The 144,179-nt window shown below is 39.7% G+C and overlaps 1 protein-coding gene and 1 long non-coding RNA gene across 3 annotated transcripts; one reads left to right on the top strand and one right to left on the bottom strand.

The window, feature by feature from the left end:
• Positions 1-47,228: 47,228 nt before the first annotated feature.
• LOC139044102 (uncharacterized) lies at positions 47,229-56,988 on the bottom strand. Of its 2 annotated transcripts, none has more exons than XR_011501148.1 (4): positions 56,772-56,988; positions 53,918-53,985; positions 53,070-53,212; positions 47,229-49,327 (listed from the first exon to the last, which is right to left on the bottom strand). It is a non-coding gene; the product is annotated as an uncharacterized lncRNA (long non-coding RNA). The 2 variants fall into 2 exon arrangements; XR_011501147.1 differs by having other exon boundaries at positions 47,230-49,327; positions 53,918-54,003.
• A 232-nt stretch (positions 56,989-57,220) lies between these two features.
• Positions 57,221-136,734, top strand: LOC139044104 (centromere-associated protein E-like). The gene is made up of 43 exons (XM_070503667.1): positions 57,221-57,283; positions 58,466-58,557; positions 60,586-60,675; positions 60,796-60,914; positions 61,823-61,942; positions 62,378-62,459; positions 62,628-62,695; positions 62,773-62,838; positions 73,334-73,385; positions 74,908-74,995; positions 75,344-75,473; positions 76,553-76,672; positions 77,801-77,959; positions 85,561-85,708; positions 86,589-86,677; positions 87,982-88,149; positions 92,203-92,277; positions 92,495-92,614; positions 94,228-94,350; positions 94,433-94,598; positions 94,980-95,134; positions 96,313-96,627; positions 96,740-97,012; positions 97,166-97,324; positions 102,558-102,758; positions 104,356-104,514; positions 106,058-106,348; positions 106,467-106,625; positions 106,810-107,091; positions 107,755-107,913; positions 108,691-108,981; positions 109,603-109,761; positions 111,419-111,526; positions 114,658-114,876; positions 116,794-116,991; positions 117,894-118,097; positions 119,966-120,184; positions 123,099-123,284; positions 129,752-129,864; positions 131,467-131,564; positions 133,176-133,359; positions 135,048-135,334; positions 136,379-136,734. The coding sequence occupies exons 1-43, from the start codon at positions 57,228-57,230 to the stop codon at positions 136,471-136,473; spliced, it is 6,645 nt and encodes a 2,214-aa protein (XP_070359768.1). The 5' UTR covers positions 57,221-57,227; the 3' UTR covers positions 136,474-136,734.
• The last annotated feature ends 7,445 nt before the right edge of the window (positions 136,735-144,179 follow it).

The following is a 144,179-nucleotide window of genomic DNA, read 5'->3' as shown; positions in this document are numbered from 1 at the left end:
GACACACTGGAACCAGGCGCCTGACACGCCAGAACCAACTGCTGGACACGCCAGAACCACCTGCCAGATTTGCGAGAACCACCTGCTGGATGCACTGGAATCACCGGACGGATACTCCAGAAACATGTGTCGCACACGCCAAAACCAGGGTCCAGACACGACTGGACCACCTGCAAGGCATGCTGGAACCACCTGCCAGACACGCCAGAACCACCTGTTGGATACGCCAGAACCAGGTGCCTGATTCGCAGAAACTACCTGCCGGACATGCCAGAACCAAGTGCCGGAAAAGGGAAAATAATACTGGGTGAACACTGGGTTTCACCCAGGGGTCAGTGATAGGGAGGGCAAGGAAAGAGACCTAGGAGTCCAGAAAAGCCAGACTGTGGACAAACAAGATTGATGTCGAGCATCCTCAACAAAAACCAATGACAAAAAAACAGACTCACCAACTCCAGAGGGGGCTTGACCGCATCTAAAGGGACCCCTCTCCGATCACAGACATAACACAAAGACAGACTCAGTGACTTCGGGTGGGAGCCTAAAAGCCCCACCTCATCATTCCAGAGGAGATTCATTCTCCAGAGGGATCCGGAACCCTAGACTAGTCAACAGGGATTGCTCCTGTTTCACCAGAGCCAAGCATCGTCCCATCCTGAGTAGCTGGGTCATGCAATCCTTCCATTCAGAGGGGACTCTCACTCCCCTGAGCCAGGCTACCCCCAGATGGGACTCAAACCCTGAAGCCAGACATTAACAGGAAGACTTTATGAGGCAACTTAAAGAAATAAATCTTATAGCCATGCTGTGCGGTTGGCGCCACTCACCTCCATTGAAAGATCCACAGAGCAACGCGCTCAGTGCAGCTGCTGCTGGGTCTCCCGAGGGGGCGGAGACATCAAGCTGGCAACATGAGCACCACAAAGAGGCAAACCCGATATTGGGTGCCAATTTGTTACTGAAAGCAAAACGCGTTCCATCCTGGTGAGTTACATCAGACTCTCTACCAGAAGTAGTTGTCTCACAAAGTAAGCTATATTTGCAGCAAATAGGAGACCATGAGGAATCATTTCCAGAGTCATGGTGTCCCCAGACAAAGGGAAGGAGGGACATTTATTTCAGATGGGGAATGAATATTCAAAAGGGAGAGGTGAGTATCCTCTTGCACAGACTCAGATAGAAAGCATGCTTCCACACACACTGCAGGTGATGGTAACAAGGCCTACGCTCCTCCTGGAGAGAACTTAGCATTAAAAATAAGGCAAAGGTCATACATGTAGCTCTTGTGGGATGGTCTGGTCTGGCACCAGGAGGTTGGTGATGGCATCTTCTTAACATAACAAAAGGAAAAAATTTGGAAAAAGTTAAATTCTTGTAAACCCACTCTTGAGTTCCTCAGGACAACTAGTCAGTGATAAGGGCAGGTCCCTGTCAGTTCTGACAGGGTCACTGTGAATTCAAGGGAGGACTCTGTGAGGTCAGAGGGGGTATATGTGAGGTCAGGGGAGGTATCTGTGAGGTCAGGGGCACTCCCCCTGAGTTCAGGGGTGGGTCTCTGTGAGGTAAGTGGGTGTCTCTGTGAGGTCAGGGCAGGTCTCTATGAGGTCAGATTTGGTCTCTGTGAGGTCAGAGGGGTTGCCTCTGATCACATGGGAGAGCCATGTGGCCAGGGAAGTTCTCTGTTAGGTCAGGGGAGGCCTCTGTGAGGTCAGAGGGAGTCTCTGTGAGGACAGATGTCTCTGTTTGATCATGGGTGGTCTTTCATGTCAGGGGAGGTCTCTGGGTGGCCATGCAGGTCTCTGAGTTCAGGGTCATCTCTGTGAGGTCAGAGTTCTGCAGGGGAGGAAGACATTTCCTCCATCCACTCTGGGTCCTTCTGGCTGTACAATGAATTAAATTCACATGAGACAGAATAGCAGGAGAAAATTAAAGCTTTATAACATGTATACATGGGAGAGACCTAGAAAAACTGAGTAACTCCCCAAAATGGCTGAAGCCATCACCTTAAATACCATCTTCAGCTAAAGACAAAGGAGGATGTTGGGGGTGGAGGGAGTCAGTTATGGGAGATTATCAGAAAAGCACAGTACACAAGAGTAAGGTTATATACAGATATAAGTCCTTGCCTTCTGCATTGATAAGAGTTTCTAGAGATAAGGTCATCCCCCTTCTTCCTGGTACAGAAAGGGAGATATCTTTACAGATGGAGATTTCCTTTACAAATGTAAATATCTCTTAACAGAGGGTAAGTAAATTCTACTTTTCAGAGTTTCTCTCATGTCTGCAGTTTTTTGAAAGATTTTTAAATTTTTTTTTATTTTTCCTTTTTCTCCCCAAAGCGCCCCTCTACACAGCTGTGTATTCTTAGTTGTTGGTCCTTCCAGTTGTGGCATGTGGGATGCTGCCTCAGCATGGCTTGATGAGCGGTGCCATGTTCACACCCAGGACTCAAACTAGCAAAACCCTGGGCCACTGAAGAGGAGCGCGCAAACTCACCACTTGGCCATCGGGCCAGCCCCCATGTCTGCAGTTTTTAAAATTAACCAGCCCAAAATAATCCTCATGCTAAAGAGACGTATCTTGGGATGGCCAATTCCAGTCCCCCACAGTTCTCTGTGTCTTCATGGGAGGTCTCTGTCAGGTCAGGGAGATCTCTGAAATCAAGGGAGTTCTCTGAGTTCAAAGGAGGCTTCTGCGAGGGGATGTGAGGTCTCTGAGGTCAGCAGAGGTCTGTGTGTTGTCAGAGGAATTCTCTGTGAGGTCAGAGGAGATATCTATGATATAAGGGGAGGTTTCTGTGAGATCAGGGTAGGTCTCTGTGATGTAAGGGGATGTCTCTCTGAGGTCAGGGTTGTCTCTCTGAGGTCAGGGTTGTCTCTCTGAGGTCAGAGAGGTCTCTTGATGTCAGCTGTGGCTTCTGTGAGGTCAGGGAGTACTCTGTGGGGTCAGAGGTGGTTTCTGTGGGGTCATGGGAGTTCTCGGTGAGGTCTTGGGAGGTCTCTGTGACATCAGAGTGTGTATCTGTGAGGCCAGGGGAGGTCTCAATGAGGTCAGAGGGGCTTTCTGTGAGTTAGGGGGAGGTCTCTTTGTGGCCAGATGGTGTGTCTATGAAGTCAAGTAAAGTCTCTGTGAGGTAGGAGAGGTCTCTGTGAAGTCAAGGATGTCTCTGTGAAGTAAGGGATATCTCTGTGAGGTCAGAGGGGCTGTCTCTCAGGTCAGGGTAGGTCTGTGAGGACAGAGATGTGTCTCTGATGGTAGGCGAGGTCTCTGTGAGAGAAGGGAGGCCTATCTGATGTCTGGGGAGATTTCTGTGAGATCTGGGTGTTTCTCAGATGGCAGAGAGGTCTCTGTGAGGTCAGGAGAGACCTCTGTGATTTCAAGGAGGTCTCTGTGAGATCAGAGGTCTCTGTGAGATTAGATCTTGTCACAGTGAGGTCAGAGAGCATGTTGTGATGTCAGGGGAGGTCTCTGTGAAGTCAGACCAAGTTCTGTGTGGCAAGATCAGCTCTCTGTGAGGTCAGAGTGGGTATCTGTGAGGTCATGGGAGGTCTCTGAGATCAAGGAGATCTCTGTGAGTTCAGGCAGGCCTCTGTGAGTTCAGGGGAGGTCTATGTGACATCAGGGGAGGTCTCTATGAGATAAAAGTGGGTCTCTATAGGTCAGGGAAGGTCTCTGTGAGATCAGAGGCTGTCTTTCTGAGGTCAGGAGCGGTCCTCAAAGACAGGGAGGTATCTGTGATGTCAGGCAAGGTCTCTGTGAGACAGGGGAGGTCTATTCCAGGTCAGGGGAGGTTTCTGTGAGATCAGAGAATGTCTCAGAGGGCAGGGAGGTCTCTGTGTGTTCAGAGAATGTCTCTGTGAGGTTGGAGAGGTCTCTTTGAGGATAAAGATGGTCTCTTTGAGGTCACTGGAGGTCTCTGTGAGGTCACATGAGGTCTCTGTGAGGTCAGAGTGGTCTCTGTGACATCACTGGATGTCTCTGTGACCTCACACAGGTCTCTTTGATGTCAGGGAGGTGTCTTTGAGATCAGAGAGGTCTCTTTGTGCTCACTTGATGTCTCTGAGTTCAGTGGAGGTCTCTGATGCCACTGAGGTCTCTGAGGTCAGGGAGGTCTCTGTGAGCTCAGGGGAGGTATCTGTGCAGTCAGGGGAGGTCTTTTAGGTCAGGGAGTTCTCTTTTAGGTCAGGGGAGTTCTCTCTGAGGTCAAAGTGGTCTATCTGAGTTCGCAGGAGGTCTCTGCTAGCCCAGAGGACATCACTGTGAGGTGATGTGAGGTCTCTGTGTCATCTGAGGGAGTCTCTATGAGGTGTGGGGAGGTCTCTGTGAGGTCAAAGGGTTTCTCAGTGAGGTCACGGGAGGTCTTTGTGAGGGCACAGTTGGTCTCTGTGAGGTTAGGGAGGTCTCTTGATGTGAGATGGGGTCTCAGCAAGGTCATGGAGGTCTCTGTGAGATCAGGGGATGTCTCCGTGTGTCAGAGCGGGTCATCATCAGGGCAAGGGAGGTATGTGTATGGTCAGAGGGGCTATCTGCAAGGTCAGAGGAGGCCTCAGTGAAGTCAGAGGGCTCTCTGTGAGGTCAGGGGAGGTCTCTGTGTGGTCAGAGCAGACCTCTGTGAGATCAAGGAGGTCTCTGTGAGGTCAGGGGGGTCTCTGTTTGGTTAGAGGGGGTCACTGTGAGGTCAGGAAGGACTTTGTGATGTCAAAGGTGGTCCCTGTGATGTCAGAGGAAGTCTCTGTGGGGTCTCTTTGAGGTCAGGGTGTGTCTTTATGAAACCAGAGGATGAGTTTGTGAGGTCAGATGGCATCTCTTTGAGAACAGAGGAGGTCTCTGTGAGGCCAAATGGGGTCTCTGTGAAGTCAGGGGAGGTCCCTGTGAGGTCACAGTAGGTCTCTGAGGTCAGCTAACGTCTCTTTGATGTCAGAGGAAGTCTTTGTGATTTCAGAGGAGTTCTCTGTGTGGTCACAGGAGGTCCCTATGAGATCAGGGATGTCTCTGGGGTCAGGGAGGTCTTTGAGTTCAGGGGAGGAATCTATGATGTCAGGGGATGTTTCTGTGTCATCACCAGGGTTCTCTTTGAGGTCAGAGAAGGGGTCACTGTAGTCAGAGGTGGTCTCTGAGGTCACTTGACATCTCTATGAGATCAGATGGGGTGTCTGTGATGTTGGACATCTCTGTGAGGTCAGGGGGATGTCTCTGTGAGGTCAGAGGGGGTCTCTATGAGTTCAGCGGAGGATGTGGCATCAGAGTAGGTCTCTTTGAGGTCATAGGAGGGCCCTTTGAGGACAGAAAGGGGTCTCTGTGAGGTCTTGGTAGGTCTCTGTGAGGTGAGAGGGTTTCTTTGTGAGGTCAGGGGAGATCCAGGTGAGGTCAGATGGGGTGTCTCTGAGGTCAGGCGAGGGCTCTGTGAGGTCAGGAGAGGTCTCTCTGAGTTCAGAGGGCATCTCTTAGATTAGGGGAGGTCTCTGTGAGGTACGAAGATCCCTCTCCCCACCACTGCCGAGACAATCAACCTCCCTTGGGACGCAGGGCATGGCTAGCAAGGACCCAGATGAAGCAGGCACTACCTCCCATGTCGGGCACATGACACACCCAGGGGCTCCCTCTCCCAGCAGGGCCAGTGACACCTCCCAGAAAACCTTCAGGACTCAGGGCCCTTTTCTCTGTCCTTGCCCCACTGACAGAGTCTTGGCCCAAATGAGTGGGACAGTCAGCCTCCTTTGGGTATATCAGGCAAGCCCTAGGGTGGTCTCCCTCCGCCCCTCCTTGGTGGACTCAGGGAGTGGGCCAGGAGAGGGCTTCTCTCAGCCCTTCTTGTCAGGTATCTCCCAAGGGGAGCACCCTAGGCGGAAGGAATGCAGGCTTTCCTCAGTCCAGAGTGGAGGATGGGAACCGCTGATAGGAGAGCATGCCTGTGGGTTTCCCCTTCGTTCCCTGGGTGGCATGCCTGTGCTGCCACACTCCTTTGGCAAGCCTTTCTCAGCCTTCTGACTTGACACAGCTTTCCCAACTCCTGGGGAAGAAAGGTTCATTTGTGATGAGAGGCTGTGTTTTTTCCAGCAATAAGTGAGGATGGGGATGAACCAGCTGGCACAGGGAGAGTCTTGCTGCCCTTCTGGGTCAGTTGGGAGCAAACAGGGCCAGAAAACCTCTTCCAAGGAGGAAAGCAGCTACCTGAGCAGAGAGGGGAAAGGGTCATGAGAAGCCCTGAAGGAAGTGGGAACCCCAGCTCCCTGGCAGCTGCACGGGGCCTCCGCCAGAGGGCGCCCCCACCCCGCCAGATCCCCCCCACCCAGTGCGGGGCTCCCAGTGAGGCCAGAGGCCGGATTCCTCCCCCCACCCCTCCCTCCCACCCGTGCATGCACAGTGGGAGGAATGGTCCTCAGGCCAGGGAGCAGGGCTCCCACAGTCGTGAGAGTCAGTCAGAACCCTAGGTCAGGTCGGGGAGGTAGAGAGGCCATGGGTGCACCTGCCCTCCTCTCCTCAGGTCCCCAAGATTCTGGATGCCCACGTGGCAGCCCACGAAGCCAACGTCCAGCCGTCCCTACAGGTTTTTCTCCCACCGCTGCCCTACAAGGCGCAGGGAAGGCCAGACAGGGTGCTGAAAGGCAGTTTCCAGGCGTCATCCGTGGCCTCCAACCTGGATCTGGGTGCAGGAGGATAGCATCCGACGGGGAAGGCGGGGCGTGACACAATCCCTGCGAAAGATCCCCGAGGGCTGCTCCTGGTGAGGATGATGCTGGCCACCACCCATCTCGACCCTGAGGCGGCTCCCTCCCCTAGACTTGGCCAGAGGTGGCCCGTTCCATAAGGCCACCACCCAGGGATCTCTGACTCTCCCAGGGAAGCCCAGGCAACTGTGGAACGCCCCCATCACCGCAGGCATCCCTCAGGCCAAGGCCAAGACTAAGTCTGGCATCCTCCCTGGGGAGCCCAGGCAGGGCACTAAGGACCCGGGTGCGGCGGGCAGCAGCTCCCAGGTCGGGCACACCAGAATTCCAGCAGCTTCTACCTCTGATAGAGCTGATGACCCTTCACCGAAAACTTTCTGGACCCAGGGCTCTTTCCTTCCTAGCAGTCCCATGGACACCGTCTTGGCTCGAGGGGCTGCGTTGGCTGGCCCTCTTTGGGAAAGTCGGCAAGTTATAGGGTTCTCCTCTCCCTCTGCCCCAGAGTGGCATGAGGGTGGGTCCTCCCAGTGCAAGCACTTACCTGGGGGGATGCCCCATCCGTTACGTAGGTGGCCAGTCTGCTGTGCCGCTCTTCTTTGCAAGGAGCTCCAGGCCTTCTGACAGACTAGGCACAGTCTTCCCTCCTCCTGGGGTAGAAATGTTCAAAGGTGAACTAGGGTCCACCTTTCCTTCTCCTGTTTCTCACCTCCCCTTCTGACCTTCAGCTCAGGTGGCTGCTGGCCTTCTCACGGGGAGGCCTTCTGACCCTGTTTTCCAACAACGACTAGGGGAGGACACCCAGGCTGTCTCTCTGCCAGCTGGCTCATTCCAGGCCTCAGTGACTGGTAGAAAAATCACAGCCCCACATCACAAATGAACCCTTTGACTCCAGGAGGAGGAAAGGCCCTGTCTATTCAGAAGTCCCAGAATGCCTTGCTCAGTAGTGTGGCAAGGCAGACAGGCCACCTAGGGAGCAAACCAGGAGCCCTCCATGCAAGCTCTTCCCTCAGCAGGACTCACCCTCAGCTCCAGGAGTCAGACAAGCCTGATGTCCTGCTGCCTGGGGCACTACCCTTGCCAGAAATCCTAGAATAAGGGCGGAGAGACACCTTCTCCTGGCTCTTTCCCTGAGTGCACAGCCACAGGGCACAGGGGGAGGCGCACTCTGGCTTGCCTGCTTTCCTTCAGCTGTGTTTCACATCCCCTTCCCCCGTTCTGCTCAGGTCACTGCTGCCTCCTTGGAAGAGATTTTCCAGCCCTGTTTGCTCACATCTGACCCAGAAGGGCAGCAAGACTCTCCCTGTGCCAGCTGGTTCATCCCCATCCTCACTTATTGCTGGAAAAAACACAGCCTCTCATCACGAATGAACCTTTCTTCCCCAGGAGTTGGAAAGGCTGTGTCAAGTCAGAAGGCTGAGAAAGGCTTGCCAAAGGAGTGTGGCAGCACAGGCATGCCACCCAGGGAACGAAGGGGAAACCCACAGGCATGCTCTCCTATCAGCGGTTCCCACCCTCCACTCTGGACTGAGGAAAGCCTGCATTGCTGCTGCCTAGGGTGCTCCCCTTGGGAGATACCTGACAAGAAGGGCTGAGAGAAGCCCTCTCCTGGCCCACTCCCTGAGTCTACCGAGGAGGGGCGGAGGGAGACCACCCTAGGGCTTGCCTGATATACCCAAAGGAGGCTGACTGTCCCACTCATTTGGGCCAAGACTCTGTCAGTGGGGCAAGGACAGAGGAAAGGGCCCTGAGTCCTGAAGGTTTTCTGGGAGGTGTCATTGCCCCTGTTTTGGGAGGAAGCTCCTGTGCATGTCATGTGCCTGACATGGGAGGTAGCACCAGCTTCATCCGGGTCCTTGCCGACCATGTCCTTCCTCCTGAGGGAGGTTGATTGTCTCGGCAGTGGTGGGGAGAAGGATGTGAGTGGTGAGACAGGCCTTCCATCATTTCCTGTGTTGCCCTGGGAGGAGCTGGGTACCCCAGGTTTTGGGACCAGGGAACGGGCTGCCTCTGGCCTGGTCTTGGAAGGACTGTCTTGTGGTCCAGAGATTGTCAGTTGCCATGACCATACACTGGAATGGGACTCAGGGATCCTCACCACCCATGCCTCAGTGGATTTCATCCTGCCTCATGCCCCCCTTCCCCATGAAACCAGGTCTGGTTCAGAGGCCACAGATGTGACCTGGGGACCCAGCTTTCACCGCTCTATTGGGCCTATGCTGAGATATTATTGGCAGTGGTGAGAGAAAGGGTGGGGGGGGTGGCAGTGGCTGCTTTGGTGGGGTGTGGAGGTGGCTGTAATCCAGACACCTGGCATCTTGGGAATCTGAGGAGAGTGTCATGGACCACTCACACCATCCCCAAGTCCCTGACCTTTCCCAAAGTTCCTGCTGACTCTCACCCCTTTAGGAGCCCTCTTGCCTTTATTTAAGCCCATCACTCCAACTACACACGCCTTGTGACTGGTGCCTGTGGCCTCTCAGTGACCCTAACGATGGCTGAGTATCGGGTCAGCAGGGCTCTGATGGTGTGGGGCACACTCTTCCAGTGATCATTTGCCAGTGAAGGCAGTGGTCCCCATTTCCCTCAGCTGTGCCTCACATCCCCTTCTACTTTTCCAAGGGCCCATTTGCATTGTTTGGCAGTGGTGGTTTTCTCACCCTCTTTGCCTGCAACAGACCGCAGAGTCAGTCAAGCTGTCCCTCTGCCTGATGGTTCATTCCAGGCCTCATTTGTTCTTCTGACAGACACTGCCTCTCATCACAAATGAATCTTTTGACACCCAGAGAGGGAAAGACTTCGTCAAGTCACAAGGCCGAGAACAGCTTGCCAAAGGAGTGTGACCACACAAGGCAGACACCCTAGGGAACAGACAGGGAACTCATCAGGCATGCCCTTCCATCAGCAGGTACTGCCCTCAACTCTGGAGTCAGGAAAGCCATGCTCTCCTGTTCCCTAAGGCACTAACCTTGTGAGAAATCTGTGACTGTGAGCTGATACTGGCCCTCCCCTGGCCCTCTCCGTGAGTGCATACATGCGGGACAGTAGGAGAGGAGCACCCTGCAGCTTGCCTGCTTTGTCCAAAGGAGGCCAGCTGTCCCAGCCACCTGGGTCAAGTGATAAATGTCAGTTATAAAACCCAGTGGGGGCTATGACAGATGCAGCTGTGGGATGGGGAGATAGTATTATCCTGTGGGCTTGAGGCTTGGTCATCAGCCATGCTGAAAGGTCAGAGGGGCCTGAGACTTTTTTGCATGGTGAAACTGACATGTAAAGCAGAGGAAAGTTGCGGCTGATTTGGGGAAGTTGGTTGAGCACCCTTGAGGACCCCTGCGGTGGGAGAACCTGGGCATGGAAGACTGTGTAAATAGGCTGCACTGGGAAGCACTGTGATAAGAAGAGGTGTCTCTGATCACTGATCTGAGAGGTGACATATCCAGGTAAAGCTAGAGTCTGGGGGCCACCCCTCAAGACCACCGGGTTTAGGAATTTGAGATTCAGAGACAGGCAGAGCTAAGTTCAAGTTCTGGCTCTGTCATTTTCTAGCCTCATATTTTGTCATTTTAATCAAGCTTTCTGAACCTAGCTCATGTCACTTATAAAATGAATAACTTGTCTATAACTAGCAGGGTTATGGTAGAGGTTAAAGAAGCAAATACATGTAAATCCCCATCGCAGGGTTTCAATTAAAGCTACGAGAAATGTTTTCTCTTTTTGGGACCTCCAGGGTCAAAGTGTTTTAAGCCATCCTTGTTCCTGACACATTATCAGTATTTGACCTTGCAGTAGTTAATGATTAATATTGATTTAGGGCCAGCCCCGTGGCCAGGTGGTTAAGTTTGTGTGCTCCACTTCAGTGACCCAGGATTTCACCGGTTTGGATCCTGGACACGGAGATGGCACTGCTCATCAAGCCATGCTGAGGTGGCGTCCCACATAGCACAAGCAAAGGCACCCACCACTAGAACATACAACTACATACTGGGGGGCTTTGGGGAGAAGAAGAAGATTGGCAACAGATGTTAGCTCCAGTGCCAATCTTTTAAAAAAATATTGATTTAGGTGGTACTTTACAGTTTACAAATATATATGTATATACGTAAATTGTGAGGTGAAGAATGTTTCTGCCAATGCTAATGACTAAGACGGAACTCTAGCTAGCATTTCACTAAGATATCTGCAGGAGTCAACTCAATTCCCCCAAATTAAACTCCTGCACTCTCTGTTTGCTCCGCCTGTCCACCCTGTGGGGACTGTGGGACACGACTAGACTTGTGATGTGTGCACTCCTGCTTCTTCCCTGGGTGAGAGGGGTTAGTGCCTGACTTGTGTAATGAGAGTCACTGACATGAGTCCTTAGATCGTTCCACTCACCACTAAAAAGATACTACAGGGGCCGGCCCGGTGGCGCAGAGGTTAAGTTCGCACATTCTGCTTTGACAGCCCAGGGTTTGCTGGTTTGGATCCCGGGTGCGGACAGGGCACTGCTTGGCAAGCCATGCTGTGGGAGGTGTCCCACATATTAACTAGATGAAGGTGGTCATGGATGTTAGCTCAGGGCCAGTCTTCCTCAGCAAAAAGAGGAGGATTGGCAGCAGATGTTAGCTCAGGGCTAATCTTCCTAAAAAAAAAAAAAAGAGAGATACCACAGGAGCCTGGCCACATGTCCGAGGCCATGTTAAGCAGAGCTAGGGCTGAATTTCTGATGTTATCTGAATCCCACATGTGGAGGAGCCAAGGGGACTGAAGGCAGGTGCATCCAGAGAGTGGTGGCAGGGCACAGCAGGGAGGGTGGGGGCTCTAAAGGGCTGGGGTGGTGTTGGAGAAGCAATCGGGTGCACCTAACCAAGAATTATTAACCCATAAATTCCAGAGTGGTGTGCTGCTGTGGAGACAAGAATCCCCATGTGACAATTGTGAGGGTTTCCTAGGATATGGTTTTAATCCTAGGAATTAAAAATTAAATAACAACTATGAACAGGAGGTCTAATTAAAGTCTAAAACTATTATTATTTGGCAAGGGCTGCCTTAACCAAATACTACAAACTGGGCTTAAATAACAGAAATGTATTTTCTCGCAATTCTGGAGGCTGAAAGTTGATCAAGATGTCAGCAGGGTTGGTTTCTCCAGAGACCTCTCTCCTTGGCTTGCAGACAGCTGCCTTCTCACCACGTCCTCACATGGTCTTTCCTCTGTGTGTCTTCCTCTTCTTACAAGGACACCAGTCTTATGGTTAGGGCCCCACCCAGAGGACCTCATTTAATGTTCATTAGCTCTTTAAAGACTCTGTCTCTAAATACAGACACAGTGGGGCTTGGCACTTCAACATGTGAGTTAGGGGGACACAGTCCAGCCCATAACACCCCCGATGCTCATTTTGTTATCTGTAAAATGGGGATATTGCTATCTTCCTATGTGCGAAGTCACCAAAGCCTTCTTACTTTTGACCCTGGGAGGGGAGAGGGTCTCCCTGCTGGTCTTCACTCACAGGGCATTCCTGTGGGTTGGGCTGGGTGGGGGCCACTCCCAGGTGAATGTTCAGGGGTTCGTGCCTGGTGTATCCAGCGATACTCCCTACCTATGTGGTCTCTCTTTTGTTTTAAAGACTGGATTCTCATGACTTCCTTCTTTTTCATCAGCTTTATCTGCTTAGTTTTCAAACTGTTCCTGGATGAGACACAGAGGAGGACGGGTGGCAGCTGAGCTCCTGACAATGACACAACAGGTGAGAAGGGACTTGCTCTCATTCCTGGATTGATCCCTCTTTTGCCAAGTGGTCGGGTTTCTCCTTCGGGCCTGGATCCTCTAAACACCCTGGGAAATATTGGTGTCCATTATGTTCACCACCCTGTTAGGCGTGCAGCAGGGTGAGGGATGGGTGTGGAAATAATCTTCCCAGCATTCACACTCACTTGCTCTAGTCTCCATTGAGGCTGTGTCTTCACAGAAGAGATGGGAAAGTTTTTCTTCTCATCCAGTGGCTCAGTGGAGAAATAATTCCCTCACTTACCATGTTAGTAGCTGCAGTGGCCTTACATATGTGTGAACACAGGCAATAGAGATGAGTGAGGGCAGAAGCTCCTAGACCAGTGGGGAGGTAGGTGTTTCAGCAGGTGAGTCCAGTGTCACAAGAGCTGGAGTGGAGGCTGTGCAGCCTGGAGGTGGGGGAAGAGGATAGGACGAGAGAGAGCGATGAGGAACCACTTATTTATGTCCCTCAATTTTGAACATATTAAAGTTTTTATAAGCTATAGTGTACAGAGGAAAGACCATGTGAGGATGTGGTGAGAAGACCAACTCTTCATTTCACAGTTTACATATATAACAGCATTTGTAATCTGTAAAGTACCAACTAAATCAATATTTTTTTTTAAGATTGGCACCTGAGCTAACATCTGTTGCCAATCTTCTTTTTTTTTCTTTTTCTTTTCTCCCCAAAGCCCCCCAGTAAATAGTTGCAGCCTGGAGGTGGGGGGAGAGGATAGGACCAGAGACAGCAATGAGGAACCACTTATGTATGTTTCTCAATTTTGAACATATTAAAGTTTTTATAGACTATACTTGAACATTTTGATAGTACCAAAAAAAGATAAAATTCTCTTAACAAAGACAACTCAATTTCCCTCTCTTACTAACCTTGGTTCAAGTTTGAAAGCCAAATGCAATATATGCATAATATTGTTTTCTTAATTATGATTGTGTGCTCTGGAGAAGGAGTGGAGTAGAAAGAATAAAATGCAATGGCAGATTAGGAAGCTCCAAGCTCTCAATTTGTGGTAACATCAAACAAACAAACAAACAAACTTGAATCAGCTGGGGGTGACAGCTTAGGGGACCAAGAAGTGGCAGCGATGGTCTCCTGAAATTTTTTTTACTACCACCACTGCTGGGCCCCAGCAGGAGGACCAACTGGCCCTTGGGGAGTGTGTGAGTGTATGTGTTGTGTGTGTCTTTCCCCTGCCTGCTGGGTAACCCTGGACCTAATGAGAGCTCATGCCTCCCATGAGAGCAGTGGATATCAGTAGGCCAGTGGGGCCTGAAGCATCAGTCATCTTGTTTCTCCAGAGTGGAGGGCACTCAAAGTTTGTAAGATGGGGTCCAGGTGCAAAGGGATGCTGCCCCCTTGGCTCATCCCTGCCATGTGACAGGAATATCCTTCCCTTGGGAAAGCAGCCTGAGTCTCCTGCAGAGCAGGACTGCACTGGCCCAGAGATCAGGACTGCCAGCCCCAGGTCTTGGAGGGTTGGGACAGCCCACTGAATCTCCAGGGGCTCTGGTATATGGAAGAGGCCAATGACCTAGAGGCTTGGGGTCCCACCCACCCTGGTTGGCCCCAGGTCAGGGTGGAGCAGAGAGACTGAGGGGCTGGGATACCAGCACCTGCCTGGCTCTGGGGCGGACAGGGGCAAAGAAGTGGGGATGGGCTCCTCCTTGTTTCTGAGGACACTCTGGTTTCTGCTCCTGATGCCAGAATCTTCTCCTTCTCTTTCTACCTCTCTGGATGCTCCTCCGCAGGAATGTTTGCCAGCAGAGCCTCATCTGCCTGGGTTTTAATAATTGAAGTGCTCCCATGCTCAACTCAGGGCCGTAATCTTTTATCTCTATGCTTTCATTGTTTTAAATAACCTCTGGGTGATCCAATCCATTCTGAAGGCATTCATTACCACCTTAGTGCTTATGCACCCCAGATTTATCTCCACCCAGAATCAGACATACAACTGCCTGGTTGATCTTCTGGCTTGGATGTTGCCTGAACATTACATTCCAAGAATGATCTGACACTAAAAGTTTGTTCAGCGTCATCTGGGCCGTGCCCCAGGCTTCCCCGCTGAGTGGACTGTATCCCTGTTCACCTGGTGACCTCACTCTTTCCAAACTCCAGAAGTGTGTCCTCATCCTGTATCTCCCCAAATCACACACAATCCATTGCCCGGTCCTGCCCAGTCCTCCTCTGGTATGTGTCTCCCAACACCTCTCTCCACTTCCACCCACTGTTCAACTAACCCCCAACCCTATGTTTAGCCATTTGCTCTTTGAAGGACATTGTGTGGTTTCCAGCTTGGAGCAGTGATGAACAGAGCTGCTGGCATCATTCATGTCTAGGATTTGGCATGAACATCAGTGTTGTGGGCCCAAGGGTGGGGTCCTCCAGATCACAGTCAGGTTTGATACTTCACCTCCTAGAAGGACTCGTGGGACTGCTCAAAGCTGGCTGACTTCCTGGAGGTTTCTTTGGTTTTCAGGTTCCTTTTGGAATCAGGGTTGGGAATACAGCAACTCTTTTGTCTTTAGATTCCTTCAGGGCTCAGGGCTAGGACTCCAGAGACTTTCTTGGGTTTTCAGAGGACATTTCGGAAATGGGATCCCAGTCATCTAAATGTTCTGAGGGAAATCCTCCTTCAGGGATGCCAGCCGGGTTATGTTTAAGAACTGTGGGCCTCTATATGTGCACTTTTAACTAAGTGGGATGAACTGACCAAAAGCAGTTCAGAATTGCAATGGCCATCATGGAGAACTTTCAATCTCCCCAAACTAGCTTTTCTTAAAATCATATTGGAAGACCATGGCTCTAAAATGAAGCAAAACAAATGGTAAGTGTATTTTCACTGGATACCCACAAAGCTCTAAAATTGCCTCACTACTAGACATCTTGTCTAAATTCACCAATACAACTAAAAAGCTGAGGGAAAACAAAAAGGTTTCTTAAGCCTCCTGCTCCCTTCCCCCTTTCTCTGTCTCAGGCACCATCTTGTCTTCCCAGACTCCTTTGTCTCAGGCTCCACCCCAGATGCCACCTTCCGCTCTTCCTCTCTGCAAAAACCTGCCCCTTTAAAATCAGACCTCTGAGGATTCAAAAGCTTAACTCCTTATTGCTATTTCTAAGTTAACTGGAACAAATAAAAACTAGAAGGAAAAGTTTAAATATCAACTACCCTAGACTTTTGATGATAGACAAAATGACTCCAAAAGTAGCTCTAAAATGATGCAAATAAAAACCTTCAGTAAGAGACTTCAGCCGTCTCTGAACAGCTAAACTTCACCTTAGTCCATCTGCCAGAAATACAGCTTGGATCCGATTATTCTTTTGAGACATGTCTAAAGTTCTTTAAATGAAAGCTATGAGATCTTTCTTTGTGTCTGTCTATGTGTCTATGTATGCATGTTATAGAGATGTGATATTTTTCTACCTCCAAATGATGTTACTAGAATTGACTTGTAAAAAGCTCAATTTAATTGGCTTGAAATTAACTACTTATAAATTAAGTATTCCTAAATCTCAGAAATATAAAAGAAACTAACTCAAATGCTTTTCAAGTTTATGTGATCTAGAATTAATCTTTAGTAAATAAAAGCTGGCTGAAGGTTGTTGGTGTAAATAAAAAGTAGGCATATCTTCAGAGTCATTAGTTGGGTGTAATGCAAACGTGCAACTTTTCTCTCTGCCTGGGTTCACGAGTCATGTAGGCTCATGCTGTCTCTGTCTGCTACAAAATTTGTCAGCAAGAAAGTAACAAGATGACGGTTGGCTGTTTAATGTCTACTCCAAGCATGATTGCTAAAGCAAGTAATTAAAATAAATGTAAATGAGATCAAAGTTTATACTAAGTTAAACTAAATAATGGCTACTCATCGAATCCCTAAATCATTTTCCAAACTAAACAAAATACCAAAACATTAATTACCGAAGATAAGTTTATCTCATTTTGGCTTCCTGTGGCAGAAAACTAAAGATATTTGAGTCTATTAGTGAACAAGTTCTATGCCATGCTGAGAAATTTTCCACAGAAAAAAGGGCAATGTTTCTAGAAATTTATAAAAGGTATTTTAGGTTTGCTAAGCCACAAAATGCTAATACAGTTCACAATTTCTTATTTCTTAATTTTTACCAGGAATTGGGGACTCTAAGGGTTAAGAATTCTAATATATGTAACTAAAGCTACAAGAAATAAAAAGGGAAACACCCCTGTATGCAAGGGAAGTAGCATGTGTTTTCGGTAAAAGAAGGTATAAGGATTGGAAATGCATTTTATTGAGCAAAAAGAAAGTAATTTTGTCTTAAAAAGAAGCTGGTTATTTTGGAATGGGAAAGAGGGAATCATAGGACAAAATCTAAATGTAAAAAGAAAGCTGTAGAAGGTTTATGGAAAAGAATCTTGTGAAAAGAATTTTAATGTGTGGTCAGGCTGGGTAAGATTAAAATGAATTTATTAAAATGAGCTTTAATACTAAAATAAGGTGATGCAAAATTAAAACTTGGCCTTCTTTTCTATGGAAAGGACAAGGTTTTCTTGGGCTATTGGTCTGCTCGTGATAACAGATTTGGAAAGCTTCTTTGCCTTTAAGTAATATGCCTACAAAACAGAGATTTTATGTTTTATCAAAATGATTTCTTGTGCTTTTTAAAATTAGGTCTCTACTTTCTTAGGAAAACTCAATCTTCTTAGGGTTGAAGTTGAGTTTTGCTTATCACCACGTGACTTTTTTATTTGCCTTTGAAACCTGTTCTGTTACTTTGGTCAAATAGATACTTAAATATTATTTTATACTGATGTGTGATCCTATTTGGTCAAGCGTCCAAACCTTTTGCTATTTTGACAAGCTTCCCAAAATATTCAAATTCTAAATGAAGTTTTTTTCAACCTGGATATAATTTTGGGATTTTCTGAGTGGCACCTCGGACATCTCAAAAGATTTATTCCCTCTCCTTATAAAAAGAGACATATTACACTAATTAGGCTTATTTCATATATCAAATTACATGAGAAACATGGCCAAATAAGCAATAATAAATCTTTTTAGGTTTATTGTATGGGTGAACGTTACTAATGTGTTGTAGAAATTGTATATAATTCCTAAAAATCTGATATGTCCTATTATAACGTTATTAACTGCAGTTCTAGTTACTATCTAAAATGTACATCAAAAAATACCCAAATTTCCTTGTCAATTGTATTTACCCATTGCCTTTTTGTAAGTCTTTTGTCAGTCACAGTCAGTTATTGTTTTACGCTGATGCTTCTACAAATATGTTCCATTTTCAAAGAGATTCTTGAAAAAAGACTGACAAGTACCCTGGAACACAGATTTTGACAACTTTAAAATCATAACTCTGAACTGGGTGGAAATTTCTGGAACTCGAGTGGAAAACTGATTGCTTTGACGTTTTGTTTTCCAGATGTAAACGACCCCTTTTTCTCCTCTACTTTAAGCAATCTATAACTTACAACATTTTGGTAAAGTGTATCTTTGCAACAAGGTTGAAACATTTTTTTTCTCTACCTGATCCCTCCAGAATTTAGGGACTTTTAAGTATTCTTTTTGTGATGATATATGTATTTGCACAGGCTCAGTGAAGATCTGTTCTCCTTGTAACAAAACACAATTAGAAACATTGGTTGCATTGCGCAAGCCAAAGCTTTGACTAGAAGGTTATATTTAAGAAAAATGTACATAGACTCAGACCTGACTGATGGCTTTAAGAAACTGCTTGAAAAATCAGCATAGTACCTTGCTTACAAGGTTCCAGAAAAGCAATCTTTAAAAAGAGCTTATATGGTCAATCACTATCCTTGTTTCATTTATATAAATAATCAGGCGGAGTTTAATACAAACAAATTAGTTTTACTTTGATTACCTTTAATAAAAGCCAAGCTAATTGTGGAGGAAAAAATTCTGTTTTCACCTGTATAGATATTAAATTCTAGCCCTATTAATTGCCTTTAAGGTTTTGTTATACCTGTAAGCTAAATTGGATCCTAAATTCTTCCTGTTTCCTTAAATGTCTGGATACAACACTCCAAAGTGATGTTCCCAATTTTACTGCCCTTGAGACTCTTAGAAGGGACTATACCAGGCCATCCTGACCACCAGAAGGCAGCCAAACTTCAGGGACTTGAGACTTGGGTGCACATCTCACAGCCGAAGAAGGTTCCACCTGACATCTGGTCCTGTACAAACCCTGGGGATCTCCGAATCAAATTGGCTAGGAAGAGAAGCAGCTGACATCTGAGGCGGACAGGTTTCCCAAGATGACCGGACCACTCGTATATACCCGCATCCCACTGCTGTTTCTTATTTATTTTCTCCTTCCCTTTCCTGGAAGGACAATGCCCTTGTTCACGTTTCCCAATCCCTTTCAAAAGAGGGAAACTTCTCTGATTTTTGGGTTTACCATCAAAAACCTCTGTCTGTTCAAGACAGTAATGACCCCTTAGTTCACCCTATAAGTATTTTCACTGAGATTCCAGATGCTGCTGTTTGTCTAAATTGCTCTGCTGGTCCATTTTGCCAAGTCAGGATGCTATGCTCGCCTAAACTTGTCCTTGCTTTACTTTAATCCATCCTTGGGAGGAGAAAACAAGATGTTTTGAATATTTGTATGAAAAATTTTGTGGGACCATCAATGTAAGTTGAATCATTTGCATATTTCTTAACATGCCCATGTATTTAGGCAACCTTTCAGTATCTAACAACATACTATCTGAGCCTTGGTTATACAATGCTAATTCCTCTATGTTGGTGAATGAGTCTGTAGATGATATCATTTGTGCTGGGACCTTATTTACACTCCCTGATTTATGTTATCTGTGGAGGTTTCAGTAAAGGCCTTTATGCTTGGACAACTCGTTGCTTTGACAGCAGCTGGAGAATACAAGGACAGTGTGCCCTGGCCATATTCACTGTCCTGTTCTCTCTGCATAATGAATCAGAGGGCTCTCATTGGTCTCTCCCATTGAATCTCCATAGTTCCTTTAAATGAGAACTTCCAGGAGGTCTACATGACTCTGGGTTTGCCTCCGTGGGCAGAGCTTTCTTCCCATGGATCAGAGTGAGTGCCAGAGAAAAAATGACCAGAAATCTCTCCTTGACACTAGCAGAACTGGCTGATTCCACAGCCAAAGCAATTTCAGCTCAGCGAAGGTTGCTTAACTCATTGGCTGAGGTAGTTTTGGATAATCATATAGCCCTTGATTATCTACTTGCTAAGCAAGAAGATGTCTGTGCTGTGGTGAACACCTCCTGTTCACTTGGATAAATGCCTCTGGGGACGTAGAAACCCAATTACATAAGATTAGAGAGAAAGCACATTGGCTACCATTAATTTCACTTAGCCCATTGTCCCTTGATCTGTTCAGCTGACTGCCTTCCTGTTTGGGCTCTGGTTTAGAACTATCCTGAGAACTAGGCTTATAGTGTTGCTCTTCATCTTGCTCTGTAAACCTGTTGTGAAGTTCTGTACCCTTTGCCTGTCAAACCTCTGTAAAAATTACGTGCCCAATAAGGTGATGTTATCTCAGCACTTTGAGATGAACTCCAATACCTATGACCTTGGAGAAACATAGACTTCAGATGAGAAATGCCTCAGAGTTCCCCCTCCTAACCTTCCTTGGTACTCAAATGTGGCCTAAATAGTTTCCAACCACTAGGTACTTTACCTCCAACATGGGACACGACAACCAGCAATGGTTCTTCCTGGCACAGAGGGACATTCAGCTTGAAATAGTCCACATACCGGTGTGGCACATCTTGGAGCAGCCTGCCCTGAACCCTATCAATAGGAACCAATCATATAAAAGATCCAAGAAGAAGCTGAATGAGAAACATGTCAGATTTGTGGGAGAAAAAACTATGAAACAACAAAAAAGTGTATAAAATAGTACAAAATAAAATGAGTACTATTCCTAGGTAACTAGGAAGAGAATGTTATTGTGAGTGTGAATTGTTTCTAAATTAATGTTAGTTGAATGCAATTCCCAAAAAAAGCACTTTTCCTGACTCTTCGCCAGCTAATACTAAACTACATATGGAAGAGTGAAAGAGCAAGGAGAACAAAGAATTCTTGGAGTGAACAAAAATAAGAGGGTCCTGCAATACAAGTTATGAAAAAATATTCTAAGATTATTATTGTATTGGTACAAGAATATGTGTGTTAAGATCTACAAGACATACTATTGAGTCAAAAAAAATAAGCTGCAGAGTAAGTTCTGTACACAAATGTTAATCACGCAATCAAAAGTCAAAAAAATTTTAAGGATATGCATGTGCTTATAAAACTGATCTGAAGGATCAGTGTTTGTGCTTGGGAGTGCATCTGGGAAAGAAACTAGTGGCACTTTCTGGCTCCTCTAAGCTTTGGAGTTACTCAGGGCTCTGACCTAGACCCCTTCTTTCTCTGTCTCCATACTTGGTCTAGCTCACCTCACCCAGTCAGACGGTTGGCTGTGTGCATTAGCTATGTGCTAATGATGTCCAAATCCACATCTCCAGCTTTGGAGCTGCAGACCCATCCAACTAACCATTTCATCGTCTCCAAGGAGGTCAAATATGTGTTTCCAATGTAATCTGAGAAAAACAACTCAAGATTCCTCCCATGCCCAACTTACTTCTCTCCGGTAATTTTCATCTCAGTAGATGGTACCACAATCCATGAAAATACAGATAGTATCCATGGTTCTTCTATCTCCCTCGTCCACCACATCTACTCAATATATCTCACCTACTAAATCTGCAAAATGACCACGTCCCTCTAATGCCAACACTGCCAGGCTAGTCCCAGGGACTGTCATATCTCCCTAAAAAACTGCAAAGACATCTTCTGACCTCTCTGCTTCCACTCTTGTACATCTACTGTCCTCAACGGGTGGCACAATTGTTTAAAAACATCAGTATAACTATTTCACCTACCCTTTTAAACTCATGCAAATGGACTTTTGTTTCTGGCAATAAGAGGGACTAGATTTCTTCTGAGATATTTCCTATTGTATTTTCCTAAGTGATGATACAGAAAAAAAATTAATTTACTACTCTGATGATACAAGCAAAGAAAATCCAGAGAAGCCAGAAATTAGGAGACAGTGTGAATCCAGAAATATATTTCCGAATTGACTCTGGGTCTTGGGAGCAATTCTGGTCTATGGAAGCTGAGAGGCAGGCATTTTGTGTGTGTGGTAAAATATACATAACATAAAATTCACCACATTTAAGTATACAGTTCAGTGGCATTATATACATTCACCTTGTTGTGCAATCATCACCACCATCCATCTCTAGAACTTTCACCCCTCAAACTGAAACTCTGTATCAATTAAACACTGACTCTCCATTCCCTCCTCCCCCAGCCTCTGGTAACTACTGTTCTACTTTCTGTCTCTGTGAATTTGACTATTCTAGGTACCTCATATTAATGGAATCAAGCAGTATTTGTCCTTTTGTGTCTGGCTTCTTTCACTTAACATAATGTCTTCAAGGTTCATCCATGTTTTAGCATGTATCAGAATTTCCTTTCTTTTTAAGACTGGATAATATTCCATTTTATGTACTGTTGATTTAAGAAAATAAAAAAGGCGGTTATTCAGGAATAGCAGAGGAATTACAATTCAGGACAAGCAAAAGCCATAGGCAAGTCCAGCACACAAAGGAGAGGAATGCTATTTTATAGAGAAAGAGGAGTGATTTGGGAGGGTTTGATTTGAACAAAAGTCCATTGGTGGAAAGCAAGAGTTCACAGTGATGATTTCTCAACTCATTGGCTGAGTTGCTGGGGTAGTCAATTTCTTGTTGGGAATGCAATGGACATCTTTTCCTGTTGGGGTCTGTAACTGATGATTCTTCTTGTAATTGATATCAAGTGGTAGCACATGAAGGCTGCCCCTTCTGGCCTCCCAATATCATTTCAAATGAGGTTTCCTTTATTCTGTTTCACAGTATATACAGTATTTTATTTATCCATTCATCCATCAATGAACACGGGTTGTTTCAATCTTTTGGCTATTGTGAATAATGGGGCTGTGAACATTGGTGTACAAAACTCTATTCGAGTCCCTGCTTTCAATTCTTTATATGTAGATAGATAGATAGAGAGAGAGATGGGATGGATCTCCAGAAGTGGGGTTGCCGGATCATATGAGAGTTCTATGTTTAACTTTTTGAGGAACCACTACATTGTTTTCCACAGTAGCTGCACCTTTTCGTATACCCACCAGCAGTGCGCAAGGGTTCCAATTTCTCCACAACCTTGCCAACACTTGTTTTCTGTTTTTTGCACAGTAGTCATCCTAAGGAAGTAGTAACTCATTGTGATTTTGATTTATATTCCCTTAAGGATTAGTAACTGTTGAACATCTTTTCATGTGCTTATTGGCCATTTGTATATCTTCTTTGGAGAAAAGCCTATTTAAGTTTTCTGCCAATTTTTAACCTTTTGTTGTTGCTGTTGGGTTTTAGTAGTTCTCTATATATTCTGGATATTAATTCCTTATCATATATGTGATTTACAAATATTTTCTCCTATTCTGTGGGTGAGAGGCAGGCATTTTACAGGCTGTGTCCACAAGGCAGGAAATAGACCAATGTGGAGAAAGGATCAGACCTTTCTTGCATGAAGTCAGGAACCCAGTGGATGAGCCAGAAAAATCTCGATCCAGAGAAGGAGGATAAGGAATTCTTCCTTTACCATTTTTATTCACCAAAAGGAACAAAATAAAACCCAACTGTCTCCCACTTCCCATATAACAAACTCACTCTAGTTTTAGGTTAGAATTAACACTACCTTTGTGGACTAAAAATGTTAGTTTACGTGTACCAAATTTGAAGATGTCTAACAGAAAACATATAAAATTTATTCTACAGGAATGTACTTTAAAACAAGTTTTTTCTATTGAAAAAACATTTAAGGAAACAATCCAAAGCCGGTCAATATGTTAATAAAAGATGAGAACAACAAAAGGAAAAACAAAGCAGATCCTCAAGATTGAAAATTGAAAATGACAAAATCTATATATTTACTGTCTCATTTTCAAAAGACTGTATTGACATCAAGATGAAAGATTACCAAAAAGGTACAATTGAAAAGAACCAAATGAAACTTGTAGAATTGACACATCACTGAAATTATAAACTCAGCTAGTGGGCTAAGCACATACAAAAGAATTAGTGAACTGGAAGCCAGATTTGAAGATATTATCAACTGTGCCGCAGGGATAAAAAGATGGAAAATGTTAGTGTAAAACTCTCCGTGGAATTTCAAAGCACTTATAAACTTGTGCTCACTTCCAAGGCCTATTGGGGTGGGAATCTTTCTTTTCTTCCTCACTGACCTCATTTGGTAGCATCTTCCCCATTCCTTATAAGCTTCATTCACTCTTGTGGAACATGTTGCAACAGTTAACTTTATGCGTCAACTTGATTGGGCCACAGGGTGCCCCATTTGGGTGAACATTATTCTGGGTGTGACTATGAGGATACTTTGGGATGAGATTAACATCTGAACTGGTATTGAGAAGAGTAGATTGCCCTCCCTAATGTGAGTGGGCCTCATCCAATCAATTGAAGATCAGAACAGAACAACAAGGCTGAGCAAGCGGGAAGTGCTTCTCTCTGTCCGGCTGTCTTCTCCTGTCTTGGTCACACATATGTGAGCCAATTTCTTATAGTCTCTATCTCTGACATCCTCTTCCTATGTATATTTCCTACTGGTTCTGTTTCTCAAGAGAACTCTGATTAATACACACGCAATGTCCCTATCCTGACTTAGTGCCATTGATTCAGTTCTTTCTCTACCTTGGGACATTTTTCCTGATCTTGGCCTGACTGATTATTCTTGCTATGAAGATTTCAGTTAGGGCACCTCAGAGAGGTCTAAAGTTACCATGTCACCAATTGCTGTCCCTTCACAGCTCAGCACAGCGGCTATCTGATCCATCCTTATTTGTGTATTGATCCCTTGCTTTGTCATGGTCTCCCTCCCTCAACTAGAATGTAAGCTCACATAGCAGGCCCTGGAGCTCTTATTCATTTCTCTCCATCATGGAACTGAACTGTTCCACATTGGAGTGAATGACATTTGTCCTTTTGGTTGTGTGTGCCCAAAATAAAGGAGGGTCCTTGACAACCCTGCTCTCTCACCCACACCTCTGCTCCCTCTCCATCACATCCCCTGTGATCTCCTCTGGAGAGCTGTGTTGTCTGGTCATGTCTTCAGGGAAGATTTTACCTGACCTCCAGAATAATTCTAATCCCTTTAGTTCATGCTTTCAGGACAGCAGTTTCTGTTCTGTATAAAAGGAGATGGGAGAAGCAAGTTTTAAAATGAGAGAATTCAATACTATATTAGAGCTACAAGTCACAAAGGGGTATTAGGCATTACATAGCCAGGATGAAAAGAGCAAATTAACAATCAAATGGTGAGTGGGAGGGGGCAGAAAATACATCATGCCGTTCCTTTCTATCTTGTAAGCTTTCTGCTGAAAAGTCAGCTGATAACCTTATGGAGTTTCCTTTGTATGTCATTTGTTGCCTTTCTCTTGTGGCTTTTAGGATTCTCTCTGTCTCTTTAACTTTGGACATTTTAATTATGTGTCTTCGTGTGGGCCTGTTTGGGTTTATCTTGTTTGGTGATCTCTGTGCTTCCCATACATGGATGTCTGTTTCCTTCCTTAGGTTAGGAAAGTATTCAGCTATCGTTTCTTCAAATAGATTCTCTGTCCCTTTGTCTCTCTCTTCTCCTTCTGGGACACCTATAATATGGATGTTAGTGCACTTGATGTTGTCCCAGAGGTCCCTTAGACCGTTCTTGTTCTTTTTAATTCTTTTTTTCTGTCATCTGTTCAGCTTGGGTGATTTCCTCTATTCTTTTTTCTGTCATCTGTTCAGCTTGGGTGATTTCCTCTATTCTTTTTTCTGTCATCTGTTCAGCTTGGGTGATTTCCTCTATTCTTTTTTCTGTCATCTGTTCAGCTTGGGTGATTTCCTCTATTCTTTTTTCTGTCATCTGTTCAGCTTGGGTGATTTCCTCTATTCTTTGGTCCAGCTCGCTGATCCGTTCTTCTGTATCACCTACTCTACTATTGAGTTCCTCTACTGAATTTTTTGCTTCCAGTATTGTATTCTTCATTTCTGATTCATTCTTTTTATATATTTTCCAATTCTTTGTTGATATTCTCACTGTATTCATCCATTCTTCTCCCAAGATCAGTGAGCATCCTTATGACTTTTTGCTTAAAGTCTTTGTCAGGTAGATTGTTTATTTCTGTTTCATTTAGTACTTTTTCTAGGGTTTTGCCTTGTTCCCTTGATCAGAATGTACTCCTTTGCTTCCTCATTTTGCCTCTTTCTTAGCATATATAGCTAAGTATCAGGTGGGTCAGCTATGTCTCAAGATCTTGGAGAAGTGGCTTTATGTAGGAGACACATTTTCAGGCCCAGCAGTGTGCTTCCCTCTTGTCACCAGTTCCAAATGTTCCAGGTGTGAACCTTGTAGGCTACATGTGTATTTCTGTTGTGGTGGTAGAGTTGCTTTTGCTGCAGGTGCCCAGGGAGCCTAGCCTGTCCCCCTGGCCAGCTGGTTGTAATGCTTAGCTGCATGTGGCTGGTATGGACCCTTCAATCTGTTTACCAGGGTTGAGGAGCCCCCAGCACAGTTGGATGCAAGATGTAATAGCGCACTCCTGTTGCAGTTTTCTGTTAAGTGGGTAGATGCCCAGTGTGGCCAGTTGTGAGGCTCAGGTGTTTAAAACTGCTGCAGTCCTCTTGCTTGCAACGCTGATGTCAGCTCTGTCAGGATTGCAGCTGAGTGGGCCTGGCCCCAGGCACAGGACTACCCAATTGTTTCAGGCCTTGGAAGGCGGTGCCAATCCACTATGTGGCTGTTTGAGAAGTACAGGTCTTCTATCTTGATAAGCCCCACAGCCCACATGTCCACACCCACTTTCAAGACAGTGCTGGCACATATACACATCCAGATCACCTGGAGCAGATCCAGTTTCCCCACTGCAGAGGCCCACACACACTCAACCAATGCCGCACACACTTCACCCACTCCTCATGCCCACCCTACCCTGCAGAGGTGGACCAACTCACATGACTGCAGAAGATCCAGGCACACAGTCTATGCAGGCCAAAATGTTCCTTTAGGGCTTGCGGTTGGGTGGGGCCAGTCTCTAGGGTGGGCTGTCTGCCCTGGCTGAGCTGGATTTATTCTACACTCTAGTGGGTGGGGCAGACTCTGGGCTAACAGGCCAGGGGAAGAACTCCACTGGCATCTGGAACATCTGTGTCAGCACACCTGTACTAGGTCATAATAATGGCTACTGTCAACGTCCCCGTCACTGGAGAGGTCTTACGTCTCACAGAGATGCACCCAGAGCCTATCAGGTGAGTCTCTTTTCACCAAAGGACTTTATACCTTTCTTTCTGAATTTAGGTTGCTTCCCAAAACAGGGAAGTTTGTGTGTGGGCCCTTTAAAAGCAGGCTTTTTTTGCCTCTTCTGTCCAGTAACTTTTCTAGTGGTATTCCCTGTTGTAGTTAATTGCCAGCAACATCAGATATTATGACACTATTTTCAGTTATGCTAAATGTAAAGGATGCTTTAGGGGTAACAATCCCCGTCAGGTCCCCCACTCCTCCAGGGAAGGCTGTACACCTTAGGACTGCTCCTAGCTAGCTGTGAAGCTCTGCAGCTCAGGAAGTTGGCTTTTTTTCTCTCAGACAGGAAATTCTGGCTCTTCTGGCTCAGTCAGGAAAGTCTCATGAAGCAGGGGTTCTTTTTATCCACTTTTCAGTTCAAGTTGTATCTTGGTTCTGTTCGTGGGAGGAGGAGAGTTCAAAGTCCCCCTACACCTCCAACATGACCTCTCAAGTTGTGGCTCTTCCAGATCATCTTTGTAAGTGACTTTTAATAGACAGCCATTCAGTCTACACACAGGCTCGGATCGCATGTGATGAAGGAAAACTATTGCTGAGCTCAGCTTGCAAGGAGCTGGAAGTGACATTTTCCCGGGAGAGCACTTAAGCATTTCACTACAGCTGGGAGAAAATAAGTATAACACGTTCAAGCAAAGTACATTGTGCAGCAAAGCTCTGGCTTCTGGCTGTTTCAGATCATCTAGGTAAGTGCCTCACGTATTGCAGTTCGTGGCCTTCACTCAGGATCTCTACGACATCATGAAAGCCTGTTCCTGCTGTACTCAGCTCCCCATAGCTGTGAAGGGACATCTTCCAAGGAGAGACTGAAAACCTTTCACTTTCTCTGGGACAGATCATCTGTAACATTCACCCAGTGCTAGCACACACATTGGAAAACGTTCTACTTTTGGCTCTTTCATTTTGTCTTCATAAGTGACTTTTAACTCAGTGCCAAGCAGTCTAGTCACAGGCTCTCATACCCATGTGAGGAAGGAAAACTATTGCTGAAACCACCTTGTCAGAAGCAGGATGTGACATTTCCCAGGAGAGCTTTAAGATTTTATTACAGCTGGGAGAGATTATCTATAACACACATTCAAGCAAAGTACACTGTGCAGAAAATCTCTGGCCTGTAGCTCTTTAGGATCATCCTGGAAAGTGCCTCTTCACAGCTTGCAGTTCACCGCCTTCACTCGGGCTCTCTCCTGTGTCATGAAAGCACCTTATTACTGAACTCAGTTGCCCATAGCTGTGAAGGGACTTCTTCCAGGAAGAGATTTATAAGTTTTCACTATACCTGGGACAGATTATCTGTAAGAAATATTCAATGAGGGCTCACAGAAAACCTCCTGCTTCTACCTCTTTAGTATCTTCTTGATAAGTGACTTTTAATACGCTCCAGTTCAGTCTACACACAGGCTCTGATCGCATGTGATGAAGGGAAACTATTGCTAAGCTCTGCTTGCCAGGTGCTTGTAGTCACATTTTCCTGGAAGAGCTCCTAAATTTTCACTACAGCTGGGAGAGAATATCTATAAAATCCATTCAAGGAAAGTACACTGTGCGGAAAATCTCTGGCCTGTAGCTGTTTAGCATGGTCCTAGTAAGGGCTCTTGCACACATTGCAGTTCACCGCCTTCCCTCAGGCTCTCTCCCAGGTCATGAAAGCATCTTCCTGCTGAACTCAGATGCCCATAGCTGTGAAGGGGCTGCTTCGAAGGAGAGATTTAAAAGCTTTCACTTCAGCTGGGACAGATTATCTGTAACTTTCATTCAATGAGGTTACACTGTGTAGAAAAATCTCTGGCTTGTGGCTCTTTAGTATCGTCTTCATAATTGACTTTTCATACATGCCATTCAGTCTACACAGATTCTCTCACTCTCATGTGATGAAGGAAAACTATTGCTGAGCTCACCTTGACAGGAGCTGGAGGTGACCCTCTCCTAGGAGAGCTTTTTAACATTTTATCACAGCTGTGAGAGAGTATCTATAGCATCCATTCAAGGAAAGTACACTGTGCAGAAAATCTCTGGCTTGTAGCTGGTTAGGATCGTCCTTATAAGTGCCTTCTCACACACTGCAGTCCTGAGCCTTCGCTCGGATTCTCTCTTCCATTGCATGAAACATGTTCCTGCTGAACTCAGCTGCCCATATTGTGAAGGGGTTTCTTCCATGGGGAGATTGAAAAGTCTTCACTACAGCCAGGACAGGTTATCTGTAACGTCATTCAAAGAGGGTATACAGTGAGGAAAAGGTCCTGCTTGTAGATCTTTTGGATCTTCTTGATAAGTGACTTTTAATACATTGCCATTCAGGCTACACACAGGCTCTCACGTGTGATGAAGGAAAATTCTTGCTGAGCTCTTCTTGCTCAGAGTCATATTGATATTTTCCTAAAAGGGCTTTTAAACATTTCTCTACAATTTGAAGAGAATATCTATAATATCAATTGAAAGAAAGTGCACTGTGCAGAAAAGCTCTCAACTCTAGCTCTTTAGGATCATCAGCAAGTGTCTTTTCCCACATTGCAGTTCAGGCCCTTCACTCAGGCTCTGTCTCACATGTATTGGAAGAATGCTCCTCCTGAACTCTGCTTCCTGGTAAGTGTGAAAGGTTTTGTGTCTAGAAGAGATTTAAGACTTCTCACTCTAGCTGTGCAATATCTATAACATCCATCGAGTAGAGTACGGTGGTGGGGAAAACTCTTGCTTCTCCCTCTTGAGAATCATCTTGACAGTTGCCTCTTCAATCTTTGCAGTTTTAGTCCTTCATTCAGGCTCTCTCTCACATTTATTGAAAGAGTGTTCCTGAGGAGAGTGGTGTCGAGATGGTGTTGTAGGTGGACTCTGAACTCACCTCTTCCCATGAGCACAACGAAGTTACAACTGTGTTTGAAGCAATTACCCCTAAGAAAGAACTGAAAACTGGGTAAAAGGAAGCCCCGCATCATGAGACATTCCTGACTGAGGCAGAAATTCCTGTCTGGAGAGAAAACAGCCAACTTTGTGAGCTGCAAAGCTTCACACTGGGTGGGAGGAGCCCTAAGGTGTGCAGTCTTCCCCAGAGGAGTGGGGTACCTGACCAGGGGAACACTGCCCCTATAAGCACCCTTCAGACTCAGTACAACTGAAATGAGTGTTATAATACCTGGCTTTGCTGACTATTAACTACAATGAGGAATATCCCTAGAAAGCTATTGGACAAAAGCAGAAAAAAGCCAGCTCTCAAAAGGCCCACACACAAACTTCCCTGTTTTGGAAAGCAACCTAAAATTACCAGAAAGAAAGGTGCAAGGTCCTTTGGTAAAAAGAGACTCACCTGATAGGCTCTGGGTGCATCTCAGTGAGATGTAAGACCTCTTCAGGGACTGAGACATTGGCAGCAGCCTTTATCGTGACCTAGTACAGGTGTGCTGACACAGATGCTGGCAGATGCCCTTGGAGTTCTTCCCCTGGCCTGTTAGCTCAGAGTCTGCCCCACCCACTAGAGTGTAGAATAAATCCAGCTCAGCCAGGGCAGACAGCCCACCCTAGAGACTGGCCTCACCCACAGCAAGCCCTCAAGCAACTTTTAAGCCTGCATAGACTCTGTAAATGCATCCTCTGCAGGCAGGCAAGTGGCCCTGCCTCTGTGGGGAAGGGCATGCATGAGAAGTGGGTGGAGAGTGTGGGGCACTGGTGGAGTGTGTGGGTGGCTCTAAAGTGGAATGACTGGGTCTGTTCCAGGGAGTTGGGAAGTGTCCACAGGGCCAGGACTGTGTTGAGGGTGGATGTGGACCTGTGGGCCATGGGGCTTATCAGAGGCAGAAGGCCTGTGCTTCTCAAACAGCCACATAGGGGATTGGCCCATCCTTCCAAAGCCTGGAACAACTGGATACCCCCATGCCTGGTGCCAGCCCCACACAGCTGCAATCCTGAGAGAGCTGACAACATTTTTGCAAGCCAAAGTCCTGCAGCAATTGTAAGCCCCTGAGCCTCATGATCAGCTCTGTTCTGGACCCACCCGCTTAACGGAAAACCTGCAACAGAAATGTGCTATTAGACCTTTTGTTCAACTCTACTGAGGCTCCCCAAAGCCAATAAACAGACTTAAGTGTCCATATCCGCCACACGCAGCAGAGCACTACAACCAGTCAGCCAGGGGCACAACCTAGACTCCCTGGGCACCTACGGCAAGAGCAATCCTGACACAACAGGAGGACACACATAGCCCACACAGCGGTCACTCCTGGAACATTCGGAACTGGTGACAAGAGGGAAGCACACTGCTGGGTCTCCAAAGATGCCTCCTACATAAGGCCACCTCTACAAGATCAAGACACGTAGTGGACCCACCTAATACACAGAGAAAGAGACAAAGTGAGGAGGCAAAGGAGTATATTCCAAGCAAGGAAACAGGACAAAACCCCAGAAAAAGAACTAAATGGAAAAGAAATAAACAATCTATCTAACAAAGAGTTCAAGTAAAAAGTCATAAGGATGCTCACTAATCTTGGGAGAAGAATAGATGAATACAGTGAGAATATCAACAAAGAATTGTAAAATATAAAAAATAACAAATCAGAAAAGAAGAATACAATACTGGAAATGAAAAATCACTAGAGGATTTAATAGCAGAGTAGATGATACAGAAAAACAGATCAGTAAGCTGGATGAAAGACTAGAGGAAATCACCCATGCTAATCAGATAAAAGAAAAAAGATTATAAAGAATGATAACAGTTTAAGGGAACTCTGGGACAACATGAAGTGCACTAACACTGATGACATTCATATTATAGGTGTCCCAGAAGGAGAAGAGAGAGACAAAGGGGCAGAGAATCTATTTGAAGAAATAATAGCTGAAAACTTTCCTAACTTAAGGAAGGAAACAGACACCCAAGTACAAGAGCACAGAGAGCCACAAACAATATACACCCAAAGAGGCCCACACCAAGACATATTAGAATTAAAATGTCCAAAGCTGAAGAGAAAGAGAGAATCCTAAAAGCCACAAGAAGGCAACAAGTGGCATACAAAGGAAACCCCATAAGGTTATCAGCTGACTTTTCAGCAGAAACCTTACAGGATGGAAGGGAGTGGCATGATATATCTATTTAAAGTGCTGAAAGGAAAAACTCTACAGCCAAGAATACTCTACCTGTCAAGGTTATCATTCAGAATGGAAGGAGAGATAGTTTCCCAGACAAGCAATATTAAAGGAGTTTATCATCAAGAAACCAGCTTCAGGAGAAATGATAAAGAGACTTATTTAAGTGGGAAAGAGAAGACCACCAATAGGAATTAGAAAATTATCAAAAGAAAAAAAGAGGCAATAAAATAACTGATAATGGCAAAAATAAAGTTAGAAGATACCACCTATGAAGAGAATATGAAGGTCTAAAGAAAAGGTGCTGGGGCTGCCCCGCGGCCGAGTGGTTAAGTTCTTGTGCTCCACTTCAGTGGCCCAGGGTTTCGCTGGTTCAAATCCTGGGTGCAGACATGGCAGCATGCATCAGGCCACGCTGAGGCAGTGGCCTACATAGCACAACCAGAGGCACTCACAACTAGAATATACAGCTGTGTACTGGCGGGCTTTGGGAAGAAAAGAAAAAGAAGATTGGCAACAGTTGTTAGCTCAGATGCCAATCTAAGAAAAAAAGTGCTAAAATTCCCTGTTTCAATGATAGGAGGATAATGGATACATGCACACAAAATGAGAGGTTAGATATGATCAAAAACATAAAACGTGGGCAGAGAGGAATAAAAGAGAAGAGCTTTTATAAAGACGTCAAACTAAACAGACCATCAACTCAATATAGATTTCTATATACATAGATTATTATGTATGAACCTCATGGTAATCATAAACCAGAAAACTATAGTAAATACACACATAATTAAAACAAGGGAAACGAACATAATACTAAAGAAAGTCATCGAACCACAAGGGAAGGGAGTAAGAGAAGAAGAAAGGAACAGAGAAGAACCACTAAAACACCCATAAAAAAGTAACAAAATGGCAGTAAGTACATATCTATCAATAGCTATTTTAAGTGTCAGTGGACTAATGCTCCAATTAAAAGGCATAGGGTGGACAATTGGATAAAAAAGTAAGACCCACATATACGCCGCATACCAGAGACACACTTCAGACCTAAAGACATTCACAAACTGAAACTGAAGGGATAGAAAAAGATATTCCATGAAAATGGCAAAGAAAAGAAAACAGGGGTAGCAATACTTATATCAGACAAAATAGACTTTAAAACAAAAACTGTAACAAGAGACAAGGAAGGACACTACATAATGATAAAGGGAACAATCCAACAAGAAAATATAACACTTGTAAATATCTATGCACCCAACATAGGAGCACCTAAATATATAAAGCAATTATTAACAGACATAAAAGGAGAAATAGGCAGTAACACAATAAAGTAGGAGATTTTAACACTCCACTTACACCAATGGACAGATCAGCCAAACAGAAGATCAATAAGGAAACACTGGCTTTAAACCACACATTAAACCAGATGGACTTAGTAGATATAAACAGAACATTCCATCCAAAAACTGAAGACTACACATTCTTTTCACATCCACATGGAGCATTCTCCAGGATTGATTACATACTGGGCCACAGAACAAATATCAGTAAATTTAAGAAGCTTGAAATAATACCAAGCATCTTTTCTAACCACAACAGTATGAAACTAGAAATCAACTACAGGAAGAAAACCAGAAAAGTCACAAATAGGTGAGATTAAACAAAATCCTACTGATGAATGATTGAGTCAATGAAGAAATCAAAGGAGAAATCAAAAAATACGTGGAGACAAATGAAAATGAAAATAAAACATGCAAAAACCTGTGGGATACAGCAAAATTCGTTCCAAAAGGGAAGTTTATAGCAATACAGGTGAAACTCAACAAACAAGAAAAATATAAAATAAGCAATCTAACAGTGCACCTAAAGGATCTGGAAAAGAAGAACAAAAATATCCTAAATCAGTAGAAGGAAGGAAATAATAAAAATCAGAGCAGAAATAAACGAAATGGAGACTAAAAAATATCAATGAAACCAGGAGCCGGTTCTTTGAAAAGATAAACAAAATTGACAAACCTTAGCTAGACTCACCAAGAAAAATACAGAGAAGGCTCAAATAAATAAAATCAGAAATCTAGAGGAGAAATTTCAATGGACACCTGAGAAATACAAAAGATTATAAGAGAATACTATGAAAACCTATATGTCAATAAATCGGATAAAGTAGAAGAAATGGACAAATTCTTAGAATCATATAACCCTCCAAAACTGAATCGATAAGAAACAGAGAATTTAAGTAGACAAATCACTAGTAAGGAGATTGAAAGATTAATCAAAAACCTGCCATGGGGCCGGCCCGGTGGTGCAGTGGTTAAGTGTGCACGTTCCGCTTCTCAGCGGCCCAGGGCTCACCAGTTCAGATCCCAGGTGCGGACATGGCACCACTTAGCTAAAAGCCATGCTGTGGTAGGCGTCCCATGTATAAAGTAGAGGAAGATGGGCATGGATGTTAGCTCAGAGCCAGTCTTCCTCAGCGACAAGAGGAGAATTGGCAGTAGTTAGCTCAGGGCTGATCTGCCTCAAAAAAAAAAAAAAGAAAAGAAAAACCTCCCAGGAAATAAAGGTCAAGGACTCCATGGCTTTCCTGGTGAATTCTACCAAACATTTAAAGAAGAACTAATACCTATCCTTCTCAAACTCTTCCAAAAATTGAAGAGGAGGGGAACCTTCTCAACTCATTCTAAGAAGCCAACATCACCCTGATACCAAAACCAGACAAGGACAACACAAAAAAAGAAAATTACAGGACACTATCACTGATGAGCATCGATGCAAAAATCCTCAACAAAATACTAGCAAATCAAATACAGCAATACATTAAAAAGATCATACACCATGATCAAGTGGGATTTAGTCCAGGGATGCAGGGATGGTTCAACATGTGCAAGTCAATGTGATACACCACGCTTAACAAAATGAATAAAAATCATGTGATCATCTCAATAGACGCAGAGAATGCATTTGACAAGTTACAACATCCATTTATGATAAAAACTTTGAATAAAATGGGTATAAAAGGAAACTACTTCAATATAATAAAGGCCATGTATGACCAGCCCACAGCTAATATCATTCTCAATAGAGAAAAGCTGAAATCTATCCCTCTAAGAACAGGAACCAGACAAGGATGTCCACTTTCACCCTCTTACTTAACATCATATTGGAAGACTTACCTAAGGCAATCAGGCAAGAAAAAGAAATCAAAGGGATCCACATTGGAAAGGAAGAAGTAAAACTGTCACTATTTGTTGGTGACATGATTTTATATATAGAAAACCCTAAAGCACTCACTAAAAAACTTTCAGAAATAATAAATGAATATAATTTACAGGATATAAAATCAACAAAGAAAAATCGGTTGCAATTCTATACACTAACCATAAAGTAGCAGAAAGAGAAATTAAGAATATAATCCCATTTACAATTATGACAAGAAGAATTAAATATCTAGGAACAAATTTAAGAAAAAGGGGAATGATCTGTACACTGAAAACTAGAAAACATTGTTGAAAGAAGTTGAAGAAGACACAAAGAAACGGAAAGATATTCCATGCTCTTGAATTGGAAGAATTAATATAGTTAAAATGTCCATACTTCCTAAAGCAATCTACTGATTCAATACAATCCCTATCAAAGTTCCAGCAACATTTTTCATAGAAATAGATCAAAGAATCCTAAAAGTTATATGGAACAACAAAAGACCCCAAAGCAATTGGAATCCTGAGAAAAAAAAGAACGAAGCTGGAAATATCACACTCCCTGATTTCAAAGTATACTCCAAAGCTCTAGTAACCAAAACAGCGTGGTACTGGCACAAACAGACACACAGATCAATGGAACAGAATCAGGAGATCATAAATATACCCAGACATCTATGGATTATATCAGCTAATTTTCAACAAGGGAGACAAGAACCTACAATGGAGAAAGGAAAGTCTAATAAACGATGTTGGGAAAACATGCAAAAGAATGAAACTAGACCACTATCTTAAACCATACACAGAAATCAACTCAAAATGGACTAAAGACTTGAACATAAGACCTGGAAATATTAAAATTCTGGAAAAAAACAGTCAGTATGCTCTTCAACATGGGTCTTAGAAGCATATTTTCAAGTATCATGCATGATCAGGCAAGGGAAACAATAGAAAAAATGAACAAATGGGACTACATCAAACTAAAAAGCTTCTGCAAAGCAAAGAAGACCATCACCAAACAAAAAGACAACCTAACAACTGGGAGAAGATATTTGCAAACCATATATCTGATAAGGGGTTAATATCCAAAAAATATAAAGAATTCGTACATCTGAACAACAAAAAAACTATCAACCCAATTAAAAACTGGGCAAAAGATCTGAACAGACATTTCTCCAAAGAAAATATACAGATGGGCAACAGGCACATGAAAAGATGTTCAATATCATTAGCTATCAGGGAAATGCAAATCAAAACTACAAGATATCACCTTACTCCTGTCAGAATGGCTATAATTAACAAGACAGGAAACAAGTGTTGAAGAAGATATGGAGAGAAGGGGACCCTCATACACTGCTGGTGGGAGTGCAAACTGGTGCAGCCACTATGGAAAACAGTATGGAGATGCCTCAAAAAATTAAAACTATATCTACTATATGATCCAGCTATTCCACTGCTGGATATTTATCCAAAAACTTGAAAATACAAAGGCATAAAGATACACACACCCCTACGTTCATCACAGAATTATACACAACAGACAAGATTTGGAAGAAACCTAGTTGCCCATCAAGGGACGAATGGATAAAGAAGAGGTGGTATATATACAGAATGGAATACTACTCAGCCATAAGAAATGATGAAGTCCGGCCATTTGTGACAACATGGATGGACCTTGAGGGCATTATGCTGAGTGAAATATCAGAGGGAGAAATTCAAATACCATGTGATCTCACTTATAAGTACAAGATTTTAAAAAACGACAGACAAAAGCATAGAGACAGAGATTGGATTGGTGGTTACCAGAGGGAAAGTGGGGAAGGAGAAAGGCAAGTGGGGTCATTAGACACATGTGTGTGGTGATGAATTGTAATTACTCTTTGGGTGGTGAACATGATGTAATCTACACAGAAATAAAAATATATAACAACGTACACCTGAAATATGTATGATGCTATAAACCACTGTTACCACAATAAAATAAATAAATAAATAAAAAATAAAAAAAAGAGAAGAATGTTCCTGCTGAACTCTGATTCCTGGTAGGTGTTAAAGGTTTTGTTTCTAGAAGAGATTTAAAATTTTCTTTTAAAATTGCCACTACAGCTGGGACACATTATCTGTAACATCCAGTACAGTGCTGAGAAAAAACTCCTGCTTATAGTTCTTTAGGATGATCTCATAGTGACTTTTGATAAGTTCCTGTTCAAGTTTACACACAGGCTCTCATTTTTATGTGAGGAAGAAAGACTATTGCTGAACTCAGCCTGCCAGGAGCAGGAAGTGAAATTTCCCAGGAGAGCTTTTTCTTTTTAAAGATTGGCACCTGAGCTAACAGCTGTTGTGTTGACAAAAATAATCCATAACCAATCTATAAGTAAAAATTTGACACAGTGTATTCTGAGCTGAAATCTGAGGACCATGGCCCGGGGCCTTTCTTCCCGAAGGAAGAAAGGGCACCAAAGAAGTGGGGTGCCCAGAGTGGTTATATACCCCCAGAGAGGATGTTTCACATAGGATTGAAATGTCCCTTTTACAGTAGTCGCGAGACTGCTCTGTCCGCACAGCGATTGATGGAAACAGCAGGTAGGTCTGCTGTCTCAGTGAACGCAGCAGGGTGACAGTCTGTTGTCTGTAGCTGGGTTGTCACAGGTGAGCTGGTGGTCCAAGGTGAGTGCAGCAATCAGTTCCTAGCCTAAGGAAAGATGCTTATCCCTAAGGAAATGCCAATGTGGGGGGAAGTTGCACCTTTATCTCAAGGGCCTTTGTTCTTGCCACAGGAAATGTCTAAGCAGATATGCAATGCGTGCTCAACAGCCACAGTCAGGCCCTTTTGGAAAAAACAAGGTCAGGCCGAATTAGGTTTATACCAAATGGCTTGCTCATATACTCCAATATATCCTATTGCTTGCCATTTTTATTTGTCAGTTGCCAATCTTTTCTTTTTCTTCTGCTTTTTCTCCCCAAATCCTCCCAGTAAATAGCTGTATGTTTTAGTTGTGGGTCCTTCTAGTTGTGGCACATGGGACGCCGCCTCAATGTGGCCTGATTAGCAGTGCCATGTCTGCGTCCAGGATCCGAACCAACAAAACCCTGGGCCACCGTAGCAGAGCACGTGAACTTAACCACTCGGCCGCGGGGTTGGCGCTCCCAGGAGAGTTTTTAACCATTTCTCTACAGCTGGGAGAGAATATCTATAAGCTCCATTAGAGGAAAGTGCACTCTGCAGAATCGCCATGGCTTCTAGCTGCTTCAGATCGCCTAGGTAAGGCTCACACAGTGCAGTTCACCGCTTTCACTCAGGCTCTCCCATGTCATGGAAGCATCTCCCTGCTGATCTCAGTTGCCTGTAGCTGTGAGGGGACTTCTTCCAAGGAGAGATTTAAAAGCACTCACTGCCCCTGGGACAGATGAACTGTCTGTTCATTCAATGAGGGTACATGGTGGAGAAAATCTCCTGCTTGTGGCTTCTTAACATCTATTGAAAAGTGACTTCTAACACATTGCAGTTCAGTCTACGCACAGGCTGTCACTTGTATGTAGTGAAGGAAAACTGTTGAGAAGCTCAGCTTGCCAGGAGCTGGGATTGACATGTTCCTAGGAGAGCTATCAAAAGTTTCACTACAGCTGGGAGAGAATAGCTATCATATCCATTCAAGGAAAGGACACTGTGCAGAAAATCTCTGGCCTGTAGCTTTTTTGGATCACCTGGTTAAGTGCCTTCTCACACATGGAAGGACAGGGGCTTCACTCAGGCTCCCTCTCCTCTGTCATGAAAGCACGCTCCTGGTGAACTCAGCTTTCTGTAGCTGTGAAAAGTCTACTCCCAAGGAGAGGTTTAAAACCATTCACTACAGCTGAGACAGATTATCTGTATATTCATTCTATGAGGTCACATGGTCAAGGAACTCTCCTGCTTGTGGCTCTTTAGGATTTTCTTGATAAGTGACTTTTAATTCAGTGCCAAGCAGTTTACACCCAGGCTCAAGGACATGTGATGAATGAAAACTATTGCTGAGCTCAGCTTGCCAGGAGCTGGAAGGGACACTTTACTAGGAGAGCTTTTAAACATTTCACCAGAGGTGGGAGTGAATACCTATAACATCCATTCAAGGAAAGCACAGTGTGCAGAAACGCTCTGACCCGTAGCTGTTTAGGATCATCCTGGTACGCTCCTTTACACACATTGCACTTCACGGCCTTCACCCAGCCTGCCTCTCCTCTGTCACGAAATCATATACTGGCTGAACTCAGCAGCCATGTAGCTGTGAAGGGACTTCCAAGCAGATATACAATGCGTGCTCAACAGCCACAGTCAGGCCCTTTTGGAAAAAACAAAGTCAGGCCGAATTAGGTTTATACCAAACGGCTTCCTCGTTTACTCCAATATATCCTATTGCTTGCCATTTTTATTTGTCAACATTTTATCAATACAATGAAACACTACGTAGCCAGTAAAAAGAGTGATATAGCTCCTATGTGTACTTTAGAAAAGCATCCCAGATGTTTTATTAGCTGAAAGAAACCCAAGGTGCAGAATTGTATGCACGGTAGGGTCGTATTTGATATTTTCAAAGGACATTTATATGTCTTGATAAGCATACATGATTTCTGGAAAGATACACATAATATGCCTAGTTACTTTGGAGAGTTTGATAATGGATCAATCTTTTATTGTATAGCAGTCTCCCCTTATCCGTGGTTTTGCTGTCTGTGATTTCAGTTACTTAAGGTCTCTCACGATCTGAAAATATTAAATGGAAAATTCCAGAAATAAACAATTAATGAGTCTTAAATTGTATGCCATGCTGAGTGTTGTGATGAAATCTCACGCCATCCTGCTCTGTCCCTCCCCCCGAAAATGAGCCATCCCTTTGTCTAGCGGGTCCACACTGTACCCACCACCTGCCCACTAGTCACATTAGCAATCTTGGTTATCAGATCAGCTGTCAGTATTGCAGTGCTTGTGTTCAAGTAACCCTTATTTTGCTTAATAATAGCAAAAAAGTGCAAGAGTAATGATGCTGGCAATTTGGAAATGCCAAAGAGAAGCCATAAATTGTTTCCTTTAAGTGGAAAGGTGAAAGTTCTTTACTTAATAAGAAAAAAAGTCATATGCTGAGGTTGCTAAGGTCAATAGTAACTTTCATTACAATATGTTGTTATCATTATTCTATTTTATTATTAATTATTGTTGTTAATTTCTTACTGTGCCTAACTTGTAAATTAAACTTTATCATAGGTATGTATGTATGGGAAAAATCATAGTATATTTAGGGTTTGGTACCATCCGTGATTTCAGGCATCCACTGGAGGTATTGGAATGTGTCCCCTGCAGATAAGGAGGGACTACAGTATACTATTTTATAATGATTAATATTTTAACTATGCAAATATTAAGTAGTTTCATTCAACTTAAAGAAACTAGTTAATAGAAAAAAACAATAAATATAAACGAGTTTGCTTGTTCAAGAAGTGTTTTGGTTAACAAACTGTGAGCTAGTATGGACTACAATTTTAGTTGCTAAACTGTGAAAATATTTGGCTATGTCTAATAGAATATAAGGTTAAAAAAAGTGTGTTTTAACTGGTTTTTTAAAAATAGTGGGAAAACTTTGCACATACTTAGCTGAAAGGAAGCAGCCTGAGAAGAGGAGGAAGGGATGTGCAGTTAATGAAAGAAAGTCTCTGATGACCCGAAAGGAATCTGTTCAAGAGCACAGAGGAGGATCAGCCTTCCACAACTGTGCTCATGGTTGTTGACATGGTTGTCTATGTTGTCATTGTAGCCACTCACGTTTACTGAAGATTTACTATGTGCCAGGCACTCTGTTATATGCTCTACATATGTTTTTTCACTTAATTTTCCAATTATGTTCATCAAGAAATATTTAATGAGCACGTACTATGTGCCAGATGTGATTTTAGGCTCAGGAGGCACTTGGTCAATAGAATAGAAAACACCTGCTCTCATAGAACTATGATTCTCTGAGGGCGATGGATAGTGCACAAATCTCTCTCTCTAGTCCTATCTCTATCTCTGTCTCTATCAGGTGGTGGTGAGAAGAGGAAAAGCCAGATCAGAGGAGAGAGAGAGTGATAAGGTGGAGGTGGGGTGAGGGTGATAGTTTCTTATGAAACACATTCTTGTGGGAAGAAGCAGACAATACAGAATAAACATGTAAGTAAAATAACATGATGAGAAGAGAGGCCACTTTAGATGGGGTATTCAAGAAAGGCTGAGGGAGGGGACCTTTGAGGTGAGACCTATATGATAAGAATTAGCCAAACTTAGCAGGTGGGAGAGAGGGCTTACCAGACAGAGGGACAAGTAAGTCAAAGAACCCAAGCTTGTAAGTTTGCCATGTGTCTGAGGCACTGAAGGAAGAAGGCCCCCATAGCTGGAACATTTTGGGCAGTGGAGAGAGGTAGATGGCGCCAGGTCCTGTGGGGCCTTGTGGGCCATGATGAAATGTTTGTATGTTATTCTATTGGTGAAGGGAAGCCTATGGAAGATTTTAAGCAAGGGAGTGAAAATGGATTCACTAATTCCTTCCAACAAGATTTTCCTTTCTATTTCACTATGAAAGTAGAAGCAGCCAGAAGAAACTTTGCACTGACTCCTGTCAGCCTGTCTACCCACCCACTTGTCTGTGCCCATTTCCCTCATCTTCTAGCTTGCAATAAGTTGAACAGCCGTCTTCCACTCTGACAGTCTCCCCACCGGTGCACTGGATCCTACCCCTTCCTGCATACTCTTCTCTCTCTTGCATCATCATTTCCCCTGTTCAATTAAACCAGTCACATCAGCAAACAGGTCTTAATTTCTCCCTTCTTGGATACCTAATAGATACTGCGAACTAAAAATGTCTGATACTAAATTCATGATCTTCCCCTCAAATCCACAGTTTTCCCCTGCTCAATCCACAGTTCTCTACATCTTAATTGATGGCAAGTCCAACCTTCTGGTTACCCAGGCCACAAACGATGGAGTCCTGTTGCTTAACTTCTTTCTCTCCAAGTTCACCTTCAAAGCACCTGAGAATTCTGTTGTGGCTACCTTGAGAATATTCCAGAATATGACCAGTTATCACAACTTCTGCTATCCATCTGATCTCAAACAGCATCATCTCTCTCTGAACTCACCTCCATGTTTCCATCTTTGCCCACCCCCACTGCCAGTCTATTCTCACCACACCAGTTTGAATGATCCTTTAACAATGAAAGTTAGGTCATGTTAATCCTCTCTCAAGATGCCCAGGACCACCCATCCCAATTTTTCTCAGAATAAACCCACAGTCTCACTGTCGCCCGAGCCTCACCATAACCCTGCCTCTTGTTACCCCCTGGCCTTACCTCCACTCTCCCTTTTGTTCTCTCCACTCCAGCCACATCAGGTCTCTTGGCACTTTCTTGAATACTAGTCAGTCTCCTTCTCTTTTTGCTGAGGAAGATTCACCCTGAACTAACATCTGTTGCCAATCTTCCTCTTTTTTTATATGAGCCACCGCCAAACATGGCCACTGACAGATGACTGGTGTGGTTCCACACCTAGGAACCGAACCCAGGCTGCTGAAGTGGAGCATGCTGAACTTTAACCACTAGGCCATCAGGGCTGGCCCGACAGGCTCCCTCTTAATTAAAGGATTTGCACTGGCTATTCTCTGCCTGTTAGGCCCTTACCTGAGATAGCCATAATTTTTTTCTTCCATTTAATTCTGGTATCTACTCAGATGTCACCTTCTCAGAACTCAGTACAAAATAGCAACTCTCTTGTCTGCCACTTCTGTTTTTTTACTCTTCTTTTTCTTTTAAAAATTATAACTTTCAGACATAATATCTATGTATTTATTTGTGTATATATTATCTGTCTCCTCCCACTAGAGTGTCACCTGTATGAGGTTAAAGACATAGTTTTTGTTTACTCCTTATTCCATGCACTTAGAAAGACTCTTGGGGTATGGTAAACATTCAATTAAAAATTTTGCTTATTCAATCACTCAATAAATTTGTATTGATGTAATTTCTGGAAAGATACATAGAATACACATAGTTTCCTTTGGAGAGGAGGACTGAGTTAGAAAATAGACCTACCCTTGGTGGTGGCACCTGTGACCCCAGCCCACTTGAAGTGGCGATGATGCCTGCAAACCCAGAACCCCCAGTAGTGGTGGTGCCAGCACCCCTAGAAAACCCAGGAACAGCAGTAGAGGCAGCACAAGTGACTCCAGCCCCCCTAGTCACAGTGGCACATGAATCTGCAAAGAGCCAGGTAGAAATGGCAGTGGAGCCTGTGACTCCAGTCCCCTCCAGCTAGAGCAGTGCCTGAACCCTGGCCCCTCACCTGTGGCAGTAGCACCTCTGGACCCAACAACTTCAGATGTGGCAGAAGTGCCCATGTCCCCAGCTCCTGCCTCATTCTCTCCCTGCCCCCATTGCAGGGGAGAACCCACAAACCAGGTAACACTGGAAGCAGCAGAGGGACACGCCAGCCTGGACCTTGGTGGTGATGCCTGCTACTGCTAAGACACCAGCAGCAGCAAGCCACCAGCAACATCGGAGGCACAAGCAGCACAACAAGGGCACCAAGGACACTGCTAACAGAGGCAGTGGAGGGTGAAAGTACCGGTTCTCAAATACAACCAGAAGCAGCTCAGAATCAAAGTGAACAAAGCATTACCTGAATAAGCAAGATACTCACTATTACAAATGCACCAGCAGAGGAAAAACTCCTCAAGCACCATGAAAAATTATGGTGACATGTTATTACAAAAAGAAAATGACAATTCTCCAGAAAGCAAACTTGAAGTTATGGAAGATTGTAATTTAACCAACAGAGAATTCTGAATAGCTGTCATAAAGAAACTCAGTGAACTAGAAGAAAACTCAGAAAGACAGTTCAATGAACTCAGAAATAAAATTAATAAACAGAAGGAGTACTTCATCAAAGAGATTGAAATTCTAAAAAAGAACCAAGCAGAAATTCTGGAGTGGAAGAACTCAAAAAATGAGATGAAAAAGACAGTAGACAACACTGGAAATAGAGCAGACCATGTGGAAGGGAAAATTAGAGACGTTGAAAATAGAACTTAGAAATGATGCAGGTAGAAGAGGAGAGAGAACTAAGATTTTTTAAAAGTGAAGAAATTCTATGAGAAATATCCAACTCTATTAGAAAAAGCAACATAAGGATAAGGGGTATCCCAGAAGGAGAAGAGAGGGAGAAGGGAGCAGAAAGCCTACTTAAAGAAATAATAGCTGAAGGGCCAGCCCCATGGCTGAGTGGTTGTGTTCACGCACTCTGCTTCAGCAACCTGGGGTTTTGCTGGTTCGGATCCTGGGCACGGACATTGTGCCACACATTGGGCCACGCTGGGGCGACATCCCACATGCCACAGCTGGAAGGACCTACAACTAGAAATACACAACTGTGTACCACGTGGCTTTGGAGAGAAAAAGGAAAAAAAGTAAAACCTTTGAAAAAAAAAAAGAAGTAATAGCTGAGAACTTCCCAAACCTAGGGAAAGAACTGGATATATAAGTATGTGAAGCTAATAGAACACTTAAATATCTCAACACAAAAGGACTGTCTCCAAGACATGTTATATTAAAACTATCAAAAGACAGGGACAAAGAAAGAATTTTAAAGACAGCCAAGGAAAAGACAGTAACCTACAGAGGAACCCCCATTAGGCTATCAGATTTCTCAGCAGAAACTCTACAGGCCAAGAAAGAGTGGAACAATATATTCAAAATATTGAAAGATAAAAACTGTCAGCTAAGAATACTCTATCCAGAAAAATTATCCTTCAGGTATAAAGAAGAAATAAAGACTTTCCCAGACAAATGAAAGCTGAAAGAGTTCACCACCACTAGACCTGCCTTACAAGAACTGTTGAAAGGAGCTTTACTACCAGAAATGAAAAGGCAAAGGTAAAACTTTGAGTAAGGTGATAAATAGAGAGAACCAGGTAATTTCAAAGCTATTACAGAATAGGGTGTTAAACACTTAATGTAGCATAAAAGTTAAAGGAGAAAAAACCATTAAAAATAACTAAAGCTACTTCAATATGGTAATGAACTCACAACATAAAAAGAGATAATTTGAGACAACAAAAACATAAAAGGGGAGGAGGAAAACCTGTATAGGCAAATCAAGATATGATGTTATCAACAGATAAAAGACTATTTTATCTCTGAGACATTGTATACAACCTCATGGTAACCACAAAACAAAAATCTAGAGCAGAAACACAAATACAAACAAAAGGAGAAACTGAGAAACACATCACAAAAAAACCACCAAACTAAAATGGCAAGCAGAAACATAAGGGAAAAGAAACAATGGAAATATAGAACAACCAGAACACAAAAGATAAAATAGCAGTAGTAAGTCCTCATATAACAATAATCACCCTAAATGTAAATAGATTGAATTCACAATCAAAAGGCAAAGAGTGGCTAGATGGATTAAAAAACAAGACCCAACAATATGCTGCCTCCAGGAGACCCATCTCAGCTCTAAAGACAAGCATAAACTCAAAATGAAGGAATGGAAGAAGATACTCCAGGCAAATTGCAACCAAAAGAAAGCAGGTGTAGCCATACTTATTTCAGACAAAATAGACTTGAAGCTAAAAAAGGTAACAAGAGACAAAGATGGACATTACATAGTGATAAAGGAGACTCCTTCAAGAAGATATAACGTTAATTAATATTTATGCACTCAATGGGAGAGCACCAAAATATATAAAACAACTATTGACAGAACTAAAGGGAGAAATTGAAAGCAATATAATAGTAGGGTTCTTTAATACCCCACTAGCATCAATGGATAGGTCATCCAGGTAGCGAGTCAACAAGGAAACATTGGCCTTAAATGACACATTGGACCAGATAGACTTAATAAATATATACAGAACATTGCATCCAAAAGGAACAGAATATGCATCCTTCTCAAGTGCACATGGAAAATTCTCAAGGATAAAACATATGTTGGGAGACAAAACAAGTCTCAATAAATTTTAAAAGATTGAAATAATACCAAGCCACAGTTTTTCTGACCACAACAGTATGAAACTAGAAATCAACTACAAGAAGAAAACTGAAAAAAATCACAAAAATGTGGAGACCAAACATCCTACTGAACAACTATTAGGTCAATGATGAAATCAAAGGAGAAATAAAAAAATACAGAGAGACAAGTGAAAATGAAAATAAGACATACCAAATTTATGGGATGCAGCAAAAGCAGTACTAAGAGGGTAGGTTACAGCAAAAAGGGACCTACCTCAAGAAACAAGAAAAATCTCAAATAAACAGTCTAACCTTACACCTAAAGGAAGTAGAAAAAGAAGAACAAGTCAAGTCCAAAATCAGCAGAAGGAAGGAAATAATAACAATCACAGGGGAAATAAACGAAATAGAGACTAAAAAAATCAGTGAAATTAAGAGTTGGTTCTCTGAAAATATAAACTAAACTGACAAACTTTTAGCTAGACTCACTAAGAAGAAAAGAAGACTCAAATACATAAAAACAGAAATAAGAGAAGCCGTAACTGATACCACAGAAATAGAAGTGATCATAAGAGACTACTACAAACGGCTATACACCAACAAATTAGAAAATCTAGAAGAAATGGATAAATTCTTAGACCATACAACCTTCTGTGACTGAACTATGAAAAAAATAGAAAATCTGAATAAACAGAACACCAGTAAGGAAACTGAAACGGTAATGAAAAACTTCACAAAAAATAAAAGTCCAGGACCAGATGGCTTCACTGGTAAATTCTACCAAACATTCATGGAAGATTTAATGCTTATCCTTCTCAAACTCTTCCAAAAAATTGAGGAGGAGGGAATGCTTCCTAACTCATTTTAAAGGCCAACATTACCCTGAAACCAAAACCAGACAGGGACACCACCAAAAAAGAATATTACAGGCCAGTATCTCTGATGAACATACATGCAAAAATTCTTACCAAAATATTAGCAAACTGAATACAACAATACATTAAAAGGATCATACAGCTCAATCAAGTGGGATTTATTCCAGGAATGCAGGGATGGTTCAAAATCTGCAGATCAATCAACATGAAAGACCACATTAATAAATTAAGGGATAAAAGTCCTTGATCATCTCAACAGATGCAGAGAAAACATTTGACAAGATTCAGCATCCATTTATGATAAAAAAAATTCTGAATAAAATGGGTACAGAAGGAAGTACCTCAACATAATAAAGACCATATATGACAAACCCACAGCTAACATCATACCCAATGGTGAAAACTGAAAGATATCCTTTTAAGAAAAGGAACAAGACAAGGATGCCCACTCTCACCACTTTTATTCTTTTTTATTGCGATAACATTGGTTTATAACATTGTATAGGTTTCAGGTGTACAACATAATAATTTCACATCTGTATATACTACAGCGTGCTCACCACCAAAAGTGTAGTTTCCATTCATCACCATATAATTGACCCCCTTTGCCCATTTTGCCCCCACATCCTTCCCCTCTGATAATCACTAATCTGTTGTCTGCTTCTAAGAGTTTGTTTCTGTGTCGTTTGTTTTGTTTTGGTTAATCAGCTGTGGGCTAATATAGACAAATTTTTCATAGCTAAATTGTGAAGATACTATGCTGTATCTAATGAGATAATACAGAGTTCAGGAAGCTATACTTTAATTTAAATTGAGTGGTCAGGGAAGGCAAAGATATTTGTTAAAAGATAAACTGAGGCACATTAACATTTTTTAGTTTATTTGTGCAAAAATTGATTTGAATCAAGCATCATCTAATTTAGACTGGATTGCAATATCTTCAAGAGTTAAGGAGAGCTTCCTGAACATAGCCTCATTTGCACTTACTCCTAGCCAGGGGAGTAGAGATCTGCTGAAGGAAGTGAACTTTTTAAATCATGGATGCCTCCTGGCAATTCCAATTTTTGTCTGTGGCTCAGGACTGGAAAGTTGACAGCCATGGAGGTGAGTAAAACTTAAGGGACTGTAGACTGCATGGGTGGTTTTATTCTGGTTGCCTTTATCTTGTGTCCCTTTCTTTGTACAGAGCCTAGAAGCAAGGTCCCCTGGGTTTGGAGCTGTTAACCAGAAGCGGGGAAATGGACCCCCAGGTTTGGAGAGTCTGGCATGATAGAGAAAGGAGTCAGATTGTCCCGAGAAATGGAGGCATTGGAAATCAGGGAGAAGTTTGTGAGGGCAGGGTCAACACCACTGTGGCAAATCCAACAGCCATGTTGAGGTGGGAGTACCCTCCTCTGCAGTGGCCTGAGATGTGTGAACAATGATATTATTTTTCCAGGCCAGAGCAAGACAAAATGTGAACAACCGCAACAACAAAAATAAAGACATTCATGGTGTAAAAATTAGGAAAAGGAAGGTCAGAGAGGGGAGGAGGACTGGAAAGAGACGTTCTCGATCTGACATCTTGGGAGGAAGCATCTACCTCGATGTTGGCCACTGCTCTTCCTACTTAGTTTGATTTCGATGTCTCCAGCATTTGCACAGGACCAGATGTCAGGTGGAGCTTTCTTCGGTTGTGAAATGTGCACCCAAGTTTTGACACTTTGTAATTTGGCAGCAGAGTCATGGTCCAAGAGTACTTGGTAGGGTCCTTTCCATGAATCTTCCTTTTGCAAAAGCATTAGAGTAAAATAATATCTGTTTGGAAATGACAAAAGACTTAAAAATCCCCATGGTTAAAGATCTGATCAGAGTTCATTATAATGGAATTGACAAGGAAATTTTGTTATGTCTGTGACCTACGACATTTTAAGACAATTAGTGGAATTACAACTGATAACATTATACCAGGACATATCAGATTTTTAGGAATTTCATATGGCTTCTAGAACACATATTAATAACATGTGTCATACGAATATAATCTAAGAGTGTTTATCATCTGTTATTTGACAATGCTTCTGCTGTAATTTTTTTTTTTTAAAGATTTTATTATTTCCTTTTTCTCCCCAAAGCCCCCCGGTACATAGTTGTATATTCTTCGTTGTGGGTTCTTCTAGTTGTGGCATGTGGGACACTGCCTCAGCGTGGTCTGATGAGCAGTGCCATGTCCGCGCCCAGGATTCGAACCAACGAAACACTGGGCTGCCTGCAGCAGAGTGCGCGAACTTAACCACTCGGCCATGGGGCCAGCCCCTCTTCTGCTGTAATTTAACATACCAAATAAGCCTATTAGTTTAATATCTCTCTTTTACAAAGTGAAAGACAAATCTTTTGAGATTTTTCCAGGGGCCATCTGAGAAATTTCAAAGTTATGTTGCATTCAAAAAGATTCCACTTAGAGTCTGATTTGGGGAAGTTGTCAAAGCATCTAAAAGTTTGAACCATTGACTTGGGATCACAAACCATTATGAAATAACACTTCATTATCCATTTCACCAAAGTGACAATAGAAAAATTTAAAGTCTAATACAGAAGGTTACATAGTTGTAAACAAAACTTAGCTTTTTTAATATTGAGAAGATTGGGTTTTCTTAAGTAATCAAAAACCTAATAAAGACAATGTGAAGCACAGTAAATCATTTTGGTAAGACACAAAATCTTTGCTTTCAAGATTTCCAGTTAGATTTAACCAAAAGGTAAAACAAACAAACAAAAAAAACCCAAAAAACAAAAACTTTCACAACCTCTTATCAAGGGCAGACCATAGTCTAAGAAAACTTTGTTCTCTTAACAGAGTGAAACCAAATTCTAGTTTTGCACCAGTGCACTTTTGATATTAAAATTCATTGTTAAAAAACTTAAATAAATCCATGCCGAACACATAAAATTTCTTTCCCAAGATTCCTTTTTCTACAAACCTATAGCTTTTGATATCCATTCAGATTTTATCCTATGCTGTTTCCTCTTTCTCGTTCTGGAACAATCAGTCATTTTGCTTTCCTTACCTACTTTTCATATGCATTGTTTTCTTCCACTCTTGTTATTTCTAAATAGTTTTAATTAAATGTATTTATTAGAATTCTTGGCCCTTAGAATCCTTTATTCCTAGTGATAACTTAGAAGTAAGCAATTGTGGACTATTACACAAGCATTCTGTGAGTCGGCAAATTTGTAAACACATTTCATAATTTCTGGAAGTTTATCTTCCTCACAATGAATTTTTCAATGTGGCACAAAACATTGTGACACATTCCTTGCTAATAGACCACAATATCTTTAGTTACTTTGTAAAAGGAAGCCAAAAGTGGATAAACCTATGTTCAGTAATTAATGTTTCAGTATTTTATTTCATTTGGAAATGATCTAGACGTTCAATTAATACCCATTATTTAACATATTTCAGTATAACTTTAAGGTTTCAAGTTACCAAAAAAGATTTTGGAAACTATTTTTAAATAGATATACTATAAAGAATAATTATTGTTGAAAAGTTCACTTATAAACTTTTATCTTATTACATTTATTTAATTCATTTGCTTCCTAAAAATTATGCTTAGATTAGTCATTAAAACTTCACAAGATATTACACAGCTAATCATCATCTTAAGTTATCTTTCTTGCTGACAAATTCTGTAACAGAGAGCACATGAGCTTATTTGACTTTTGCTAAACCTAGGTAGAATAAAAGTTTTATATTTAATGCTGATAACTCTCAAGAAATGCCTGTTTTAATTAAACCAAAAAACTTAAACTAGCTTTTATTTACTGAAGATTATTCTAGATCACATGAAATTGAAAAACATTTGGGTTAGTTTCTATATTTTTGAGAGTACACTTGATTTATATAAACTCTTGTTTGCCTTTAAGCCAACTAAATAGAGCTCTTTACAAATTAATTTTGGCAATACCGATGCGGGGTTGGTGAGCCGAGGAGTCGAAAGAAAGATTTCTTGGATTCTCAAGGTCTGGCAGTAGTGTTCTTTTATTTAGAGAATAGTGTGGAATAGCATGGGGACAGGATCCATGGGCAGTCAGAGCTGCTGTGTGGGGACAGGACCCATGGGCAAGAGGAGCTGCTGCTGCCACTTCTGCTACAAACATGGGTGGAGAGTAAGGCTAAATTTAAGGCATAGGTATGTGAGCCATCTCTTTACAAGACAAAGGAAAGAACATGTAAAAAAGTTAAAATGTTATCAGTGCAGGTGGGGTCTGGCCATTGGGTGGTCCCACAACTTTTAGATAAGAATCAAATCGGATTCAGTAAAGGCCAGAAGCCACCACCCTAAATCAGTTACATGAGGTTGCCAAACAGTAACCAACTTAAGTCCTTGCCTTCCCCATTAAGAGTTCCCAGAGATAAGGCCATCCTGCCTTCTTCCTGACACAGAGAGGAGGCATCTTTACAGATGGAGGTTTCCCTTACAAATGTAAATGTTTCCCAACAAAGGGCAAGCAAACTCCACTCCTGCTCCTCGGAGCCTGCTTCTCATCTTCAGTTTTAAAATTAACCAGCCTAAAACCCTCATTAATACCATCTGGAGGTAGAAAAAAATACAGATTTATAACATACATACATAGACAAACATAAACACGCAAACAGATCAAACAAAGATCTCCTAGCTTTTATTTTAAAATTTTAGCTGAGAGACAGGTATGGTAATGCAAGACTCACTAGTTTATAAAAAAATCAGTTTCATCCAAGTTGTGTTTCTGGCAGAGGGAGTAAATTAACTGCTCAGATGGCTAAAGCTTTTTACTATTATTTGTGGAAGAGATTTTCAATAAGCCTAGTTTTCAAAATTGCCTTTTCTTTTTCTTTCTTCTGATATGAATGACCTTGGTTCCTAGAGAAGACCAGGTAGAATATTTACATTTCAAAAGGCACAGAGAAAGAATACAAGTTCCACTTAGAAGGACTTTTGTTTCTGAAGCCCAGATCCTTTAGAATATCTGCAAGCCTTCTGAGATGAATATCGGAGTTTTGGATTGGTAAAAAAGAGAGATGGGCTTTGAATTGTTTCTAGATCCACATTTCTGTTCTTGTAAAGACTCAATTTGTAAGACAAGTATGGTTGTTTTTAATTTCTCAGAGAATGGGATTGCAACCAGATTAATATCAAGGAGGGACCCCATCTACCAAGCACATTATCCTCAGTTTGCTTCTTTATATCAGGGAGAAGATCATCAACTAAGATGGAAAACAAAAGATCCCTATGTTCTAGAGTTAGAGCTGTGTGTCTTTGGAATATTTTAGTAAATTCTTCCACAAAGATTTCAGAATGTTCTTCTTTCCCTCTGGGTATATAGTTTCATTCTAGCTTAGGGGAGAAGGCCTAAAAAAATTGTTTTCTATCAGGCTCTAAATATCAGCTTCTTATTGGGCCAACTTTTGACCATAGAGATACTTAAAAAAATCCTTTTGAATATCTTGTCAGATTTCAGCCAGGGCAAATAGTAAATATTCCTGGCAGTACTGAACAACTCCATGGACACAAGAGGTGTCCTCAAAGAGGAAAAAAAGATACTACCTTCTCAGGATCCAGAGCCACTCTCCAAGATAATCAAAGCAAGAAAGAAATAATTCCCCTGAGAGCTGGCAACAGTGGGTAGAATCCCAGCTGCAAGTGGAGTGCAACCCACATTTCTGTCCAGCCATGTCCAGCTGCAGATGGGGTGCAACCCACATTTCTGTCCAGCCATATCTAGCTGCAGATGGGGTGCAACCCATATTTCTATCCAGCCATATCTAGCTGCAGATGGAGTGCAACCTACATTTCTGTCTTGCCTTATTGTAGGGGTCCACAACCCGATGATTGCCAGGCCAATTTCTCTGGCCACTAAAGGAGACAAACAATAAGGCAATAGTTATCCCTGGGAGGGAAAGGATCAACAACCAATGGGTACCTGAAAGCAGATTCATACTTTCAGTCAAGATCTAATTCTTACAAATGTTTTGTCCTGCCAATCTGAGTTTGGAATAGAAGGAATAATGTGAAATTTTACCTTCCTCTCTCAACCAGGCACCACAGATAGAGATCTGGAGGGTGACTTTGGTAAGAATTCTCACCCTTTGGCAGCTTCTACCAGTTTTCCTGGATCCTGTCTGCAGGCTCTGGAGCGAGTGGGGTGTCCCAGCAGGCCTCATCCTGGTACCAGACACAGTAGAGGAGGAAAAATAATTTTCCCTCTTCGTGTTTTGTGCTTGTCTGAGACCCCTTTTTCACCAGGGCATCTTCTAAATGGATAATCTTAGCTAGGTTAAAAGTTCTCCACCATGGCCACTATAATTCAAGACTGTCTTTGGCAAGGTTAACTTACTTGCCCATCCTTGAAAGAAAATTTTATCCACTCAAGGCCTCACGCTGGACCCAGTCCAGCTTAAGTCACGTCCAGTCCAGACCCAGACCCAGCCCAGGTTTTTTTTTTTTTTAGATTTTATTTTCCCTTTTTCTTCCCAAAGCCCCCCGGTACATACTTGTATACCTTCAGCTGCAGGTCCCTCCAGCTGTGGCATGTGGGACGCCACCTCAGCATGGCCCTACCAGCAGTGCCACCGCCGTGCCCAGGATCAGAACCGAGAAACCCTGGGCTGCCAAAGCGGAGGCGTGAACCCAACCACTGGACAACAGGGCCAGCCACCCCCTCCCCCGCCCCTGTACCGCCCAGCTTGTAAGTCGGACCCAATCTGACTCCCGTCAGTTTCCAGACCCAGTCTGGAAAAAGAAATGTTCAAATAAAGTTTGAAAACTCATAATGCAAGAGCTGCAGAGCTAGGATCCCAGAAGGACTTAATAACCACCTCCAGAGGCAGCGAGAAAGCAGTGAGCTCAAGGGGCTCCACACACACCCACCTGGTTGCTCATTTCTCGGGGGCAGGCACCTTCAGGGTCTCCCTCAGTTCCCTCATTTAACACCAGGACTGTCAACAGGTACAGAACTGTTAAAAGACAAACTTAGGGATACTTAAAAATTTTAAGAGTTTATTTGAGCAAAAATCAATTTGAATTGGGCAGCATCCAATGTAGCACATAGAAAGGAGCCCCGAGGGGCTGTACAAGATGAAAAACCTTTATAGGCTGAAGGGAGTGGGGACAAGGAAGTTATACTAGGCAAGCAAATTAGTTATTGAAAAGTCACTTTCCTTTAGAGGATGGAAGGGGCCTATCAGGCAGATTACCTAACTAGTGCTGGTGGGGTGATTCCTGGTTGACTGGTGTAAAGTTCCTTCTCTGGGAAAGCTGAACCTGTAATTAAGTTAAGTCTTGGTTTGATGACGTGGGGCTTAGTATAAGTGACTCCATTTTGGGCCTGTTGTCTTGTTTTGAACAGATTAAAGAACTTCAGTTATGGAACTTCTGGAGAGGGAGGCTTGAAATTTGGATGCAAGCTATTGCTCTAAGTGGTAATTAAAATTTTTGTTGATTAACTTTTTTCTTGCCTGAAAGATTAATACATGCATATGATAAAAAATTTAAGTAGTACAAGAAGCACAGTGAAAAGTAAATATTCCCACATCTGATCCCTGAGTGCCAGTTTGTCTCGCCAAAGGCAACTGTGCCATTTCCTAGAGTGTTACCCTCAAATTAATCTGTAGATATGGACCTATATGTATCTTTTTCTGTATTGCATATCTTTTTATATAAATAGGTACCTGCTATACAGGCTGTAGTATACTTTGCTTAAAATATGATCTTTACATAAATATCTTCATTCAATTCAAGAAGGTAAAGTGAATTTCTGAGGCATGTTAATTGCACATACTTGCATGTTGGTGTTCTCATTATTTTTTCCCCCAAACTGTATTCATTTCTGCTAAAGCTGCAGAGGGCACCGTGGTCCTTCCAGAGGGAGGCATGGCCTCACATAGTGTTTGGCAGTTCTTGATTATGGTGCAAATTTTAGGGGTCAGAGAGCTCCTGGTATTACAAATATACATGAATTTGAAATACTTACCTGTGCTCACTTACTTTATGAATTTCATATAAAATTAATTGCAATGTATATTTATATCATTCCATCCCCTTCAACAGGAGTAATTTTTGTTTAATAGATAAACAGTGTTTAATTTCAAAAGCACAAGTCTTTAATCTTGCAACAATTATCTGCAATGATTACAGACATAGTGTCCCTTTCCTTTTAGTCATGGTTACACAGGAGTTCAGTGGCAGATGGAAACTGTACTGGCTTGGGTCAGTCCAACTCCACCATTTATAAGCTATGCCACACTAGAAAATCATTTATCTTGTAATTCACCATTGTCCCATCCACAAAATGAGAAAATTGTATGAGAATATTTCTAAGGTTCCTTTCAGCTTCAATAAGTCTATGACATCTTCATAAAAAAAGAAACTTGCTAAAATTGAGTATGGATGAGTGTCAAATAGAATACAGATGTATGAGAGGAAGGGAAAAGCAACCTAGGTTACAGAGAAAATCTAAGGTAGTCAGAGTGTTGCAGAGGCTGATGGCAGTCCACCAAAATCCACTCTCCTCTTTCCAACCAGAAAGCGAGACTACATTCCCAGCTTGTGTTTGACAAATAAAAATGGCAAGCAATAGGATATATTGGAGTATATGAGCAAGCCATTTGGTATAAACCTAATTCGGCCTGACCTTGTTTTTTCCAAAAGGGCCTGACTGTGGCTGTTGAGCACGCATTGCATATCTGCTTAGACATTTCCTGTGGCAAGAACAAAGGCCCTCGAGATAAAGGTGCAACTTCCCCCCACATTGGCATTTCCTTAGGGATAAGCATCTTTCCTTAGGCTAGGAACTGATTGCTGCACTCACCTTTGACCACCCAGCTCACCTGTTACCACTCAGCTGGAGACAACAGACTGCCACCCTGCTGCGTTCACTGAGACAGAAGACCTACCTGCTGTTTCCATCAATCGCTGTGCGGACAGAGCAGTCTCGCGACTACGGTAAAAGGGACATTTCAATCCTATGTGAAACATCCTCTCTGGGGGTATATAACCACTCTGTGCACCCCACTTCTTTGGTGCCCTTTCTTCCTTTGGGAAGAAAGGCCCTGGGTTATAATCCTCAGATTTAAGCTCAGAATAAACTCACCCAAATTTTCATTTATAGATTGATTATGGATTATTTTCCTTGACAATGTCAACCACTTAACATATTTATTGGCATTTAATGTGTTTTCAGTCATTTGCTACTGTCAACAATGCCGCAACTGATAGCCTGATATACATGTCCTTGCACAGTCATTCAAATATATGTATACATTCTTAAAAGCAGAATTGCTCGCATAAAGGGTACATGCGCCTTCCAATTTTTGATATTGCCGAATTACCTTCCAAAATAGTTTTATTAAATCAATAGTGTTTTCTACTCCTAAACAACGAACAATTATTAGCAACTGCAGGTCATGTTTTTGGTGAGAGAAAGGAGATAATTCTTGATGCTTCTTAAATCAACTAAGAAAAGGACTGAAAGGAAATGAAATTGCCTAAAGAAAATGTTAATACTTTACTGGGATACATATTTAAAACAAAGGAAAACCAAGCACTATTTCTGGGAAAGAATTCAGAATCACTTTTCCACTTTCGCTAAAAAAAGTTTGAGCTCATTACTAAGTGAGTTTTTCCATTCTTCAATAATTCTTTTCCTAAGTCAACCTTTTAGGAACTTACAGCCAATGGGAACAGGAGTTCAAACAAAAAGAAAGAGGAAAAACCTAAAACTCACAGTTTCTAAGGAGCACAAGATTCTTTTGTTTCTGGGCTGGGTAGTAACTTTCAACTCTTGTCGTTTTAAGGGTTTTTAGATTAAAACAGGAAAAAGTATGACTGTTTAAAGGTGGTAATTCTCTTTTGATTGTGGAAAAAAATTTCTCTGCCGTGTTTTCCCACCGATTGCGAAGTCTTCAAGGATGGGCGACGGACGGCGTTCGTACCGGCTGCCCGCCCTCCAGAGGCTTCCAGCAGACGGCCGTCGTCTCCACTGCCGCCAGGACAGCCGCCCTCCGCGCCCCGTGGCCGCCTCTGCTCCAGACGCTGGAAACGCGCCTCCCCCGCGGCGAGTGTCCGGGGACGCAGGGGACGACGCGTGACGCCACGGGGCCGCCGCCCAATCAGACGCGGCGTCGCGGAAATTTTGACCTTTAAGGCGGTGCGGGCGTCGAGCCGGCCGGCGCTCGGCGGGATGGCGGAGGAGGCGGCGGTGGCCGTGTGCGTGCGCCTGAGGCCGCTCAACAGCAGGTAGGCCGTCGGCAGCTCGGCCGCTCGCCCTTGGTGCGCGGTCCCGGCCCGGGCGAGAGACGGGCCGGCCGGGGCTTCTCTCGACGCTGCGCAGCCGGCTCCCTGCGCGCTGGCCGCTGGCCCGGCCGCCCGGTGTCCCGGGGCGCGAGGCCCAGGCTGCTCGCTGCGCCCAGGCTTCGCTCCGGCGGCGGCTGGCTCAGCGTTCAGGACGCTGCGAGCCTGATATTCGCCCATTTGGAATTCTTTCCTTTTGGTACAGGGTAGACACTACCGTCGTTGCCCCGTGGATCTTACATTCTAGAGGAGGAGACACAGAGGTCATGAACCCTATAGAGAGAGCAGGAAGGGCAAGAAATGATGTCTGTTTGCTTCTCTAGTCTCTGCCCCTCCCTCAGAATACTAACACATTTTTGCATTTGAGAAATATGTGTTAAATGTTACTGTGTTAAATAAAGGGGAATATCAAGACGAGGACTTCCCTCTTGTCTAGGAGCTCATTATCTAATGCGTTAGAAGACAGCTCCGGAACAAAACCATCACGACACTGTGACAGGTGCTGTGACGGGCAGGTGGGGAGTGTGCCGGAGGGGTCATTAGCCCCACAGCGAGATGACGGCGTGGGAGACGGACAGGGCTGGTGTCAGGAAAGTCCTGACACTTTTCAGGGAGAAAGAATAGTTACGTTACTTGATGGAAACGGAAGTCGGGGTATTCCAGGCACAGAGGGATTAAATCTCTTCTCTTGGGGGAACCTTCAGATAGTTGATTTGTCTTGAGTTAGGGTGTATATAGGAAGTCAGAGGAAGCAAAGGTTGAAGAGAGAAATAAACATGATCGAAGTCTCACGTGCCGTGTGTTGAGGATTTCGGATGGTTTTGAAAGATGTTAAGCAAGAAGGATAATCGGAGTTGCGTTTGAATGTATCTTTTCAGCATACAGTGCTGGGTGGGGGAAGGGCGTGAAGACCTTCCCAGGGACGCTCCGGTGAGAGGGCAGGAGGTCAGGGAAGCCCCATTGAAAAGTGGTGACCCCTTAAAGGTGGACTTTCCACATTTCTCCCAATTATAGTATAGGTCATTACCATCCTTTAAAATATTCTTCAGAAGACGAAATCTTTTAAATTATCTTTCATATAACAGACTTCAAAACTAGTTATAAAATGCACTGTTTTTATTCTTTTAGAGAAGAAGCTCTTGGAGAAGATACGCAAGTTTACTGGAAAACTGACAATAATGCTATTTATCAAGTTGATGGAAGTAAATCCTTCAATTTTGGTAAGCTTATAATAGCATCAAAAGTAAACATATTATCCTTTTCCTTTTAAGAGTACAAAAGGCTTATCCAGAATACTGGATTTGACATTAAAGATAAGACTAAGCCGTCTGTAAACTGCTTCAGTGGAAGATTTGAAAAATTGCTCATCCATCCTTTATGATAAGTAAGATAATGAATTGATGTTTAAAACACAGTTATAGTCATAATGCCTTATGACTGAAACTAACATTTTTCCTCTTATTCATTAGTGTATTTGTGGCCTAAGACTCCGTAAGCCCAAAATATGTTGCTTAATGTCAAGTCATCTTTAAGATCTTTCAGTTAGGTATATTCTTTCCACAATTATTTTCAAGAAAACTCTTTAAAGAATAAATAGTGAAGATATTCCTTCTTGGCTAGAATACAGTGGGTACCTACTGCCCCTTTTGTGGAGCTTGTCATATGGTGGGAAGAAAGACTTTAGACTACTAATTACACTTATGATGACATGGCTTTGTGGGAGTTTCTAGCAGGGGATCTAACTAGCTTAGGTACCCGGCACCTGTAGGATGAGCGAGAGCTAGCTAGGGCAAAAGGACTTGGAGGCCCTCAAGGTTGGCCAGGCTGATTTGTGTATTGATTTAGCACATTCTGTATAGTGCTGACCATGTGCCGGACACTGTTCTAAGCACCTCATATATATTAACTCATTTAATCCTCCTAACAAGCCCATGTGATAGGTACCTTCCCATTTTAATGAGGAACTGAAACGCAAATCACACAGCCAGCAAATGGAGGAGTCAGATCTGTGTTCCAGCCACACTGCCATGCTGCCACGTAGGCACCACAAAGCACAGTAAGGTCCCCTCAACAACCTTAGGAGTGAGAGTGATTAGGTTGTTGACTTAGTGTTATGCTAGAAAGCCAATATCTAAGCCTTTAGAGTAAAGATGTATAGAATAGAAAATGATTCCTGGTAAAGGACTATTTGATAGTATCAACATAAATTTTTAAAAGGTAGAACAGTATGTTCCAGAGATGATAAAACCAAGAACAAGGGATACACAGGCATTCTGACTCAAGTGCTGCAGGTTCTCAGTAGCTGTGTATGCTCACAAGGGGTTTGGACTCACCTACCTGTCTGAAGCAGCTGGTATTAAGATTTGAATCATCCTGCCATCTCTCCTTGCCCTGAACTCCTGACCCCTGGCAGCATTCAGATGGCACTTTGGTTTCCCATAGGGTTCTACCTGCAAGTGCAGATGTTGGTCATGGTGCAAGCCGTGTGAGCACTGAATTTCTCAAGACAGTTGATACATTTCCCTCCTGACTGACAAATCCATTTCTTGGGGGCTTTCTAATGTGAGCCCATCACTGAGAGAGTGGTCCATTTTTGATGCACCAACAAAGGAGAGACCACATCCTGGACTGGTGGATTCATCATGGCAAGTGCTACCTAACCCCAGCCCTCAGCAGCCAGCCAACCAGCTGTTCTCTGTAACACTTCAGCTTGGCTCGGTGCTTTTCTTCCAATTGTCTGTGTTTCTTGGTTTAGTTTGAGCCAGGCCTTCTTGCTAGATATGTTATAAACACTAAAATTTCTCAAAGAATAGTAATAGTTTGCATTTCCTAAGTATTAACCATATGTTCACAGTAATTCTCTAAGGAAGATAATATATATTCACTTTACAGGTTAGGGAAGTGAGGCACAGAGACATCATCCACGTTGCCCGAGGTCACATAGCTTGTAAGTGACAGAACCAGGATTTGCAGGCAGTCTGATTCCAGATCCCCAGGTTCAGCCACTATGCCTCACTGCCTCTTGAAAGCACATAAGATAGCTGACTTGTGTTTTTTTGTGTGAGAACCAGCACATTTTACTTTATAGAGAAGTGTATTTTCAGAGGACCAATAAGTTGAAGAAAATATTGTGAGTTAAATATTTTATCATACCATATCCTGACAATTTTATTTCTTTGGGCAGCTACTAATTCAAAGTGAAAACACAGTTGATTTGTTTAGTTTAACTTGTGTGGTTTTTTTTTTAGATCGTGTCTTTGACAGTGATGAATCTACTAAAAATGTGTATGAGGAAATCGCAGTACCAATCATAGATTCTGCCATACAAGGCTACAATGGTTTGTATCCACTGCAGAAACGTTTTATTTAGTCTTGGGTGTGTGTTCAACAGTATTGATAGTTTTACATACTCTCGATGCTTTTTCAATCTTTGTGTGTGTGTGTTTTTGTGTCCCCAGGTACTGTATTTGCCTATGGGCAGACTGCTTCAGGAAAAACATATACCATGATGGGTTCAAAAGATTATTTGGGAGTAATACCCAGGGCAATTCATGACATTTTCCAAAAAATTAAGAAGGTAAATAGCCAAATTTCCGGTACATACGGGTAAAAGCAGTCACCTCTTGTCATGGTGGAAGGAAGCAGGTTTACAGTTCTCTTTCGATTATCCACGGGGAAGGAAGAAAGGCATAGCGTACATTTGCTTTCCCCACAGCCTTGCTTTAGAGCTTAGAGTCCTTTCATTCTTTCCCTTGAATCCTGAAGCAGTGCTGCTCCTGTCACAAAGCAGGCATTGAGGAACAAGAAATCTTAACCCTGCCTTTGAGGAGCTGTCCGTGATCGTTCAGGAGCAGGAGAGGGTAGATGTGGTGAGAAGACCAGGATAGGCAACCTAATCAGTTAAGGCGGGTTTTCAATTTGTTTTTTCCTTACTGTTTTAATGATTTTTAATGTTCTTATTTGAACATCTGTTTGTAGGGTTTTATTTTAAGCTTAGAGAGTTGGACTGGGCACCCTCTTCTTCGAATTTTATGATGCCATACTTTTCATTATTTCTGAAACAATGCTTTTATATTTCTTTTTTTTTTTTAAAGATTTTATTTTTTCCTTTTTCTCCCCAAAGCCCCCCGGTACATAGTTGTGTATTCTTCGTTGTGGGTTCTTCTAGTTGTGGCATGTGGGATGCTGCCTCAGCGTGGTCTGATGAGCAGTGCCATGTCCGCGCCCAGGATTCGAACTAACGAAACACTGGGCCGCCTGCAGCGGAGCACGCGAACTTAACCACTCAGCCACGGGGCCAGCCCCAATGCTTTTATATTTTTGTGTTTACTTTTGTCAATATAGAACCATAGGATTTTTTTTGTTTGTTTTACAAAGATAACTTCTCAAAGAATATTTTAATGTTTATTATGAGCACATCAACATTCAGTATTAGGTTTTCATAACTGGGTGATCTCTGATGTTTTTACATATGTTTTCCCCTAGTTTCCTGATAGGGAATTTCTCTTACGTGTGTCCTACATGGAGATATACAATGAAACCATTACAGACTTACTCTGTGACACTCAAAAAATGAAGCCTTTGATAATTCGGGAAGACTTCAATGTGAGTAACAGTGGCTCAAACAATACAGTTACTTATTGGGATTATAGTTCATGAACATTAACCTTTACTTTCCATTATTTTTTAAAATGTCTCCTGTTTCTGTGATTTGTTTTTTGTTTTCTTTCTTAAATGTTTATGAGATCATCTTTTAAGTGATGTGTATCATTTTGAAATGTTGACAGTTGTAATATTTTTGTGTAAGGGCCTCAAAAGAACAAGATGGAAGTATCAGGTTAGAATTTGGTGTGCTTTTGTATAGGATATAAATTGTAAATATCATAGATTTACTTCTTATTTTTATACAGAGTAATATTCTCCATTTTCTACTTTTAACTTCTACAAATTAATTCTGTAATAGTTTGCACCTTCTCTTGAGATGCACACTTTTAAGTGACTTCTATTTCTCTACTCTTCCCATCATTAACCTTGTTTCAGAGGAATGTATATGTGGCTGATCTCACAGAAGAAGTTGTTTATACACCAGAAATGGCTTTGAAGTGGATCACAAAGGGAGAAAGTAAGACTTTATGCTGTATTTCCTCAAAACACTTGTAGAATAGTAAAAACTATTCACTTGAATGTATTTAGGCTTCAAATCACACTTTTCACTTTTAAGCTACAGTAAAAGTTAATGTTTTTCTTTGGATTTTAATATATGCCGCTGAAATATGACTCATTTTTACAGAGAACAGACACTATGGAATCACAAAGATGAATCAAAGGAGCAGTCGTTCTCATACCATTTTTAGGATGGTGGGTAATTCTCTCTCTACTTGGTCTTTCCAATTAAGAAGACACTAATTTTTCTACAAGTTGCCTTTTCTGTCTAGATTTTGGAAAGTAGAGAGAAAGGTGAACCCTCTAATTGTGAAGGATCTGTCAAGGTGTCCCATTTGGTGAGTATTGGTAAACCCTGCTAATGTACTCTATGGGCCAAAGCAAAATTTAATTCAGCTGCTGGATGTTTGGTTTCATAAGAACTGTTAACTAAATAGGGAAAAACATCTATAAATTGGTAGTTTATTCTTATCGGTAGCATGAGATAACTAGTTAAAATATAGGAAAAATTCGGGGGTCTTTCTTCCTGTTATGTTATGGCTGCCATCTCCTAAAATTTAGATGTAATGGTTGTAGGAGTTGAGGCCTTTCCTAACCAGTAACAAAAGAGGATTTGGGTTTTTTTTTCCAATCTACATTTAAAACTTAAAGTAATCTTGGAATTTGGTGATTTTTTTTTAACTTAGTCTCAGCCAGTAGAATTGAGACTTGTGAGATCAACAGAAACCTAGATGGGATGGTTAAAAAATAAATCACATATTCAAGTTCGTTCTTAAGTACAATAAAAAAATACGTTTTATATTATGAGCACAATGTTTTATGGTTTTTATTTTTTTAATGAAAAAAAATTACATTTATTTAACCGATGGAAATGTTGCCACTGTTGACGATGTATTCAAAGTATGCATTCTGTAGATGGCACTCTCTTTGGTTTACAGCACAGGCCTTCCCATGCATCCTCCAAGTTGTGTTGGATCATATGCTGATTCACCCAGAGTTTCTTTTTGTTTTCAAATGGAGTGTTTCTTCCAATAAACTTTATTTTTCCCCCAAGGTAGTTTCTTTCTTTCTTTTTCTTTTTTCTTACTGTTCTGTTGGACATGCGTGTCAGTGAAAGCAAATTAAAATGAATTGAGGGGGTTTGCGGCATTCTACAGATCTGAAGAATTTATTGCAACAGGAGAAACCATTGTGGTCTTTCTTATCATTTAATTTTAACAGTCCGTAGATACTGGGACTTTTTGTTCCCCCTTAATTGCAATTTTTCTCCCAAATGGTGGGTTGAATTTATTTATTTATTTATTTATTTTTTATTGAGTTAATGATAGGTTACAATCTTGTGAAATTTCAGTTGTACATTACTGTTTGTCATTCGTGTTGTAGGTGCACCACTTCACCCTTTGTGCCCACCCCCCACCCCACCTTTCCCCTGGTGGCCACTAATCTGGTCTCTTTGTCTACATTTTTAAATTCCTCATGTGAGTGGAGTGAATCAGAGATTATCCTTCTCTAACTGGCTTATTTCACTTAACATAATTCCCTCAAGGTCCATCCATGTTGTTGCAAATGGGATGATTTTGTTCTGTTTTGCATCTGAGTAGTATTCCATTGTATATATATATACCACATCTTCTTTATCCATTCATCTGTTGATGGGCACTTAGGTTGCTTCCATATCTTGGCTATTGTAAATAATGCTGCAGTGAACATTGGGGTGCATAGGACTTTTGGAATTGCTGACTTCAAGCTCTTTGGATAGATATCCAGTAGTGGAATGGCTGGATCGTATGGTAGTTCTATTTTTAATTTTTTGAGGAATCTCCATACTGTTTTCCATAGTGGCTGCACTAGTTTGCATTCCCACCAGCAGTGTATGAGGGTTCCATTCTCTCCACAACTTCTCCAACATTTGTTAATATTAGATTTAGATATTTTTGTCATTCTAATGGGTGTAAGGTGATATCTTAGTGTAGCTTTGATTTGCATTTCCCTGATGATCAGTGATGATGAGCATCTTTTCATGTGCCTATTGGCCATCCGTATATCTTCTTTGGAGAAATGTCTGTTCATGTCTCCAGCCCATTTTTTGATCGGGTTGTTTGATTTTTTTGTTGTTGAGTTGTGAGAGTTCTTTATATATTATGGATATTAAGCCTTTGTCAGGTATATGACTTGCAAATATTTTTTCCCAGTTAGTGGGTTGTTTTTTTGTTTCAATCCTGTTTTCATTTGCCTTGAAGAAGCTCTTTAGTCTAATGAAGTCCCATTTGTTTATTCTTTCTATTGTTTCCCTTCTCTGAGTAGACATGGTGTCCGAAAAGATCCTTTTAATACTGATGTCAAAGAGCGTACTGCCTACGTTTTCTTCCAGAAGCCTTCTGGTTTCAGGTGTCACCTTTAGGTCTTTGATCCATTTTGAGTTTATTTTGGTGAATGGTGAAAAAGAATGGTCAATTTTCATTCTTTTACATATGGCTTTCCAGTTTTCCCAGCACCATTTGTTGAAAAGACTTTCTTTTCTCCATTGTATGCACTCTGCTCCTTTGTCGAAGATAAGCTGTCCATAGGTGTATGGTTTTATTTCTGGGCTTTCAATTCTGTTCCATTGATCTGTGCACCTGTTTTTGTACCAGTACCATGCTGTTTTGATTACTGTAGCTTTGTGGTAAGTTTTGAAGTCAGGGATTGTAATGCCTCCCGTTTTGTTCTTTTTTCTCAGGATTGCTTGAGCAATTTGGGGTCTTTTGTTGCCCCATATAAATTTTAGGATTCTTTGTTCTAATTCTGTAAAGAATGTCATTGGGATTCTGATTGGGATGGTGTTGAATCTGTAGATTGCTTTAGGTAGAACGGACATTCTAACGATGTTTATTCTTCCAATCCATGTACATGGAATGTCTTTCCATCTCCTTATGTCGTCATCCAATTCTCTCAAAAAGGCCTTGTAATTTTCATTATATAGGTCCTTCACTTCCTTAGTTAAATTTACCCTAAGGTATTTTATTCTTTTTGTTGCTTTTGTGAATGGTATTGTGTTCTTGAGTTCTTTTTCTGTTAGTTCGTTGTTAGAATATGGAAATGCTACTGATTTATGCAAATTGGTTTTATACCCTGCAACTTTGCTGTAGTTGTTGATTACTTCTAAGAGTTTTCCAATGGATTCTTTGGGGTTTTCTATATATAAGATCATGTCATCTGCAAACAGCGAGAGTTTCACTTCTTCCCTCCCTATTTGGATTCCTTTTATTCCTTTGTCTTGCCTGATTGCTCTGGCCAGGACTTCCAGTACTGTGTTAAATAAGTGTGTACAGTACTGTGTTAAATAAGTGATGATACATGTCTCGTCCTGTTTTCATGGGGATGGTGCTCAGTTTTTGCCCATTGAGTATGATGTTGGCTGTGGGTTTGTCATATATGGCCTTTATTATGTTGAGATAGTTCCCTTCTATGCCCATTTTGTTCAGAGTTTTTATCATAAATGGCTGTTGGATCTTGTCAAATGCCTTCTCTGCATCTATTGAGATGATCATGTGGTTTTTATTCCTCAGTTTGTTGATGTGGTGTATCACGTTGATTGATTTGCGGATGTTGAACCATCCCTGTGTCCCTGGTATGAATCCCACCTGATCATGATGTATGATCCTTTTGATGAATTGCTGAATTCGGGTTGCCAAAATTTTGTTTAGAATTTTTGCATCTATGTTCATCAGTGATATTGGCCTGCAGTTCTCTTTTTTCGTGGTGTCCTTGTCAGGCTTTGGTATCAGCGTGATATTGGCCTCATAGAATGTGTTAGGAAGTGTTCCATCCTCCCTAATTTTTTGGAATAGCTTGAAAAGGATAGGTATTAAATCCTCTCTGAAAGTTTGGTAGAATTCCCCAGGAAAGCCATCTGGTCCTGGGGTTTTATTCTTTGGGATGTTTTTGATTGCTGTTTCAATCTCTTGCCTTGTGATTGGTCTGTTCAAATTGTCTGCTTCTTCTTGAGTGAGCTTTGGGAGATTGTAGGAGTCTAAGAATTTATCCATTTCCTCTAGGTTATCCATTCTGTTAGCATAGAGTTTTTCATAGTATTCTCTTATAATCCGTTGTATTTCTGCAGAGTCTGTTGTTATTTCTCCTCTTTCATTTCTGCTTTTGTTTATTTGAGCTTTCTCCCGTTTTTTATTTGTAAGTCTGGCTAGGGGTTTGTCAATTTTATTTATCTTCTCAAAGAACCAACTCTTTGTTTCGTTGATCCTTTCTACTGCCTTTTTTGTTTCAATAGTATTTATTTCTGCTCTGATTTTTATTATTTCTCTCCTTCTGCTGACTTTGGGCTTTGTTTGTTCTTCTTTCTCTAGTTCAGTTAGGTGTAGTTTAAGATTGCTTATTTGGGATTTTTCTTGTTTGTTAAGATGTGCCTGTATTGCAGTGAATTTTCCTCTTAACACAGCTTTTGCTGTATCCCATATGAGTTTGTATGGCATGTTATCATTTTCATTTGTTTCTAGGTATTTTTTCTTCTTTAATTTCTTCAACGATCCATTGCTTGTTCAGTAGTGTATTGTTTAGGCTCCACATCTTTGTGCCTTTCTCAGCTTTTTTCTTCTAATTAATTTCTAGCCTTATAGCATTATGATCGGAGAAGATGCTTGTTATTATTTCAATTTTTTTTAAATTTGTAGAGGCTTGCCTTGTTTGGCAACATATGGTCTATCCTTGAGAATATTCCATTTGCACTTGAGAAGAATGTGTATTCTGCTGTTTTAGGATGAAGTGATCTATATATGTCTATTAAGCCCAATTGTTTTTTCATTTAGCTCCACTATTTCCTTGTTGATTTTCTGTCTGGATGATCTGTCCATTGATGTGAGTGGGGTGTTGAGGTCCCCTACTATTATTGTGTTGTTTTTAACATCTTCCTTTAGGTCTGTTAATAGTTGCTTTATGAATCTTGGTGCTCCTGTGTTGGGTGCATAGATATTTATAAGTGTTATTTCTTCTTCATGAAGTGTCCCTTTGATCATTATATATTGTCCCTCTGTGTCTCTCTTTACCTGTCTTATTTTGAAATCTGCTTTGTCTGATATAGGAATTGCAACACCTGGTTTTTTTTTGCTTGCTATTAGCTTGAAGTATTGTCCTCCACCCTTTCACTCTGAACCTGTGTTTGTCCTTGAGGCTGAGGTGTGTTTCCTGGAGGCAACAAATTGTTGGATCTTGTTCTTTAATTCATTTTGCCACTCTGTGTCTTTTTATTGGAGAGTTCAGTCCATTTACATTGAGAGTGATTATTGATTCATGTGGACTTAATGCTGTCAATCTGTTGCTCGTTATCTGGTTTTCCTGTGTTTGTCTTCCTGTGTGCTTTAGCCTACCCATTTAATACTGCACTTTCTTATGCTGGGTTTCTTAGCTTTTTCCTTATTTATGTTTTGTGGCTTTGTTGTGTTTTTTAGTTTAGTGTCTACCCTGAAGTTTGTATTTTGAATCTCGTGTATAATATAGTCTATTCTCTGGTGGTCTCTTACTTACTTGGCCTAGACTAATTTAGTCCCTTTGCTCTTCCCCTCCTAAATTATTATTTTCATTTCTTTTTTTTTTAAGATTTTATTTTTTTCCTTTTTCTCCCCAAAGCCCCCCAGTACATAGTTGTATATTCTTCGTTGTGGGTCCTTCTAGTTGTGGCATGTGGGACGCTGCCTCAGCGTGATTTGATGAGCAGTGTCATGTCTGCGCCCAGAATTTGAACCAACAAAACACTGGGCCGCCTGCAGCAGAGCGCGCGAACTTAACCACTTGGCCATAGGGCCAGCCCCGTTATTTTCATTTCTTATTCCAACTCGTGTTATGAGTTTGTAGTTAGAGTGATAAGATCCACTTTGCTTTGGTAGTTTCCTTACCTTTGTCCTAATGCTATAGGTGAATATTTGCTATCCTATTCTGGTTCTATTTATCTGTCTCCCTACTCTGTGGATTGTGTCCCCTTTCTCCCTTTTTTCTTTTTTCAGGTATGAGAGCCTTCTTGAGGATTTCTTGTAGTGGAGGACTTTTGGTTACAAATTCCCTTAACTTTTGTTTGTCTGGAAAAGATTTAATTTCTCCCTCACATCTGAAGGATATTCTTGCTGGATAGAGTATTCTTGGCTAAAGATTTTTATCTTTTAAAGTTTTGAATATGTCACTCCATTCTCTCCTAGCTTGTAAATTTTCTGCAGAGAAATCTGCTGAAAGTCTGATAGGAGTTCCTTTGTAGGTTATTTACTTCTGTCTTGCTGCCCTGAGTATTCTTTCTTTGTCTTTTATTTTTGCCATTTGTACTACTATATGCCTTGCAGTAGGTCTTTTCACATTGACAAATCTAGGAGATCTGAAAGCTTCCTCTACACACATTTCTCCCTCAATCCCTAGATTTGGGTAGTTCTCTTCTATAATTTCATTAAGAACACTTTCTGCTCCATTTTCCTTTTCCACGTTCTTGGGAATTCCTATTATCCATAAATTCTTTCTTCTCATTGAATCCGCTATCTCTCAGAGATTTTCCTCATTTTTTTAACTCTTAGTTCTCTTTCTTCCTCTGTCTGGAGCCATTCGGCCTGTATATCTTCAATTATGCTAATTTGCTCCTCTCTGGTGTCTACACAGGCATTCAGGGAGTCCGTATTCTGTTTTATCTGGTCCATTGTGTTTTTCATCTCTAGTTATTCTGTTTGATTCTTCTTTATAATTTCAATCTCTTTTGTGAAGTAACTCCAGAACTCGTTGGCTTGTTTCTCTATCTTTCTCTCTATCTCATTGGGTTTTTTGATTATAGCTGCTCTGAACTCATTTTCACTTAGTTTACCTATTTCTAAGTTCTCAGGACTTAATTCTGTGTTTTTATTGTTTTCCTTCTGGTCTGGAGCTTTTATAAATTGCTGGATGGTAGAGGAGCGGTTTTTTCACATGGTGGTAGAATTGAGTTGCAGTTACAGCCTGTTGCCACTATATGGGGGTTGAGAGCCGCGTGTTTTGAGCTCTCCGCCTTCGGACAAGATGGCAGCACCCAGCATTGTTTGCCAGGGGGAGGGGCTGTTTTTCTGGCTCGCCGATCTGGATTTGGATCAGTTCTGTTTTCTGGTCTCCTGAGGCCCTGGGTTTATGGGGTCCCCACACACGGAAGCTTTCCCCCATCAGCGGGTTTCCACTATACCGGCGGCAGGAGTCCTGGGCAATCCCCCGGTCACGTGGCCCCTCCCCCACTCCTTCCCTCACCTGCGGCAGTGATCCCAGACTCTAGGGGAGGGAGCGAAGTTCTCTCCTACCCTGTTCCAGCTCCTCTGAGGCCAGCAGCAGGGTCTCTGTCCTCCGTCTTTTTGATACTCTAGGTCTCTGATCTCCTGGCATTAGGTTTATTAGCTGAAATTCAGTTTTTTTTCAGTCCTTTGTTGTAGTTTGGAGGGGAGAGAGTCCCAGGTCACCTCACCCCGCCATTTTGCTCCACCCACCCCGTCCATGAGCACAATGTTTTAGACTGTAAATCGCTTGAAGGGAAGAGTAATGTCTAATTCATCTTTATAGCCCCAACACATCGTATGTAGTTTATATTCAATACCTGTTTGTTGAATGAGTGAACATAAGCATTATGCAAACACTCCTTACCACATAAGTAAACCTCCCATTTCCTTCTTGCTGCGCTGTATCAATTCTCTCTGTTTTTGTGCTTCCTTCCTATTCCTTACCATTATTACTTTATTCTCTGTCTTCAGGACCTAAATTCTTTAGCTTGATGTGGGATACGATTTAAGATTATTCTGTTTGGGAGCTGGCCCCGTGGCCAAGAGGTTGAGTTCTCATGCTGCTTTGGAGGCCTGGGGTTTCGCCACTTTGGATCCTGGGTGCGGACCCAGCACCGCTCATCAGGCCACGCTGAGGTGGTGTCCCACATAGCACAGCCAGAAGGACCTACTACAACTAGAATATACAACTGTGTGCTGGGGGGCTTTGGGGAAAAGAAGAAGTGGGGGGGAAGATTGGTAACAGATGTTAGCTCAGATGCCAATCTTTAAAAAATAAAGATTATTTTATTTGAAAACTTCAGGGAAAAAACGAGTAAATCTATAATATGTTTATTCACTTTGAGATTTTGAAAAATCACTCAAGTATCTAATTCTAGTTCACCCCAGTTATTTTACTACACAGTATAATGTCTATTATAATAGCCTATTCTTTCTTCAGTTTAACAATAAAAAACCCCACAAAACCTAACTTCTGTTTTGTTTTCCAAACCTGGCCTGTGATATTTCACTGCAATTTTTAACTTTTCTCTTAATAATGTAGCTTTAATACTCTTGACATATTCAGTGATCCATTTGGTGACTTTTCTTGTGTTCTTTGATGTTCTATTATCTGGCGACCTTAGATATCATCAAGTCCAGCCCTCCAGCCTCCCGCTCACTCTAAGTATCTTCTTGGAAAGAAGTCTTCCCCAGAGTCATTTTCTGGCTCTTTGGAGGGAGTCTCTGAGTGTCTCCTGGCCTTTCTGGGAGAATAATATCCAGGTTCTCTTAGCTCTGCTCCGTCTCTGTTCCCTTCTGTGGCTTCTTTTCCCTACCTTTCTAACAAAAACTCAGGCGTGTTCTGTGGCCTTTCTTACTTCCCCGTTGCCCTCTGACATTTGGTTCACATTTGTCTTTTGATGACAGCCATATATTTATTTTGTCTAGAGCTCTGAGTTCTAATTCATATCTTCCTAAAGATTGTTATAATGGTGTGTCTCACTGATATCTCAAATTTTAGTGTGTCTAAAACCAAGTTATTTCTTCCTACCATGGTGAATATTCCTTTTTCCAGTATTATCAGTGTTATCCTGGTCACCTAGGCTGGAAACCCAAGTCAGTTTCACCTCATCTTTTTCTGCCTTCTCTTTTGTCCCGTCATCCCCGTTTTTTATTGATGCTACCCTTTAGCATTCCATGGGTGTCATACTCAAGTCCTCATCTCTTGAATTACTGTATCATTCCCCTGGACCTGGCCCCCATGACCTGGTTTTGCTTCTTCAGTCTGTTATGCAGATTTCTGATGTCACTAAGCTTGTGTCGTGTCACTTCCTTGGACAAGATCTGGCCACTCTTAACCAGTCTAACTTGACGTCCTTCTGCTCCATGTGCGCTCCTCTCTTAAGGATAGGTTGGGCCACTTGGTATCTTTGAACACTAATGCTTATTCCCATCTTTATACCTAAGTTCATGCTGCCTTCACCACCACTTCACCCCTTTATTATGTATCTAGGCCATCTGTGGTAGATACTACACAGGAAAGGTGAGACTTCTTTGAATGTTTTAAAGAAAGAAGTATCTGAGACAGGACTCCAAAGCAGAAGTGTGTAATCACCTGCTCATCACTGGAGGTCTCCACAGAGACAAATAATTTAAATCTTTGACTTTCTTTTAATGCATTAAGAATATTTGCGGAGGCTTTACAGTGTTCTGAGCCCAGGACTGGGCTCTGAGATTAAAAGAGTAAAGAAGACATCCCTCCATACTTACTGTCTCCATGGCAACCTCCCTAGTCCAGGCCGCCTTGTCTCCATTCACATTCCTGCCCCAGCCTCCTAACTGGGCTCCTGGCTACGGTCTTGCCCCTCTCCAATCTGTTTGCCCCCCAGGGGCCCAGGTGACCCTTGAGGAAGTTCAGTCAAGCATGTCACTCTTGTCAAAGCCGTCCAATGGCTTCCCATTGCATCCCAAAAACCCACTTCTGTACCCTATCTTGTCCCATCTCTCCTTCACCAACTCTGCCACACTGCCCTTTCCATTTCTTGAACACACCAAGCTCATTTCTGCTTTGTGACTGGTGTGCTGGTTGTTCTTTAATCTGGAGTATGGTTCCCTTGGTCTTTGCAGGGCTGGCTCCCTCTTCTCCGTCCTTCCAGATCTTAGCTGAATTGGGGGACTTCCCCTGCCATCCTGCCCAAAGAGCCTGTCCTGTCCTTTCCTCTTCCCACTTCTAACACTCTGTTTAAATTGTCTGTATTACGCTTAACATGCTATGTTTCTTATTTGTTTGTCTTTTTCTCTCCTCTCACTAACTTCCTCCTCCCCGAGTCCCACCCTGTGCAGAACATAAGCTGAGAGCAGGGTCCTCATTTGCCTGTTGCGCTGCCATATCCCTAGCACCTAACGTGCTGCCTGCAGCACGACAGGCAGTCAGTTCTTTCCAACAATATTTGTGAAATGGAAGAGAGGCCCATGGTTTTAAAGATGCTACAGTGTGGTCAGAGACGCAAATAACTAGCTCAACACAGTAAGTGCTATAATAACCAGTCATATCTATAAAGACCTCTGGGTACACCGTTGAAAGGTCAATTCATTCACGGTATAGGGAAGGAAGGATCAAGTTGACAAAGCTACACTGGGAAGGTGGCAGTTGCCTTTGGTCGTGAAGGAAGAGTAGGGGCAGACTAGAACATCAGAATCAGCGAAACACAGGGAATGGCAAAGGGTAGCTGTGCATGGTGTGGAGGGCATAGTCCGTAGTTCAGCCAGAGTTAAGAGTAACTGATGGACAGAAATGAGGCTAGAGCAACACAAGTGCCGGATTATAAAGAATCGTATTCACCATGGTAAGATTTCGAACTTTGTGTAGGAAAGTGAACCTATTCTGGCAGCATTATGGAGGAGGTATTATAAAGAAGGAACAAGATGTTGAGCTCAGTTTGACTCAGACAAGGGAAGGCTTAAATAGTGAGGTGAGAAACAAGGAAACAGATGGGGTGTTCAGATAAACCATGGGTTAAAAATGTTCTTCCAGTACTTTGGATTTTATTATTTCAAGTTACACTTCCTAAAGGTTTATTTTCATCTCCTGCAGAATTTGGTTGATCTTGCAGGCAGTGAAAGAGCTGCTCAAACAGGTGCTGAAGGTAATGAAAACTCATGAAATATTTTGGTCTGAAAGTCCTCCTGTTCTTTAACAGAGTAAAAGTGCCACCATGCATTTTAGAGACTAATAAAGTAATGATGATAATTTTGTGATAAAAGTCTTTAACAGAAAAAGCAGCTTCCTTATCTGGCTTATTATCTGCTTTGTGCTGCTGTAGCGTTAGTTAAAAAGATGAAACTCTGTCGTTGACAGGATTTATAGTTGGAAAGCTCCTGAGAGTCCCATGAACACCATAATCAGTAAGGAAATTCAGAAAAGTGGCAGGATACAAAATTAATCTATAGACATGAGCACCTCCTAACACAACAGCCGGTTGGAATATTTAATGTACGAAAAGACCCCCTTTGCAATAATGACTTAAAAGGCATAATACCTAGGAAGAAACTCAACAAAAATTGTATAAGACCAAAATAAGGAAAACATTAAAACAGACCTGAAAGAGGTAACCAAACACTGAGACAAATGAAAACGCATACTTAGATGGGAAGTTTCAGAACCATAAAGATGTCAGGCCTCTCTCTGTGTTAGTTTCCTGCAGCCTGACATAGAGACACTCAGCTGAGTGTGGCCTGTACCCACCACACCAGTGGATCCTCAGACCTGTGAACAAGAAATAAATGCCTGTTGCTTTAAGCTGGCTTGTTAAACAGCAGTATTCCAGCAATAGCTGAATAACGCACCTGTGCAATAACTGCTGTTCAGAAGGATTTGTTGCAGTATTTTTTGTGTACATGGCAGATTGAACACCTGCATGTCCCTCAGCAGGGTGCTAGGTAAATAAATTCTGATACATCCATACAATGGAATTCTATGCTGTAAAAAAGAGTGAAAAAGACCAATGTTTACCAATAAGATAGATGATATATTGCCAAGTGAAAAAAGCAAAGTGCAAAATAGTGTGTAAAGTATGTTACTATTTATGTAAAGAAGAAAGGGGAAAAATTAATACGTATGAACTTGTATTTCTAAAAATCTCTAGAAGAATAAACTAATAATAGTTCTTGGTTAGAGCGATAGGAACTGGTTGAAAGGAGAATAAAGTGAGAGAAACCTTTTTCAGTAGACTTCCGTTTAAGACATGTGAGCATATTAACAGTTTAAAAATAAGGACTTTTGGTTGTGAACCTCTAGGAACTAACTTGGTTGCACGTCATTAGTTGCCTGTATTGGAGGTTTGGAAAAATAGATTTGAATTGAGGAGTTCGAGGAGCTCTTTTAGGACGTGGTGCAGACATGGGCTTTCCTGCATTCTTATTCTTTTCTTAGTCGTCTTTTTCGAGCTGTTTCTCTTGGGTGAGAGCCTTTCTGCTTCACGTGATGGGTGGGAGGAAGGGAAGGGCGCCTGTCAGCAGTGGGAGGAAAGGTGGGCGCAGATCTAATTTGAAGCACAGACTGTAGCATCTGACCCTGCAATTTCTAATTTCTCCCATAAATTACTGATAAATAAGTTCATCATCTAGTACAGGGGCCAATTTGTTTTCTTATTTATTTAATAAATGCAGGTGTGCGACTCAAGGAAGGCTGTAATATAAATCGTAGCTTATTTATTTTGGGACAAGTGATCAAGAAACTTAGTGATGGACAAGTTGGGTAAGTTTGTCCCATTGTACATTTACCTATTAATGCTTACGTTTTTCATTAGGTTGAAAATTATGATATTTCAGTGACACTCAAATAAATGTACTGATACCCCTGTATGTTCAAAAGCTTCTGTGATTCTATGAGCATGCGTTGCTTCTTATATGTATGACCGTGACCTACTAAATTTACTTTATATTTTAAATATTTTCTAGTTAGTAGTTTTGCTCTGCCTCAAGTAACCAGTAAAGAATGAATTTTTTAAACTGTAGCAAATTTAAGGTTCTGCGTTAAAAATAAACCACTTTTGTTATATAAAAAGTTTTACTCTTTTTCTCCCCAAACTCATCTCTCACTAAGTGGTTTCATAAATTATCGAGATAGCAAATTAACACGAATTCTCCAGAATTCCTTGGGAGGAAATGCAAAAACACGCATTATCTGCACAATTACTCCAGTGTCTTTGGATGAAACCCTGACTACTCTCCAGGTGAGTTTGATTTTTATCTCGAATCAATATGGGGGAAATCATCTTTCAGAAGGAAAAATTAGCTACTAAAATTAGGTGTAATTTTTTGTAATTGACATAACATACCTGTTAAAATAAAATTGGTGTGTCTACTAAATAGCATTCCTTAATCTTCCCAAACTTCAATCATTCATATCCTGCCTCCCCAATTTTTGCCACATCCAACAATATTTTATTGAAATTGACTTGATTTTTTCTTAAATAACTCACTTTTTAAATTTAACTTATTATAAAAGGAAACTTTCTATCAGTCCCATAAATGAAAAACTGGTTATCACTTGGAACAAACAGAAGGTGACCCAAAAAATGGGTGTGCGTGTTTATAACAAAATAATTCTTAAGTTCCTGCTAACAAATTGTTGCCTGCCTTTGCTCTGAGCCTAAGGCCTGTATTTTCTGTTTTCAAAAGAAAAGAAGAATGAGAACTGTCAGTAGAATAGCTGTCTCAATGAAGGGTTCAGTGTTATTTAATGGGCACCCTCACGTACCCAGTTAAAGTTACTTTTGACACTCATGCTCTAAGAAACATCACTTTAAGTAGCTATTGAGCGCTGGATCAAGGTTCTGTCAGAGAAACAAAGGTAGGAGATAGCGTTCCTGGCTTCACAGAATTTATAGTCTTATAGTGAAGATAAGACCTGTCTTCCAGCGTGATTTCCTTGGATTAAAAGTTAAGTGGCTAATAAGTAGGACAGAGTTCAAAGGAAGGAGAGGTGCTTTTGACTGGAAGTGAAGCTTCAGCGCAGAGGGAGCATTTGCCCTGGACTTTGAGGAGTAGATGGATTCCAGTGAGCCAGGGTGTGTAGGCTCTCTGTTGGCATCTGTCTTCAAGATATTTCTCTGACCCTCCTGAAGACTAGTGGCAAAGGTAAGTTATGGACATTGTTACAGGGACGTAGAATGCTGTGTGTTCAGAAGCTGTAAGCCACCTGGGAAGCTTTTACTGATGTTTCTTTACAAAAGAAAATTACAAGAAACCTAAATATTAATTAAACTAATCTTTTGGTGTCAACGTTTAACACTCTTGTATTTTTTCCCAGTTTGCCAGCACTGCTAAATATATGAAGAATACTCCTTATGTCAATGAGGTGTCTAGTGATGAAGCTCTCCTGAAAAGATATAGAAAAGAAATAATGGATCTTAAAAAACAATTAGAGGAGGTATGTATGAACTGTGTATTTCAGTAAAGAATAGAGATGGATTTAGAATTGAGATCTGCCTACATGCCCAGAGACTCTTAAATCCTCAATATCTGAGTTCTACAATCTAAATTTAAAACAAGTAGTTTTTAACTAAGGAGAAATCAACCCGTAAAAACTTTACTATAAACTGCAAGATTTGGTTTCTTGAAATTATTTTAGATTTTGTTTTTCATTTCCAAAGGGCAAAATTTGAGATTTTCAAATGGGCCAAGTAGAGATACGTTTTTTTAAGAGATAAAAACTGTCACAAATACAGAGAATTAGGTTAAAAAGAGAGACGATGAATAGTGTTTAAAACTACTTTGTTTCATTTTACATTATCTTGAATTCCTCTTCTAGCCCTAAGATAGCAATCTAATAAGATAGCATAATTGCTTGTCATTACCATTTGTTTGTTTAAACCATCATGGTCCCCAGTCTGTAAAAAACTTACATTTTACTGATCTTTTTAAAAATGACCTAAAATGTCAAATGGCGGTCTTAGAAGGATCTCTCTTCCTTTGCTATAGGTATTCAAGTCTCTGCTTTATGATTTCTCTGCCTATTTATATATTTTTAGTCAATTAATAGAATTGCTTTAACAGCATTGATATAATCTTATACATGGCATATAGAATAGTGACATGAGGAGAAATGTATATTTTACCCTATTATAAGTTTGAGAAATTATTGATTATGGTAACTGCATATTGGTGTTCTGCAGGTAGGGCATATTTTATTTCAATAAAATTAAAATTCTCAGGCCAGCCCTGTGGCCTAGTGGTTAAGTTTGTTGCACTCCACTTTGGCAGCCCGGGTTCAGTTGCCATCCGCAGACCTACACCACTTGGCGGCCATGCTGTCCTGTTGTCCCATGTACAAAATGGAGGAAGATAGGCACAGATGTTAGCTCAGGGCAAATCCCTTTCAAGCAGAAAGAGAAAGATAGGTACAGATGTTAGCTCAAGGTGAATCTTCCTCAGCAAAAAAAAAAGAAAAGAAAAATTCTCAAAACTCACATACAAATTTATATTTTTTTAAACTATACTTTCAAGGTTTTAAAACCTACCTACATTTATTAATGTAACCCAATATTACATTCTTTAGGTTTCTTTAGAGACTCGGGCCCAGGCAATGGAAAAAGACCAATTGGCCCAACTTTTGGAAGAAAAAGATTTGCTTCAAAAAGTGCAGATTGAGAAAATTCAAAACTTAACACGAATGCTAGTGACCTCTTCTTCCCTCACATCACAACAGGAATTAAAAGTAAAATTTAAAAGACAACAGCTTCTTTTCTTCTTCTTTTTTATTATTGTTTTTTTTAATTGCAGTAACTTTGGTTTATAACAGTATATAAATTTCAGGTGTATATCGTTATATTTCAATTCCTATGTAGATTATATCATGCTGACCACCAAAAGACTAATTACCATCACCACACATGTGCCTAATCATGCCTTTCAACCTCTTCTCTCCCCCTTTCCCCTCTGGTAACCACCAATCCAATCTCTGTTGCTATGGGATTGTCTTTTGTTGTTTTTATCTTCTATTTTTGAGTGAGATCATACAATGTTTGACTTTCTCCCTCTGACTTTTTACTCTCAGCAGCAATACCCTCAAGGTCCATCCTTGTTGTCACAATTAGCCAGATTTCATCCTTTTTTATGGCTGAGTAGTATTCCCTTGTGTATATATACCACATCTTCTTCATCCATTCATCCCTTGACGGGCACCTAAGTTGCTTCCAAGTCTTGGCTATTGTGAATAAGCCTACAGTGAACATAGGAGTGCATGTATCTTTACGCATTCACGTTTTGACGTTCTTTGGATAAATACCCAAGAGTGGAATAGCTGGATCATATGGTAGGTCTAGTCTTAATTTTTTGAGCCATCTCCATACTGTTTTCCATAGTGACTGCACCAGTTTGCACTCCCACCAGCAGTGTATGAGGGTTCCCTTCTCTCTACATCCTCTCCAACACTTATTGTTTCCAGTCTTGTTAATTATAGCCATTCTGACAAGAGTGAGGTGATATCTCATTATAGCTTTGATTTGCATTTCTCTGATAGTGATGTTGAACATCTTTTCATGTGCCTGTTGGCCATCCGTATATCTTCTTTGGAGAAATCTCCATTCAGATCTTTTGCACATTTTTGAACTGGGTTTTTGGTTTTTTTGTTGTTGAGATGTATGAGTTCTTTGTATATTTTGGATATTCACCCCTTTTTTGATATATGGTTTACAAACATCTTCTCCCAATTGTTAGGCTGTCTTTTCCTTTTCTTGATGGCTTCCTTTGCTGTGCAGAAGCTTTTTAGTTTGATGTAGTCCCATTTGTTTATTTTTTATATTGTTTCTCTTGCCCAGTCAGGCATGGTATTTGAAAATATGCTGCTAAGACCGATGTCAAAGAGTGTACTGCCTATGTTTTCTACTAGAAGTTTCGTGGTTTCAGGTCTTATATTCAAGTCTTAAATCCATTTTGAGTTGATTTTTGTGCATGGTGTAAGGTAATGGTCTACTTTCATTCTTGGGCATGTGGCTGTCCAGGTTTCCCAACACCATTTATTGAAGAGACTCTACTTTCTCCATTGTATGCTCTTGGCTCCCCTGTCAAAAATTAGCTGTCCATAGATGTGTGGGTTGATTTCTGGACTCCTGGACTCTGGATTCTGTTCCATTGATCTGTGTGTCTGTTTTTATGCCATACCATGCTGTTTTGGTTACTATAGCTTTGTAGTATATTTTGAAATCAGGGAGTGTGACGCCTCCAGCTTTGTTCTTTTTTCTCAGGGTTCCTTTGGCTATTCTGCGTCTTTTGTTGTTCCATATAAATTGTAGGATTCTTTGTTCTATTTCTGTGAAAAATGTTGTTGGAAATTTGATTGGGATTGCACTGAATCTGTAGATTACTTTAGGAAGTATGGACATTTTAACTATGTTTATTCTTCCAATCCAAGAGCATGGAATAGCCTTCCATTTCTTTACATCTTCTTCAATTTCTTTCAACAATGTTTTATAGTTTTCAGTGTACAAACCTTTCACCTCCTTGGTTAAGTTTATTCCTAGATATTTTATTCTTTTTTGTTGCAACTGTAAATGGGATTATATTCTTAATTTCTCTTTCTGCCACTTCCTTGTTAGTGTATAGAAACGCAACTGATTTTTGTATGTTGATTTTGCATCCTGAAACTTTGCCGTATTTGTTTATTAGTTCGAGAAGTTTTTGGTGGGTTCTTAAGGGTCTTCTATATATAAAATCATGTCATCTGCAGCTAGTGACAGTTTCACTTCTTCCTTTCCAATCTGACCGCTGTTTATTTCGTTTTCTTTCCTGATTGCTCTGGCTAGGACTTCCAATACTATGTTAAATAAGAGTGGTGACAGTGGGCATCCTTGTCTGGTTTCTGTTCTTAGAGGGATAGCTTTCAGTTTTTCTCCATTGAGAATGATATTAGCTGTGGGTTTGTCATATATCAGCTTTATTATGTTGAGGTACTTTCCTTCTATACCCAATTTATTTAGAGTTTTTATCATAAATGGATGCTATATCTTGTCAAACGCTGTCTCTGCATCTATTGAGATGATCATGGGATTTTTATTTTTCATTTTTGTTAATGTGGTGTATCACGTTAATAGATTTGCAGATGTTGAACCATCCCTGCATCCCTGAAATAAATCCCACTTGATCATGGTGTATGAAATTTTTAATGTATTGTTGTAGTTGATTTGCTAGTATTTTGTTGAGGATTTTTGCATCGATGTTCATCAGTGATATGAGCCTGTAATTTTCTTCTTTTGTGTTGTCCTTGTCTGCTTTTGGTATCAGGATGATGTTGACTTCGTAAAATGAATTTGGAAGCTTCCTCTCTTCTTCAATTTTTTGGAAGAGTTTGAGAAGGATAGGATTAAGTCTTTGAATGTTTGGTATAATTCACCAGGGAAGCCGTCTGGTCCTGGACTTTTATCTTTTGGGAGGTTTTTGATAACTGTTTCAATCTCCTTACTGGTGATCGGTCTATTCACATTCTCTACTTCTTCTTGATTCAGTTTTGGAAGGTTGTATTAGTCTAAGAATTTATCTATTTCTTCTAGATTATCCAGTTTGTTAGCGTATAGCTTTTCATAGTATTCTTTTATAATCTTTTGTATTTCTGAGGTATCTGTTGTAATTTCTCCTCTTTGATTTCTGATTTTATTTATCTGAGCCTTCTCTTTTTTTCTTGGTGAGTCTAGCTAAAGGTTCGTCGATGTTGTTTATCTTTTCAAAGAATCAGCGCTGAGTTTCATTGATTTTTTTTCCTGGTTTTTTTTAGTCTCTATTTCATTTATTTCTGCTCTGATTTTTATTACTTCCTTCCTTCTACTGATTTTGGGCTTTGTTCTTCTTTTTCCAGTTCCTTTAGGTGCACTGTTAGACTGTTTATTTGGGATTTTTCTTCTTTGTTGAGGTAGGCCTGTATTGATATAAACTTCCCTCTTAAAACCGCTTTTGCTGTATCACATAGACTTTGGCCTGTCGTAGTTTCATTTTCATTTGTCTCCAGATATTCTTGATTTCTCATTTGATTTCTTCTTTGACTCAATTGTTGTTCAATAGCATTTTGTTTAAGCTCCATCCATTTGTGGCTTTTCTGATTTTCTTCCTGTAGTTGATTTCTAGTTTCATACCATTGTGGTCAGAAAAGATGCTGGGTATTTTTTCAGTCTTCTTAAATTTATTGAGACTTGTTTTGTGGTCTAATATGTGATCTGTCCTGGAGAATGTTCCATGTCCGTTTGAAAAGAATGTGTATTCTGCAGGTTTGGGATGGAATGTTCTATACATGTGTACTAAGTCCATCTGGTCTAATATGTCATTTAAGGCCAACGTTTCCTTATTGATCTTTTGTTTTGATGATCTCTCCTTTGGTGTAAGTGGATTGTTAAAGTCCTCTACTATTATTGTGTTGCTATTTCTCCTTTTATGTCTGTTAATAATTGCTTTATATGTCGAGGTGCTGTTATGTTGGGTGCATAGATATTTGTAAATGTTAAATATTCTTGTTGGATCATTCCCTTTATCATTATGTAGTGCCCTTTGTCTGTTGTTACAGTTTTTATTTTAAAGTCTATGTTTTCTGATATGAATATTGCTACCTCAGCTTTCTTTTCATTGCCATTTTCATGGAGTATCTTTTTCCATTCCTTCTCTTTCAGTTTGTGAGTGTCTTTAAGTCTGAAATGCATCTCTTGTATGCAGCACATATATGGGTCTTATTTTTTTTATGAAAGATGACAGCTTAAACTTGATATATAGGGAATAGAATTGGTATTCTTATATGCTTATTATATAGCTATGTGTTTCTTATCCTTTGATACAGTATATTTTAGGAAAGAACCTTTTGTGTATTTGCCTATACCTCAACAACACCTAGAACGTTCATTAAAAATACTTAACCCTGATTCCCATATGAAGAGATCCTAATTCAGAAAGTCTGGGATGTAGTCAAGGAATCTATTTGCACTATACTTCTTATGAAATTCTAATGAAATTGATTAGGTGATTGGAAACCACAGGTGTCTAGAGTATGTGGTAATATTTTCTATTTAATGAAACAGAAATAGTAATCTCAGGAAAATTTATCTAGACTATAAATCAACATAGTAATCAAAATTCTGGCTTCCAGTCTGTGTGCTTTTGTTTTTACCAGAGTAGGGGTTTATTTATCCAGCAGATGTTTTGGGGAGTGATAGTGTCATGGTTAAGAGAATGGCCTCTGGAGCTGGACTTTCTGGATTTGAATCCCAGTTCTGTCAATTCCTAACTCTCGACCTTGGGCCCTTTCTTAAATACTTTTTGCTGCAGTTTCCTTATCTGTGAGAAAGCTTGATCCTCACCTCATAGGACTGATGTGACAATTAAGTGAAGTGATATATAGAATGTGCTTAACACTATACTCTCCATACAGCAAATCCTCAATAAGTGTATGCTGTTAAGATTATTATTAATAGACGCTACCTTTAAGTCCACCATACCAGGTAAATGGAAGGCATCAAAACCATCTGTTGGCTCAGCCATGAGTAGGAAACAGCCCAAGGAAAGGGGTAGGGAAAAGTATGCCGGTTAGACATCTACATGTACAAAAGCTTGGAGTCGTGAGAAAACATATTTCTTGGACTTAAAATATTCTGGTGGCAGGGGCATTTAAACCACATTGTAGGATTCGAACATTGCATTATGCTAAGGATATGGGAAAGCCTTGTAGGTAACATGATTGGAATTGCTGTTTAGAAAGATGTGGCTACTGTGTACCTACAATTGATTGGGCCTCCACAAGGCTTGTGGCTCTGGAGATGGAAAAAAATGGGTAAATTGGAGAGCTATTTGGGAGACAGACTCGACAGAACTTTGTGATTGTTTCAACATGGGGACATGGAAAGGGAGAAGGAAGCATCTAGAATGACATGCACACATTACTGGGCTTGCTGGATAGCTGGTAGCAGTATTTGTTGAGTTAAGGAACATTGAGTGAAGAGCAGTGGAGCTGTCCAGTGTTTTATTTGGGTCAGCTCTAGTTTAAGGTGTCAGGCAGTTGAAAATGCAAATATATGAAAATCAAGTGAAAGATCTGGGATGGAGATATCAATTTGGGCATTAACTACTGCAAATCCAAATTAAAGTCGTGAGAATGGATGAGCTTGCTCTGGGAGCATGTTGAGAATGAAAAGAACAGAGGGCCAAAGATAAGATCCTCCCAAACAACTTTTTAGGTAAAAGCAAAACAGAGGAATGCCTAAAGGAGCCCAGGTTTAGCTCTAGAGTTAAGAAAGAAACCAGGTGAACGTGGTAAACTAAAAGAAGAGAATGTTGCATAGAGAGGTCACATTCTATGTCAGTGATGTCACGTTCTGCTGAGAAGTTAAATAAGACAAATATAGACTAAAACTTTTTGGATTTAGAAACAAGAAGCTCCTTTGCAAAAACAATTTGAGTTATGTATTGGGAATGAAAGCCACCTTGCAGTAGGCTGAGATGGCCCAAAGGCGTAGGATCTTGAATACAGTAGAAGGGTCTGGCCTTAGATAGAAGGAGAAACACTCCTTCATTATAACAAGGACAGAGGAAAAGGGTAGGAATCAATGCAAGTAATGCTTTTGTAAGTTTAGGCTTGTATTTTCTTTGTGAAATAGGAGGTTTAATTTTTCTTCTGTGGTGGCTGGAGATGGTAGAGACACAGTTTGTAGACCTGCTAAGGGTTTGAAATAGTCTCGCCTTTGTAGGGAATGGAAAAGAAAGCCAACGAGGGGGCAAGGAGTCTTGCCAGGCAGCCTTAAGGGCCCAGGTGATGTTGGTAGCCAGTCTTCTGGCTGTCCACACAGTGTTCAGGAGGCTAATAAAAGCTCAGATGGCAGTGTAATTCATCTGAGTGTACATTGTGATAGGATAGGTGTGGGGAACACAGAATGGGTCTAATAGTTTGAGACCATTGACCCAAAAATGTGATTGAACTGGTGATCTATAGAATCTAAGATGATGGGATGAGAGCCCAAAGGTAGCTGGCAGAAAGAAAACAGTGGATCAAGAGACTAGATGTCCCTCTTAAGCTAACTAGCTATAATGGGATTAACTGAATCACTGGGGTGGAAGGAGTTCTAGGTTTATGAGTTTCAGATGACAGGGTCCAGTGGCTTTGGGAGCGAATGGAGTTGAGCTGAAGGTCATGGGAATCAAGGATTTATATATGAATGTGCTTTTGCAGAGCAGGCTGTGGAAAGGGCTGGCCATTTCAAGCAGAAGCCATATATTCTGGGGACAACAGATAATCTTGACAGGCAACGCAGTGGAATGGGTGGTGGATAAGGTCTGAAGTTACAAGCATGGGCTCAGCCACCAATTGGCTGTATGACTGTACACAACTCATGTAAACTTTTTGGACACTCAGGCATCTATAAAGTGGATGTAGTAAGAGAGGATTGTTGAGAGGATCAAAAAAGATGAGATAATGCTTGTTCTAGTAAAGGGACAAGAGAGGAATATACCTGTAAAATATGGAAAAACACTTAGGCGGTGGTCAGAGAAAGAGAAAGCAGTAAAGCCAAGTGAGTGATGAGGACAGCTAGCTGGGTGGGACAAGAACCAGGAGACAGAGGTATCCCAGGAGGGATGAGGAAGAAGTAGAGAGACGAGGAAGAAGAGAACATAGAAACTAAAAGAAAATGTTGGCTAGAGAGAAGGAAGGAGTGAAGGGTTTGTTTTTGAAAAAATCAAAAGCAGAAAACAGAGGCTTGAGCATTCTTAAAGCCCAGTGGAAGAAGGTAGTGAAGACGACAGATGAACAGATACCTGAGGGAACAGAGTCCCAAGGGAGAACGGAAGGAACAAGATTAGGAGCGCTGGTTGGATCGTGAGCTTTATAAACTGGCAAAGAATTGGCATGGGAATGGCCCTGTGGAAGATTTACTTGCTGAGGGAAGTTCAAATGGGCTGCCTGTCTGTTCCTTCCCAGTTAAGGCTGGGTTCCCAGAAGTGCTTTTGGTCACTATGTTGGTGGCTGTGCTGTCTTCTGTAACACCAGATTACTTGAAGGATTGATACTTAACTAATTCCTTTCAGTAAATTTGCAGAAATTCTTGTAAGTAAGCCTTCAAATACAAAATGAAATTTAAATAATAGTTTCATCAAATTTATTATGAAGTTAACACTAATTTGAAAAGTTTGAATATGTTTTCTTATCTCAGGATGTCCTTAGACTGATAAGATATTAAACTAGGCTGAATAAGAATTCTACCAAGTCAATGGTTGTTAAAAATGGAAACTAGTTCCCTTGTTTTATGATGTTTGAGCCAGATGTGTGTGAGGTAATTTTGATTTCTTCTTCTTTAGGCTAAAAAAAAACGAGGAGTCACTTGGTGTGTTGGCAAAATTAACAAAATGAAGGATTCAAACTATGTAAATGAGTTTAATGTACCAGAGAATGTAACAACAAAGACACATAAGTCTGCTCTAACTTTAGGAGGAGAAATTGATGAATGTGAGTTCTTCTTCAACTACTTTTAATTATAAAAGTATCCCTATAAAGAGAGACTTTATTTATAACTCAGTTAATGTGATAAACACAGTTAAATAAAATGTATGTATTTTAGATGTGATTACGATGATAAAAATAAGTAATTTTAAGAAAGTGAACATTGATGAAGTTCTCTATTTTTTCCAGATCTCTTAAGAATGATGTGCTGTAGTTGAAACATTTGAGACAGATATTTTTATTTTTTGTTTTTGTTTTAATCACTGCTCATTAAGTTAGTACCCATATAATGTCTGGCTTAAACTTTGCTAATCTTGAAAGGGTAGCATTTACACAGGAATCTGTTGCAAAGTTTGTCTCTAACATTATAAGTATTTTTTAGGGGCATTTAAAAATCTGCTTACAATGATTAAATCTCAAATTTAGAATTTGTCCTTTTAACCTATACAGTCGCACGTTGATTAATGATGGGACGTGTTCTGAGAAGTGCATCTTTAGGCAATTTTGTTGTTGTGTGAACATCACAGAGTGCACTTACACAAACCTAGGTGGTACAGCCTGCTACACACCTGGGCTCTGTGGTACTAATCTTGTGGGACGCCTGTTGTATATGCAGTCCGTCCTTGACTGAAACGTCCTTATGCCGTGCATGAATGTGTTGTACTAAGGATCCTACATTTTATCACTAATTCTAACCAGTGATCTTAATTCGCACGAGTATATAAATGATCACATCTGTTTATATATTCTTGGCATTCATACTGTGAGCACATATTAACTAATTTGAGCTTATTACCTCAGATCAGAATTTTTTTAATCTTTAATTTGAGTTTTAGGAAACTTAATAACATGTTTATGGATAAATTTCTTTTCCCCCTAATTATAGCTCTCTATTCAGAGTCTGATATTTTCAGTAACACTCTTGATACATTAACTGAGACAGAGTGGAATCCAGCAACAAAACTACTAAGTCAGGTAACTTAAATGTATTTTACAGAACATTATCCTTTTACTCTTCTTTAAATTCATTTGTTATTGATGTTTGCTGTTGTGGCACATGTCTAGCTCTGACTGTTTCAGTAGTAGTTGAGGTTCTTATTAAGGCTTCCCCAACTTGTTACACTCCTCGTTGGTAACTGTGGCATACAGAGAGAGGCTAAACATTTCCTAAAGTATGGTAATAGGTAAACCTTTGCTTCTAGTTTTTACCAGCAGATCTTGGTATCTATGATTTTTTGGTAAGTTTCTGTTTTGCCTTGGGCCATCCCTTGAAGGTAAAAAGGGCTGATTTTAAAAGTATCAAAATTCTCAGGCATAAAGTAGAATGGTGTATCAGGGAAGGGTAATATTGCCAAATAATGCTGAAAAATGAAAGTAAATAAAATTATATAGTCTTATGAAAACTTTAAGAAATAAGGAATACTGTAGTGAATACTTTAGTAAGTTTAGATTCCATGTTTGCTTTCTAGGCTGCTAATATTCAAAGAAATATAACATAGTCATATAAATGTATTTGTTAAAGAAAATTTCATTTTAATTTTGAAATAAAATTGCAGTGATTCTTGGGAATTGTTATTATCATTAGCTAACCATTATAATTAGTTGTAATGGTTCTTATAATTAATTATTATGGGGAATTATATGCTTTTGTGTCCCTAAAACACTCTGGAAGGTTTGTTGTTTTTTTCAAATCCCTAGTGTTGGTTTAGTTTCTTTTAACTCATGGCTTACTCTTCCTCATGATGGAACAGAAAGCAGAAACAGGCCTCTGTTCAGCACGGTGAGGCCTGGCAGCCGTTGGAGTTTTAGAAGTCAATAAATAATGGCTCCGTGTCACTTCCTAAATTCAGAGCTGTCTGAGAAATTAAACAGGAGTCAAGCAGGTGGAGAATTACATTATTAGCTTTATTACCAAGGAGCTTAAGGATCTGTGGTCAGATGACTTCCCATTATGTGCCCTACTCCTACTCCCGACTGAATTTTAAGTCAGGCACAGGCAGAGCATTTGTTTATATGATCTTTCTTTCTTTCTTTCTTTCTTTTTTAATTCTATCTCTTTGAAAATAGTCTTCCTCTATTCTATGTTAGCTAGTTTACCAAAAGGCAGACCTTCTGTTATGCTGTGGATCAAGCTAGACCATTGGGAAGATATTGGAGAATGGCCCAAACTACCAAATGATTCAAGGTTAAATGAATTATTTGACTAATCCAGATTTTAGTTAACAAAACAAAGAACTTGAATCCTCTCTGACTTGAAAATCTGGTTTTGTTTATAATAGGAAAACTTAGAAAGTGAGTTGAATTCACTTCGTGCTAACTATGATAGTCTGGTACTAGACTATGAACAACTAAGAAGAGAAAATGAAGAAATGGAATCGAAATTAAAAGAAAAGAATGATTTGCATGAATTTGAGGCTCTAGAAAGAAAAGCGGAAAAAGATCAAGAGGTAAAAGATGAAAAGATGTGGAAACACAAAACTAAACTAAAACTACACTTTGTGTGTGTGTGAGGAAGATTGGCCCTGAGCTAACATCTGCTGCTAATCTTCCTCTTTTTTTTGCTTGAGGAAGATTGTCCCTGAGCTAACATCTGTGCTGGTCTCCCTCTATTTTGTATGTGGGACACCATCACAGCATGGCTTGACGAGTGCTATGTAGGTCTGCACCTGGCATCCAAACCCATGGAGTGCACAAACTTAACCACTACACCACCAGGCTGGACCCTAAAACCACACTTTTAAAAGTATCATTTTCTTAAAGATGTTTATTTCTAAGGTTGATATATTGAAAACCCAACCATTTTCCATTTGTACACACAATTTAGAGAATTTAAGAAATAATCAGTTCATTTATATTGCTTTAAAAATAGTTAAATCATAATTGTTTCACTTGTGCTTGTGTGCAAGAAGAGGAAGGAATCAAAAACATCTTTGAGCAGGTTTGGTGAATCTGCCTATTGATGAATTAATCTTGAAGAAATTATTTCCTGATAATTTGTATGTTATCAATACTTTATTGAGTATACCAGAATTGCTGCCTAGAGCATAGCTGTTTCCTTCTGAGACCAATATGAATTTTAATATCTAGTGAATGTTTTATGTATGGATACTACATATTAATGGACTTCATTTTCTTTAGAAAGTATGTACCTAAGTAGTTAGAACATTATTAGAATAGCTGGGAAAGCTGATTTTGCATGTTTCTTTTTCCATAAGAGAGTTATTGTAAAAATTAGTATAACTAATATGAAGTAGTTTTAATGGAATTTTTAGAAATGAAACAGATTAGTTAAATTTTCTCAGTGTATAATGTTAGGCTACATGTTAAGAGAACCTAATCCCCAAATCATCAGACTTTGGAGACAGAAATTGTCCAAAAGATTCAAGAGATTTCTTAGTGCAGAGAGTCGTTAACTTAGAGTTTATAGACACGATGAAATTATTTTGCAGAAGTTTTGAACTCACTCATTTTTTGGGAACGAGAATCCATAGCTGTTATCATACTTGTGAAGTGATCTGTGATTCCCTCCAAAATTAAGAGCCAGTGTTTGGTGTGGTTAAAGTATGAGTTAATTTGCAGCTGCTTCTCAGATTTCTGTATGAATAGCCCAAAGGGACACAATCATTTTTCCTCTGTGTCATTGTTTAGTTTCTCACCCTCTTTTCCTTTTTAAAAGGAAAAAAGAATCCTGTGCCAAATATGTTATTTCCATTCTACCTACAAATTAGTTAATCCTACATTTCATAGGTATTATATCCTAAGACGCAAAAGTTTGTAAGTTCTCCAGAGTTTCATTTTACCTTTTTTAATATTCTCATATTGACAAAATGCAAAATGTCATGAAAAAAACAGTGGACTTCAGTCAGTAAAACTGGATTTTATTGAGAGGAGGTGGTCTGGCGTCATGGTTAAGAACAGGTTCTCTGGGGCCAGACTCCATGGATTTAAGCCCCAGTTTTGCTGCTCCCGACCTCACTGCGGATTCAAGCCTGGCACGCATTATTGACAAGGCCTTGAGCAAGCACCGAATTTCATAGGGCTTCCTTCCTGCGCGTCTCCACCCCTGAGGTTAGATCAGGTGCTTGCCAAGGCCCCTTCAAACTCCAAAATTTCATCTAAGTTTTTGTGTATTTCTTATTATAAATAATATGACGTAAAATTAACTTCGGGCATAAGTGTAGCAGTAATTTCTCTAATTTTTTATTACGTCATTTATATGTTCAATTAGTAAAAACTGAAGCTCACTGAATTGTCACACTCAAAAAGATTACAAAATAACAGAATGTATGACTTGAATCTCACATCTGGATTTTTTTTTCTTTTTTAACCACAGTCAAAGGGGAAAATAATCCTATTCTCTTCAGTTTTTCTTGGACATAAATTGAAATTCTAGGTTCTGTAAGGTAACATAAAAGATTAAGTAATAAAAACTTATTCTTTTCAAAGACAGTTTTACAATATCCATTCCATTTTAAACTGAAAATATTGTAAGTTTATGTGTATGCAGTAAAATATGTTCCAAAACATATATTTTGGGGAAAAGTTTAACCAAAAAAGAGTAAAAGTCAAATTATGGCTTTAGGACCTATGTCATTGCTCTGGTTTGCCAAAGGGTTTCACCAAAAATCACCAAAGCTGTGGATAATTCTCAAGTGGGAATATCATAATATAGGATGTTTAAATAGTGATTTTAGAGGGAGAAATAAGGTCAGTATCATCAAGCTCAGGGAACAAGAGAAATTTCAGTCCTGCTGCTTAAGAAAACAATGCAGATTTCAGCTCTAAGTTTCAGCAGGTGAAATGAAATACTTAAGTTCTTAAGACAAAAACTTGATTTATTTAATTTTATAATTTTCACAACTTGGAGATTTTTGTCTTAAGAACTTAAGTATTTCATTTCACCTGCGGAAAATTACAGCTGAAATCTACATTGTTTTCTTAAGCAGCAACAGATTAACTTTTGATCGTATTGTACACTTTATGCTCAGCATCTTAAACAATATGTTATTGGAAGGTTACACTCAGATCTTTACAAAAGTTGCTTCATCTTTTTCTGTTTATGAGAACCAATACTTCAAATGAAGTGCTATTTCAAATGAGAAGTGGGAGAATTTTTCCTTCTAAATCTTTATTTTCTAAATATTTTCCAAAATTAAGAATGATCATTTAGTTCTTTCTTTTTGGTAAATGTGCTTTTCTTGCACAAAAATTAGAAATAGGCAGTTTTCTTGCACGAAAGTTAGAAACAGAGAAGAAGAGGTAAAAGATGAAGCCAGTTTAAATTACAACCTATACAAATGTCTAAAACTTTGCCAAACAATTGGGCAGCCACTCACCACATGTGGCAGCTGGGCACTTGAATTGGGGCCAGTCTGAATTGACTTCAGTATGAAAAAAGAATGTAAAATATTTCATTTTTTTTATATTGATTACATGAAGAAATGACAATATTTTGGATATATTAGGTTAAATAAAATGTATTATTAAAATTAATTCTACCTGTTTTATTTTTTAATGTGGCTACTAGTAAATTTTAAATTACAAATTTGGCTCACATTATATTTCTGTTGGATGATACTGCCCTAAAATAAGAACGTCAACACTAGTCTGAAATCTGAAACTAGTTTAGGATGGAAACAGCCAGTCACTTGCATTCTACTAGAATTTGCTTTTACTCTTTAAGGACTCATCTGATTATTAAGATTAAATAATTCTAAAGAAAAATATGTTTATCTTAGGAAATTGTAGTTTACTTGTTTTGAACACAAAAGTTTATGGTACTGAGATAGTTAATGCTATAGCTATTTTGATAGAAAGGAAACTTTAATAGAAATACTTATATCTTTAAGTATTCTTTATACTTTTAGACAGTTGGACAATGTAAAGCGATAACATCATCTTTCCAATATTCCCTGTGGAATAAACCAACAGGGTAGATAGTTGGTAATGCTGTGCATACCTCTGTAGCTTTGGTGAGCACCACATGGAACCAGCCTAATCCAAACCTGCATTCCAGATCACAACGCATTAACAAGCACGCCAGTGTAAAGCTAAATGGCTAATTCATGGGAAGAAAAAATCTTACGGGGTAAATACATTTATGCATTTAACTTACCCAAAACAAAAATCTATTCAGAGAATGTTTTTTAAAAGTTTGATTACAGTTCATCTCCTCCAAGTGATGCCTACTAATGTACTTTTGATGTTATTGTAACTTTATTAACAGATGATGTAACTGTTATTTGGGTTATGCCGAGGTTTTCTTCTTTGTTTTGTGGGGTTTTGGGATTTTTCGTTTGGTTAGTTGGGTTTGGTCTTTTGGGAGAGTTTTTGTATTTTTAAATAATGAGGTGCTCTGCTGCAGTAGCTTGAACAGTTATCTCTCAGCCCTTCTTACTGTGTTAGGTGATTCTGAAGCAGTGAATGAATGCTGTCTTTTTTTTTTTTTTGCTCTGTTTAACTATTGGTTTGCTCTGTTGCCTGTTCAGATGCTCTTACAGATGCAACTAATTCATGAAATTTCCAACTTAAAGAATTTAGTTAAGCATGCAGAAGTGTATAATCAAGATCTTGAGGTGAGCTTTTATGTTGATATTTCTGTTGATAAGGGACTAGAGCTATAAAATATACATCATATGTAATTGAACATGATTTCAGAAAAGAGAAGGAATTATATTTTTTAAGTATCAACTTTTAAATTTTACTGTCTAAACTATTAAATGTAAATTCTTTTTAATCCCTTAGAATTTAGATCCAATTAAATTGTGTTTCACTCTCCTTTGATTCTTTTAGAATGAACTAAGTTCAAAAGTAGAGCTGCTTAGAGAAAAGGAAGACCAGATTAAAAAGCTACAGAAATACATAGACACTCAAAAATCAGAAAATGTGAACATGGACTTGTCATACTCATCGGTAAAAATCAGGTTTATTTTGTTGTGTAATCATGTTGGCATTTATAGTGTACCATCACCATCATCATAGCAAATGCTTACGTTGAGCCTACTGTGTGCCGAGCATTGTTGTAGTTGTTTTACATTTAGTATTTTATTTAATCCTATCAGTAACCCTATGGGAAAGGGACTGTTGGTATCATTGCCATTCTACAGATAAAGAATCGCTCAGAGAGTTGAGGACATCATTCTTTGAGTGCATGTAAGTAAGTTAGGAGTGAGCTTCCATTAAAAACCAGTAATTCAAAAAACATTTTAATTTTTTTCAATTGTTTTATACAAATGCATGAAGAAGTATGTAGTTGATCTCAGCCAAGATATCAGATCTTGGCATTAAGTAACATTTGAATCTCATGGTGAAATTGTTAAATTTTTTTATTTGCTTTCAATCCACCTGATTACTTCAAGAAAGTATCTGTTTGATTCTAGTTTTTAACACCCTTTTTTAAAAGGCAACAGTTTCTAGCTAGAATTTTTTTCTTTTTTTAAAGATTGGCACTTGAGCTCACATCTGTTGCCACTCGTCGTCATCATTTTTTTTTCTTCTTCTTCTCCCCAAAGCCCCCTAGTACATAGTTGTATGTTCTAGTTGTGGGTCCTTCTGTCTGTGGCATGTGTGATGCTGCCTCAGCATGGCCTGATGAGTGATGCCATGTCCGCACCCAGGGTCCGAACCAGCAAAACCCCGGGCCACTGAAGTGGAGCTCGTGAACTTAACCACTCGGCCACGGGGCTGTCCACTAGCTAGAATTTTTTTAATCTTAGTTTCTGTTGTTCTTTTGTTTTCATTTGAACTTGTCAGAGTACTTTTTGTTACCTTCTATTAATCACAAATGATTCTTTTTAAAAGTGTTGTTACTGTTTGGAGGCCCTGGGAAGAAAGGTACTTTCATATAATCTTCGAGTGTCTACTGACAGAGTGGCAAGCAGAATTGCCCACTTTTTAAAAGTTGTTCTTTATTTCTTTCTCTTTATTCATTCATTCATTCATTCATGCATTAATGTTTTCCCAAGGACATATGGTTGAATTCATGTCAGCTAAAGTCATGTTAAAATGCTACTTCTCTTTAAAAATGACACAGTGGATCTTTTTATGTATTTATCAGTTATATTTTCTCTTCTGTGAGTTGCCTGTTCGTATCTTTTCTCTCTTTTTCTTTTGGATTGTTTGTCTTTTTTTTTTCAGTTTGTGATTTAATATTCTTAATTTTAACTATTAATTGCTCACCTGTCATGTTTTGGAGAGAATAATTTAAAAATACGTAGGAAACTTTAACAGGCTAGCTGAGCAACAATTGTGTTAATCTTTTTTAAACAATAACAGATTTCTTAAATTACAGTACTTCTATATATATAGTGCTTTTATAATTTGGAAAAAGATAACCAGAATTTTTAAAAATATTTTTATTTTCGAAAATGTCATTTCTTTTCATCTATCCTAAAAAAAATTTGGTGATTAACGTATTTTCACCATTTTTGATTTGTTAGGAATGACATCTGTGTGTGTGTTCTCTAAAGTCTTTTCCAACTCTAAGAAAGTTAGCTTTCAGGAAATCCTTTTTGTTGTGTGTATAGGAAAACATTCAAGACCTCAAACAGATGAAACAGACTCTGTTCGATGCTGAGGCTGTAGCCCTCGATGCCAAGAGAGAAGCAGCCTGTCTCAGGAGTGAAAATCTGGAGCTGAAAGAGAAAATGGTAAGTGATTTTTGTTATATTTATAATAAAGCAGTTGTAATGATCACTACATTTTTGTGAATTTGTATTGTTTCTCTCATAGAAAGAACTTGCAAGTGCATGCAAGCAAATGGAAAATGATATTCAGTTATATCAAAGGCAGTTGGAGGCAAAGAAGAAAATGCAAGTTGATCTGGAGAAAGAATTACAATCTTCTTTTAATGAAATAGCAAAACTCACCTGCCTTATAGATGGAAAAGTTCCAAAAGGTATTTTATAATTTCAGACTTACCTCTTTGCAAATCCAACTGCCTAAAGGATTTTGCACCTCCATTCCAATGATTAAAAGTCCATTGTTCTCTGATGTTTGTAAGTAGCCTAATATTAAATTTCAATATCATTTGGTGTCAGTATTTATAAGTGTTTCCATGGACTTCAAATTATAAAGGTTTAAGAATTATTTTTCAAATGAATTGGACCCGATCTTGAAAAAGGTGATTCAAGAACTTTTAACAATTGGATTACCTGTTGACCAACACTGGTTCTTTCTTTAATAAATTTTATATAATCTGATTAAGTAATCTAAGTTTGTATGTAATTTAAATTGTCCCAATAACTGCAAACTGTTTAATTTACCAAAAATATCCTAGATTTGCTCTGTAATTTGGAATCAGGAAGAAAGATTACTGATCTCCAGAAAGAACTGAATAAAGAAGTTGAAGAAAATGAAGCTTTGCATAAAGAAGTTAATTTGCTCTCAGAGTTGAAATCTTTACCCTCAGAAGTAGAAATGCTAAGGAAAGAGGTAAATATGTTTTTAAGCAAATAACTCTTACTTTGAAATAAAAACCCTTGCAATATTGCCTTAAATATTTTGCCATAGTTTGTTTTAAAGTAACAGTGAAGAGACTGTAAACATTTGACCCTGCTTGTTAGGAACATTTTCAAAGAATATGTAACAGTATACTTAGTAATGAGATCCATGTAGGGGCCATTTCTATAGTCCTCAGATGTAGTGCTTTTCAACAGAGATTGATGGCCCACCCTTAGTCTTTATCTTTTTTGGTGCTGTTGCTGTGGTCATATCACTATGTTGAATAAAGGAGAGTAAGGAGGTAAAGAGGGTGGCATTGATGAAGTTTTAGAGGTTGACGTAAATATTGCAGCCTAGTGAGCAATTCCGGAAACCTTCTGCCAGCCTTTCCTTTTTCTGCCTTTCTGAAAGAAATAAAAAGGACAAGAATTTGAGTACTTACTACATGGTGAGCATCATGCTAAACAACTTTAGCAACGTTATTTAGTCATCCTAAAAACTCTTTAAAGTACATGCTGTTTTTTAGCCCAACACATAGTTATGGATCTAAAAGCTGAGTTACACAGACCTGCCTCCTACCCTGAGCCTGTGGTTACAAGAGCTCTACTGTCTCGCTCCCTCTCCTTTGTCTCAACTTTGGCTCTCCTCTCTTTTTCCCACTTCCTTCTCCTTTATCTTTCACAATGATTAAACTATTTATAAGCTGGATATTGTTGGTTTAAATTAATTACTTAAATAATAGTTTAAATTTAAGTTATTTAAAATTTAAATTATTCATGGATTAAGTTTTTGGAAATCTGAGCTGCATTCAAAGCCTTTAGAAAGAAAATAATAAGTCAAATTCTAAGAAAAACCATAAGATGCCTGAAACACCATAAAGTTAGAAAACACTTTAGAATGATAGATAAGGAAATAAAGACATCCTAATTAAGTGTTTCTTCTCCACTCAATCCTTACTAGAACCCAAACAAAACTTTGATGGTAAAGTTAAGCAGGATAATATATTGTTATAAAGATGTGACAATAAAAATATTACCTTTCCTCAGTCAAATCTGTGCTTAATTTCAATGTCTTTTTTCTTTTTTGCAGATAAAGCTTTTCTTTTCCTGATAACTGCTGTAGTGGATCTTATATTGCTAACATAGCTAAATTTTATTTCTTTTCCGTAGATAAATGACAAATCTGAAGAGCTCTGTAAAATAACATCAGAAAAAGACAAATTGTTTTCTGAAGTAGTTCATAAAGAGAGTAGAATTCAAGATTTACTTGAAGAAGTTGGGAAAACTAAAAGTGACCTAGCAGCTAGCCAGTTGAATTATAAAAGAACTGATCAAGAATTCCAAGATTTTAAAAATCAACATGTTGAAACTGAGCAAAAGTATAAGATGGTCCTTGAGGAGAATGCAAGAATGAGTCAGAACATAGGAAATCTCTCTAAAGAAGCTCAAACACTTGGTTTAAGCTTGGATGCTTTGAACATGGAGGTTGGTACAACACACCCTCTATGGAAATGGTCTTTAGTTTTCTGGGGTTTGGCTTCTATATAGATGCCACAGAATGCTCTGCTTCTCACAGTAACTTTTTCTTATTTTAAAGCTTTCTTACAAAACCCAGGAACTTCAGCAGAAAACAGCTGAGAGTCAAGAAAGGTTAAATGAAGTGAAAGAGCTGAAGCAACAATTAGAAAGTAGAGATTCTAGGCTGCAAACTGTCGAAAGGGAGAAAGCACTGATTACTGAGAAACTTCAACAAACCTTAGCAGAAGTAAGAACCTTAACCCAAGAAAAAGATGGCCTGAAACAGCTCCAAGAGAGCCTGCAGATTGAGAGGGACCAGCTCAGAAGTGACATTCAGGACACCGTGACCATGGTGAGGCTTTGACAGAGTAAACTGAAAACTCAGAGCCTCTTCAAGACATTCAGGAGCCATCAGTTATTATTTATGATCAAGCAGTAACTATAAAGTTATTTTCATTGTTTCACATTATTCTAATTGAAATTGTGTTCCCTTTCTCTGACAAAGAACATAGATACCCAAGAACAATTACGAAATGCTCTTGAGTCTTTAAAACAACACCAAGAAACAGTTAACACACTGAAAATGAAAATTTCTGAGGAAACTTCCAGGAATTTGCGTATAGAGGAAAACATAGGAGAAAATTCGGATGAATTTCAGGAAAAGGTAAAGGGTATTTCTGTTCGAGTTTTCATATACTATATGTGAGCTTTCTCCTTAACTTCAGACACTTAAGTACATAATGGTGACCTCAATCTTATTGATTATTCACAGTGAATAACTAACAACAGTTTACAAGATTAGCCCTAGTGTCTTTGAAATAACTTCAGATATAACTGCTTACAATCAGTTGGAAAAGGAAAAGGCAAAAATGTTAGTTCAAACTTTGAGCTGATATTTTCCGAGGCCTGGTGTATTTTAAACATCTTTAAAAGCCCCTCTGAATTCTAAGAATGTAAGAAAGATTGAGTGCTTATTATTACTTATGGGTAAAATATTTGTTTTATATCAGATTTTGTGTACTAGTTGAGAGTTCACTATCGATGTGTGTGTCGTGTTCATGTCTGTTTCTAGAGCTGTGCTGTGCTTAAATCTCAGCTTATTCTAGGCAGCATGGTTCGTTTTGTCCTGAAACCTGGGGAGAAGAGCTGCTTTGTTATTTAATTATATACAAGAAAGGCTAGGATGCTAATGATGATTTTTTAAAAGGGAGGTATATTAGTCTGCCATCACAAAATATCATAGACTAAGTAGCTTAAACAACAGAAATTTACTTTTTCCCAGTTGTAGAAGCTAGAGGTCCAAGGTTAAGGAGCTAGAAAATTCAGTTTCTTGTGAGCCCTCTTCCTATCATGCAGATGGCACCTCTCCTCACATGGCCCTTCTGTGTGTGAGCCGAGAGAGCTCTGGTTCTCTTCTGCTTCTGGAGTGGACACCAGTTCTATGGGGTTAGGGCCCCAGCCATATGATCTCATTTAACCCTAATTACTCTCCTTAAAGGCCCTCTCTCCAAATACAGTCATTTTGGGGCTTAGAGCTTCAACATGTGGATTTTGGGAGGACATAATTCAGTCCATAACGGGATTGCCTGTAATTTTATATAACTGATTTATTTACAATGCATTTCTACTTTTCAAAAATGCCTTTTATATGTCAGAATTTTTTATACTATTTTTCATTGTTATTATACTTAATACTATTTAATCCAGAATAATTACTACTGGGAATTTAAAACGTTCACCAATAGGAGAATGGTGAAATAATCTTTCATACATCCATAGCTTGGAGTAGTAGTCATTCATATATATATATATATATATGTATAAATTTATTTTTGTTTGTTTTGTATCTTTAATTGTGGTAAAATATACATAGCATAAAATTTACCATCTTTATCATTTTTAAGCAAACAGTTCAGTAGTGTTAGGTACGTTCACGTTGTTGTGCCACCAATCTCCAGAATTCTTTTTATCTTGTGAAGCTGAAACTCTATACCCACTAAACAATTCCTCATTCCCTCCCTCCTCTAGCCCCTAGCAACCACTTTTCCACTTTCTATCTCTCTTAATTTGGCTACTCTAGGTACCTCACATAAGCGGAATCATGCAGTATGTTGTCTTTTTTTGACTGGCTTATTTCATTTAGCATAGTGTCCTCAAGGTTCCTCTATGTTGCAGCATACATCAGAAATTCCTTCCTTTTTAGGGCTGAATAATATTCCATTGTATGTATATACTACATTTTGTTTAACCATTCACCCATTAATGGGCACTGAAGATTGCTTTCACCTTTTTGCTGTTGGGAATAATGCTGCTATGAACATGGTGTACAAATATCTCTCTGAGACCCTGCTTTCAATTCTTTTGGATGTCAGATTTACTGGATCATGTTTTTTATCTTTTGAGGAACTGTCATACTGTTTTCCATCATGGCTGTACCATTTTACATTCCCACCAGCAGTGCATAAGGGTTCCAATTTCTCCAAGTTCTCACCAACACGTATTATTTTCTCCTTTTTTCACAGTAGCTATCCTAATAAGTGTGAGATGATATCTCATTGTGGTTTTTATTTGCATTTCCCTAATGACTAGTAATGTTGAGCATCTTTTCATGTGCTTGTAGGCTATTTGTATATCTTTACAGAAATGTCTGTTCAAGTCTTTACTCATTTTTAAATTGGATTGTTTGGTTTTTGTTGTTGAATTTTAGACATTCTTTATATAGTCTGGATATTAACCCTTTATCAATTGTGTGACTTGCATATATTTTCTCCCATTCCTAGGTTGCCTTTTCACTCTGTTGATTGTGTCCTTTGGTGCACAGAAATTTGTAGTTTTTATGTAGTCCAGTTTATCTCTTTTTGCTTTTGTTGTCTGTGCTTTTGGTGTCATATCCAAGAAATCATTGGCAAGATCCACTTTATGAAGTTTTTCTCCCATGTTTTCTTCTAAGCATCTTACAGTTTTAGTTCTTATGGTTAGGTCTTTGATCTACTTTGAGTTAACTTTTTTATATGATGTAAAGTAAGGGCCCAACTTCTTTCTTCTGCATGAGATATCCAGTTTTCCCAACACCATTTGTTGAAGATACCATCCTTTATGATTGAATGGTCTTGACATCCTTGTTAAAGATCATTTGACCATATGCAAAGGTTTATTTCTGGGCTCTGTTTTCTATTTCATTGGTCTATATATCTGTCTTTATGCCAGTACTGAGCTGTTTTGATTACTATAACTTTGTAGTAAGTTTTGAAATCAGGGTGTGTGAGACCCTCAGCTCTGTTCTTTTTTCAAGATTGTTTTGCCTGTTTGGAGTCCCTTGAGATTCCATATGAATTTCAGGGTGGATTTTTCTATTTCTGCAAAACACTATTAGGATTTTATAGGGATTGCATTAAATTTGTAGATCGCTTTGGGTAGCATTGACTTCTTAACAATATTAAGTCTTCCAATCTGTGAACATGAGACGTCTTTCCATTTATTTGTGTCTTTAATGTATTTCAGATACATTTTGTAGTTTTCATTGTACAAGCCTTTGCCATCTTGGTTAAGTTTATTCCTTAATATTTTATTCTTTTTGATGCTTTTGTAAATGGATTGTTTTCTCTATTTCCTTTTTTAATTGTTTATTGTTAATGTATAGAAATGTAATAGAGTTTTGTATAGTCATGGAATTTCTTTAAAGTAGACATTATCTACAATTGGAAAATTTCCAGGATACATTATTAAATAAAAACAGATACATACTAAAGAACAATTCAGTAAGATCCAACTTATGTAAAGAAACCTCTATATACCTTTATATACTATTACTCTATATAATGAGCTTCTTTTTTCCCATTTACTCTGGGGTACAATATTCCTGCCTTGGAAAAGGAGCTTTCTCTTCCTCTCTCCCTATGCTTCAGTCATTCTTTCCTAGAAAGCATTTTCACTTGCTCTATATCTTGTATTCTCAGTTTATCTATATTTTGGGTCAACTATGGGCCAAAGGCACTTGACCTTGATTTAAAATTTATAACTTCCACTTTTATAAGGGGAAAGGTTTTTCAATAGTTTTTTGAAAATAAATGCACAGTCAGTAGCCGCTTTTAAACAAATGCAAAATGCAGTCACAGGGCCCCATGAGAAGGAGCAGTAGAGGCGGAGTGAGGGAAAAGGAGAGTTACACTCACTGGACCAGCCAGTCTGTGGTATTAAGTTCATGCTGGAATCATCTGTGTTGATAAAAGGGTCTAACTGGAAATTCTCCTGGGCCATTCTGTTCATCAGGGTTTCTGAAATCTGGGATGCAATGCTGAGGTGAGCTTGGTCTTGTGAAATCGTGTTCATGCTGGAATCACCCATGAGGATAATGCAGTGGGTCTAGGGATTTCCAGATAAACCTGTTTATCAGAGCACCAGAGGGCAGCCTATGATAGCCTAGTAGGTCTATCATGAAGCCTCTAGGAGTGCCCGTTTTCAATCCTGCTTGATGTGTCTCTCTCTGGAAATGAGTTTCTCTAGTGTGTCTCAACAGAAATTTTAAACTTTGTGATTAGTAGGCTTATTCTCATATAAAGGACACAATTTTTTTCCTTATTTAATAATTAGACCTATTAGATTTGCTCATAACCATGGTAGCTGGAATACTTTCTAGGCTGAGTTCAGTTTTGCACTTTGTCTCAATCTGCTTTGTTTTGTGTACATTTCCATATTTAGGAGTAAAGATGCAAGATTCTGAATTATAGTAGCTGACTGACTAATCCCAAAGACTCTGTGTTCCTGCCTTAATTTCTCCTGTAGTTGTAGTTAGCTCTCTGCTCATCCTTGTAGAAGCTCATGCAGATTGCCAAAAAGAAGGGGCTAACCAAATGAAATATGGTTTGTCTGTATCCACTCTAGAGAATTGAGAAACTACTAAAAATTATAATTTGGAGATTATGTAACAGCATGGGAAAATGCATATCATCTAATCTAAGTGGGAAAGAAAAACTTAAAAGGATCTTATATGTAAAGTAGTCATAATTGCAATGTTAAAAAAATTCTTTTAATAGAAGAAACTCTGGAAGGAAATATTCCCAAATTCTAATAGTGGTTGTGTGAAGTTGGTGTCATTGGATGATTTTTTTTCTTTTTCTTTTTTTTCTAATTAAATATAGATTATTATAAAAACTTTTTAAACATCTGTGACCAATATTCAGCTGAGTGTTTTTACTGGGCTAGTATAGGATTATATGGTGATACCCTAATTTCATACTGGTAACATCAATCTTTGTCTCCTTTTACCAAGGAGTCCATGTATCAGGTTACCTTTGGTTAAGACTTATTTATGGATAAATGGATTTATATAACATGCTTTTCTTAAGCAGTATATGAAAAATATGAAAAGGTGAATTATGCTACTATAATATGAAATATGTTTCTAACAAAACTCTTTTGCCCTCTTATCTATAATAAAACTCTGAAAATAAAGATTTGTTAGTAGTAGGGCATAAGTTATGGTTTCCAGCTTTTGAAGGAAAGAAATAAAGAGGGAGAGTTTAAGCTGGCTTACTCCTTCATAAAGCCAGGTTAACCCATCGTACATGAAGATAGTTGTGAATTATCTATAGCTGTCCACATAGCTCTTACCAGTGAACAGGCACAAGAGCACGAGCTCTGGAACCAGACCACTTGGATTCAAAGTCTGATAACTTCTCTGAGTGACCTTGGGCAAGTGACCTACCCTCTCTGGGATTCAGTTTCCTTGCCTGTCAAACGGAGATAGTAATAGTGCCTACCTTGTAAGGTTATGGGGAAGATTAAATGTGTCACTGTGTGAAAATAGTGCCTGGTACATAATAAGTAATAGAAGTTTGGCTATTTTTATTATTAAAACTGTTACTAAGAAATTCTTCTCTAATGTATTAATATTTTAGATGGTTGGCATAGATAAAAAGCAGAGTTTGGAAGCCAAAAAAACCCAAGTGCTGATTGCAGATGTTGATAATGAGCTAACTGAACAACAGAGAAAGATATTTTCTTTAATACAGGAGAAAACAGCACTGCGACAAATGTTAGAGAGGGTTACTGCAGAAAAGGAGCAACTGAAGACTGACCTGAGGGACAGTATTGGAATGGTGAGATTCAGCAATGTGTTTTTGTCTTTGTATGTTTTAGATTTTTACAACTTTATTGAGGTATAATTTACATGCAATAAATGTATCTGATGTGAGTGTCCAGTGTGATGACTTTTGACAAATGTCTCTACTTGTGTTCTCTCCACCCCAGCAAGTTCCCTCCCACCTCCACCCAGGCAATCCTGATCTCATCCTCTGCCCCACATAGTCACTGTCCTGATGTTTTCCACCTCAGCTCACTGTCTCTTCTAGAACTTCACACAAATAGAATCACACTGCATGTGCTCTTTTGTCTCACTTCTTTCTACACTCCTTTTTACTGCTTGGTAGTCTTCCAGTGTATGAATAGGCCACAATTTGTTTAGCCTTTCTCCTGTATTGATGGAAATTTGAGTTATCTCTACTATTTGGGTATTTTGAATAAAGCTGCTATAAACATTCTCATACAAATGTTTTTATGAACATATATTTTTTATTTCTCTAGAGTATGGATCTAAGTGAAATAGCTGGGTCATAGGGAGATGTATGTTTAGCTTGGTAAGAATTTACTAGGCTGATTTCCAAAGTATAGTTGCACCGTTTTACATTCTCATCAGCACATTAAGAGAATTCTGATGGCTCCACATCCCCACCAACACTTCATATTATTGGTGTTTTTAATTTTAGCCATTTCTATTGGGTGTAACCTTGTTTTGATTTGCCTTTCCCTAATGACTAAAGATGTTGAGCATCTTTTTATGTGCTTATTGTGTATCTTTCTATAAACTGTTCTCTCAGTGATGTGTTGTATAGATTTCAATGTACAGATCTTGGACATATTTTGTTAATTGGTTCCTAAGTGTTTCTATTTTATTTATGCTGTTGTAATTTTTCTTAAATTTCATGTTTAATTGTTAATGTTTGCCAATATTTTCAAACCTACTTTAGTTTTTGTTTCTATATGTGGGGGCAATCTAATGTGTAATAGATTGAAATTAATATTTTCAGAAGTTTGCTATGGATCACAGTAGACCCTGACCTTTTGTGTAATTTTCCATGTTTCTTAGGATTGTCTGTTTGGTCAAAGAGCTGAATGTAAATAAGAGTACAGACAAAAGTTGTATTTTCTTCTCGGTATCTGTCTTGTAATGTTTTTTGGTCTTGATACTTGAGAATGTCACTCTTTAAGCATAATAACTAAGATTAGTCCAATTCATGCTAGCAAAGGACGGCTGCTGTTTTGAGCTTGCTCAAAATCAAAGCCATCCCAGCATATGAAAAGCCTATAACCTGCAGTCTCATCGTCTATCGATGAAAGCTTAGAAACAGTCTCTTTTGGCTTCAGGGTAGAAAACAAGCAAACCTCTTATGATGGAATACTAAATCCAGTTCTAATTCTCGTGGTAGGAATGTAAGTTGAGCAATAAAGAAACAGCATAAGAAAGCAGATTCTTGGCATTTACATGATCAAAATAGACTCACTTTCTTTTTAAGTTAGTCTTTTCCAATATAGTTTGCCATGATTTCTCCATTTTCAGGCTGAGGTAAATGCTGATTTTTACCTGATTTCCTAAATGTAAGCTAGTGTCATTTAATCTCAACTTTTTAAAAATTCTAGACCATTGAAAACCAGGAAGAATTAAGAATTCTTAGAGGTGAACTTAAAAAGCAACAAGAGATAGTTGCACAAGAAAAGAACTGTACCATAAAGAAAGAGAAAGAGCTTTCTAGGACCTGTGAGAAACTGGCAGAAGTTGAAGAAAAGCTAAAGGAAAAGGTGAATTTTTAAAGTTATCTTCCTGGCCATATTTCCTGACTAAACTTTTTTTTTTTTGGTGATAAATTTTGGTTCTAATAGACCTAAATTCCAGAAATAGAATGTACCTCCCAAATGAACAGCTCTCAATGCTAATATTTTGGACAGTTTGAACTCACACTAGGATCTTAGCTAACCTCTTTTGTGTGTATTATATTATCCTAGAGTCTTTCAATGAGAGGGGGCCTTGGTTCATCTAAACTACTCATGATGTATTCATTCATTCATCAAATATTTATTGAGCATTACCGTGGGCCAGGCACTGTTCTGGGCACTTGATATACATTAGTCAGTAAAACAAAGCTCCTGCCCTTATATAGAGCTATATTAGTCATTCTCTAAACTCTAAGATTTGTCACTATTACCATCTCTTAGATGTTTGCAAGTTCCTGAATTATTTCTTTTTTAGAAGTAAGGTGCTGTTGTAATATAATTGTGTAAGAGCTAAGACTGTTAGAACAATTGTACTGCTCTAGTAATTCTAAAATGGACCCACTGATATCTTTCTGTTTATCCTAAGAACAGTGCTACATGCATTATAAATAGCGTAGTGTTTCCATTGTGCTTCTGTGGAATGTTTTTTTCCTAATATATGTTCTCTTAATTCTCATCCCTTTCACTATAACCTAATTGAATTTACTAAAACCTCCTATTTCATACTCCTCCCAAAGAGGTGATATCAATAGGCTTATGTAAAAGTTAATGCCTCAGTGTTTGTGTGGGCCATCCCCTAAAGACCTTATTGGAACTAAAAATAAATTATCCAAAAAGGTTTTAAGAGATGAGGAATTACAGTTTATTTGCCAGGTACATCTATATATTTAGTCAGTCTCTTTTCTTTTTAAATTTTTCGCATTTTTACTTTGCCTCCTTGATTAACCAAGTGACACTATGTTAGTTTCTTAGGACTTCTGTGTCAAATTATCATAAACTTGCTGGCATAAAAACAATGGAAATTTATTCTGTCACATTTCTAGATTCTCGAATTCCAAAATCATGGTGTCGGAGGACCATGCTTCTTCTGAAGGCTCTAGAGAAGAGTCCTTCCTTGCCTTGTGCTATCCGTGGCTCCCGCTGTCCTCGATAGTCCTTGTTCTGTAGCTGCATCACTTCAATCTCTGTCTCCATCTTCACAGGATCTTCTCTGTGTCTCTGTGCGTCCTTTCCCGTCTCTTATGAGGACATTCTCATTGGATTTAGGGCCCAACCCTAGTCCAGTAGGGTATCTTCTCAATCCTTAACTAATTACATCTGCAAAAACCCTCTTTCCAAATCGGATCACATTGAGGTTCTGGGTAGACTTGAATTTTGGGTGGGACCCTCTTCAGCCCAGTACAGACACTATGCCTAGAAGCTGCTTTACTTTCAGTGCTGCTTGTCTGTTTCCACTAGGGTAGTGTGCAGGGCTGTGATAATGATTCTCTCAGTTTGGCAAAGTACATTTTACATAAGAATTTTAAGATAATATGGCAAAATGGTAATAATAAAAACTTTATTTCTTAAGAGCCAACAACTCCAAGAAAAACAGCAACAACTTCTTAGTGTACAAGAAGAGATGAGTAAGATGCAGGAAAAGATGAATGACGTGGAGAATATAAAGAATGAATTAAGGAACCGAGAATTAACGTTGGAACGTATGAAAATGGAGAGGCTAGAGTTGGCTCAGAAACTCCGTGAAAATTATGAGGACATAAAATCCATAACCAAAGAAAGAAATGATCTACAGAAATTACAAGAGTCCTTTGAAGTAGAGAGAGAGAAACTTAAAGAATACATAAGAAGAATTGAAGTTAAGGTCAGTTAGACCCTTTTCTTCATCTGTTGTGTTTCCTTAAAACTGAGCCAATTGGGAAGGGGGGCAGTGTTGAGATGATGTTGTTAAAATATTCTTTAAACTTCACATGCTAATAAAGGGTCTGGAAACAAAAGAAGAACTCAAAATTGCTCACATGCATCTGAAAGAACACCAAGAAACTATTGATAAACTCAGAGAAGTTGTTTCAGAGAAGACAGATGAAATATTAAATATGCAAATACATTTAGAAAACACAAATACTGCCTTAAAAGCACAGGTATTTTTTTAAAGTTGTTATCTGAGTAGCTGAGAGTTTGAATCAGGTCTTTTGTGTAAAGAAACAAGATATGAGTTAGCCTAAAATTGGAGACAAGTAAAGATTTGCCTATTAATTTAGAAACTATTATTTAGCTTTTTATCAAATCTATCTATATCATAATTTATTGTATGCTTATCTCAAGATCCAAGAACTTCAGGAGAAAGAACATCAACTTCTTAAGGCAAAAAATGATCTCAAGGAAAATATGCATCAAACAGAGCAATTGAAGAAGCAATTAGAGGCCCAGAATTCAACTCTGGAAACTATAGAAACAGAGAAGTTCAAATTGACTCAGAAACATCTTGAGAACCTTGAAGAAATAAAACTTGTTGCTAAGGAAAGAGATGGCCTCAGAAGAGTGGAGGAAACCCTCAGAACGGAGCGAGAGCAGCTCAGGGAAAGCCTGCGAGAGACGGAAGCTACAGTAAGCGATACTCCTTCCCTCCCTCGTGAGGAAGCGTGGGCTTTGCTGACAGCAGTGAGCCCTGCTTTCACATGATGGTGCTGCTGGTGTGAGTGAACTGATAGAAACTTTTAGGCACGTAACTTGGTATTGTTCTTGAAAATTGTAAATTCTGTAAGCAATATTTTCTTCATAGACTTTATCCTACATGTATACTTAATCAATTGTTAAGATAAAGAAATATATATATATATACATACACATATATACACCACAGTGTTGTTCATTGTAGCAATTTGTAATAAAAAATGGGATACAATCTGAATGTCCATCAGAAGGAAACTGGGTAAACAAGAGCAATATGTCAGAATACTATGCAACACCTAATAAAAAAATGGAATAGATTTGACCGTCCTAATATGGAAAGCCCAGAATGACTCTTAGGAGGAAAAGCAAGCTGTAGAATAGTGCACATATAACATGTTTGCCTCTGGAAAGTGGAAGCAGGCTGTGGGAGGTGGGGACAGGGAGGAAAAGCTTATCACTTTCTAACAACAAAAATACAGAGTAAGAAGTAATAGTTTTATTATTTTTACTAAGAAAATATGTTATTTTCATTAAAAAAATACTAACATTTTAACATTAAGATATGTCACTGTTCTCAAAATTTCTCTAATGATGAAGAATCTGGAAAAACAAGAGGAACTAAGAATTGCTCACATGCATCTGAAGGAGCACCAGGAAATTATTGATAAACTCAGAGGGATTGTTTCTGAGAAGACAGATGAAATATCAAATATGCAGATGGATTTAGAAAATTCAAACACTAAATTACAAGAAAAGGTATGGGGGGAGGGGAGGGTTATTTGATTGGCTGTCTGACTTATTTGTGCCTATAATCCTCTGGGGATATGAAATAGTTTAGCCACATTGGAAGACACGTTGGCAGTGTTTACTGACACTGAACATGTACATGCCTGTGGCCCAGCGATTATAGGTATGTACCTGAGAGAAAAGAACGCATACTTCCACATAAAGATATGTACAAGAATGTTCATAGCAGCTCTAATCATAATAGTGAAAAACTGAAAACAACTCAGATGCCTTTCACTGGGAGAATGGATTTACACCTTGTGGTTTATAAGTTCAAAAATAGGCAAAGTCACCTAAGATGACCAAGGTCATGATAGTGGTTGGCTGTAGTAAGGGGGCACACAGGAACTTTTTGGGGTGCTAGAAATGTTCTATATTTTAATCTGGGTTGTTATTACATAGATGTAAACATATGTCAAGAATAATTGAGCTATACACTTAAGATTAGTGCACTTATGTGTATATGTACATGAGTGCATCTATATACATGTGTATATATGCACAAGTATATATATGTATATATATGTACACTTGTGTGTATATGTACATATGTACACACTTGTGTGTATATATATATACACTTACGTATATAATCTCAAAAGAAAATAACTTCTGTGTGGAATTATGCAGAATATTAATGAGTGACATTAGAAGCCTATTGTCTTAATCAATTTAGAAACTATTCTTTATACTTGTCTTAAAAACCATCTGTATCCTGACATGTTATTTTATGATTATCTTGATAAGATCCAAGAACTTAAGGCAAATGAACATCAGCTTTTTAAGTTAAAAGAAGATGTCAGTGAGACACAGAAAAAAATGTCCGAGATAGAGCGATTGAAGAAACAATTCAAGGCCCAAAGTTTAACTCTGGATAAAATAGAAACGGAAAACTTAAACTTGGCTCAGAAACTTCATGAAAATCTTGAAGAAATGAAATCTGTAATGAAAGAAAGAGATAATCTAAGAAAAGTGGAAGAGGCACTCAAACTGGAGAGAGACCAACTGAAGGCAAACCTACAAGAAACCATAGCTAGAGTGAGTTATACTCTTTCTTCCTGTCCAGCACACATATTTTTAATACAAGAAGCTTCCTTCTCTTTTAAATAAATGATACTGTTGGTGAAAAAGTAAATGTTAGAGCCTTTTAGGGAGACAGTTTGACAATATCTTATTAAAAATTTATCAGCATATACGTTTGTTACAGCAATTCCATTCCTAGGAATTTATCCAACCAATACATTCACACATTTGGGCAGAAATACAACAGCATTCACTGCAGCATTGTTTGTGGTAAACAAAAGCTAAAAGCAATCCAAGTGTCCGCCATAAGGCACTGGCTAAGTGGGGTTTGTCTGTATAAGGGAACACTAAGCATAAGAATGGGACACTTTTTCTGTGACGTTGATCTAGAAGGGTGTCCAAGGGGTCTGAAAGGAGAAGAGCAAGCAGCCAGTTCAACAAGGAGCAGGACTAGGATGGGCGAGGTGAGGGACAGGGTCTGTACTCTCTATCCTTCCATACTGTTCTGATTTGGGGGTGGTGTGTTGGTGGTTTTTAACTGTGAGAATGCATTTTTTTACTTTAACTAGTTCATCATTAAGAAAAGATAATGTGCCTTTATATTATCATATTTCTCAATTTCTTCTAATAATAAAGGATCTGGAAACACAACAAGAACTGAAAATTGCTCGTATGCATTTGAAAGAACACCAGGAAACTATTGATAAATTCAGAGAGAGAGTTTCAGAAAAGACAACCCAGATTTCAAATATTCAAAAGGATTTAAATAAGGCAAAAGATGAATTACAGGAAAAGGTATTGTTGTTTTATTCTTTTGGGAGTAGTTGTGTCCAAAATTATTTGTAGACTCAGCAAGGAGATAGAAATAGATATATAGACATAGATATGTGCTTGTATGTAACAAATAGACTATTTTCCGTCCTTGAAGGAGTTCTGTTTGCATTCTAACTTGTTTTATAATTATCTCAAGATCCGAGAACTTCAGAAAAAAGAGCTTCAACTTCTTAAAGTGAAAGAAGATGTCAGTAAAACTCATTAAAAAATGAATGAAACGGAAGGATTGAAGAAGCAGTTTGAGGCCCAAAATTTATCTATGCAAAATGTGGAAATGGATAACTTACACTTGACTAAGAAACTTTATGAAAGCCTTGAAGAAATAAGAATTGTAGCTGAGGAGAGAGATGAGCTAAGGAGCATAAAAGTCTCTCAAAAATGGAAAGAGACCAATTCAGAGAAACCTTAAGAGAAATGATAGCTAGAGCGAGTTCAGAATCTACCCCTATCTAGTAACTATTTATAAGAAACAAGCTTTTTTGAAAAGGGTAGCAATGTTTTTACTTTTTTTTTCCGGGAAATTTCTACAAACGGAGGATAATGGGAAAACTATTACTATAACTTTTCACACAAACAGGCAAGTACAGTTTTAAAAGAAGCTAAAATCTATTTCAGAAAATACCATTTTAATTCTTTATTTTTAAGAAAAAATTTGTTAAATAAGCAGACTATTTTCTTTAATGAAATTTTAAAAGAGTTTTTAAACCAAGAAATAGCATTATTCTCAATGGAGAAATAGTTGAAGGATTCGATTTACAAAAGATTAAATAGCCCATCTCTCTATCTCTACCTGATAGGGTTAGACGTGGGCTCTTGTTAGTGACATTAGAAGGGAAGAAGGCAAGATGAATACAAAAAAAGAAATTGAACTGAATCCTCTAAAAAGTAATGTAAACTTCAGATCAATAAGAAAGTTTATGAAATCTATAAAAATCTTTTTCATTCTCATATTTCAATAGTGAAGAAAGAATAAAGTGGAAAACAGTATCATTTGCAATCTCAATAGAAACATCAGACACTTGGGAATCATATTTATGTGGACCCTAACTAAATTTATAAAGAGATTTAATTCATTCAACCAATAATCATTGAACAATTAGTCTTCTGGGTACTGCAGTAAATAAGATAAACAAATGGGAGAAAATGTTTTGTTTTGTACTTGTAGTCAGAAATACAAAATGTAGGCAGGGTATGAATTTTCTGGTCCAAGGTGCTGGGAAGAATATATGAATGGAGCTTGGAGCACCATGGACAGTACAGACAGTGGTGCTAGCATGTTTAGTTGACAATAATTATTCTCATGCAGAGATCTGGAAGAGTAGGAACCAGAGATAAATCTAAAACCTAATTTGCAGCTATGAAGGTTACAGGAACAGATTCTGTCTCCAAAAAATATGTGGTTCTCCCACTTTTTTCCCCAATGAGTTGAGGTTACTCACTAAAAGACTTCATGATACTATTATTCATTTTCTGACCATTTTTTACATTTTTTTGTGTTACAAGTATAATATTTGATTCCATTATTGAAATAATGTACAATGTGTAATTGAAAAAGTAAATGATTAGACATTATATATGAATGGAGTTATAGCTGAAGCCTTATTTCTTTCCATCCAAGCAGGACCAACAGAACATCAAAGAGGTATTAAAATATGAAAAAATGTTGCTATGTGATGGAAAACAGCACCTTACAGAAAGCCTGAGAGAAAAGTGCTTTAGGATAAAAGTAAGTGCCCCTGTTCAAATTACAAATAAATATTGGGGCCCTTCCAAAGGCCTGTGGAGTCACAGGCACCTCTATGGAATGAATAGATAATGCTCAGTATTCTTCTAAACTTCATAATCTAGTACAGATATGTGTGTGCATACATGCATACATACACAAACAAAACAGTGGGGTTTGGGGCCGGCCCTGGGGCCAAGTGGTTAAGTTTGTGCTCCCGCTTCGGCAGCCCAGGGTTTCCCCAGTTCAGATCCTGGGCACAGACATGGCACCGCTTGTCAGGCCACGCTGAGGCAGCATCCCACATAGCAAAACCAGAGGCACTCACAACTAGAATATACAATTATGTACTGGGGAGGCTTTGGGGAGAAGAAGAAAAAAGATTGGCAACAGATGTTAGCTCAGGTGCCAATCTTTGAAAAAAAACAGTAGGGTTTATGACTTTGAGGCTTCACTGGAAAGGTGGTATTTCAGCAGATACCTGAAAGGAGTCAATGGTTGAGACATACAGGTATCTGGTGGAGAGCAGAACAGGCAGGGAGAACAGCAAGGACAGAGCTCCTGAAGCAGAAGCTGCCTAGTGGGCTCCAGCAACATCAACAAGGGGGAAAGCTAATGAGAAACGAGGTCAGAGTTAACAGGAGGAAGCAGGCTGTGGGGCTTTTAAAAGACTTTGGGTTTTACTCTGAACGAGATGTGGATCCACTGGAGAGTTTTGACCACAAGAGAGACATGGTCTGACTTACATTTTAAAGGGATAGCTCTGATTGTTGTGTTGAAAATTAAGTGATAGCAGGAAGACTATTTGAAAGACTAATTTCAGTAATCATGCGAAGATGGTGATGGCTTGGCCCAGAGAGGTAGTAGTGGAAGCAGTGAGAAGTGTGTGGATTCTGAACATGTAGTGAGGGTAAAGCCAACAGGATTTACTGTCACCCCTATTAGAACACAAGATCCCTAAAGACTTCTGTGTGTTTATGGCTGCATCACTTAGCACAGTCCTGACAGAAGTCAGCCTTCAATATGTATTTATTAAAAGTACAAATGAATGACTAGACAGTGCTGCTCCAACCATAAGGTGATTCCTCCTAAGACCAAAGGCAAGAATCCCCTCTCCAACATCCCAGATTAATGAACATCTATCTAGGTTTTCCTTAAATTATTAAAAGGAGAGCTCATTATTGTCAGAAGCCCCTTACTCTATTGTTTAGCACCCTGAACTAAATATGTTAATACCCGATTGAATGTAAAGTGTTCTTCCACCTGTGCCCTGACCAGCTTGTCACCTGTCTGGTCTCTAGAAAGTTGAGCTGCTGGGCCTAGGCCTAATGGGTGTCTGCCATACATAAGGCACTAGACTGGGTGCTTTACCTCATGAGACAGAGTTTATTGTTCCATTTATAAACAAAGAAATTGAGGCCCAGGAGGAAGTTCAGTCATTGCCCAAGGTCACACAGCTGGTAAATTGGTAAAATTAGGATTTGAAACCAAGTCTAAGTTTAAAACTTGGGTATAGAAGCATTTCTACAAATATAATTTTATTTCCTTTAATTTATAGTGTCTATATGTATTTTATAGGTTATATATAATCTAACATTTTACTTAATTCCCTAGAAAACTTTGTGGAAATTATTGTAGTCTTCATTTTGTAGTTGGGAGAATGGCTCAAGGATTTCCCCAGTCAGGAAGTGACAGGGCTAGAACCTGAACTCTAACTCTGATAAAAGGTGAGAAATCTCAGATTCTAGGCAGATAATAGAACGTAGGTCATGTGATTTGTTGTCACTCGTTTTGATGCTGGCTCAGTGAGCTGAGGAGTCGAAAGAAACATTTCTTGGACTCTCAAGGTCTGGCAGTAGTGCTCTTTTATTCAGGAAGTAGCATGGAGTAGCATGGGGACAGGACCTATGGGCAGTGAAGAGCTGCAAACATGGGTTGAGGGTAGGGCTAAATTTATAAGGCATAAGTATGTGAGTTGCTTCTTTACAAGACAAAGGAAAAATTAGGTAAAAAAAGTATCAGTGCAGGTGGAGTCTGGTTATCAGGTGGTCTTATAACTTTGGGTAAGAATCAGATTGAATGAGGTCAGGATGTCCCATGCTTCTGTGAGGATGATATAGATTGGTATGTAGGCCAGGAAGCCTTGGGCTTTTCTCCCTGAGGCATCCTTGATCCTCATCAGTTTTATCTGCTCACTCACACCACCTATTGTCAACAGAAGCTAGCATTCAGCCTTGAGCTACAATACATACTAGATTGAATTCATGCAAATTTCTCTTCCAACTTTGTAAATGTTCATTCAAATCATGGATGTTTGGAAGACTAAAAGAAAATGTATCAAAATGATAACAATGGTTGTTTCTGGTTTTCTTTGTTATAGCTGTTTTATAGAGGATTAGAATTGGCCACCCCAAGATATATCTCTTTGGCATGAAGATTATTTTGGGCTGGTTACTTTCAAAAACTGCAGACATGAGAGAAACTCTGAAAAGTAGAAGTTACCCTTTGTAAGAGACATTTCCATTTGTAAGGGAAATCTCCATCTGTAAAGATGTCTCCCTCTCTGTACCAGGAAGAAGGGGGATGACCTTACCTCTAGAAACTCTTATCAATGCGGAAGGCAAGGACTTAAATCTGCATAATAACCTTACTCTTGTTTACTGTACTTGTCTGGTAACCTCCCATACTGACTCCCCCTACCCACAACATCCTCCTTTGTCTTTAGCTGAAGATGATATTTAAGGTGAGAGCTTCCGCCATTTTGGTGAGTTGCTCAGTTTTCCTGGGTCTCTCCCATGTATACATGTTATAAAGCTTTGTTTAATTTTCTCCTGTTATTCTGTCTCATGTGAATTTAATTCGCTGTCCAGCCAGAAGGACCTAGAGCGTGTAGAGGAAATATCTTCCTCCCCTACAGTTTAAACTTCTTAAATTTCCACAATGATTATAATTATTTCTATAATCCAAAATCGACAATAACATTTTCTTTTTGTTTTTTATACACAAAAGTCTCAATTTATTTCTGCCCTATAGAAAGTGTTAAAGCATAAATTTTGTTACAATTCCAGAGCTAGGACTACTTATTGTTAAAGTAGAATGAATTATTAAATTGAATGAATTCTCACTGCCTTTAGGAGCTTCTGAAGAGATACACAGAGATGGATAGTCATTATGAGTGCTTAAATGGACTCTGCCTTGACTTGGAGAGGGAAATTGAAACCCAAAGAGAGCTTTCAATTAGAGTAAAAGCAAACCTCTCACTTCCACATCCACAAACCAGACAGATTCAGAAACTTCTCACTGTCAACCAGAGATGTTCCATGGAGTTCCACAGAGTCATGAAGAAACTCAAGGTACCACCTGTTTTAGTAATATCTTTGTAAATATTGCCATTAATTTCAGTTACAAACCAGTATATTTAAGTCCTGCTTTGGGAGTTGGTGTATTTGCTAATTAGTACATTTGCTACTGAATTAAAGATGGCATGGGTCTGAGAATAGCATGTGCAGGATCCTCAGTGCATCTAGGACCTGCTCATTCAACAAAACCTGAGCTCTGCCTTTGGCCTTAACAATGTGTCAGGGTGCTGGGGAGACAGAGATGAGCAACCGCTAAATCTCTCCTAGTCCAGTGGGTGAGGCAGACATTTGAACAGGTGAGAAGTGCAGTAGTGGACAATGTCCTGGAGAACAAGTTGAAGACAAGACTGGACTGGAAGCTGGGCTCAAGCAGTAAAGCTTAGAGTTCATTTTAGAGATGAGGAGGGGTCACTGGACAGTTATTTTAAGTGGTGGCAGTAATGTGATCGGGTTGCCATTGTAGAGACTTCACTACAGACAAAGAAGAAATGAGTCTGCAGGGGATGATAAGCCTGGTGGCAGAGAGAAGAGACAAGAGGCAGTTACAATTGTCCTGATGAGATGTGATGGGTGACAGTACTATGGGGGAAGGATTCATAGGGATGGAAAGGATGAAAGAAGTTAAAGAAATATTTGGCAGTTTACAATAGTAGGTCCATGTGCTTGACAGTGGAGGGAGGGGAGGGAAGTTCAGACTGAGCCCCAGGATTTGGGCTTAGCCGGGTTTGTGGATAGTGGTGCCATTAACTGATAGAAAGAAAAAACGAAAGGGAGAAGGCAGGTGAGGCAGGAGGAGAGATCTGGTGTTTAATTTGAGATGTTTTGAGATAGAAATACCTATAATGGAACATCCAGGAAGAGAAACCAAGTAGGCTTTTAGTTGTGAATCTGAGGTTTGTCAGGAGAAAAATCAGGACCACAGATAAAGATGTGGGATCCATCAGCATTTGGTGATAGATAGTACAACAGGTGTGAATGAGGCCACCCAGAAGCATAATAGAGTGAAGATAAAAGAGAACTCTGGAAAAGATCAGTTCTCAAGAGGCAGTAGCAGAAAAGAGAGCAACACATGAGTTTGAGGTTGGAAAAGTCAGAGAGATAAGAGAGAACTGAGCAAAAGTGCCATTGGTCAAGTCAGTGGAGGAGAGTGTGTCAAAGATGAAGTGGTCAAGAGTGGCAGATGCTTCAGACAGCCAGAACATGAATGAAGAGATCCCCTCAATTGTTGACAATAGAGCTTACTGGTGACCTTTGTCAGAGCAGTTTTAGTTGAGTGGTTAGGAAAGAGGCCAGATTGTAAATTGTTAAGGAATGGTGGAAGTTGAGGAAGTAGGAAGCGGTATCTTCCCTACCTAGGTAGATTGCCCCTCAGGCTCTAATAGTCTTCAAAAGCCTAACAATCAGATATCCAGAACTTATTCATGAGGTCCATAGAACCAGGGCATTCAAATTCTTGTCCCCTTTAAGCCACACTTGACAGGTAAGTCCTGAGGCAGGGCACACTCACGTTGGCCACCCAGCTGACATAGGCAGGAGAGGATGTTGAAATGAATCTCACTGGGAAAACTGCGTGATATAATTAACCAAAAGGAGGCAATAGAAAAAGGTGGGTTTATAGGGAAAGGCATCATGTTACATTGTAAACATATTGAATCTGAGGTAACTGTAGGACATCCCTGAGGTAGCTCCAGAAGGAAGTCAGAAATAAGAAACTAGAGGTCTGGAAGTCACTCTCCGAAGACGCTGAGAGTAGAAACGGGAATAGAGAGAGGTTCTTCCCTTCTTCCTCACTCCTCAGAGGATAGAGACAAACAAGACAAGCCGCCCCACCTCTTAGTCTTGAGAGTTTAGAACTTCCTCTAAACGTGATAAAAGTTTCATTTCCCAATTTGTTTCATGTTTTCCTGCAAGTATGTGTTAAGCTATGTTACAAAGATAAAGGAAGAACAACATGAATCCATCAGTAAACTTGAAATGGTTTTTATTGATGAAGTGGAAAAGCAAAATGAACTGCTAAGTAAAATGCAGCATCTTCAACAAGATGATGATGTACCATCCAGAGAATTAGGGGACCTCCAGTTGAGCCAGAAAATGGATCTACATATTGAGGTATGATTTATTTAAAATGGATTTAATTAGATTTTAAGTCTTTTTATCAAATAGAAAGGTACCTCTTCATGTGCTTAGAGTCATTTTCATTTATGAAATTAAAAACAGCTTGCAGAGGGGCCAGCCTGGTGGCGTAGCAAGTGGGTTCCTGTGCTCTGCTTTGGCAGCCTGGGGTTCGCTGATTCAGATCCTAGGCGTGGACCTGGCACTGCTCGTCAGGCCATGCTGTGGCAGTGTCCCACAGAGAAGAACCAGAAGGACCTAGAACTAGGATATACAACTATGTACTACTGGGGCTTTGGGGAGAAAAAAATAGGTTGCAGGATGACAGCTGGCCAGATGTAAAGAGTGCCAAGTCATAGACTAGCCTCCTTTCAGAACTACACAGATATAGAAAAGTAGACTTAATATCAGCAAGTAGGATTTCTTGGAAGGCCAGAATAAGTTTCCAAATGCCTTCTAAAACTTCCTAGATCTGTGACTGGGAGTCACAGACATTTGTATTGTAGCAACCCCACATGGAGTGTCCTGCTCTCACCCAGCAGTGTGAGGCCCCTGCAGTTCCCAGTATGCATGCAAGGCCTGCTGTATGCACAGAAAAGCTGCATCCAGAAGCACTTCAGACACTGTCACAGATTCATAGTTTCGAACAGGTTTTAAAAATGCCAAAAGGCAGAATTAGTAGATGTGCCTCTGTTACATAGCCTATACTGCCAAAATTTTATTATTTAAATTAGAATTATATTTCTAATATAATGAGGATAAATTAGAATTATGTTTACTTCAAAATATTAGAAGTGAAAGTTCAGTAAGGTTATTTTCCCCTTTTTATGATATTTGTCTGATATTTAGATAAAAACTTTCCTAAGATTCAGGAGATTCAATGCTTATTTTTCACACAGGAAATTCTCAAAGATTTTTCGGAATGTGACTTCCACAGCGTAAAGATGGAATTTCAACAAGTACTGAGTAATAGGAAAGAAATGACCCAGTTTTTGGAAGAGTGGTTGAATACTCATTTTGATATAGAAAAGCTTAAAAATGGCATCCAGAAAGAAAATGATAGGATTTGTGAAGTGAATATCTTTTATAATAAAAAGATAATTGTAAGTAGTACTTTTTTTGTGCTCATTCTTTTTTTTTGTTTGCTTTAATTTTTCTGCCTCATTCTTAAAAAGACTTAGAGCAACTTAATTTTAAGTATATTTTCTTTCATTTATTTGTATATGCTTCTTTATTTTTTTATTTGAAAAAGAGTGACTGTAAATGTGTTCTTCCTCTAACACATTTTGCTTCCTTAAGGTAATTAAATATATCAACTTGTAAAGAAGATAATAAAATGTTGCAGTATAACAATCCATTTCCACTGGTGAAACCTCAAATCTTGCCATTTTCCTCTGTCCTTTCTCGCTTCCGTAGGACCTGAGCTTTTTCCCCCAAGTATCCTCAAACAAGGTGAGATGCTAGCCTGTTTCAGGGCTGTGGGCAGCACCTGTGGTCAAGCCAAAGACAGCTCTAGTCCACTAATTAGTGAGGCCTTGTGCTTCTCACCTCGGTGCTGTTGCTATCATACGTGCTGATCCTTCAACTGTGAGGTTCAAACATGTGGTTTGTATCATTGTTCCCAAGGTGACCAGCCCTTGTGGACAGATTCATATGAACCAAGATTGCTTGAGATCAGTTTTATTAATTTGTTTTACTTTCCACTGATGAGAAAATTCATTCGGCTTTCTGAAGTAATCTCTACCTCATACACCTGGTAAAATTGTCATTAATCAGAAAGTTGCTTGTTATATAGGCAGTTGGAGCAAAGGGAGCTAGATTAATATTATAGCTCCTAAGATTGGTTTTATATTTCATTTGTTTGGGTAGTTCTTTCCTGACACTTTAATTTCATCTGGAAACTATACTTAAATCACATTGAAATGTAGATAACATTTTTAAAAAAGGTTTTCCTGTGGATAGTGAATCCCATTTGTCGAATACCCCAAGCTAGCAAAACAGTAAATGAGCTTTTAAAATAAAAAAAAATGGTCCACAATCAATGAAGAAAAGCATAAAACCAGTGTTTGGGATAAGATAATTTCCATATAATTCAGTGTTTTTCTCATAATATTGAGGGCTCACTTGTGGTTAGAAAGTAGAGATTTCTGCTCTGTGGATCAGCATGGATATGTGGCTTCTTCCACCATCTGAGCATAACAATTGATAACTTGGTGTGGTGTGGGGTCAGTAGTCCAGAACCAAGGAGAGTCCAGGGTGCCAGCAAGAACACAACTAATTTAGGATCCGCATCTCACAGAACTACCATAAAGCCACAAAGAAAGATACAGGTAAGGCCAAGAAGGCATTCATGATGAGAGCAAAAAGTACATCCCATAAGAATAGGAAGTAAAAAGATGATAGAAGCAATTTCAGAGTGAGTCAGCCTTTGATGTAACGAGGGTATGGATTGGCTGTTACTCCCTGCACGGAAATAGAAGATTTTCAGATTACGAAAAGTCAGTAAATTTTTTTCCTTATAAACACTGAGGTTTGAAATGAAAGAGGAAAATAGATTGTTATTAAGTTTACTGGGTATGCTCTGCTATTAGATGTCAGTTAATGTTTATATATGACATTATATATGTCATAACATACATAATGATTTTAACCTGACCAGTTCTTCAGATTCCTCTTCATATGTCAGTGCTGATCTAATAGAATGAGATTATCATCTTGCAAATCAATATGAATCCTCTCTAGTCCTTATTCTTCTTTTATTCTCATAATCAATATCCAGCGTCTTCTGAAATGTCAGGAACTGGTGCAAGCCACAAAGAATGTTCACATTCTTTTAAAGTACTATTCTAGAATGTTCTGAATAATGAATTTCAACATATGCCTTGTCCTAGAACTCTAGTATTTTCCATAGTGGTTTTTTTAATACGTAATTCATTTTAGAAGCTATAGTGTTGTCTTTACTACTCAATAGGCTATAATAAATGAATCAACAGAGTTTGAGGAAAGAAATGTGACCATCACCAAAGAATGGGAACATGACCTGAAATCAGTGAAAGAGAAAAATGAAAAACTGTTGAAAAACTATCAAACTTTGAAGATCTCTCGAACATCTGGTGCCCTTGTTAATCCTACTACACAAGGCGATAAGAATCTTCATGTCACATCAAGAGCTACACAACTAACCACAGAGGTATGAGATTTCTTATAAGATGTTTTTCAATTTGCAGCTTCATTGTAGAGTTAAAGATGTATCATATGTAACAAAATCACAGTATTGAAGGTATTAGGGAACATGCATGATGGACTTGTTTTTTAAATATAGTTCTATTGGGGCGCTCACTCAACTAATTATAAAGCTACATGTTACATAAGATCTTACCTTTGAATTATAAAATAGAAGTAACTCATGCCTTAATTTGATTAATAGGTATGTATACCACTTAAGGTGTTATTACCATACATTATAAGTTTTCTAAATCATGTGACTTTCTATTAAATTATAATCTATGTCTATAGTACCAAACTAGTTTAGAGAGAAAGAGCAATTTAGCTTTTCTCTAATTATCATCAGTGTCTTTAATATTGGTTAATGTGATCAAAACAAAAATGGAAGAGGCTAAAAGTATAATAAATTTCTTATACAGATTAACCTGTGCCCAAGAATCAGTACATTATTTGAATAATCCAATAACTGTATTAACTGCCCTTACTTGGGAATCTGTACAGCAAACACGCTGTTTTATTTTGTTAGCACACACGTCTTAGTGGGGAACCCGAGTGAATTACAACTTAGCATTTTTACCAAAATAAATATTTATAATAAAACATCAACTGCCAGTTTAATAATTATTACTAGTGGAAACTAGAAGATCACTAATATAGAGTTTATTGATTTGCTGATCACTACAGACCTCAGTCAGCTGTAGAGGTAAAAATAGTGGAAATATGAAACCCATCTTCCAAAGCAATAAGATAAACAAGCACAAGGAAATCCCATTTTCAATGACCCCAGGAAATACCCCATCAGATAATAAATCGTATGTTATTAGTTTGATAATTAGGCCAAATCAGAGTAGCACAGAGCAGGTCAGTGATGTGGAGGTAGAGCAGTGGGGCAGGCAGAGAGTTGGGCAGTCCACCCAAACAAGTAGGAGAATTCAGTGCATGACAGTAGGAGCAGTCAACTCAGGGGGGAAAGATAGTCTGCTTAATGTTTGAATCAGAACAACCAACTAGCCATCTTAGAAGAATAAGTCTGGACTCCTACCTCATTCATTAAACAAAAGTAAATTCCAGGTGGACCAAAAAGAAACGTTTTCCAGGAAAACCTGCATGTGTGTATATGTGAACAGTCTTATATTATGAACAAATTAAGATATTTTTGTACTTATAAAAAACTGGAAATAACCTAAATGTTCATTAGTAGGTGACAGGTTAACTAGTTTATAGTACCTCCATGAAATAGGATATATTTACCCATGAAAACAAAAATGCGAGAGATCTATGTGTTGATAATGAAAAGATCTGGAAAATATATTATCAAGTGAAAATAAAATTTTTAATTTTTTAAAAAGCAGGAGGCCAGCCCCATGGCATAGTGGTTAAGTTTGCATGCTCTACTTCGGCGGCCCAGTTCATGGTTCAGATCCCAGGCACGGACCTACACCACTCATTGGCAGCCATGATGTGGCAGCAATCCACATATAAAATGGAGGAAGATTGACATAGATATTAGCTCAGGGCTAATCTTCCTCAAGCAAAAAAAGAGGAAGTTAGCTCAGGGCTCATCTTCCTCAGCAATAAAAACCCACAAAAAACCAGAAGTATATATTTATTGTTGTTATGTGCTGTAGAGTCAGCTCTGATTCCTGGCAACTCTATGAATGAGTGATGTCCAATATCCTGTCCTCAAGAGCCCTACTCAGCTCCTGTAGACTCACGCCTATGGCTTCCTTTCTGGAATTACGCCATCTCGTATTTCGTCTTCCTCTTTTCCTGCTGCCTTTTACTTTTCATCATGTCCCCAAGGTAGGATAGTCTCAGTTTTACAATTTTTGCCTCCAGAGATAGGTCAGGCTTAATTTGCTCTTGGACCCACTTGTTCATTTTTCTGGCAGTCCAGGGTATCGGTAGAGCTCTCCTCCAACACCATATCTCAAATGAGTCCATTTTTTCCTGTCAGCCTTCTTCACTGTCCAGCTTTCGCACCCACACATAGTAATTGGGAATGCGAGGGTGTCGATAATCTTGGCCTTGGTCTCTAATGATACTCCCTTACTGTTGATGATCTTTCCTGATTCTTCCATCGCTGCCCTTCTGAGTCACAGTCTTCTCTTGATTTCTTGGCTGCGGTCTCCATTTAAACTGATGACTGAACCAAGGGAAACAAAACCTTTAACAATTTCAGTGTCTTCATGGTCTACATTAAAGTTGTATAGTTCTTCTGTAGTCATATCTGTCTTCTTCATGTTCGAATGCAGTCCTGCTTTGGCTCTTTCTTCTTTCACGCTATTCTGTGTGAACTTTCTTCTTACACACTATTGTGTGTGTGACTTACTGTTTTTGTAAACTGTATATTCACATGCGTAGATACATATAGAAAATTTCTAGAAGGATACACTTGAAAGAGTTTAGTAGTCATCGCTTTAGAGTCAGTGGGGGTTCTGAGATGGGGGAACTTAATCTTAATTATATGCCTTTGGATTTTTCCACATACTTGTATTTTTCAGCATAAAAACTAGGTAATAAAAATAAAGGGAAAGATATGTTACATGTATTCCTCTAAAGTGTCAATTAACAAATATACTTTCTGTAAGTAGTGTTAATTTAAAATGTAAGTGCCTATTTAATATGCTTAGCACCATGCTAACTAGTAAATAAAATAAGTACTAACCTTATATAAAATCTGGGCCTCTTTTAGTCCTAAATGATCAGCTTCTAAATGAAAAAAATAATACATGTATAAATTGAGTGACATTTGGAGTCTCCATCTATCCTATGTTGATGCAATCTGAAAGATTAATACCTATATATGATCTTTGTTTCATATAAACTGTGATTCTGTCTTCAAGGCACACCTTATATATGTGTGTTTTTTTTAATAGAAGATTCAAGAGCTGGAAACTTCACTACGTGAAGCTAAAGAAACTGCCATGCAAAAGGAAGACAAGATTATAAAGATGCAGAAAGAGCTTGAGATGACTAATGATATAATAGCAAAACTTCAATCACAAGTTAATGAATCAAATAAATGCCTTGAAAAAACAAAAGAAATGATCCAAGTACTTCAGGTAACTTAAAACTCATTTTATAAATAAAGGCATAATTTTATAAATTATGCATAATAAATATAAATAAATGCATACGTTTATTTTCATGCCAAATAATGATTGTTTTCATCTTCCTGTAAAAATTATTTTTAAAAAACATAAATATTCTTGACAGTTTAAAATATATCTTATTTTTTTAATTTTTTTTAATTTTTTTACTTTTCAAAGTAAGGAAATTTTTTATTTTCACTTTAATTTCTGAATGCCAAAAATGTAGAGGATGTATGTTTGTATATCTCTAGTAGTATATTGCAACATTTTTTCATAAATATGTTTTTTTTAAATTTTTTATTATTGCAGTAACATTGGATTATAACATTATATAACTTTCAGGTGTACATCATAATATATTTCGAATTCTGTGTAGATTACATCATGTTCACCCCACAAAGACCAATTATCCATCACCACACGTGTGTCTAATCACCCCTTTTGCCCTTCCCCCTCCTCCCTTCCCTTCTGGTAACCACCAATCCAGTCTCTCTTGCTCTGTGTTTGTTTGTCATTTTTATCTTCTACTTATGAGTGAGATCATATGGTATTTGACTTTCTCCCTCTGACTTATTTCACTTAGCATAATACCCTCAAGGTCCATCTATGTTGTCACAAATGGCCAGATTTCATCATTTCTTATGGCTGAGTAGTATTCCATTGTGTATATATACCACATCTTCCATTCGTCCCTTGATGGGCACCTAGGTTGTTTACAAGCCTTGGCTATTGTGAATAATGATGTGATGAACATAGGGGTGCATATATCTTTTATGCCTTTGTGTTTTCAAGTTCTTTGGATAAATACCCAGCAATGGGATAGCTGGATCATATGGTAGATCTATTCTTAATTTTCTGAGGCGTCTCCATACTGTTTTCCATAGTGGCTTCACCACTTTGCACTCCCACCAGCAATGTTTGAGGGTTCCTTTCTTTCCACATCCTCTCCAACACTTGTTGTTTCCTGTCTTGTTAATTATAGCCATTCTGACCAGAGTGAGGTGATATCTCCTTGTAGTTTTGATTTGCATTTCCCTGATAGCTAATGATGTTGAACATCTTTTCATGAGCCTGTTGGCCACCCATATATCTTCTTTGCAGAAATCTCTGTTCAGATCTTTTGCCCACTTTTTAATTGAGTTGTTGGTTTTTTTCTTGTTGAGACTTTCTTTTTATTTTTCAAAAAAATATGCTTCTTATCTAAATATTTAATACTCTGTTAGATAAGTACATTTTAAAATTATATTTTTTTCTACTTAATCCCCTGTTATTGAGTCCCACCTGGTAGCCTATGGGCTTAATCTAACCTGTTTTCTCTAGAAAGAGCAGAGTTGAAATGTTTTTGAGCTTGAATGCCGTTACACAAGTCGCACCCTCCTTCATCACAGCCTTCCTTCCTCGTCTGAGCCACAGCTACTTCTCACTCTTCTGCTACTTGGGTCGGATCCTAATAGGCATTTTGTTCACTGTTCCTGCTCCAGTGTCTCTTCTCTTCATTCAAAAATTAGAAACAAGCCAAGAATGCCTACTCTTTTCATTATTTAACATTGTTCTAAAAATTCTGGTTCTTTCAATGAGACATGAAACAGAGAGGCAAGAGAAAATAATCTTAATTTTGTTTTTAGAAATTGTTAGTATAGCTAAAAACCAAGAAAATCAACTGTAAAGCTTTAAAATCTTTGAGAGTAATTTTTTAATACTTCAAATAACTAAATGATCACATTTTTATTCATTCAACAAGTATTTGTTGAATACCTACTATGTGTTGGTCATTGTTCTAGATGCCATGTGTACTGCAATGGAAAAAAAATAAAGCCTCCTTGAAGAGGCTTACATTCTGCTTCATGAAGTCAGAAAATAAACAAGTATATATGTTTGTTAAACGGTGAGAAGTGCAATGGAAAAATATTAAGCCAGACAGAGGTATATAGGTGCAGGGTGAGAGTGGGTGTGAGTAGGAGTGTGATTTTGTAAGGGGAGTTGAGGAGAGCCGCACAATTAAGATGACGAAGTGATGGTGTGAGCTGTCTGGTAGGGAAGGGCCTTCTAGGCAAAAGAAGTAGCAAATGCGAAGGCCGCAACACAGAAGTAGTTGAGATGTATTCAAGGAAACAGCAAGAAAGCCAGCGTCTCCTGAGCAGCGTGGGCAAGGATAGAAGGGGAAATAGGTGAGAAGTAGCAGAGAGCCAAATCATAAAGCATCTTGAAAGCTATTTGTAAGCACTTTGGGTTTTATTCTGGATGAGATGGGAAGTCATCAGAGGATTTTGGCAAAATGATATAGTCTGACTTAAATTTTTAAAGGCTGCCCTTTGAAAATAGAATCCAGGAAGGCGTGTTTGTTAGTGACGTGCCAGCTCCTACAACAAAGGGAACCACAAAATGCAATGGCTCAAACAAAACAGAAGCTTATTTCACACGTAAAAGTGTGGGTTCCAGCTTGGCAAGTGGCTCCTTTCCACATGGTCATTCAGAGGCCCCCGTTTCTCCCATCTTGTTTCTCCAGCACTTCCTTGGTGCTGTTTTCATCTGCATGGTTAAAGCCCAGTTGTAAGCTGTCCGTGCTCAGGCTCACAGAAAAGGGACAAGATGGAGAAGCTAAAAATTGTCTTAAAATCTGTACTCATAAAGGCTCTGGCCCAGAAGTGGCACATGTCTCTTCCTCTCATATTTCTTTTTTTTTGCAAAATATTTAGATTCAATTTATCAAAGAGAAAGCCAAACACGTACCTCTCGTATTTCTTGGAGTCAGAGATGATTCCAAAGTTTTTGGCCTGAGCAGCCAAGAAGATAGAGTTGCTACATACGGAAATGGGAAAGACTGCCAGAAGAGGAAGTTTGAAACCAGGAAAGTTCAGTTTTGGACATGCTGAATTGGAAATGCCCACTGGGGACACCCAAGTTGAGATATGACTTAGGCAATTGAATATCTGAGTCTGAGCAAGATATAGGCGAGAGGTTTAAGTTTGGGGAATCATCAGCGTATAAAAATCATGAGACTGGACGAGGGCATAAGCATAATGGAGAGGAGATGTGGAGTAACCAAATGATGCTGAGATGGAGCAGCCAGTGAGTGAAAAAGAAAAGGGGGTCTGGGCAACAGAGTGGTTCCAGTTTCTTCATATAAGTGAAGCTAGTGTTTCAAGAAAAAGGGAGTAAGCGACAAATTTCTCCACACTCAGTATAGATTGGTACAGGTGTCTATGGAGAGAGGAATATCTTTCCTGCATACTAAAAGTAACCATTTAGATAATATAATAGAGTATGCCATTGTACAGCATCCATGAGGAAAGAAAACAAAGTATAGGGTATCCATAAAATCTTTATACAGTTTGAATTTTTAAGAATCTGTTTCTGTATTTTATATAAATATTCTATAAAATGCAACAGTATATTTAACTCGAGATTTGGCATAGTAAAATGCAAAGATATTAACTTTTAACCTATTCACCACTATTTTAATTCACCTGGATATAGCTGTCCAATATAATGTAGGGTTTATTAAGTGAATATAGAAGAAAGTAATTTGAACAAATGACTCATTAACAGTTTTGTTTAAATCTTGATACATTTCCTCTGTTGTATCTTTACAAATTATTTATATCAAGTAGCAGTAAATTTGTTAAAAATTCAAACTGTGCTAGTACTTTAGGGACATCCTGCACAGTGGGAAAAAAAGATCTTATTTATAACTGGCACAAAATATAAAATGCTCAAGTGACTAACCTTAACAAAAAATGAGACAACATATATGAAAAGAACAACAAAACTCTAAAAGGAAATATAGGAGAGCATGTGGTTTAAAATAAGAAATATGCCATTTCCTAGGTTGTAACCTAAATACTGTACAACCATCAGTTTTTCCCAAATTAATTTCTAAAGTTAATGTAATTCAAATCAGAATCTCAAAGGAATTCTTTTTCTGGTAGAGCAAAGAAAGTTTCTCAGCAGACTCCATCTAAAATAGGATGAGCAGGTGCTGTTCACTGAGAACACAGGCGCTCAGACTCCTCAGGCGGCTAGAGGATGTTTAAGGCTGTCAGCGCTTCTGAGTGCAGCTTGGGCACACGTCATGTGTTTGAAATAAGGAATTCTCACTGTCTTTCATTTCTAAGAGAGTATTTCCAATTTCAATTTCTTTTACTCAAGAATTGTTTTAAAACTGTTATATATGACTAATTTATTTCATTATATTGTGGCAAAAAAATTACTGCAATTTCTCCATTTTTAGAATATATTGAAATTTTCTTTTAGGTGTCATAAATGAATAAATATTTTTAGAGTTCTTTGAACTTTTAAATCAAAATGTATACAAGTAGATCAATGGAACAAAATAGAGAGCCCAGAAATATATACACACAAATATAGTCAGGTCATCTTTGACAAAAGAGCAAAGGCAATTCAATGGAAAAGGATAGTCTTATCAACTAGCGGTGCTGAACAACTGGACACCTTTCACAAAAATTAACTCAATTGATTGTAACCTAAATCTAAAACACAAAACTAGAAAATGCCTAGAAGATAACGTAGGAGAAAATCGAGGTGACCTTGGGTTTGGCATTGACTTTTTTTACATACAACACCAAAAGCATAATCTATGAAGGAAAAAAATTGATAAACTGGACTTCATTTAAATTAAAAATGTTTGCCCTATGAAAGACAAGCCACAGACTGGAAGAAAATCTTTGCAAAACACATATCTTTCAAGAACTGTTATCCAAAATATACAAAGAACTCTTAAAACTCAATAATTAGAAAGCAAACAGCCTGATTTAAAAATAGGCAATGGATCTGAACAGACACTTCACCAGAGAAGATACACACATGGCAAATAAGCATATGAAAAGATGCTCCACATCATATGTCATTAGAAAATTGCAAATTAAAAAACAATGAGATACCACTGTACATCCACTGTATCTCAAAATATAATGGCCAAAATCCGGAACACTGACTACACTAAATGCTGGCAAGGAGTGGGGCCAGGAGCTCTTGCTCACTGCTGGTGGGAATGCAAGTGGTACAGTAGCCACTTTAGAAGAGAGTTTGGCAGTTTCTTACAAAACTGACACCACTCCAGCCAGTCATATGCTCAAGGAGTCCCTGATATCAGCATCTGGTCCAGAAAGCCAGGGTATTTTACTGGTGCCATGACTGAGCAAATACTGGGCTCCTCCCAGAATGGGCTTATCTGACCTAGTCAGCAACCTCCTTAAGCTGAGCATCTCAGCTTTGGAAGCTTGCATCTTTTTAGTCTTTGCTAACTACGTGTGTGTGCAAATGTTTTTATAGGCACTGGGGGTAACGCCTAGAGGAATGAAGAGCTCTCTGGGTCCCTATTTAGATGGGTTTATTTTTGTATTCAATATATAATAGTAATCCATAGTATGGCTGTGGTAACAGCAATAAAAGAAATGAATGATTTATTCAGCAATAATAAGAAATGAGCCATCAAGCCACAAAAGACATGGAGGAACCTTAAATGCACATTGCTAATTTTAAAAAGCCCATCTAAAAACACTGCATACTGTATGACATTCTGGAAGAGGCAAAACTAGGCGAACAGGAAAAGATCAATGATTACTAAGGGTTCTGGGGGAGGGTGGAGGGATGGATAAGTGGAGCACAGGAGATTTTTAGGGCAGTGAAACTATTCTGCATGATACAGTGATGATGAACACGTGTCATACATTTGTCAAAACCCATGGACTATACAATGCAAACAATAGACTCTAATGTAAACTGTGAACGTCAGTTAATAATGTATCGATATTGGCTCATCATTTGTAACAATCATACCACACTAAGATGTTAATAATAGGAGAAACTAGGGGAGGACACGGGTATTACCGGGACTCTATGTACTCTGCTCAATTTGTCTATAAACCTAAAATTGCTCTAAAAAGTTAAACCTATTTATTAAAAAAGATTTTTGTATATGTTTGTATGTATATATGACTGATTTTTTTTCTGAGTCGAAGTAGATGTATGGCTAGATTGAACCAACCTTGAGTACAGAATATCCCCAATAATGTTATATAATATTTTGTGCCTTGAATTCAGTTCTACTTTGATATTTATATTACTGTTCATCTCTTGTCTTATTTTCCTGATTTACCTTTATCTACCCATTTCATTCGTTTCAACCTTTCTGTTTCATTTTGTTTAAGTATATTGTTTTTTAATTGGGAAAAATATTTGTTTTAAGAAATAGAAGTCATAGGTTTTCTAATTACACATTAGCTTCCAATAGCTTCACATGTACTTCACATCAAATATCTATTTGTTACTCATTTTAGGGTTAAAATTTGTGCCTTTCCTCCTTTTCATATGTTTGGAGTTTGCTGTTTTAAAATGTTCCTACTATATTAGGTAGTTAACAAGTCTTTGAAACTGCTCTAAAATTACTTTATTTCTCTTTTCTCTAAAACCTTTAGGACAAAGTTGCTTTAGGAGCTAAGCCCTATAAAGAAGAAATTGAAGAGCTCAAAACAAAGCTGGTGAAAATAGACCTAGAGAAGATGAGAAATGCCAAGGAGTTTGAAAAGGAGTATGTCTTTGTCTTAATTGAATATGACTTTAGTAGCTTAAATTTCCTTTCTAAACTGTATAAATTTAAAATATATTAAGATATTGTTATTGCTTTTTATAAAATAAATACAAACATCTACAGATTTTAAAGTTATTAAATTCTCATTATGTATGCAAAGGTTTTGAAAACAAGCACAATTCTGATCAATTACTGACATACTATGTCTTTGGATACTTCTTGTTCAATCATATAGGAACAGCTTAAAAATGGCCTTTTTTGTTTGAAAGTGAATATTAAGAACGTGTGTGTGTTTTTAGCAGTTTGTCTAAGGTTTCTGTTGGTTCTCTTAATTTCATTTGTTCTTCCTATTGTATTTTTGTGTAAGGTTTTATTTCCTTTTAAATTGTAGTACTTAGTGCCCAAGAGCATATTCCCTTTTTATTGATTTATTTATGTATAGTACCATATACAATAGCATGCCTAAAGTTCTTTGTGGTATAGCATAATGAAAAGAACATTAAACAGAGAGTCAAGGAAACTGAATTAGAAATATAATGTTGCCACTTATTAATATGTCACCTCTGACTCCTCACACTTTTTATTCTTCCTGTAAATGTTTAATAAATGTTTAATGATGATATCTAATTTTGCCCAAAAAGTCGCACTCTGAATCTTCATGCATTCTAACCAGCCTTCTATTGATAGGACTGTTGGTTTTAGTGGAGCATCATTAAAAAGGCAATTTTAGTGGCCAGCCCAGCGGCACGGTGGTTAAGTTTGCACATTCCACTTCGGTGGCCCAGGGTTCACCATCCTAGGTGTGGACCTACACATCACCTGTCAAGCCATGCTGTGGTAGGCATCCCACATATAAAGTAGAGGAAGATGGGCACCGATGTTAGCTCAGGGCCAGTCCTCCTCAGCAAAAAGAGGATTGGTGGCAGATGTTAGCTCAGGGCTAATCTTCCTCAAAAGAAAAAAATTTTTTTAAATAAATGCAAAGCAATTTTATATAGAATAGAATCAGCAGATACTTTCAGTCTCTAAGAAAGGCAGAAAGTCTCATAATTTAGCATTGCCAATTAACACTCAAGCAAATAATTAACAGAATGTCTTTTTCTCCTGGGTGCAATGAGCAGACTGTGACCTCTGACTGTGTCACCTCAGATCAGAGCTGCAGTCGAGTGTGCTTTCCTTACAGTGTATACAGAAGGTGCTTTTGGTTTTACGCTTTGGTAATTGTTGTACCTTCAAGAGGTTTCTAGGACCTCATGATAACAACCCAATTATTTGTTTTATGGTGCCCCTGAATGTAATTTTGCTCAATATCCAGTTAATAATACCTATTGGGCTTTCAGAAATTTTAAAAGAATTGGTTTCTCAATGTTAAAAAAAAATTGCCCCTGCAGCCAAACAGAACACTTCCAATTTGATGGTGTTATTTATGGCTATAAAGTGCATGATACCAGGGGGTATCGTGAGGGCTTACCTACTGCTGCTTATGCATATCATATCAATGTGATGTATCTTATCAGAAAATTCTTGACAGCAGTTCTGTTTATTCTTCCATTAAAAATTAGTTGCTGGCCTTTTACATATTTCTGTTGTTATTCTTAATAGAATTACTTGTACAAAAGCCACTGTAGAACATCAAAAAGAAGTTATAAGGCTATTGAGAGAAAATCTTAGACGAAATCAGCAGGCCCAAGATACTTCAAGTAAGTAGAAAATGCTGATATTTCCAGATCTTTTTCCATCTTACTTCTCAGTATACTTACACATTTTGAAGACTGCTATTATATATATGACAGTCAAGAATAAACCTGTTAATCACTAATTTATAAAGAACTATTTTTAAAATGAATTCATTGAGATCATATTTATCCTGTGATACCTCCTTAAGTTTCCTGTAATCTCAACTATTTATCCATTATAGATTCTTAAAAACTATGAATGTAACCTGTGCGCTATCAGATCTTTACATATTAGTGAAGATACCTTCAGTAGTATACAAGAATGACTTACCTGTCAAGGTAGACGTACCCTTCCCAATAAAACACAAGCATATCTTAATAGATTTTAACCATGTGCACTGTAAAAACATAGTATACAGTAAATATTATCCTACTTGTTGTTGGTACTGAAAATACAGACTTGATGCTTACTGGCAAACTCTTTGAAACTTATCTTAGATACAGTTTTCAAATCTAATCATCAAATTTCTGCATATACATTCCTCAAACTGTATCTTTTCCCATATTTCTGTCTCTTATGTTTCATTTGAAAAGAGAGAATGCTGAACAGTACTTGGGGCAGCTTTGTGTAGTGGGTCCAGCATCGAAATAACGTCACGAACAGTTCTCTAAGCTGACTGCCCTCACTTAACAGCCTGTGAAATCATGAGGAGAACGCCTGACCTTCTAGATTGGATATAGACTTGTAAGGATCAGGCTAAAAGTTGTGTGTGAAAGCACACTGAAAATTCTAAATGTCAGGCAAATGCAAGATGATGTTTGTGTGTATTATTGTCCACGCATTGTCTGGTGCTTGTTTAGTTTGAACTGCCCTAGTGTCCATTGCAGGATAATTGCAGCTCCTACCTGGAAAACTTCAAGGGGTAAAAATAGAACTTTTGTTGTTAGAGAAGGGTCAGGATGATTCCTTCTAATTTGTGACTTTCAGGTACGTGTTGTACCTGAATTCAGAATAATTCAAAAGGAAATGGACATTGAGTGTCTTCCCCACACTCATCTTGCCCCTCCCTTGTAAACAGTCAGTGACCCAGTGGATCATTCCACTTTCTAAGCACCTCACACTTTTATGCAATTTTACCTAAAATTTACAAAACAGTTCTTTACATTACTTGTACACATATGGTGTAAAATACTGAATAGTATATTCTTTAATAGCAGTCTAAGGTTTATTTAGTTAACAAATACGTGTTGAGTATTGGGAGCACATTGACTGCCTTGGGGTGGACCCCACACACGCTGTGTGGTGGAAGCAGCCCTCCAGGGGACCCCACTGGCGTCGAGAGTAGACAGTGAAGGGCAGCTCCGACTGCTGCCGTCACCGTGAGTGATCCTAGCAGGTGGTGGTGGTGGAGGTAGTGGGTGGAGAGAAGCAGGGGTTCCGCAGATACTTAGAATCCATGATGGAATTGGCATAGGAGGTGAGGGAAGAGGAGGAAGTCAAGGATGACGTTCAGGGAGATGGTGCTGAGATGTTTTGTTTTTTATAGTGATTTATTGAACTTACTAATGTTTGCTTTATTGTGAACTTTGGAGATAATTAAAATTATCACCTGTCTGTGTGTTTGCCTCCCACAGTGATATCAGAACATACTGATTCTCAGCCTTCAAGGAAACCCTTAACCTGTGGGGGTGGCAGCGGCATTGTACAACTCACAAAAGCTTTTATTTTGAAAAGTGAATATATATGGCTAGAAAAGGAAATTTCTAAGTTAAAGCAGCAAAATGAACAGTTAACAAAGCAAAGGAATGAACTGTTAAGGTAAGATCTGCTTACCTGATACAGGAATTATGCTTATGGTGGTACGTGTGGGAGAGGATGATGCCTACACATGCATATATATTTTTTGCAGTGGGCAACCCCTCACACATATAGGGGAAGTAATTTTTAGAGCTCATGTAATGTGTCTTTTTTAAAAGGAATGAGAATATGGTAGCACCATTCCAGAGGTTTGCTATCCATCAACTGACCTTTTTTTTTTCCTGAGGAAGATTCGCCCTGAGCTAACATGCCAATCTTCCTCTATTTTTAGTATGTGGGCTGCCAGCACAGCATGGCCACTAACAGAGTGATGTGGGTCCACACTCGAGAACCAAACCCAGGCTGCCAAAGTGGAGTGCCCGGAACTTAACCACTAGGCCACAGGGCTGGCCCATCAACTGATTTTAGCTAAGCCTGTTTTTAACTAAGCCAAGAACCAAAAAGTAAACCAAGATCTTTGAGGGGAGCTTAAATATGCCACAAATATGCCCAAGTCAGTGAGGCTTTACTCAAAGGAGAATCCCTGAGGTCCATTATTGTAGCCCATTAACCTTTATAAACAGTTGTAAAAAATTTAATTAATTGGCTTCTACCAAAGATTAGAATCTTGTGCTAATCTTTACTAATGATGCAATAGAAGAAAAATAGGCATTAAATAAATATGCAAATAGCTACTGTTCTGTGTGAGGCTATTAAACAACAAAAAAAGCAAACAGGACATTATGAAAGGGTCCAACAGAGGGATCAGACCTTATCTAGATGTGGGGAGGGGCGGTGATCAAGAAACTAATATGTAAGAGTAGATCTGAAAATGAGTAGCAGTTAGGCTTGATGACAGGAGAGATGGCTAAGCCTTCTAGGCTGAGGGAACAGCATGTGCACAGGCTTTGAGTCAAAGAGGAAAGTGGAACAGAAAGACATGCAGTGTGGCCAGAGCATACAGAATGAGGCAGAGTAAGTGCAAGATGCGATGCCAGAGGCCACTGGTCCAGATTACACATTGCAGGTCATTCTGAGGCAGCTGGGGTGGTCTCCTAAATGTAACGGGAGGATTACCACCACTGGAGGATTTTAAGCTGGGGCCTAATGAGCTCATACGGCGTCTCTAGCTGCTAGAGCAGAATGGGGGGGAACCCAAAAGTGTGAGGTTGTATCAACACACTTGGCTGACTGATCAAAGAAAGGAGAGCAGGGCCTAGGATTGCTTCCCAGGCTTCTCTGAAGGAGTGAATAAATGCAGGCAGCATTTCCTGTGGGAAGCAACACTATAAGTAATCCAGAAAAGCACAGTGTAATATATCTTTTAAAATAACAAAGGTACATTAAAGATTTATCCATCCAGAAGACTAACTTATCAAATTATTGCCACAGAGTATCAGTAGATAAACCATGCTGGACGACATCACTGATTCATTTGAAACCTAATATCATACTTTTCAAGATTCTGTGATCACGGAGATTTAGTACAATTTTTCAATTTATATTGACCTCATTTCATTTTCTGAACTGTGGAAATAATCCAAACTTAGGAAGCATTAGGTTGAAATTAAAATGTAAATATGATAAAATGGTAAATTATATGTCACATATATTTTACCACAATTAAGAAAAAAAATTTTATGTAAATATGAATATATTTCTGGAATTGAGCAGTCTTACAGTCTCTTTTATTTTTCCCCACATTTAAGCAATAATCATCATCTTTCCAATGAGGTCAAAATGTGGAAGGAGAGAACTCTTAAAAGAGAAGCTCACAAAGAAGTGACTTGTGAGAATTCTCCAAAGTCTCCTAAAGCGACCGGACCAGCTTCTCAAGAGAGACAGCATACGCCTTCTCAATGCAAGGAACAGAATTTACAAGATCCTGTGCCAAAGGACTCACCGAAATCTTGGTTTTTTGATGGCCGATCAAAGTCTTTCCCAGCACCTCACCCAGTTCGCTATTTTGATAACTCAAGTCTAGGCCTCCGCCCAGGTGGGTAAATATACTGGTTACTTGGGGATCGGGGATAACGGTTGGAACTCATTTGTCACCTGTGGCCCCAAAGGGCAAGTTTAGACAAGAGAAGATGTCATGGAGAAGCTGCTCTGCAGAGATGTCATTTGCTGTCTCTGTGAGAAGTTTCTCCAAAGCACAGCACTGAAGTGAAATCACTTTTTACCCCGAGGGAAGTCTTATTCTGCCTCCTGAACCTTCAACTTTTCCCTCAGATAGACAAGCAGCTCTCGAGGACACAGAGAGACACCATCCTACAAACATAACTACTTTTACTGCAAAAGACCTTCTTATCAATTCAATGGGCCAGTATTTCCAGTAGCATTATATTCATTTTACACAAGCCAGATCATAGACTTATATCATTTACATATTCATTCAATGAACAGAAATTTTTGGTCTCCACCTATGTGTCACATATTGCACCCTGATGGTACATTGATAACCAAACCAGATATGGCCCCTGCCTTCCTGGAGTTCACAGTCTAGTGGGTATAGACAGTGATCAAGTAGTCAAAAAAGGTACAGTTCTAGAGTTCAAAAGCCTATGAGTTTTTAATAGGTTGTTTTAGGAACATAAGGAAGTCTTCCTTGAAGAAGGGGACTGAGATCTAACAGGTTAAGGTGAGTTAGCTTAACAAAGAGGGGAGGGGAAGGCGATTCAGGCAGAGGGAACAGGGTCGGCCCAGCTGGGAGAGACCGTAACCAGGGGAAGGGTTGGAAAACCACGTGTGGCCAGAGCGCAGTGCACACAGGTTCCTCTGGGTGAAGTCGGTGAAGCCAGAGAGAGAAGAGCCAGATGCGCAGGACTTTGTGGGTTGTGGAGAGGAATTTTTACTTCATCCTGGGAGCATGCTAGAGGAAGCCGTTGAAAGATGTTAAAGAACAGCAGGAGAACATAATGGGTTATCAATTTGAAAACATTACCTCAGCTGTAAGGTAAACTGTATATAAGCTGTATGTTGTGTTGCAACCAAACGTGTTTTTTAATAAGATGACTTTTGCTTTCCATTTTTTTCTCAGAAGAACAAACTGCTGGAGCAGAGAGTGTGGATCCTCAGCCAGGCCCTTGGCACGCCTCCTCAGGACAAGCTGTGCCCGAGTGCAAGACTCAGTAAACTCTGCTGTCACTTTTCTAGGGGCCTAGTGTTCCTTATTTAGAAATGACTGTATTTGTTACTTTATTTTTCTATCCCTGGCAATGATGTCACAGTCCAACTTAATTTCAATTCAGTTTGCACTTTGCCATTAGAAATTGAGGCATTCCAGTCATTTAGAATGGTGATAGACTGCCTTCTTCCTGAATGTGGTAATACTTTAGAAGTTGAATTGTTTTATTTATTTATATATTTTGTGAAGAATAAAGTTATTGAAGGAAATTTCCAGTCTTTCCGTGTATACATAAAATGTATACATTTTCATTAATCTCGTTATCCACATGTGACTTAGATAATACATAAATTAAAGCATCATTTAATTAACAAAATTCCTAAACCTGGGCTCCCCGCAACACATAAAGCATCTATGGATGGGCTTCACACAATCTGTAAAACCTCTGAAATTTTATCTTTTGTGTGTGGATTCAGTTTTCTAGGATACTAGGGTCCCTACTTTCTTATAACATACTCTCTGAGAGGTCTGTTACTCTATAAGAGGTTAAGAACTGTGGTTTTAGAGAGTATCTGATAGTACTTTTATATCATATGACTTTGAAAAACCATATAAAACAGCAAGTTGCATAAGGTTTAGAACAGAGTTAGTGATTTCAAGGCATTCTTGGCTCTTTGGTAAGAAGACTTATTCAAAGGGAGAGATTATTAATTGTATCATAGCCATCACTGTTAAAGTCTATGAATTGGTTATTTCCCTTACCTTAACACACTGTCACAGGTTCACTAGGGTGAAGTGAAACTGTGCCTTCCTATAACGCTGTCCCTCAGGCCTGTCCCTTGGGAGTTTGGTTTCTCCTCTGCACCCAAACCAGACATGATTACAGAGCTGCAGGTTGATTCTCTACGATGTTCACTCCTCCACTGAATAAGAGTATTGCAAAGTAGTAGGTATGTTCACCTGGGTAATAAAACGACTTTAAGGCCATTAAAAATATAATCAGTCTTAAAAATAGATGATGACATAAAGAGATGGAAAGAGATTCCACGCACATGGATTGGAAGAATAAACACGGTTAAAATGTCCATACTACCCAAAGCAATCTACAGATGTAATGCAATCCCAATCAGAATCCCAATGACATTCTTCATGGAAACAGAACAGAGAATCCTAAAATTCATATGGGGCAACCAAAGACCCCAAATTGCTAAAGCAATCCTGAGAAAAAAGAACAAAGCTGGAGGTACCACCATCCCTGACTTCAAAGTGTACTACAAAGCGATAGTGATCAAAATGACATGGTACTGGTACAAAAACAGACACACAGATCAGTGGAACAGAACTGAAAGCCCAGAAGGAAAACCACACATCTATGGACAGCTAATCTTTGACAAAGGAGCTGGGAACATACAATGGAGAAAGGAAAGTATTTTCAACAAATGGTGTTGGGAAAACTGGACAGCCACATGCAAAAGAATGAAAGTAGACCATTATCTCATGCCATACACAAAAATAAAATGGATCAAAGACTTGAAGATAAGTCCTGAAACCATAAAACTCCTAGAAGAAAATATAGGTAGTAGACTCACTGACATCAAACTTAAAAGGATCTTTTTGAATACCAGGTCTTCTCAGACAAGGGAAACAGAAGAAAAAAATAAGTGGGACTTCATCAGACTAAAGAGCTTCTGCAAGGCAAAAGAAACTAGGATCAAAACAAAAAGACAGCCCACCAAGTGGGAGAAAATATTTGCAAATCATATATCTGACAAGGAGTTAATCTCCATAATATATAAGGAATTCACACAACTGAACAACAAAAAGACAGCACAATCAAAAAATGATCAGGGGATAAGAACATTTTTCCAAAGAAGATATACAGATGGCCAAGAAACACATGAAAAGATGTTCAACATCACTAATCATCAGGGAAATGCAAATCAAAACTACACTAAGATACCACCTTACACCTGTTTAAATGGCTATAATCACTAAGACTAAAAATAACAAAAGTTGGAGAGGGTGTGGAGAAAAGGGAACCCTCATACACTGCTGGTGGGACTGCAAACTGGTATAGCCACTATGGAAAACAAGATGGAGGTTCCTCAGAAAACTAAAAATAGAAATACCATATCCAGTTATTCCATTACTGGGTATCTACCTAAACAACTTGCAATCAATAATCCAAAGAACATATGCACCCCTGTGTTGATAGCAGCACTATCCACAATAGCCAAGACCTGGAAGCAACCCAAGTGCCCATTGACCAATGATTGGATAAAGATGATGTGGTATATATACAATGGAATACTACTCAGCCATTAAAAGAAGACGGATCCATCCCATTTGCAACAACATGGAAGGACCTGGAGGGAATTATGCTAAGGGAAGTAAGACTGAAAAAGACAAACACCAGATGATTTCACTCACATGTGGAATATAAACAAACACATGGACAAAGAAAACAGTTCAGTGGTTACCAGGGGAAGGGGGTGAGGGGTGGGCATAGGGGGTGAAGGAGAACACTTACGTGGTGACAGACAAGAAACAATGTACAACTGAAATTTCACAATGATGTCAACTCTTATGAACTCAATAGAAATTATATATATATATAAGATCAGTCTTCAGATATCCAGTCTAGTAGAATGTTGCTTAACTCTTGAATTTGGATATCTTTCATTCCTCAGATTTGGGAAGTTTTTGGCCATTATTTCCTCAAATAAATCTTTTGTCCCTTTCTCTTTCCTTCTGGAAGTTCCATGATGCATATATTGGTCCACTTGCTGATGTCCCATAAGTACCTTAGGCTCTCTTCACTTTTCTTTATTCTTTTTTCTTTTTTCTTCTCTAACTGAGTAATTTCATATGACCTGGTTTCAACTTATTGATTCTTCTGCTTGATCAAGTCTGCTATTGAACCCCTCTGTGAATTTTTCATTTTAGTTATTTGTATTCTTCAGCTCCAGAATTTCTGTTTGGTCCTTTTTTATAGTTTCCATCTCTTTAATATTCTCATTTTGTTTGTGCATCATTTTCCTGATTTCATTTAGCTGTCTATTGGTGTTCTCTTGTAGATCATTGAGCTTCCTTAAAACTATTATTTTCAAGTGTTTGTCAGGTATTTGTTCATAGGTCACCATTTCTTTGGAGTTGGTTTCTGGAGATTTAGTTTGTTTCTTTGATTGCATCGTGTTTCTCTGTTTCTTTGTGTGCCTTTTGATTTTTTTGCTGACTTTTATGCATTTGAAAAATAGCCACCTCTTCCAGTCTTTATGGGCTGCTTCATACAGGGGAAGACCTTCATCAGTCAGCCCAGTTATAGATTGTGGGCCCTCTGAAAGCTTTTGGGCAGATGTGACTCTCTAGGCTTGTGTGTGTGATTTGCCAATTAGAGAGGTTTGCCAGTTTCTTTTTCAGGAGCTCATAATCTCTTGCTCCCTCTAATATCTGTCTGTAGTACTGCAGCTTCTTTGGTGCTGCATCAGGAAGCCACCCCACTCTCCTTTGTTCTCATTGGCCCCCAGGCATCCAAATTACGTCAGCTCCCATCAGCACCCCAAATCAGGTGAGATAGAAACCAGTCCCAATGGCAGCCCTCCAAAACGCTGGCACATAAGACACACGCTCTGCTCTCCTCCCTCCCTCCCTCCCGAGGATGAAGCTTCGAGTTGGGCACCTACTCCTGATGGTGCTGAGCCACGCTAGGCTCTGTCTGGTGCCAGACCATGCCAGTTCCATCAGCAGTTCGGGTCAAGTGAGACAGAAACCAGTCCTTCAGGCAGCTCTCCAAAAAGACGGAACTGTGAATGAATTTTCCTCTCTTTTCTTTCCCCTGCTCCTCACGATGGAGGAGCTGTAAGCAGGGGTGAGCTGTGCTGGCTTGGGGGAGAGGTGGTCGCAGGGAAAATGAAAGGGCTCTTCTGCCTAGTTTCAGGGTGGAAGTTGTTAGCTTTGCCCTTACCCAGGGGACTGCAACTTCTTACCTGGCTTCTGAAGTTCTCACAAAGATACTTTGGTCCATGTATTGCTGTTAAGACAGTGTCTCTGTCAGGGAAGAAGAGCTGGGACTTTGTATTCCTCCATCTTGCTGATGTCTCCCTCAGAATGTTGCTTAACTCTTATGACCTGAGTTTCAGTGTCATGATGAAAGATTGTGAAGGAACAATGATGAAAGTTAGCAATGGAAACTTGCGAGAATGTTAAAAAGCAGTAAGATGGTCAGACGACGCTAAAATCTGAAAAGTCAAGTCAGGACCAGAGAAGACAAAATACAGTATTGTTCATAGGAAACATTTTCTTGAGAGCCTAGCAGAATCATGTTCAGGAAACTTATTGAGAGCCTGCCATTCATACTCAAATATTTAACTACCTTCTACTGTGTGCTGATCACTGGTCTAGGCACCGAAAGGCACTGCCTTTGTGGGACTCATGTTGTAGCTGGAAAACAAATAACTCATACTTTTAATATGAGCTGATCACAATGTAAGGGTGAAAAAGATATGGTCCCTAACCTTAAACAAATTTAGTCCACTGACTATACAGGGGGTAAGCAAATATCTGCAATACCATGTGACTTAGGCGGTCGTAGAGTAAGCATAATTGTTGAAGATCTGTGAATAAAGGGAGGCTGAAGACAGCTGCATCGAGAAAGAGGTACCTGAGTTGGCCTTGATTAGGGAACTCTCATATTCATAAAAAGTCTATTCCAAAATCCTCAAAAGTCAAAGGAAAGGTATTGGCGCTGGCCCCATGGCCAAGTGGTTAAGTTCGCATGTTCTGCTTTGGTGGCGTGGGGCTCACTGGTTCAGATCCTGAGCGTGGACCTACCACCGCTCATCAAGCCATGCTGTAGCAGTGTCTCACATAGAAGAGCTAAAATGACCTACAACTAGGATATACACCTATGTACTGGAGCTTTGGGGAGGAAAAAAAAAAAGGAAGATTGGTAACATGTTAACTCAGGGCCAGTCTTCCTCACCAAAAAAAAAGCATAAAAAAAAAGAAAGGAAAGATGTTGTTAGGAACACAAGGAGCACAGCTGCGTGTGATTACAGTCATTAGACCCAGTGTTAGAAGCTACAGTGGGGCAATGAGAGACAGTTTTACCAAAGACCTTATGTGAACACAAGCAGAAACTAGGGCAGGGTTTTAAAAAATCTTTAAGGGTAATTTTTACCATCCATTATAATTGAATTTCTAATAATCATTCACATTTTTAAGTACAAATGTAACAACTATTGTACATGCCAAGTCCTTCCTCCTCACAACATCCCTGAGGTAGGTGCTATGCCTACCTTCATTTTACAGATGTGAAACAGGTTTGGTCAGCTGGGTAACTTACTCACTTAGCTGGTGAGGGAAAGATGTGGGACTTACCTGCATCTTTCTGACTCCACAGTCTGTTCTTAACCACTGTGACTGTTACGGATACACTTAGCTCCAAGAACAAAAAACCTGAAAAGTGACTAAAGTTTATTTTTCTCACATAAGAAGTCCAGAGGAGTTACTTTAGGGATTTTGTCTTAAGCCTGTCTTCAAGGAACTAGGTTCCTTTTCTTCCCTATTGTCCTTAGTGTGTGCCTCTGACCTCAGACCAAGTCACAAAATGGCTGCTAGGTCCCAAGGCATCATATCCACGTTCCAGGACCGCCCCCCCCCTCAAAAAAGGAAGGAGCAAAAGCCAAAGGCCTTTCTATCCAAGAAGAAAGGCCTCCTCAGAAACTCCAGCCCACATTTCATTGGCCAACCCTAGCAGCAAAGGAAGCTGGCAATTTGAGAGTTTTGTTTTCAGCCCCTTGACACAAATAATCCACATCAATCTACAAATCAAAATTGGGGTGAATTTATTATGAGTCAGGTCTGAGGACTAGCCTGGGGCCTTCCTCCCCCAAGGAAGGAAGGGCACCAAAGAAGTGGGGTGTACCGAGTGGTTATACACAGTCTTGGAACAAAGAGCATCCATCATATATGGCAGGAATATCCCTTTTACAATTATCGTGAGATGCTTTGCTGGCCCAGCAGGTCAGAGGTCAGTAGGTCAGTGGTCACAAGGTGGGTGGTCACACAGTGAGCACAGCAGGTCCATAATTAATCCTTAGTTTAGGGAGAGATGCATATTAAAGGAAATGCCGATGTGGGGGGAAGCTACCTCCTTATCTTTAAGGGCATTGTTCTTGTCTTTGGGACATTGTAAGCGTTTAAAGCAGATGTACAATGCATGCTCAACAGACCTTTCTGGAAAAACAAGGTCAGGTCAAATTAGTTTCAAACCAAATGGCTTCCTCATATCCTCCAATATAGCCTACTGCTTGTCATTTATTTATCACCCTTACAGTGTAGGAGGCAGGTGAAAGTGAGTTGGGTGGGTGCTGAGTGAAGCCACTTAAACAGCACGTGCACAAACAACCTACACACTCACTCTGCTCAGTTACCTGCCTGAGAAAGTTGGAGTTACGAAGCCTAGTGTAGAGGGCTCACGTGACCCAGTCCTTTCTTTTCCTTCTTGTGTCTCTGTTCTCTTCAGCCAGACTTGGCTTTTTGCTCTTACCCAGCATGTTCTTTCCTTGAAGCCTCCACACTCCCACTGAGGCTCAACCTGCTCCCTGACGCCACCGCCAGTGCAGTCAGGACGCCTGCATTCCGCCACTAAGCGTGTATTAGTGTTAGAAGAGACGGCGCGTCACAAGAGAACCACAACCATACCTTCAACGCGAGAGAACGTGTGCTGCCCTCTCAGCAATCATGTCAAGGGCCAGGAGAGAAGGCTCTAGTATCTTCAGTGACCTGGGCTCCTTCTGTTTCGCGGCTCTGCCGTCTTCCACATGCGACTTCTGCCTCATTCCATCTTGAACACCGCAGAACGGCACGTAGTAGACACAAACGACAGGGACTGAGAGGGGTCAAAGCCAAGGGAGTGGTTTCCAGTCCTGAGCATGCTGCGGGGGCTTTTTCCGCTTTTCACCGTTTACTCGGAGTTAGCAGTTCGACCTGAGCTCCACTAGACGGCAGCACGTACACACATTGAGTATACCAATGTGCGAATCCTTAAAAACTCAAGGAAACAGAACCAGCAAACTCGGAAGAAACCTGAACTACACATCCCAGCATTCATCATTAAGCGCCTGACTTGTCTGCACGAAGGTCGGTCTCCGTTTGCCGCTCGCGCAGTGACCTGGAGGACGCCATCCACCTGCTGCTACTCTAAAGTAAGATTTCCTGGTATTTTTTCAATGAAACTTTAAATGGACTGGGAAAAGGAGATGTTTAATTTTTATGTGTTGCTTTGCTCTGCACGTTACTTATTTCAGGAAATCTTAGCAGTTAGATCAGGATTAGGGTGCATTTGGAAGTCTGGTATCTTAAGTTTTTCAAAATAACCAAAGAAGAGAGGATTTTTCAGTGAACATTTTTCTTCCGGGTTCATGAAGACAGAATTCCCGAAAATGCTCTGCCTCTGATAACGAAAAATTAACACTTTGATTCCAGTGTTTACAGTAAGAAAGCCATCACGTTTGCTTTTCATGTTGGAATTTACCATTTCAGGCCATGTTTGCAACTCATTTTCCCAAAAACTCTGTTTTAGCGTGGCAGTGCAGTTGACCTAACAGTAAACCTTCGGCTCCAAACTCCGGGCCCAGAAAGGCGGGGAGGCCGCCCGGAGCCCGGCGCCCAGAGCCGCGGGGCGCACGGGCTCAAGTCACAGCGTTTGATC

Source organism: Equus asinus, unplaced genomic scaffold (assembly GCF_041296235.1).
Source record: "Equus asinus isolate D_3611 breed Donkey unplaced genomic scaffold, EquAss-T2T_v2 contig_590, whole genome shotgun sequence".
NCBI lineage: Eukaryota > Metazoa > Chordata > Mammalia > Perissodactyla > Equidae > Equus > Equus asinus.
The sequence above is the reverse complement of the archived record's forward strand: the minus strand, read 5'-3'. Positions and strand labels throughout refer to the sequence as shown.

Coding starts and splice junctions, on each gene's coding strand:
- LOC139044104 (XM_070503667.1), top strand. CDS start 57,228: ATGGCGGAGGAGGCGGCGGTGGCCGTGTGCGTGCGCCTGAGGCCGCTC. Junction 118,098..119,965: donor TTTATAATAAAAAGATAATT/GTAAGTAGTACT, acceptor ACTACTCAATAG/GCTATAATAAATGAATCAAC. Junction 131,565..133,175: donor GCAGGCCCAAGATACTTCAA/GTAAGTAGAAAA, acceptor TGCCTCCCACAG/TGATATCAGAACATACTGAT.